General features: G+C 48.6%; 36 protein-coding genes and 1 non-coding gene across 37 annotated transcripts; 21 read left to right on the forward strand and 16 right to left on the reverse strand.

Moving 5' to 3' along the window:
- Nucleotides 1-1373: 1373 nt before the first annotated feature.
- DEU56DRAFT_979646 (uncharacterized protein) lies at nt 1374-2828 on the reverse strand (the record flags this gene model as incomplete). Its single annotated transcript, XM_041359754.1, has 10 exons — nt 1374-1436; nt 1499-1540; nt 1590-1779; nt 1836-1904; nt 1951-2016; nt 2082-2180; nt 2238-2321; nt 2377-2546; nt 2595-2632; nt 2690-2828. 10 exons carry the CDS (start codon nt 2826-2828, stop codon nt 1374-1376), a joined length of 960 nt encoding a protein of 319 aa, XP_041209919.1.
- Nucleotides 2829-6465: 3637 nt separating this feature from the next.
- On the forward strand, nt 6466-7519 carry DEU56DRAFT_794796 (uncharacterized protein). The gene is made up of 4 exons (XM_041352815.1): nt 6466-6625; nt 6693-7006; nt 7064-7093; nt 7149-7519. Exons 1-4 carry the CDS (start codon nt 6517-6519, stop codon nt 7170-7172), a joined length of 477 nt encoding a protein of 158 aa, XP_041209920.1. The 5' UTR covers nt 6466-6516; the 3' UTR covers nt 7173-7519.
- Nucleotides 7520-10189: 2670 nt separating this feature from the next.
- Nucleotides 10190-12486, forward strand: DEU56DRAFT_794802 (uncharacterized protein). Its single transcript, XM_041352816.1, has 7 exons — nt 10190-10388; nt 10523-10555; nt 10630-10705; nt 10765-10844; nt 10902-11135; nt 11186-11897; nt 11951-12486. The coding sequence occupies exons 1-7, from the start codon at nt 10353-10355 to the stop codon at nt 12298-12300; spliced, it is 1521 nt and encodes a 506-aa protein (XP_041209921.1). The 5' UTR covers nt 10190-10352; the 3' UTR covers nt 12301-12486.
- Nucleotides 12487-13188: 702 nt separating this feature from the next.
- DEU56DRAFT_734035 (laccase) lies at nt 13189-15405 on the forward strand (the record flags this gene model as incomplete). Its single annotated transcript, XM_041348365.1, has 13 exons — nt 13189-13316; nt 13368-13419; nt 13473-13541; nt 13592-13722; nt 13779-13807; nt 13859-13933; nt 13988-14015; nt 14066-14786; nt 14837-14857; nt 14910-15058; nt 15113-15136; nt 15188-15249; nt 15302-15405. The coding sequence occupies 13 exons, from the start codon at nt 13189-13191 to the stop codon at nt 15403-15405; spliced, it is 1593 nt and encodes a 530-aa protein (XP_041209922.1).
- A 3116-nt stretch (nt 15406-18521) lies between these two features.
- DEU56DRAFT_754804 (uncharacterized protein) lies at nt 18522-19447 on the forward strand (the record flags this gene model as incomplete). The annotated part of the gene is given in 6 exon segments (XM_041349853.1): nt 18522-18563; nt 18583-18639; nt 18710-18857; nt 18901-19021; nt 19120-19178; nt 19236-19447. 6 exon segments carry the CDS (start codon nt 18522-18524, stop codon nt 19445-19447), a joined length of 639 nt encoding a protein of 212 aa, XP_041209923.1.
- Nucleotides 19448-20019: 572 nt separating this feature from the next.
- Nucleotides 20020-23704, reverse strand: DEU56DRAFT_266045 (fungal-specific transcription factor domain-containing protein). Its single transcript, XM_041345365.1, has 15 exons — nt 23501-23704; nt 23382-23427; nt 23290-23320; nt 23203-23230; nt 22851-23148; nt 22788-22799; nt 22132-22731; nt 22071-22080; nt 21920-22011; nt 21758-21866; nt 21454-21705; nt 21192-21397; nt 21010-21141; nt 20111-20953; nt 20020-20055 (listed from the first exon to the last, which is right to left on the reverse strand). Exons 1-14 carry the CDS (start codon nt 23641-23643, stop codon nt 20180-20182), a joined length of 2733 nt encoding a protein of 910 aa, XP_041209924.1. The 5' UTR covers nt 23644-23704; the 3' UTR covers nt 20020-20055; nt 20111-20179.
- Nucleotides 23705-25389: 1685 nt separating this feature from the next.
- DEU56DRAFT_697695 (uncharacterized protein) lies at nt 25390-25809 on the forward strand (the record flags this gene model as incomplete). The annotated part of the gene is made up of 1 exon (XM_041347264.1): nt 25390-25809. A coding segment is annotated over one exon (420 nt), but the record flags the coding sequence as incomplete, so codon positions are not given.
- Nucleotides 25810-26630: 821 nt separating this feature from the next.
- Nucleotides 26631-27578, forward strand: DEU56DRAFT_870706 (glycolipid transfer protein domain-containing protein; the record flags this gene model as incomplete). The annotated part of the gene is made up of 7 exons (XM_041355650.1): nt 26631-26669; nt 26724-26808; nt 26870-26898; nt 26987-27105; nt 27164-27186; nt 27240-27352; nt 27411-27578. 7 exons carry the CDS (start codon nt 26631-26633, stop codon nt 27576-27578), a joined length of 576 nt encoding a protein of 191 aa, XP_041209926.1.
- A 1495-nt stretch (nt 27579-29073) lies between these two features.
- Nucleotides 29074-31711, forward strand: DEU56DRAFT_794861 (uncharacterized protein). The gene is made up of 8 exons (XM_041352817.1): nt 29074-29269; nt 29326-29370; nt 29419-29625; nt 29681-29953; nt 30005-30235; nt 30292-30651; nt 30733-31170; nt 31237-31711. Exons 1-8 carry the CDS (start codon nt 29238-29240, stop codon nt 31454-31456), a joined length of 1806 nt encoding a protein of 601 aa, XP_041209927.1. The 5' UTR covers nt 29074-29237; the 3' UTR covers nt 31457-31711.
- Nucleotides 31712-35914: 4203 nt separating this feature from the next.
- DEU56DRAFT_794922 (laccase) lies at nt 35915-38601 on the reverse strand. Its single transcript, XM_041352818.1, has 12 exons — nt 38385-38601; nt 38281-38332; nt 38161-38229; nt 37950-38110; nt 37824-37897; nt 37747-37774; nt 36968-37694; nt 36900-36920; nt 36703-36851; nt 36631-36654; nt 36517-36581; nt 35915-36463 (listed from the first exon to the last, which is right to left on the reverse strand). Exons 1-12 carry the CDS (start codon nt 38546-38548, stop codon nt 36348-36350), a joined length of 1650 nt encoding a protein of 549 aa, XP_041209928.1. The 5' UTR covers nt 38549-38601; the 3' UTR covers nt 35915-36347.
- A 1896-nt stretch (nt 38602-40497) lies between these two features.
- Nucleotides 40498-43192, reverse strand: DEU56DRAFT_266915 (laccase). Its single transcript, XM_041345368.1, has 13 exons — nt 42916-43192; nt 42811-42862; nt 42694-42762; nt 42512-42642; nt 42429-42457; nt 42302-42376; nt 42221-42248; nt 41432-42167; nt 41361-41381; nt 41160-41308; nt 41080-41103; nt 40967-41031; nt 40498-40917 (listed from the first exon to the last, which is right to left on the reverse strand). Exons 1-13 carry the CDS (start codon nt 43089-43091, stop codon nt 40844-40846), a joined length of 1629 nt encoding a protein of 542 aa, XP_041209929.1. The 5' UTR covers nt 43092-43192; the 3' UTR covers nt 40498-40843.
- Nucleotides 43193-45323: 2131 nt separating this feature from the next.
- Nucleotides 45324-46450, forward strand: DEU56DRAFT_794952 (uncharacterized protein). Its single transcript, XM_041352819.1, has 4 exons — nt 45324-45661; nt 45709-46021; nt 46141-46252; nt 46335-46450. Exons 2-4 carry the CDS (start codon nt 45735-45737, stop codon nt 46410-46412), a joined length of 477 nt encoding a protein of 158 aa, XP_041209930.1. The 5' UTR covers nt 45324-45661; nt 45709-45734; the 3' UTR covers nt 46413-46450.
- Nucleotides 46451-47434: 984 nt separating this feature from the next.
- Nucleotides 47435-49026, forward strand: DEU56DRAFT_267111 (UbiA prenyltransferase family). The gene is made up of 8 exons (XM_041345370.1): nt 47435-47651; nt 47709-47861; nt 47920-48037; nt 48086-48174; nt 48233-48329; nt 48383-48419; nt 48492-48734; nt 48791-49026. Exons 1-8 carry the CDS (start codon nt 47567-47569, stop codon nt 48869-48871), a joined length of 903 nt encoding a protein of 300 aa, XP_041209931.1. The 5' UTR covers nt 47435-47566; the 3' UTR covers nt 48872-49026.
- Nucleotides 49027-49035: 9 nt separating this feature from the next.
- DEU56DRAFT_266626 (uncharacterized protein) lies at nt 49036-53108 on the reverse strand. The gene is made up of 17 exons (XM_041345367.1): nt 52758-53108; nt 52672-52696; nt 52342-52581; nt 52030-52271; nt 51898-51970; nt 51818-51843; nt 51689-51767; nt 51578-51634; nt 51474-51522; nt 51359-51400; nt 51275-51310; nt 50825-51212; nt 50346-50671; nt 50056-50295; nt 49831-50001; nt 49601-49766; nt 49036-49540 (listed from the first exon to the last, which is right to left on the reverse strand). Exons 1-17 carry the CDS (start codon nt 52855-52857, stop codon nt 49182-49184), a joined length of 2619 nt encoding a protein of 872 aa, XP_041209932.1. The 5' UTR covers nt 52858-53108; the 3' UTR covers nt 49036-49181.
- Nucleotides 53109-55174: 2066 nt separating this feature from the next.
- On the forward strand, nt 55175-56718 carry DEU56DRAFT_754814 (uncharacterized protein; the record flags this gene model as incomplete). The annotated part of the gene is made up of 8 exons (XM_041349854.1): nt 55175-55287; nt 55526-55643; nt 55693-55792; nt 55836-55932; nt 55987-56023; nt 56089-56354; nt 56388-56411; nt 56610-56718. The coding sequence occupies 8 exons, from the start codon at nt 55175-55177 to the stop codon at nt 56716-56718; spliced, it is 864 nt and encodes a 287-aa protein (XP_041209933.1).
- Nucleotides 56719-59116: 2398 nt separating this feature from the next.
- Nucleotides 59117-60739, forward strand: DEU56DRAFT_754815 (squalene epoxidase-domain-containing protein; the record flags this gene model as incomplete). The annotated part of the gene is made up of 5 exons (XM_041349855.1): nt 59117-59848; nt 59903-60278; nt 60335-60425; nt 60483-60633; nt 60689-60739. 5 exons carry the CDS (start codon nt 59117-59119, stop codon nt 60737-60739), a joined length of 1401 nt encoding a protein of 466 aa, XP_041209934.1.
- Nucleotides 60740-62757: 2018 nt separating this feature from the next.
- Nucleotides 62758-63844, reverse strand: DEU56DRAFT_794989 (thioredoxin-like protein). The gene is made up of 6 exons (XM_041352820.1): nt 63788-63844; nt 63712-63732; nt 63555-63656; nt 63124-63502; nt 62943-63067; nt 62758-62890 (listed from the first exon to the last, which is right to left on the reverse strand). The coding sequence occupies exons 1-6, from the start codon at nt 63818-63820 to the stop codon at nt 62840-62842; spliced, it is 711 nt and encodes a 236-aa protein (XP_041209935.1). The 5' UTR covers nt 63821-63844; the 3' UTR covers nt 62758-62839.
- Nucleotides 63845-65638: 1794 nt separating this feature from the next.
- On the forward strand, nt 65639-66224 carry DEU56DRAFT_911186 (uncharacterized protein; the record flags this gene model as incomplete). Its single annotated transcript, XM_041357261.1, has 5 exons — nt 65639-65737; nt 65788-65851; nt 65900-65983; nt 66036-66094; nt 66144-66224. 5 exons carry the CDS (start codon nt 65639-65641, stop codon nt 66222-66224), a joined length of 387 nt encoding a protein of 128 aa, XP_041209936.1.
- Nucleotides 66225-70781: 4557 nt separating this feature from the next.
- Nucleotides 70782-72759, reverse strand: DEU56DRAFT_911188 (uncharacterized protein; the record flags this gene model as incomplete). The annotated part of the gene is made up of 5 exons (XM_041357262.1): nt 70782-71234; nt 71298-71501; nt 71555-71746; nt 71798-72031; nt 72085-72759. 5 exons carry the CDS (start codon nt 72757-72759, stop codon nt 70782-70784), a joined length of 1758 nt encoding a protein of 585 aa, XP_041209937.1.
- Nucleotides 72760-73234: 475 nt separating this feature from the next.
- DEU56DRAFT_794998 (cytidine deaminase) lies at nt 73235-74229 on the forward strand. The gene is made up of 5 exons (XM_041352821.1): nt 73235-73479; nt 73531-73638; nt 73701-73744; nt 73812-73852; nt 73902-74229. Exons 1-5 carry the CDS (start codon nt 73425-73427, stop codon nt 74092-74094), a joined length of 441 nt encoding a protein of 146 aa, XP_041209938.1. The 5' UTR covers nt 73235-73424; the 3' UTR covers nt 74095-74229.
- Nucleotides 74230-74295: 66 nt separating this feature from the next.
- Nucleotides 74296-79756, forward strand: DEU56DRAFT_267583 (uncharacterized protein). Its single transcript, XM_041345371.1, has 19 exons — nt 74296-74524; nt 74580-74714; nt 74787-74987; nt 75039-75726; nt 75777-76113; nt 76185-76428; nt 76485-76594; nt 76648-76838; nt 76890-76924; nt 76979-77029; nt 77087-77674; nt 77733-77831; nt 77885-78161; nt 78220-78290; nt 78345-78792; nt 78845-78936; nt 78987-79096; nt 79154-79453; nt 79508-79756. The coding sequence occupies exons 1-19, from the start codon at nt 74366-74368 to the stop codon at nt 79731-79733; spliced, it is 4362 nt and encodes a 1453-aa protein (XP_041209939.1). The 5' UTR covers nt 74296-74365; the 3' UTR covers nt 79734-79756.
- A 114-nt stretch (nt 79757-79870) lies between these two features.
- Nucleotides 79871-80822, reverse strand: DEU56DRAFT_972061 (RNA polymerase Rpb7). Its single transcript, XM_041359475.1, has 6 exons — nt 80787-80822; nt 80452-80721; nt 80351-80401; nt 80225-80290; nt 80106-80171; nt 79871-80053 (listed from the first exon to the last, which is right to left on the reverse strand). Exons 1-6 carry the CDS (start codon nt 80796-80798, stop codon nt 80006-80008), a joined length of 513 nt encoding a protein of 170 aa, XP_041209940.1. The 5' UTR covers nt 80799-80822; the 3' UTR covers nt 79871-80005.
- A 503-nt stretch (nt 80823-81325) lies between these two features.
- On the forward strand, nt 81326-83439 carry DEU56DRAFT_795017 (aryl-alcohol dehydrogenase). Its single transcript, XM_041352822.1, has 15 exons — nt 81326-81500; nt 81556-81615; nt 81676-81739; nt 81800-81836; nt 81891-81980; nt 82035-82136; nt 82187-82253; nt 82303-82340; nt 82398-82473; nt 82525-82539; nt 82597-82697; nt 82748-82842; nt 82896-82946; nt 83005-83135; nt 83187-83439. Exons 1-15 carry the CDS (start codon nt 81470-81472, stop codon nt 83270-83272), a joined length of 1044 nt encoding a protein of 347 aa, XP_041209941.1. The 5' UTR covers nt 81326-81469; the 3' UTR covers nt 83273-83439.
- Nucleotides 83440-83760: 321 nt separating this feature from the next.
- On the reverse strand, nt 83761-85436 carry DEU56DRAFT_267699 (uncharacterized protein). Its single transcript, XM_041345372.1, has 4 exons — nt 85264-85436; nt 85182-85210; nt 85097-85126; nt 83761-85021 (listed from the first exon to the last, which is right to left on the reverse strand). The coding sequence occupies exons 1-4, from the start codon at nt 85283-85285 to the stop codon at nt 83846-83848; spliced, it is 1257 nt and encodes a 418-aa protein (XP_041209942.1). The 5' UTR covers nt 85286-85436; the 3' UTR covers nt 83761-83845.
- A 2597-nt stretch (nt 85437-88033) lies between these two features.
- Nucleotides 88034-88164, reverse strand: DEU56DRAFT_t54. Its single transcript has one exon. It is a non-coding gene; the product is annotated as a tRNA-Ile (tRNA).
- Nucleotides 88165-88269: 105 nt separating this feature from the next.
- DEU56DRAFT_795032 (uncharacterized protein) lies at nt 88270-89438 on the forward strand (the record flags this gene model as incomplete). Its single annotated transcript, XM_041352823.1, has 2 exons — nt 88270-89089; nt 89144-89438. The coding sequence occupies exons 1-2, from the start codon at nt 88677-88679 to the stop codon at nt 89436-89438; spliced, it is 708 nt and encodes a 235-aa protein (XP_041209943.1). The 5' UTR covers nt 88270-88676.
- Nucleotides 89439-90014: 576 nt separating this feature from the next.
- DEU56DRAFT_267769 (uncharacterized protein) lies at nt 90015-90636 on the reverse strand. Its single transcript, XM_041345374.1, has one exon. It carries the CDS (start codon nt 90528-90530, stop codon nt 90102-90104), a length of 429 nt encoding a protein of 142 aa, XP_041209944.1. The 5' UTR covers nt 90531-90636; the 3' UTR covers nt 90015-90101.
- An 842-nt stretch (nt 90637-91478) lies between these two features.
- DEU56DRAFT_870718 (isoprenoid synthase domain-containing protein) lies at nt 91479-92614 on the forward strand (the record flags this gene model as incomplete). Its single annotated transcript, XM_041355651.1, has 3 exons — nt 91479-91873; nt 91935-92223; nt 92279-92614. The coding sequence occupies 3 exons, from the start codon at nt 91479-91481 to the stop codon at nt 92612-92614; spliced, it is 1020 nt and encodes a 339-aa protein (XP_041209945.1).
- Nucleotides 92615-93014: 400 nt separating this feature from the next.
- On the forward strand, nt 93015-96411 carry DEU56DRAFT_885062 (TPR-like protein; the record flags this gene model as incomplete). Its single annotated transcript, XM_041356174.1, has 2 exons — nt 93015-93190; nt 93246-96411. The coding sequence occupies exon 2, from the start codon at nt 93325-93327 to the stop codon at nt 96409-96411; it is 3087 nt and encodes a 1028-aa protein (XP_041209946.1). The 5' UTR covers nt 93015-93190; nt 93246-93324.
- A 590-nt stretch (nt 96412-97001) lies between these two features.
- On the reverse strand, nt 97002-97532 carry DEU56DRAFT_795071 (uncharacterized protein; the record flags this gene model as incomplete). Its single annotated transcript, XM_041352824.1, is given in 4 exon segments — nt 97002-97042; nt 97080-97247; nt 97267-97464; nt 97497-97532. Coding segments are annotated over 2 exon segments (234 nt in total), but the record flags the coding sequence as incomplete, so codon positions are not given.
- A 1043-nt stretch (nt 97533-98575) lies between these two features.
- DEU56DRAFT_855307 (uncharacterized protein) lies at nt 98576-99391 on the reverse strand. The gene is made up of 2 exons (XM_041355244.1): nt 98652-99391; nt 98576-98591 (listed from the first exon to the last, which is right to left on the reverse strand). Exon 1 carries the CDS (start codon nt 99109-99111, stop codon nt 98887-98889), a length of 225 nt encoding a protein of 74 aa, XP_041209948.1. The 5' UTR covers nt 99112-99391; the 3' UTR covers nt 98576-98591; nt 98652-98886.
- A 1188-nt stretch (nt 99392-100579) lies between these two features.
- On the forward strand, nt 100580-103899 carry DEU56DRAFT_885069 (TPR-like protein; the record flags this gene model as incomplete). Its single annotated transcript, XM_041356175.1, has 2 exons — nt 100580-100664; nt 100727-103899. Exon 2 carries the CDS (start codon nt 100816-100818, stop codon nt 103897-103899), a length of 3084 nt encoding a protein of 1027 aa, XP_041209949.1. The 5' UTR covers nt 100580-100664; nt 100727-100815.
- Nucleotides 103900-105867: 1968 nt separating this feature from the next.
- DEU56DRAFT_268028 (isoprenoid synthase domain-containing protein) lies at nt 105868-107184 on the forward strand. Its single transcript, XM_041345376.1, has 4 exons — nt 105868-106194; nt 106252-106540; nt 106596-106932; nt 106997-107184. The coding sequence occupies exons 1-3, from the start codon at nt 106130-106132 to the stop codon at nt 106845-106847; spliced, it is 606 nt and encodes a 201-aa protein (XP_041209950.1). The 5' UTR covers nt 105868-106129; the 3' UTR covers nt 106848-106932; nt 106997-107184.
- Nucleotides 107185-108592: 1408 nt separating this feature from the next.
- Nucleotides 108593-112295, forward strand: DEU56DRAFT_900535 (TPR-like protein; the record flags this gene model as incomplete). The annotated part of the gene is made up of 2 exons (XM_041356517.1): nt 108593-108662; nt 108723-112295. Exon 2 carries the CDS (start codon nt 108804-108806, stop codon nt 112293-112295), a length of 3492 nt encoding a protein of 1163 aa, XP_041209951.1. The 5' UTR covers nt 108593-108662; nt 108723-108803.
- Nucleotides 112296-112652: 357 nt separating this feature from the next.
- On the reverse strand, nt 112653-114099 carry DEU56DRAFT_911201 (uncharacterized protein; the record flags this gene model as incomplete). Its single annotated transcript, XM_041357263.1, has 9 exons — nt 112653-112705; nt 112756-112903; nt 112974-112983; nt 113051-113145; nt 113222-113327; nt 113374-113496; nt 113544-113826; nt 113880-113997; nt 114046-114099. The coding sequence occupies 9 exons, from the start codon at nt 114097-114099 to the stop codon at nt 112653-112655; spliced, it is 990 nt and encodes a 329-aa protein (XP_041209952.1).
- DEU56DRAFT_795136 (uncharacterized protein) lies at nt 113966-114445 on the reverse strand. Its single transcript, XM_041352825.1, has 2 exons — nt 114046-114445; nt 113966-113997 (listed from the first exon to the last, which is right to left on the reverse strand). Exon 1 carries the CDS (start codon nt 114323-114325, stop codon nt 114155-114157), a length of 171 nt encoding a protein of 56 aa, XP_041209953.1. The 5' UTR covers nt 114326-114445; the 3' UTR covers nt 113966-113997; nt 114046-114154.
- Nucleotides 114446-115016: 571 nt separating this feature from the next.
- On the reverse strand, nt 115017-116882 carry DEU56DRAFT_885077 (uncharacterized protein). Its single transcript, XM_041356176.1, has 3 exons — nt 116506-116882; nt 115647-116055; nt 115017-115597 (listed from the first exon to the last, which is right to left on the reverse strand). Exons 1-3 carry the CDS (start codon nt 116810-116812, stop codon nt 115096-115098), a joined length of 1218 nt encoding a protein of 405 aa, XP_041209954.1. The 5' UTR covers nt 116813-116882; the 3' UTR covers nt 115017-115095.
- Between the last annotated feature and the right edge of the window lie 860 nt (nt 116883-117742).

The following is a 117742-nucleotide window of genomic DNA, read 5'->3' on the forward strand; positions in this document are numbered from 1 at the left end:
TAATAATGTCGCGCAGTCGCGTATGGTCAGACATAATTGTCGCGCATGCCCCTATATAATTGTCGCGCAGTCGCGTATAGTCAGACATAATTGTCACGCCAGTCGCGTTATGGTCAGACATAATTGTCGCGCATGCCCCTATATAATTGTCGCGCAGTCGCGTATGGTCAGACATAATTGTCGCGCCATGGTCAGCATAATTGTCGCGCAGTCGCGTATAGTCAGGACATTAATTGTCGCGCATTGCCCCTATATAATTGTCGCGCAGTCGCGGTCATGGTCAGACATAATTGTCGCGCATGGTCAGCATAATTGTCGCGCAGTCGCGCATGGTCAGACATAATTGTCGCGCAGTCGCGCATGGTCAGACATAATTGTCGTGCATGCCCCCCTATAAAATTGTCGCGCAGTCGCGTAGTCGCGCAAGTTATGGGGGTATAACTGACCGGACCCTATGTTTAGGGTATTTGAGGCCTCTGAATCGATTGGGAATGGTCCCAGACCCTCCGGAGGTCGGCATTCATGTGATATGGGAGGTGGGCTCAAATATCAGTAATATGGACATATCTCCACAACCGAACCGCCGATTTTCTTAATTGTTGGCTCATATCCATCCCAGAAGTACCCTCCATGATATGTACCAGCCCACCAAAAGATATTTTTTTACAAGTTTGAAACCTATTTCTGTTTTGACCCTATAAATATATTTTAGATAGACTCACGTTTATTACCAGTTCACAACAAATTCTTTGGAACTCGATTGTAGTCTTGAGACTCTTCCTGTTCTCCCCATTGCAAACCGACCGTCCAAGTGGTCCTTGACGAGGACGCCGCCGTTACGTCCCTCGCTCGTGCAAATCGGTGTTGCTGCTGGGCATGATGATACAATGAAACAAAACGATGAGGATCAAGGATCGAGGATGGGCTTAGTGGTGGGTAGAATGAGTGGTAGGAGAAGACGGGGGTAGGGATATGTGGACCGTGGATGGAGTTCAGCCGAGAAGAGGAGAAGAGGTTCGGAGTTCGGGTGATGCTGCACGTGTATTTGGATCATGTTGTTGAGGGCTGTTCAGCACAATAGATGCTGGTACGATTAGACTAAGCGCTGAGACCAAAAGATGACCGAGTGAGATTAGCGGGAGAACTTCAGACACATCAGCGAAAGATTGCGCGCCAAGGTTATGCGAGACTCTGAGCGTCCGGTGATATTTGCTACTCCTGGACGGTACGACTCATTTAGCACACGAAGGTAAAATGTAAAATCGAGTTTATTTCTTAAGGTAAATACAAACCGGTGAAAACGATGCAAACAGAAAAAGCTGAATGATCATATGTGAGTATGATCGAGCTGGCCAAAAGGATGATTGAAAGTGTTATGGAAACACCAGGGACGGTTGTGAGAGCATGAGTCGGAATTCAGATGATACAATCTTGCCCTACACATCGTATAGTTCAAACGTCAGAATTCGCGATCACGATCAATACCAAGAGTACGCACTTCATCATCGACCTGCGTCGGCGGAGTGAGTATGACCGGAGACTGAGGTGGATCAAGTGAGCACTGGTGCGGACTCAGATCTTAACACCACTGGAGTATGTGGCGCAGGCGCAGGCATAGAGACAGCTTTAGTGATAGGTGGAGGTGCACTGAACGCAGTGAGTGCAGGCGCCGAATGGTCTTTGAGCTCAAGTTGTTCACCATCACCGATGACATCGGCAGACTTGAAATCACTTCTAATAGGGACGAAGCCAAATATGATATTTCGCACACATGGAGATCTAAACCATAGGAGCGGGGACAACCTGCCCGCTAAAGTCTTATGTGGCTCGCACACTCCGCCATCTCAAATTTTGCGAGGATTTGGCGGATGTGCATAATAAGGATTGCGAAAGTTACAAGACCCCTAGCAAGAATATGAATAAAGGAAGACATATGTCGATGACACATACAAAATCACCCAAGGAAAGACTTCTAGCGCAATATGTTGACAGGAATACATGAAAACACTCTGGATACTAGAACGACAGGAGGTGAGCACGTGAGCGGTGAGTACTATACTAGTAGTAGAAAATGTACCAACTTGGTATTCAGAATTCCATCGTAAGGTCCAGTTAGTGTCGTCCAAGAAGAGACTTTGAGCGCAATATGTTGATAGCAAGACGTGAAAACGCTCTGGGTACTAGGAAGGTAGGAGGTGAGCGGTGAGTACCATACTAGCAGTAAAAAATGTACTGACTTGCGCTTCAGCACTCCATCGAGAACTCCAGTTATAGCGTGAGTGGCAATGCCCATGATCCAGAAGAAAAATGTCAGAAACAAGCTACAGCGAGTTGGTCAGTGAGCTCGACTATCCATTTCACATGGGGTCTACTTACAAGAAGTTATTATTATCTGGAAGAGGAACAAAGAAAAATATGTGGCGAACAGAGAATACGATTGTACATGTTGAAGTGAACAATAGAAACCAGGTGTGGTCTCGTTCAGTTAGACTGAGGTAGTTGGAGTGGGCACTAAAATGCGACACGAGCCAGGCTAAGATTGTGAGCTACTGAAGGGGTCAATATTTGATCGTTGAAATACACCATGCACATACCTCGATGATGCTAAAGAAGAAAATCGACGAGAAAACAACTGAAATCCAAGGTGTCAGTTGAATAAAGCGCGGGTGTGCAGAGGACAGAGACTGACTAGTCTGTCCCCTTCGCATGCGGGTATCAAAATACTCTAGCCGTTCACAAAGACGGTGATATCTTGCTTTTTCACGCTTGATCTGGCCTCGGAGAACTTTATATCGCTGGAGGGAAGCTAAGGCATCCCGAAGTGGCATATGCTACAATGCCGCATGTGAGATATTAAACAAAACTGAGTGATTAATTGGCCTCAAGCACCGGTATACGTCGCATTGGCGGTGCGCCGGCTCAATGTAAGGGACTCGCGGAATTGGGGTTGCCCGATTGAGACTGCAGCCATTCCTGCACCTCATTGACTACTTTGATAACTTCTGCATTGGGTGTGTCTTCGCCTGAGACTAAAGACATACGCCGAAGGAGACTAGCATGACGATCGTTGATAGCATCTTGTTCGACATTGTTTCGTCTGGGTGGATTGTCGAGGTAGAGTCTCTTGACCCGATCTAATTGAAAAGGTTCGCGGCAGAGGGGACATGCCCATAGAGATAATGAGCGAATACAGCTGGAATTAAAGAGTTGCGTATGAGAGGAGAGATGTGATTGTTGGGCGCAAGCTGGCTGGGAGTAGGGACGCACTTGAGACAGAATATGTGACCACAGGCGATTGCATGTGGAGAATGAGCAATTTCTGAGGAAATAGAATCATAGGGATCAAGGCAGACGTCACAGCAACTCGCGAGATGGACAACAAGCATACGGCTCACAAGAAAACTGCACTGCTAATCACTAGCCTCCTTCCCACCACTGCTTCGAGTGTGTGGGACGTAGACTACTGTGAACCTTGAGGCGTTGAACGTTAAACGTTGAGCGCAACGTTGAGCCTCGAGTTGGCCTCGAGGCATGGACTTGGATCATGAACCAGTGCAAAGTTCAAACCCAGCACAACGTTCATGTCGTACTGATTTCTGTATCTGACCTCCATCATTTCTACAGAATTTATCTCCCGCCGAAGTTGAGATTTATTATAAATGTTTCTATTACTTTGTCTTTGCCGTACAGTCGTTTGCACTAGGACCACATCTCGTTCTTAGTGTTCGAACTGACATCTAGATCTCAACAATCAGTGATTTGTGGCACGGGAAACACTGGCACTCCCCAGTGATCACTAGTGAACCCCGGCATCGATCCCGAAACAAGCCCTTGAAGGTAGTATATGAATTGTCGAGAACGCGACAGGCCATCTGCGCAGCTGTGGCGACCATCAAATCGACTTCGTCATGGTGTTCTCGGAGCAGCTTGTTCAGCATGATCTACAACTACGCAGCAGATAAATCCACAAGGAAACGAATGTCCATCGTAACGCAGGCTATACAAGATGTAATGACCAAGTACACGACCGACCATCATTCTATACCACAAGTACCTCTAGTCCCATCAAGGGCTATTCAGGTTTTACACCCACCGCCCAGCCCTCGCCCTTCCATCAATAATGCCTGAGCAGCCTTCCTCGTATTCGCTTCCAGGCCCTCGACCTGCAACTTCATGTTGGGAATCTTTTCCCGTGCTGCCAGGAGCTCACCATTGAGCCGATCGACTTCAATCTCTAACACAGTCCTTTACACTTGGCATATCATAGAACGAGCGCGGGCCTTGGAATGGACACCTTATGCCCAAACGATCTTGGAACTATCCGCCCTCCCATGGTTTCCCTTGTATTCTTCCAGTCCACCTAACAAATTTCGACTTCACCGTACATCCATCAAATGAAATCCTCCACTTGCTTTGGCTAGCTCCCCACCTCACGTCGTTTAAGATCTACTCGGAAATCGAAGACGTCACACAGGAGCCATTCACGCACTCGAGCCCTCAAAGCTTCGACACTCGCGCGCAGGCTATAGTATTTTCATAGGGCTCACATCATACCGCCACTCCCTTACCTGTTCCATGCACTCACTTCCTAGTTTATGCGCGCTTGAAGTTCTACAGCTTTATCAGTCTTGTTGACATCGTTGGTTGATTGTTGGTCTCAAAATATACTGTATCCCAAACATTCAAAAATTTGATAATGGGACACAAAACCTCACCCTACTACACTCACGCCAGAGCGAACGTAAAACCGGCTGAAGCACTTGCAGGTTCGCACCATAGAAGCCTGGGTGCAGGCAGCAGTATTGCGTCTATCTTTTTCCGATGGTCCATTTCCATCCTGGTTGATTTGCATCTACTCGCATTGGCTGACTGCAATCCGCTGCAACTGGGGTTTCAGATCGTTTCGACCTGGATGATGAGAAGACACGAGTCATTGCTCCCGATCAACGCCCAACCTGACAGGCCTGGCCACGTGTCACTTGTTCCTCGAGTACACGCGCACAGAGGCGACACACACGCTCAACCAGATCATCCCCTTCTTCATCGCGTTCCCACCAACCTCTCATTCGCACAATACCAATGCATGGACCGCAAGACAGGTTCACCCTCCCTGTGGAGATAGAGGGGGAACCCTTCTTCCGCACTGAAACTAAATGGTAGGCTTGCGCTGATGAGGGCTTGGTGGACAGAGGGAGGAGATGTCCGGTTGAGGGTTAATCGTGGTAGCAAATACCATCGGAGCTGCGCGAAGGGCAATGGCGTTGTGGTAGGTGTGCTAGAATTTTGAGGACGAACCAATAAAAGCGAGTTTGATTAGTATTTAACTTGAGGAAGATCATCGAGCAGACAAACACAACACCACGCGATGTTCGTCCTTGTGTTGTGTAAAAAGTTGGTCTCCACCAGGTAAACGGGATATGCCTTGCGATATGCCCAAGTTCGAGCTTTGCTTGAACTTGAATAACTGGGTGAGCACGTGTACATGCGTCAGAATCGTCAGTTTTCTGATATTCTCCTTCAAGCAAAACGGAGCTTATGGTGAAGTATTGTGGACGTCTGACTCGTGGAGACGACTGGACCAGACTGGTTGCTCCAACAAGGTGTTTATTTTGATTGTGAGCCCCGCTCGATCGATGTATTCCAGGACGCAGACAGGTGTTGCGGCTACGCGCGGTTGCGTCGAGCGAAGATCCTCATGAGGAGGAACTTTCGGTGTAGTGCATATTGCCTTTGTCGTGAGCGATTCTTACGAGGGCTTGAAGCGTGCCGCCGGAGGGAAATACATCACGTTAAACGAGCAGCTGAACAAGGATGGCCTGACTCGCTAGGTTTCTCGTTTCTTGAATTTCGTACCACGCACGTGCATGTCGCAGTGGAGGCAGCTGATGGTTGTCAAAAGTGTCTCGTCGTAACGAACTGTATGTCGTCGAACTCATTGTACTTACTATTTGTCGCATTAATCACGAGGCATGCGGATCTGATTCCTCTGGTCCTCCGTTTGTGCACTGAAGTGTACTGGCGCTGTCTTTGCTTGGCCAACCGCGGTCCGTGGTCTCATGATTGGAACTAAACAAGACAGTGTAGATGTCTCCCTGCATGCTGGACTGCGCACAGTATAGCCTTCGATATGTGTTTCGGGTGGAAAGGGGGATCGCCTTGATCCTCCTGCTGCCATCACCACGGAAGAAGCAGAAAGATTCAGTTATATGGTCTTCTGGAACCACAACTTTGAGCCATGAGCTTGATGGCAGGAGCCCGTCGAACCAATTCTCCACCGTCATCCGAGGCTCTCAAAGCCCATAGAATCACCCCTTTCCGTCAACCTCAGTGGTGCACAGAATTTTTGACCAAATATTTATTGCGGGTCTTCATTTCCAGTAGTTCCTGCAAATCTCCTTTTCTGGCTTACTCGGGTGGCGTCATTAAACCTGGACCACCAAATGACGTAATTACACCTCGGACGGTGGCCAAAGGTTGAAACTGCGCAGTCTGAAACCGCTCTGTATCTTCACCACCATGAATCCAACCCAAATAGCTGTTCTTCTCTGCTTATCATCTTCTGCCTATGCGCAGAACTATTATCCGTACAACAACTGGGGTGGCCGTATCGCCGGAATTGTGATCGGTGAGCTATTCTCGACCACTCTCACTAGGAGCATTATCTGAATGTTAAGAATTATTCTAATCTGTAGGCAGCTTGATTGCGCTATTCTTCCTCACATTATGCTGTATATCTTTGCGTCGACGACGTTCGTCACGGATGATCGTCACTCAGCCGAATGTACCTGGGTTGAATACTCAACCAAGTCAGCCTTATTCTCTTCCGTTATGGCAAGGGTCGCAGATGTATGCACCTCCACCTGGACCTCCGCCTGGTCACCCATCCCATATTGCGACCTCGAACCCATATGAATATAATGCGTATCCTGGATCACAATCCGCTCCCCCTCCGTATATGAAAGAAGGAGAAGGCGTCAGCAAGCCGCAGGGAACTAATTACTCCTCGGTGAGTAGTGGAACAATTTAACGTGACACTACTTCATGTTCATTTCCCTACCCATAGCCTCCAGGTCCCCCGCCGGCTGCACATACGGTGAGCCATTAATTGTAAAGGGAAAATGCTATATGCTGATCATGTTTCCGACCAGCGAGAGAACAATCATTTTGTATGAGGTTTCAGGAACGGATCTCGAATTGCGGAATGGTTCCGCGGCATCTATTCTTGCTCTGCTCCAGACATCATGATCACCCTACTAATAATGGTATACTGTTCCAACCCTCATGTCTTCTGTGTATAATACAGACAGAGCTATTTGCTTATCCCAACTCAATCACATCTTTTAGTATACACGTTCGGTCTTTTGTTGGCACAGACGTTCACACACATTTATCCCACCTACTGAGTCCGCACGAGCTTCGCGGATGCCAGTGTGTAAAATACCACCCGGCGGTCATCGATCGGCCATCTTCCAGTAATTAACCTCTTCCTGACAAACACATGGCTTCTCATTGAACGAGACTAAACCATGCCTTCAGTGCCAAGGCGTCAGCTCCCATTCCCCTGGGTTTTTCCTTGAAACACCAATGAATGCAGGCAGAACAACACTAATTATCGGTGGCCGCGAGTCCCCCGCACTAACGAGGCACGTGAATGGAAGCAGCCAAACTCTTCTCATGCGGCCTTCTATCGGCCAATGAATCTCGTTTGAGTCAAGTGTCATGATGCAACCCAGGAACCGCTTCATTCTCAAACTCTATTCCGTCAAGCTTTCGAAGGCATCGTCTATGCGTGTAACCTGTGCGAACTACGAGGTTTCATTCTGCCGACAGAAGAAGCGTACATTGAGGCTAGACAAGACAATAGATCGCAAGGACGTGCCCCCATCGTGGACTGATTTTCCACGTCTCGCTTCGCGGGAACGGGCCGGTGATGTGGTGGTAGCCCTTTGCCAAGGTATCCCTCCATGGTCGAGGTGTCTGGAACATGGTCGGTCGATAAATGGTTCCCAATTTTCCAATCCCGATAGTATCAATCAGAACGTTCCCGTGGGCTTGATCGTGGCGTTTGCACCTTGGCGTGGCGTCCGTCATGGGGCACCTGAAATGTCGAGATAGGAGGGACTTTGCGACATGGTGATTGATCGGCCAGACATCGCTTTTGATCGTCGAGTTCCTAGTGGTCCATATGACAAGAGAAGATATCTCATGCGTCAAGGGGATGGTGGAGTCAGGAGCTTCGAGCACACGTTTAAGGATCTCCGCCCGCCCAAGGATGATCCCTCCGAGTAGGCAATCGCCGAAGGTGATGTCGTGAAACATTATGCGTACCATGTGACCAGATCGTATCGGTTGGATAGCCTTGATTTGAAGAGTGGATAGAAAACCAACATATACCGGGAATCCAGAGGTTCGTCACGGCACGCCATCCGGAGAGAGATATGACAGAAGACAGCACGACAAAAGACAGTACGACAAGAGGCAGGAAGCCTCAAGGAAGACAGGAAATCACCGGGATATCTCCGTGGCAAAAGATAAGAGGATTACGTTCACTGCCGTTCGTATGACGGGCAGGCGCCTGCACGGAGTTCCGAGGGGGTAAGAGCTTATGATTTCGTGTGTGAGAGCGAACGGGACGAGTCAGTAGCATGAGACACATGTTCAGTAAGAGATCGCGGAAACGCCATCGATACAGAGGATGTCGAAGAAAGGAAATTGGAAGGTATCATTAGGGTTGTGGAGTGGGTAAGCAACGAACTTTGTCACCTATGATTGACCCCATGGCATGCCGCCGGGAAGTCGGAACGAAGACGGAGTAAATGAGCGAAGCCGCTGAGGATTGGGCAAGCTGCTGAATAATTCATGTCGGACATAGGAAATAGTGATTTGCACAGGTGGGCATGCGTGACGTTCTGTACTCGGTTTGCGATAACAGACTGTCGCAATTTGACAGCGCTTTTGAAGGGTTATCCAGTGTATGCCTTAATCAAAGTATTGCTCGCTGAGTTATCTTCGAAGGGAGACAAAAATAATTTTCGCTAACCGGGGAGAATCATTAGGTACTCTGTACTTGAGGAATAGAGTGATCGAGGACATGTTAATCCTGAAATATCTGAGCGGGGGGGGACAGAAACGACAGTTTCGTCGATACGGTGCTTTTCGAGGATTTGGGTGAGAGTGAAATAGCCATATTAGAACATACGGTGGCAATTGGAATCAGAAGGGCTATAGATGAAGCTGCGGACGGCGAGAAGGAGGCTCACGGGAAGACCGGGAATGATGGAGACGTGAGGCAGACAAACAAGCGCATAGGTATGTCGTGGAAGTAAATTGAGCGGCGGCCTGGTTAGGGATTGCGTGATTGTCACACACAGTAATATGGGGCATGGAACGCACGTCTGGACGCCGGTTGAACGCGCCAGGGTTTTACAGTAGGGTAAGTTCGCTGCTGTTGGAGTGTTGGTGTTATGGACGAGCTTCAGAGGGGATAATTAATGGACAGAAATACGCACATGAATATGAATGTTCCAAAATAACAAGCTAGCTTGTTATTTTGGGCCATGTCATAATTTTGGGTTGTTCAGCGATCGTTTTGCGGTTAGTGACGTCGCTTCGCAGCGTAGCACTCAAACTCGATCAGGGACTTTCGGTATGAATGCCGGCCGAGTTGTTATCAGACGTACCGTCACGTACATTATTTTTTTTTTGCCTGGACAAGTGAAGCGAACACCTTGCGGACACCCTTGTATCCGTCACAAGGCACGATAAGGGGTGTGAATATAATATTCGCGGTCGGGTGCAGACCCTACTACGCGGACATGAACAGATATCATCCGAGGGACCATCTGAATAAAATATTCGCTGGGTTGAATCAAGGTTAGACTGCGGAGATGCGGGGGAGATGCGGGAGGGCGAGCTAGTGTGAGAATAAGGATGAAGTAACTTGCGTATGATGGATGATGATACATAGGAAAGCTACCATTGGATGAATCAATGCTGGCATAAGCTGGCAACTGACAAGTCATGGACATTTCAACAAAAGACGTTTAACCTAATTTAGTAGCTCCAGTGAATCTAGCTTGATCTTTTCATGAACTTTACTTCCTAATTTAGTCATAATGATAGAATCCGGTGAGATCCGGAACAGTGGCTTTAATCCCGGAGAATGATCTGTGAATCTGATGAGCGCCGTTTGCAGTTGCTTGGGTTTCGGCACCCGTTCGCGGAATTACTTGCCGCCAGTGAAAGATCCAAACTTCAAAGACAAGGCTCCCATCCTCTCGCCCACTGCCATCTCTCTTCTCTACCCCCATCATCTCTCCCTTCATCCTCTCTTCATCCCTCAAGACAGAAAAATGGGAAGGAGAAAAATTGAGATTCAACCGATCACAGTAAGTTTCATTTTTCTTAGGTACTGTCTTGCTGCTATTCTCGGTCGCGGTTGTGCCAGCGCGCCTTACTCCAATTTTACTTGACCTCCTCTTGATCCATCATTAACGTCCCTCTCTGTAATTCTTAAACATAGCACGAGCGTAATCGTTCAGTAACTTTTTTAAAGGTAAGCCTTTGGCTATTTTTGCCATTAATAGCTTGGCAGCTGATAACTTATAATTATCCTCACCTCCTTTACAGCGTAAGAATGGTCTCTTCAAAAAGGCCTATGAGCTCGGCGTGCTCTGCTCTGTCGATGTTGCCGTCGTTATCTTTGGCGAGTTCTTTTTCTTCTCTCATATCCCTGCCCTTGTTAACATAAAGACTTATCATCAGAGGAACGCGCGGGTCATCACTTGAAACTCTATCAATACTGTTCTGGCGACATCCATGAAATCATTCAGCGCCACGTTCGTGTAAGTAGTTTCTTGCATTTTACTCCCTGTTCTTCGCCAACTTTTTTTTCTGTACAGTACGACGGAGAAAAGGACACCCGAACTCCCCACGATTTCGCGAACAATGCCAATGCCAAACTTAATCACGACGCCGATGTTGACGATGACGAGGGCGACGACGACGATGACCCTGATTCAGTTCCCACACGTGGAAACAAGAGGCGCCACGAGCCAAAGTTAAAGGCGGAATATGGCAACAACGCGAAACTTCTGATCCCTTCTTCAGGAGGTGATATGGGTCTCAACGTCGATGTGAGATAATCTATCATCTGTCATCTTCGCCTACGCTCACCCTGAAACAGATGGCTGATTATCACCGTCCTATGACCATCCCTCCCCCTCCTATGCCACTTCACCACTCTTCACAGCTTCCATCAGCTGGTGGAGGATCTGCACTTCCCATTTCCACAGAACGCCATTCGTCTTCCGGTCGGTTACTCCCTCCAAACGGTCAAATTGGATCTCAAAAGAAGCCCCGTTTAGCGCCCAGCGGTCATGGAGGCAACGGCTCTAAGCTTTCGGGGGACGAGTCGTCCATGTATAATGGTTATCTCCCCTCACCGACATCGGCTCATTCTACTGCATATCGATCGAACGGTCCATCGTCCCACCAACTTCCGTATAACGGATATATGGGAGGAGTGTCAAACAGTCCTCCACAGTCCTTCCTACCATCGACTTTTGACTTCCCGTCCTCGTCGTCCCGAGGCTCTAATTTACCGCGTAATAATGGTTACAGCCAACGGTCATCATATTCTCAACCTCAAGACCCCCAATTACAGGGAATGTATCACCAGTTGATGCGGCAGAACCACCCGCATGGTCAACACTCCCATTCCAGCGGTTTGCATTCCCAGCAGTCTCCAGACTCTTTGTTATCCACATTTCTTGATAATGATGAGCATCGGCAGCCGCCAAGTACGGGCCCACAATACGCCCCGCTTGATTGGCCCTCCCATGGACCGTCACAGCCGCCGCTGCCACCCCCCTCGCAACCTTCACAGCAAGAATCAGGTATGAATCTCGTTGCTTGTTTGGTTATAATATTCTCAGACTGTGGCTATTAGGACCTCCTGGAGATCCTAGTTGGCTTGATTTCCTGTCGCAGAACGCATCTCAATCAGGCGCGCAACAGCTCCATATGACACTGCCCCCCGCTAATGGGCGAGATGGACTCTCATGGGAACGAGATCGTGATGGGGAGCATTACTCCGCCGAACGCGGTGGAGACCTTCATCCGGATAAGCCGTCCAATGGAGGAACTCTGATGTCGCCGCGTTCATCACGCAAACGGCCGCGTGCTGATTCTAGTGCTGCGGATGAGAAACGCTCATCACCGAGCGCGCGAGCTGTTTCAGGTCAGGATAAGATGCATGACCCTGGGAGCAGCAGTGGAATAGACAAGCAAGACAAGTGACCGTGTTATGAATGAATTCTCGAACAGTATAGTTTCTGTATGCCTTATGATTATCTTGGACTCTTTGATTATCTTGCAGAGCAATGTTAATGGTACTACCTTGATGACGTATATGGGCTTGTCTGGACATGCCGGGATTAATGCCACCTTGTTATCGATTTATTCCCACGCATGCCGGTTCGTGGCGGGCTTGCTATTGTATGGTGACTTATATAGTAAGCCTTTTGGGACTAGAATGATAACCTTTGGTACGATTTCAACATCATCTCACTCAGTTGACTGTCCTAGAAGTGGGATGACAACAACTTCTTGCGTGGACGGACGACAGAGCCATCATTCCGACTGGACCCTGATGTCGTCTGCATCGTTCCACTTGACGAACGTGGAAAATCCCTGGAAAATCGTAGCCACCAAATCGAGTTGGTGGACGATGGGGTTCACGGCGAGATGACCGTAGTGCTACGTAATAGGATGCCATTATTGCCATTTGGTCAGTGGATTTTGGGACCCGATCATTTCATTTCTCCATCGAACTCGGCCCCTTGCTCGGGCAGGTCTGGTTGTCAGCAGCCTTTGCTTTCGGGATAGATCATTGGCCTGGTCTTTCATGTTGGACCGCCATCAGTCGACTCAGGTGCAATGAATCTCTCTCTCCGCAACTTGGTAGTATTGCCATGGGTGCCAGTCTGGAGAACGTTGGACCTAGGCCCTTCGTGATTGAACACGCCACCTTCTTCTAGCTGAGTAACTGCGTTCGTCATCGCAACTTCGCCGCGACATGTTTATCCAGGTAATGAATCGGAAAATACGTAAGAGAAGGATGATAAAACAATTTTGTCAACGTAGTGGCAAAAGAGCCTAGGACTGACTCTCAGCATTGTTCGTATGATGGCGAATTTCCGCTTTCCATTTACATGGCCTTGGTGTCTAGCGGCCTTGGTGTCCTCTTGTGCGGCACTCAATGCTGAGTTAGTCATCACAAATGCCCAGATCGCCCCGGACGGGTTTTTGATGGAGTACGTGATCGTGATTGACGCGCGATTTGTTGAACTCACAAAAATTTTCAGTGCGATCGTGGTCAATGGTCAAACCCCCGGACCAGTCCTCCTTGCACAAAAGGTAGCGGTCTGTTTCATGTTGCTGTCCCTACCAGGAGGATTTACTTCATCAAGGGCGAACGCTTTCAAGTGAACGTCACGGATAAGTTGGAGGATGAGTCGATGAACAAGAGCACGAGCATGGTTTGTATCTTCTTTTCTTTCTTTCTGGGACTGCGCTCACTTAGCTCCAGCACTGGCATGGGATCAATCAGTATGGCTCCGCCGAAATGGATGGAGCAGCCATGGTGTCACAGTGTCCAATCGCGTCTGGGCATTCTTTCATGTACGACTTCACCCCGGTAAACCAGAGCGGGTCGTTTTGGTAAAAGAAACTCGTTGTGCCTTGCAAACATTTCCATTTGTTGACTGGTGTATCAGGTATCATTCACATTTCCAGCTTCAGTACTGTAAGTAATTTCATTTTTCACTGGAGTGAATAAACCTCACCGTTGATGCAGGCGAAGGTTTGAGAGGAGCCTTGGTCATTTATGACCCAGAAGATCCCTACCTCCCTATGTATGATGTTGACAACGGTCAGTCTCAGCCTTGACTACGTGTGTAGTTTGAACGTGCTAACGACAATACAGAATCGACCATCATTTCTCTCGTAGATTGGTAGGATGATCAGCTCTTTTACTGCTTTAACTGAACCCATCTGGCCAAAGGTACCACGAGAACGCCTACGATATCGCCTCTGGCACTAACCCCGCTTCGACTCTCATTAATGGTGTAGGCCGTTATGAAGATGGACCACCAGTACCCCTTTCTGTCCTGAACGTCACGGCGGGTAAACGCTACCGCATTCGGTTGATGAATATGGCATGCAGACCAAACTACTTGTTCACGATTGACAACCACGTTTTTACAGTCATTGAGGCGGACAGTGAATACACGACGCCTTTAATAGTCGACTCGATCCAAATTTTCTGCGGGCAACGGTACTCTTTTATCCTGGATGCAAATCAGCCGGTCGACAACTACTGGATTCATGCGTTGCCCAATTATGATACAACTTTTGCAGGAGGTCAAAACTCTGCGATACTTAGATATGAAGGAGCTCCCGACCTGGATCCTGAGTTCAGAAACTGGACTTCAATCGACCCTTTGGTGGAAGAGAACTTGCATCCACTGATCGACCCCGCAGCCCCTGGTGCCCCGGAGTCTGGTGGCGCAGACGTGTCGCTAAATCTAGTCAGCGTATGGGATGATAACCTGAGATTCCTCATCAATGGCTACAGTTATACCTCACCGTCCACTCCAATCTTGTTGCAAATTTTAAACGGAAGTTTGGACGCATCCGAGTTGCAACCTAATGGGTCTGTTTACACCTTACCTGCCAACAAAACGATCGAGCTGTCTATACCCGGCGGACAACCTGAGGGACCTGTAAGCAATGTTACACTTCATCACCTTACGTTCCTCATGTGTCATTCCAGCATCCTTTCCACTTGCACGGAGTAGGTATCATTTGTTATATCTGGTTCTCTCCCCAGTTCATATTTCACACAGCACACGTTCTCTGTCGTAAGAAGTGCTGGAAGTGACGTCTACAATTACGCCAATCCTGTCCGTCGGGATACGACGAGCAATGGTGGATCCGGCGACAATGTGACCATCCGCTTTAGAACCGATAATCCAGGGCCATGGTTTTTTCACTGGTACGATCAAGATACCGTTGTTGTGCCTTGCTAATTCAAATGACGCTCCTCCAGCCACATTGACTTCCACATGGAAGAGTAGGTGTTGTCTCATCACATCAGGTAACCTAATTGATTCAACTTCTTTAGGGGTATGGCTGTGGTCTTCGCAGAGGACACCAATGGTACTGCATCAGCCCTGAACGTAACAAGTGAGGCTCATAACTGTTATCTGATATCCTGACCTAATGTCTGCGTATCTAGGTACATGGAAGCAGTTATGTTCGAGTTACGACGCCTTGTCACCGACAGAACGAATCGTGGACCAGCATCGTCGACGTCATTTGAAGCATCAGATCGGTCATTGATTTTCTTTGCAGCCCAGCTGCCTTATTAGAATTACGGCGATGTGAATTAGTTTATCCTTTATAATTTGTGGCACCCACAGCACTTCAAATTTGATAACGTCCCTGCAGAGCAGTATGTCCGACAGTCCGAGGACATTGGCTGCTGATATGCTTCGTTGCTACCTGGTAGCCAAACTCTCCCAGCTATCGGTTGGGTGTTGGTGGCCTCTTTCTAGGCCCTGCATGGTAAGGAACGAGTTGTCTTCCTTCTATGAAGGCCTGGCTAGGAGACCAGCATGATCAGGCGCTGCTTGTAACTACTAACAAATTTGACGATCAAGCTGTACCGTACCACGACGCAGCATTTATCATCCACCGAAGACTGGATGACTTGGGCTTCGAGTACTTCTACGTATCGAGTCGACTGCGCTCAAGGTCGGTACGCTCATATTTCGCGAAGTATGATCTGATCGTCTGTCAGGGTTGCGCTTCGATACACGTTCCGGGTCCTTACTCTGCCATAGTTGCATGATTCAGCATGCCTCTTGGCAAACCTGGCGGTTCATCAGATCACTGGATTCAGCTGGTCGCCTTGCCACAAGCGCACTCATATTTTTCCTGTACGCACCTTCATGCTGTGGGTTGCTGTGGCCTGGGGTTGCTGAACATCGCTCGGTCAGTCTCTACGTGCTCACAGCACGCTAGTGATGTAAACTCAGTGTCGTTCTCGTCGGACGGAACTCGCGTCGTCACTGGTTCTTTGGATACCACTGTTCGGCTGTGGGATGCAGCAACGGGGCAGCCAGTCGGTGAGCCCTAGCGGCCGCGTTTTTTTCGCCATGTCTGCGTCTCGTTGTGTTTCTACCCCGAATTCTTTTGCCCAGGGGAAACTGAGAATCGAACGGCGTAACGAACTCATCCGGGTGATCCAGTTACCCCCTTCATGCCCACCTATGGGCATATGACAATGTCGGCAAGTCTTTGTCTGACAGTCTTTTAGCTTGATCAAATTCATCAATTGAGTGGTTCGCCTCCTTCACAAATCATCTCTGTAACATTATACGGCGGGGTTACGATGTCTTCCTTGAACCCTACCGGGCACTGGCAGGAAGCGAACACCTCTGCATGATGCACGTAGAATGCTACCAAAAGGGATACGCTGCGCTTCTCGTCGTCTTCCTTTCAGTTTGAGCGCTGGGCTATGTTCTAGCACAATTCATACGCCTTCTGGTACGCCTTTAGAGTTACGCTAATGCTATTGGCCTATTTCCTGACCTTGCCGTTGGTGGCATTTGTCTCATGGGTTCATCGAGTCGTCGGTTTTTGCTGCTTTCTCGCCTTGTAATACTGAGGGCATTGCAGGGCATTTCGTGTTGGTGGTACTTTCCCTAGGCCCGATATCATCATACGGTCAGATGATACCTGTACTTTCCTATGCAAATTCCCAGACTCCCAGTGAACTTATGTTTTCAGAGTGACGATAATATTCACGACCAATGTCACGAACTAATTTGATGGTGACACGATGGTCCTCCGTGTCAAAGCCCAACGCGTATAGATGCTGAAACGTCAGGTTCAAATCTTGTGATAGAATGCTACTGGACAGAGCAGAGGAGTCTACCGCTGGTTTTAAGACCCAGTCTAGTTCGCGGTGCTCGGTACTCACTATGGGTAAACTAAGACTGCCACGTCTTCTGTAGATACGACGACTGTTCCGCTGGAAGCATATGGATTTAAGTCCAGGTTCAGTGAAGGGAACATCTCACGTGTATGCATCCCAACTAATTAACACAGTTTAAAAGTCAATCAAGCTTCAAAGGAAACACTCGCCAGCAGCCTGCTATTGATCGCGGGCATTTACAAGGTTTGAGAAGGATTTGTAGTGTGAACTTTGGGCAGTATTAGCAGTAAATGACCTTGTTGCGTGGCAGAGCGGATACAGAGCCAGTAGGTCCCAGATCTCAAGCCGTTACCGCCCAGTAATAATTGTACGACGATGTAGTTCATGAAACTGGTCCCATTTCCTAGAATGACGTCTGCACCATTTCCCTGAGACTGACGAGACAAAGGAGAATATTGCAAGTCAGCCTCGTTCGGAGCGGCCAAGCTAAGATGGCCGTGGTGTGTGTGCCCTGTACAGTCGTTAACTTGGCGAGCTGATTTGTCTCAACAGTATGATGAGAAGTACGACCGCGGAGCGTTGATCCGCTCGCGAGATATCGATGCATTCCCCATCATCTACAGTCACCGATAGAAGTGAGTTCGTACTCCATGTACAGTTTAACGCGATATTGCATGTGCGGCTGTATGTTGATGACGATGCAAGGCAAATCCAGTTCTCCTTATGATGAGCATTATAGGGGCCACATTTCTCTAAAGCGAGCTAATTCAATAACTGAGAAAGAACAAGAACTGTCGGCTTTGCTTTGCAATTCCGAGTCTATTTTGTTTGGCTCACCGGCCGTAGTCATCGTCAATATTGTACGAGAAACAGTATAGATCGTTGGGGTAATAGATGGCGAGTCGCTCCTATATGTCGGTGTTTACGGCGTTGGTACAGGTGTTCCACCGGCAGGATCAAGCTTCTTTAATACCAGCCAGTTTCCCAATAGCGAATACAGAGTACCACGAACTAGACCGGGTCTTAAAACCAGCAGTAGAATCCTCTGTCCGATAGCATTCCATAACAAGATTTGAATCTGACGTTTCAGCATCTATGCGCAGGGATTTGACACGGAGAATCTAGGGATCAACCTTCTTTAACACTAGCAGATTGTGAAGAAACATGAATGTTTCACCTTCAGCAAGGGGTGGATGGTATCGTCGCGGACTTGGGGCTTGATGATTTCCCGTTTCAAGTCAGACACAGCATATTTGAGATTGAAAGGCGAGACAAACAAAACTCTGGCAACACGTTGACTCACCTGTTAGTGTACCGAGTAAACAGCTCCGCAAGAGCCTCTTCATCCGTAGCAGCTTTTGCAGACCTCACAGACCATGAGAGATATACACTTCCAAGTCCTTGACGCACGTCTCGATATTCGGGCGCTTCAAAAACCTTTACTCCGACCCAGCAAAACAAACCGCACCAATTGCGCGTACACGTACGCCGTGGAGGCCCACATACAGCGCTTAATATGTGCAAGGGTGGGTGTTCAATGCTGACTCTCACTTGTCCGGTATGTTAACCGGTATCAGAATGAGCGATTGCTGGAGGAGATAAGATCTTTCGAGATCACGTCGCCTGTGTTGCATGTCAGTGATGCCGATAGATCACTTGGTGGATATCTAGAGGATATTGACGAAGAATAAGTCGCTAATTTAGGTTGGAGCTGCGAAGAGAGACATGCTTGGCTACGCAGCTAATATCATGACCCCAGTTCCCACTGTGACATCATTCCAGCGCCCAAAATCAAGCTCTGCAGGGGGTGATTCGAACGTGACCGTGCCAAAAAAAGCTCAAGGTCACAGTGGTACATAGCACGCGTAAATTGGGAGTGAGAGACCATGTAATAGTTAAGAAATCGGCTTATGGATTCACAAGCGATTCGGAAGGATTGAAGTTTAACAAGCGTGGCTGGCTCCAATGGCCTTCAGGCTATGTGTGGTATAATGCTACGCAAACCGTTAACGTTTCGTAAGAGAGATCGGGACATACATAGCTGAAGCAAGTGGATGAAAGATTGTAATTCGATATATGGCGATCTCAACATTCGTAATGTGGGCCCCCCATAGTACTGTGAAGGTGGATGATAGTTGCGAGATTAATGCAACAGTGCAACATATCTACCGTTGTAAGTTCCCGGAGTACTCGGGAGCTGTATTGATGATGGATGAGAGACTCATCGTAGATTTAGATATGATCAATGTGCATCAAAGGCCCAAAGGGTTCGCGCGGCGCGCGCGGTCGAGTGATCGTGATCGTCGGAGCGCTCCGAGTCCAAGAGCGAATGAATCCCCGCGATCACTGCCACGAGTCATGACGGAAACTTCGAAAGCTAGTCTCCAGTCTTTGTCTGTCCTCGTGTTGGGGGTAACCAAAACGAATACCGAGGACACGTAGAAACCGAGGTGAGGACAAGACAAAGAACCTTCAACCTGGGTTGTGCTCATAGATGATAGCACATAGCAACCAACAAATACAACTACGCCCATCGATATGCAACGGCACATTCCGGTCAATCATAGTAGTAGGTGATTTTCATCGTGATGGCCCTGGCCGGGGCGAGATGGGGGGCGAAAAGGAACGTTTAACCGAATTCCGGGAGAGTGGCCTTGCAAAATGCAAAAGGCACAAGACGGTCAAGACCACGCGTGTTGTTATGTTATATATTAGTACTGCTACCGTGGTGCCTCCATCACAAACTCTGTATATAATTTCATGCGCCCTGGCAGCAATGGTACATGTCAGCTGCATGCATGCACTTCGAATTCGAACAAGCAGGGCTGCAAAAACGTGAAATATCATCATGATGGTGGATACACGATGCCATCAACAAGGCACCAAAAAATGAGGTGTATGTATACATGAAAAGTATATCAGGGAACTACTGCTATATACCGATGAACTAAGCTATGTATATGTTGAATATCGATGCCTTTCTGTATGGATATAAGATTGTTAAAAAAACATCCGCAGTTGCATTAGCAGCGCCTCTGAGATCGTCTCGTCTAGAAATCAAGATGGTAAGAAGTGACGGTTATAGAATAAACAAGAAAAAATCACTACAAAAGGCTTTATGTATAACAACATAGGAATAGAAAAACGAAAAACGAAAGTCATCCGCGCTTCGTTTCACTGCGTTCTGTACCCAACACCATCGAAATAACCAGAATCCCGCATAAAGGACGTCCACCGCTCATCAAGTCTTGAATCTTGTGATACCAGGCCGAGTCCAGCGAGCTCCGAAGGTATCGGCCGAGATTGTTGACCATGGTATGGGGCCGTAGAAGGCGAGTTGTACTGGAAAGCGTGCGACTGGGGGTGAGGAGCTGCAAGCGGAGGCTGACCATATTGCTGAGAGGTTTCACTCGGTGGGTTCCAGTGATAGGTAGATGAACCTGCAACAGGCGTGGAGGCATGGTGCGCAGGGTGCGCATGTGGTGCAGCTGAATGAGATACATGATGCTGGGGAGCATATGCATAATCAGAACTCTGGGGCTGTCGCCATAGCTGGGTCGGAACGCTAGTGCTTGCACTAGGTGTACCGGAATTGTCCGAATGATGCATATCATAACGACTACCACGGTTCGAAGCCGAATGAACCCAGTCAGCCGTAGGCTCCGGGTGATATAATTGCGCGGTTTGTTGCTCGGTGGAACCTGCTACTAGATATGTGTTGCTATTAGAAGAAGACGACGCAGATGCAGATGCCTCCGGATAGTCTACAGGCAGTCCTGAAGCTCGCTTCGTTGAAACGAATCTAGTTCTTCCAGCAAAGATTTCGAGTTCATCGTCGTCTTGCTCCACTTTTACGCTCCATTGCTGCCCAAGCTGTTGTGATGGCCGTTCGTTCAGAGCAGCAGCAAGGGCTGCGTGGGCCTTTTCGCTCAGTTTCGTAAGGATTGGCTGCGGTATGGTCTCCATCACATAGTGTACGAAGCGTGATAACAACGAACACTGACCAGAGCTTGAGCAGCACGTCTGCTATGTGCAGCTGCTTTTGAGAAAAGACGGCAGGCGTCATCCAGTTCCTTCATAGCATTAGACGCCAGTGGAGATTGTGGACCTCGGGTGACAATTGTCCCAAAGACGATCTATCTGGCTATCAGCTGTAATCTTCGTCGAGACCAAACAAAATGCTTACAGCAGCAGAAAATGCGAAAGTCCATACAGTCCAAAAGCGAGAACATAGACTAGGATATTCCTGAAACGCTTGCTGGATGGTTCTCAGTATCGTCTGAGACGCCCGGTAAGCAGCCAGGAATGATGGTGCATAAGCACTCTTTAACGGATTCACAGAGTTCTCGATGATAGCCTGCGCAAAGAAACTGCGGTGAATGTAAAGTAGTACTGGGAAACAGATTAGCCACGATGGCCAGCCAGGGTACGAAAGCGGGTTTGCTTACGGGTTTCCCGAGAGTGAGACATCAAAAGACGGCCCATTGACTCCGAATGGCTCAATGGTTCCTCAGTAATTGGAGGTGGCGAGGTACCGGACGCCGAAGAGGCAATTAGAGCGGCAGGATCAGGGATCGGAAACTCGCGAACTTTGCGATCGATTTCCATGATAACCGCATAACTCGGCGCTTCAGCCGTCAATGTGCGCGTAGCAACTTCAGCGACACACTCAGCCGCATACTTGATACCCCATAACGCAACTGCACCAAAAGATCTAGTTGGTAAAGACAAACGATCAACTTGCAGACTCACATTCTGCGTGATGGTCAGAATCTCCATCGTTTCCGGCCGAAGCTGCCTCAGGGAAACGGCAGTCCACGTAAGGCAAGGAGAAACTCGGCGGGCGTCCGGTGTTTAAGCTCTACATCAGAAATGTCAATGAAACCATCATATGGAAGAGAAGAGTGCACTTACATTCCATGCATCAGCAACAAAGAGATCCCAAAAGAGAATGCGCCGCCTTTGTACGACTTTGGCAGGAAGACCCCACTTTGCACTATCCCGATCTACAGCGCGGAAGCCGAGTGAGATTAAACGGTTCCTTGACAGACATGGACAAACATACGAAGACCAATCTAGACGACCTTTGATCAGGAGAGAAATACATGAATGGAAAGATTACGCACAGTTTGGGAAAGATGCGCGGCCAGGATAAGCAATGACCATGTCGTCTCCATGCTGGTCTCTTTGGCGGCGAGTTCATTGCCGCTCATAGCGTTGTAGATACTCAACAAATGAAGTGCCTGAATAGTAATCAAGGAGGGCTTTTCCAAGACTGGCTGCAAACAGATGGCAGCACGGGCAAGTTGATGGTAGTGCTCAGCCTCCGGGTTGGACGCTTCCTGTGCAAGATCCACGAGAGCTCCGACAGCAAAAACAAGCAAAAGAAGACCAAGATCGTGAGCTCCTTTGGGTTCTTCCGGCGGGGTCGCAGCGTTATTTGAGTAATATATCGGAAGTAACTCATCCATAACTTGTTCTTGAGACACGCTGCGGAACAGCCAGGCAGCTTGCTCGAGATAAGTCTGAGCGAGGTATTTGGCCCGATCCCAAGATGGCAGATGGCTTTCTATCAGCTCTTGAACAGCTGCTACTGGGCCCATAGGGGTGAAAGGGAAGGCCTGCGAAAACATCCGAAATTCTTGTGGCAACCCGGGGCTCATTGAATCCCTTCCAGAATCAGGACTAGAGGCATCCGTATACTCATTTTGTGCGATTTTATCCGACTAATGAAAAAAAAAAGTTTGCGTAAGCTCGGCTACACCAAAAGCAAAATGCGCACCATCAATAAACACTGTGAAACGGAATGAATACATGTCTTTCACCAAGTAAGAAGGATACTGACCTCAGATCCGCCTGTGGGGCCGAAAAAGCGCGATATGCCGTGATCAGTGATGGAAAGTGTTCCAAATGCATCTAGAATCTCTGGAGGATTCGACGGTCCCGCAGCGTTATCTCCAGGCTGAGCAATGGAGTTATATTCATCCTTTTGATCCGCGCCACGAAGGTCGTCGCGAAGGAGGGGGTGGGGTTCTGTTGAATGCTGTGACTGGAGGAGTCCAAGCGCGTCTTCTAATTGCCGAATACGACCACTCATATTGGCTATTTGGCGGTGAAGATGCTCCGTTGCCGCCAGAACAAAGCTTTGTGAAAAGAATTAAGACAATGACAGCTAGCGGGGGTTTGGTAGCGCATACCGAGTTCCCTGACCAGTAGCCAAGCTGCCTGTGAACGAGACAAGCACATGGTTAGCAAGAATAGACGTGAGATAGAAAAGCGCTTACCATTGGGACATAAAGCAGCACAACCTCGTCTCTAAATAGGATGGAATGCTGTTAAGTTTCAACGTTGACGGCAAGTGGCGTGGCGCACTCGCCTGACACGACTGGCATGGAATCTGCTTGTCACACTTTATCTTGAGCCTACAGACACACACACGCTTCATGTCAGAATTGACCGAAAGAAACTTCCATAAGAGTTGTGCGAAGGTCGCACCTCCTACACTCGGCGCAAGAGATCTGCCCATTATTCCTTTTCTGCTCGATCTCGCGCGCGTGGCCACCGTCGAAACGGAAGTCTTCTCCCTCCCTGCGACTGGACTTGCGCTTTAACTTGCCTTTCGTTGTGTCCGGCGGCATGTGGATAAAGCTGGGAGAAAAGTGAAACTGGTTTCGCGGAATCAAATGTATTTTCTGGGTGGGATGGGAACTTTGAGACAAATACTTTACTATTAGTCAGGAGCTATGCCGTGATCAAGTTTGGTGAGAAAGCAATCATTTTGGCTGTGCCGTTGGCAGTTGCCAACCCACTGAAAAACAGTAATTCCAGGATAACAAAAGTCTTTATCATCACTGACGGTGACTTGACCACCTAGACCTCAATCCCAACGACGAACATCCATCAGTTCCACAATGATCCTTATCTGAAACGATCCCCAGCTCAACCGTCTCCTGCTTTCACAGTCAGCGGCTCACATGCATAAGAGTATTGCCTTCCTGTCCCTGGCTGGGCGCAGGAACTTTTACCGGGGATCTGGGCATCCATTTCTGCTGTTCCTACGAGCGTCAGTTATTTCTATTACACTACGTACATTGGCGTCCAGTACGTGTAAGTGGCGACTCTTGGCTCCAGGGTATCCCTCCTCAAATGGTTACTCTCCAGACTCAGACAGCTTCAAACCCTCGGGATCATGTGTTGATGGTTGTAACAGCTATACTTGTATTATGCCGGCTCCCGACTGAATACTTCGTAACACGTCCGTTCCCGACGGCCATGCTCTTTGAATTGAATTTTTTCCTGCACCCTGTGATGACGTTCGCACTGTATACAAACCATATGGTACCACTTACCACACTTGCTGTGGGAAGGACAGATTGAAAATGATTCTTGACAATGTCACGACTGGTCATGACCGCTTAGTTAAACATTTCATCCATACTGAAGTAACAAAGTGCTCGTACTGACGACTTGAGCTTAGGCAACTTACTCCTCGATCGCTCATTTTCTGATGGTCCTACATTTTATATCCAACGCCGCGTGAATTCTTCGGTAGAAGCCTATGATAGCCCACCACCCACCAGAAAAAGATCCGAATACTGTAGCCACAGCTTTCATAGAGTGGAGTTTTTGACGTCATAAGAACACAGGCTCTCCGGCCCATCATCAGTCTGCCGAATGAACCACGACCCAGGCCACGCATTCTAGACAACACACCGGGAAATTTCGGTAATTTCCTGTCAACGTGAAGAACGAAAAAAAAAAAAAAAGAAAGAAAGACCCCAGTTACGTACAGAATGGAACTAAGAACACAGGGGACGCAATCGCAGCGCAGTCTCGTTTATTGTGGCGGCTGTGTTGATGGAGAAGTTTCCAGACATACATATGGCGAAATTGAAGAGCGCCCTCGTAGCGAGCAGAGTGGATATCCATGGCCTATCTTGACTTCTGTGCTGATATGTTTTTCTGGAACGATCATTTCAGACAAGGTTTACTCTCACAACGAGAAGATTTTGTAGAGATGTACCCTGCAGCTCGGAAAACCTTGGAGTGCATCAACATCTAGAAGAGTGACAAGAGCCTTAGAGAGCACATTAGCCTGCTGGGAATGAATTTCATCAGAGTGATTTGCCCGCCTTGGAATACCACGTGTATTCGAGAACCGGTGGTTTGGTGGGTGAAGGGTGAACAACGCAACTCCGAGGCAGGCGTATACATCGGGTCACTGCGCCAACGTCTGAAAGGGTATTGTTTCCGAGTACAAAAAAAAATGCAAAAATCAAGAAACGAGTCCCTCAGCCGCCGTGCACTAGACAGACATGGTCCGCGCCGCCACTCAGCCAGCCACCAAAACCCAAACGGCTGCGAACCACACCTACACGCAAAAGTGCGGGAGGTGTCCAGCGGTTATTGAGTATGGCGCTCACGCCGATTGGCCCACGGTCAACCGTCTTGTCAATGAGCACTGGGCCACCTGTCCATCCCGGCTCAACTTTCATGGGCTTGCACCATCCCATCCTCCTTCTGAAACCCATGACACACGAAACGCACCGAGTCCTCCACATGACTCTACCGAGAACATGGGTGTCACTGACGGCTGTCACATCGTGGGCTGTAGCAAGCAAAGAAGAAACGAGGGCCAGCGGAAACAAGAGCTCGAGGACGACGGGTACACCTACAATGTACGACCCATATCCGTGAGGTGTCGCGGGTGCAAAAAGGATATCAGCCTCGACAAGCGCTCGAGGTACTATCCCGGATTATGGACAAAGCACAGAAACAAATGTCCAGGTATCCAAAAAATAGAGGCGAGTTAATTTTCTCCTAATAAAACGAGTAACCAACTAACTCAATTGTTTTTAAAACAGAAAGTTAAACTCGCCAGAAGTGGAGGTTTTTGTCGGTCGAATCGAGAACGGCGCCCGACAGGCACTAGCTCGTTTGAGATAGATGATCCCCGAGCTGACGGCATTTCGCGAGCGGCGAACTTTGTTGAGTACAAGGTCTCGGGACAAATGGAACTGTTGGACAGGGAAGATTTGAAAGTGGGAGATCGGGATCATATTCCTTTCAGCAGTAAGTCGGTCCTGAATGGGAGCAAGCGCTGTTGTTCACCACCAGCTCTAGCATTGAACATGAAGTTCTATAACGACCGGTGGAAAAGGGGAGAAGGGACATGGGCGTACCGGTACACCACTACGAAGGAAATCATGGAGAAGATGTTGGGCGACGTTGGATCCTAATTACAGTGAGTGAGCATTAATGGCCACAATTTTGAGCATACCGTACTTATCAACCAGTGTACTTACTGGTACCGAACGTCCGCATGCCATGCCGCCTCAATGTCAATAGGTCCCTTTGTTAACTTGCGTCCTGGAAACCGACATCATGAAGCTCCCAAACATATGGTCCCACAAATACGTGGCTTTCGTTTTAAAGACATGGTGTTTTGCGCAATTGCAGGATAAGATTACTAGACACGTGGAAAAATAATATTTACATATACTTACACGTTGACCTTTGCCAAATTTCATTATGCTGTAAACACGCGGTGCCTCGAGGCTTCATTGCACAAGTATTCGGCACTAAACCCCCCAGGTAACGTAGAACCTTCTCCTTAACCAGCAACATGTCCGAGTCTTCTCGACCATACTTTGAGACCGTCAAAGTATCATTATCACTCACCTTACCGCATTTCGTAGCACTGACACTCGCATACTAGTCATTTGCAGACGTTCCCATCACCCTTAATGGTGTGGAAACCTCGGTCTTTCTCGAAGCCTCTGAAGGGCTCGTTCAATTGTTCGGTACGATATTATAAATTACGTTCGGAAATCAGTTTTCCCTTCAAATGCGCTGTCGCTCTAGATTTGCTTGGCTCAGGTGTATTCGGCTTTGTTCAGAGTGATATAAAGGGGAATATAGGGGAAAGTCTTCTTTTCTGTTCTATTCAGCCCTATACCAACCCTCATTATTTTTCTATAGGGTGTACGGGCTCGATACCAGGCGGATTCTTCGAGTTGCTCCACCCTTGAGAATCTCGTCAGAAGCGAAATATCATTACAGGACCGACATGGGACCGGCTGTTTGATACGCCTGACCCGGTATGTTCGACCCTTTAATATCAAGGGTATCACTAATCAGTACCGTCACTTTCTCTAGTGGTCTGACATTCCTATGTAGAGGTCATTCTATCGCCGTTTGTATAGTCAAAGAAGGCTACTAACGGAGGAATTAGCTCTTCAGCACATGCAGAATGAGCCTTCGATAGAGCTCCACGTGTGCTTCAAGCGTTCATACGACGAAGTGTTGAAACACCATCATACGTTTTTCGTACGGTCTCTTGCCGCCGTACGTCACTGCCTGCTTCCCTGTGCATGTGGCTCATGATGGTTTTGGGCACTTTCAGGTTGCTGTTCGGGCTGCGCCGTATCGCCGTGACTTCTATACTCGTATATCGCAAGGTGCGCCCACGGAAAAATTAGACGCGGAGCTAGCAAAATGGCTGTCCGGACTTGATGTAATTGTGAAGCGCCTCAAGGGGTTCATCGAGGTAGAAGGATATGGAAGGATATGATGAGATGGTAATTCCTTGGAGAATCTTCATTGATATCGAAGAATAACCTTGCCACTTTAGCGCTGGGAGCTTAGCTCCAAGTTTGATAATTAAGAAGGACAGGACGCCGCCGGGTCAGATGAGGCCCCCTATAAGTACCTAACAGAGAATCTAAGCGCCTTGTTGGGGTGTAGTCTCTCGAAGTGTATTTGTTACTTAATCGAATGAAGAGTCCGCGGAAACGAAGTTGTCCTCGATACGCTCCCCGTTCTCGACTGTCACTGATGCCGATATTGACGAACTGTATACAAGGTTTCAGTACCAGTTATCATATCTTTTATGGAATGATCCATTGAAGGTTCAGGGGGTCATTGGGAAGACCAGGGAAGACCACACAAGTAATGTCACCGTCCATGTTGGAACAGGGGCGGCTAGAATATCTTGTGCCCAAAATATAGCACACAAGCGCCAACAAGACCCTAAAGGGGGAGTCTTCGTGCCTCAATCAAGCACGGTATCGTGATCGACACCTAGTTGGCCAGATTGTACGTACAAGTGGATAATCAAAAAAGGAAAGAGGTCGTTTCGGAAATCAACCGACGGCAACTTTGTGTTGTGCTGTATTTGAGATCTGCGGGGAAGTGGTCGTGGGTTGGAAGGCAGGTTTGCAAAGAATAACAAGCCAACCCTCTCGGTAATTGGTTCAGGAGGCCGAAAAAACTTACCATATGGATACATGTGTTGAGCGGCGATAGATGTGAATACTACGTGGCGGTTGGGTTCCGAACACGCAGTTATACCTGAACATATAAGATTTCTTCACACGGGAAACTGGAAAAACAAACATTTGAATAGACGATGTCCACATGGGTTCGGTGGATTTCCCAAACTGAGCAAGGTTCAACAATGCCGCAGTTGCCGTACATGCCGCCGGATGCGATGAGATTGGAGATCGCCGAGTAAACCAAAGAGACAACGCAATGACCAAGGTACGAAATAATGCTATGATGGATGAATGTGGGACAAGCTTGTTGTACAGGTGAGAAAAGGTGGTGATAATGAGGAATGCACACGGGGGCGAGGCCTGGGGACTGAGCCGAGCAAACAGAGAAATTCCGTCTTAGGCCCGAAGCGGTGAGGCCGGTGAGGGTGAGTGCTGCGAAGTGATACGTACATGTAAATGGAAGATACCGTCTTAGTCATTTGTCTAGCCTAGTTAAAGCAAGCGACATAGATTGCAATGCAGCGACATGACCGAGAGAATCGCATCGATGATGTCGATGCCAATGGTAACAAACCTCTCCCCGAATATAATATCTAAAACATATATCATTTATATATTTATATATACATATACATATACATATACCATGTTATATGTCATAATAAGTTTGACACCGAGTCGGAGAGGAAGCAGAATCAGCTGTTCGTCGAGGTTAATTTACTCAGGTACAAATCCTTTTTCGATGTTTTTCGCCGGCCGTGGGAAATGAAATGTTGTTATGTTTCTGGAAGTGCCGGATCTGTGACATATATTTTCTCTGCTAGTTTCTGTAAATACGTTTTGGCACCCGAACAGCAGCTTACACATATTAACCCTTCCCGACCCTCCCCCAACATCATACCTAATTCTCTCCCAACTCTTGTCTCCTCTTATTCTAATCGTCCACCTATTGCTTAATGGCAGAGGATATGGACCTGGACGACCATAAGTATTTCTCCATCTTCCCAGCCCCCATTTATTTCACCGCTAATTCATGTACATCAGGTCAGACGCCTCTCCTCCTCGAGAGATACTTCATCCATCTCCTCCGTACGATTTTATTCCATCCTCAGATCACTTTCACCAATTATTCCACAGAAATTCCCGAAAGCGGAAAACCCCTCCAGAACGGGGGGATTCAGCCGACGCTGAGGGCGAGAGTGTTGACGACTCAGTCGCCGTTCCCAAAGGCGAATATGAAACTGGTCGTGTCATGTGTGAAGTCTGCGGTGAGGGTGTTTCGTTTCGTGACGAAGCAACCGGCGGATTTACCCTGAAACACTGGGATGCCCATCGCCAACAATGGTATTGATTTTACCTTGATCAATATTGGTTTCAATTCTCTGATGTCCCCTGCCAGTGCCAACACTACTCAGGCCGTCCCCGAGCCTGTCATATATACTCCGGAGAGTACGGCCGAGGCTCTTGCCAACCCACCCGCTAAACGGCGGCGTGCCAAGCGTACTGAAGAGGAACGCATCGACTACCTCAGGGCGGATCCTTACGTTGCACAGTTTGAGGCATATCGTGTATTATGTGCATCGTGTGACAAGTGGATCCGGCTCCGTCCTAATTCCACGTATTGCTCCATCCCTTGGGATGCTCACCGCAAGAGTTGCTTGTCAAAAAAGATGTGAGCAGATCCGTACCCTCTCTTATCCTTTCCATACTCATGTACCCCCAGTAACAACAAGAATGGGTGTGCCCTCGAAGAGAGAAATTCATTGCTCTCTAAAGATCCAGACGTTCGCAAGTTTGATGCCGAGCGGGTCTTGTGCAACACTTGCGACCGTTGGATCCAAGTCAGCCCTGAAAACCACATGCAGGCGGTTCAAAAGTGGCTACAACATAGGTCGTCCTGTCAAAAGGGCGCAGCACACTCTTCCGGTTCTCAAGCGGAAGCGTCTTCATCTCAGTGAGCCATTCGATCTGATGCTTATTTCATTTTCTCATTCCTATATTTTTCACCAGGCCGCCAAAATCTAGCCCAGCGGCTCGAGAAGGTCAACCTGACCCTGGACATGCGTCTTCAATTTCAAGACGTCCTTCCGACTCTCCAGTACATGGAAAAACCCCAGTCCCGTCGGCAATACCTGGCTCACCGTCTCCATCCTTCAAGGATTTGACACCCACCAATTTTCCAGCTCACGAGTCTCGCCGACGAAACGCCGAACAACGAGCGGCAACTCTGAAGGCTGACCCCTTGGTTGAAGAGGTTGAGCCGAACAGAGTCTTCTGTTCTCTTTGCAAGAAATGGGTACAGCTTCGACAAGACAGTTCTTACTGCGCGTATCCATGGATACAGCATCGGGGGAAGTGTCTAGCCCGACAGTGAGTATTTCCACCATCCTCACCATGTCTGCTTTCTCGCGCGTCCCACACATTATTCACTAACACCACCGGCTTCTTTAGTCAGAGGCGAGCTCAGAAAGCCGCAGAAGTTGCAGAGCTGAGAGCAAAAGGCGGCACATCCCATCCAGACGACGGAAGCTTGTCAGACGAGGATATGTCCGCCGAAGACGAACTAGAGTCAGAGGAACCTTATGATGTCCAAGTGCAGGATCTACCCACGGATGATAAGCGCAAAGCTAGGATTTCTGATTTCCGGTCTCTTCATACTGCGAAGAAACAACGTTTAGACAATGGAAGCGGCCGCACTGGCTCCGCTTGGGCTGTCCCTGATCATACCTCCACTGGCAAGAGATCGTTGCAAAGTGTCCGCTCTATCCGCCCAAAGGGAAGGCCTGATAGCGACCTTCATGCGCTAGTGACGGAAGCCTCCGGGTCGACGAGCCGCCTGAACCGCCGTCTTGTGCTTGGTTTGGCTGACTTAAACAACGTTCCTGGCAGGTACGTCTCTCGCACTAGCCTGACTTGGTTATTTCCAAATGATGATACTGATGAGCCTGCTGTCAGGATGGATTTCATTTTTTCATCAATCGCATACCTATTTATGACCACTTATGACAGCACGGATGATATGACCATATCTTCCTTGTTGACCTACTTAAACTCTGCTATACCTGCCGACAAACACGAGGACTTTGACACAGCCGAAGTCGTCAAAGCTGCGGCCGCCTTGCAGGACCGTGGTGACATCATTTTTGAAGGCGACATGTTACGCCTTCCGGACTAACGGGTGATTCCGGACGCTGTTATTTCCGATTTTTGTGCATATATGTATACCTATTTTCCGATTTCCACAACTTCTTGGACTTGCACTCACTGTTATCTATTGCTAGTTCTGCATGCATGACCTCCCGCTCCATACTGATTTTTTGTTCACCTCCACCGACGACAATTGCATCGAACGTGTATCTCACTTTATACCACCGACGTTTTGTATCATGGCTGATTTTCTTGAATGCAACGTGTTGTATGCATCACTGCATGCGTTATGGTACATCGGACGGCAGAGTCCAGCGCAAGAATTGCTATGACACGCGCGAAGGAGTCGCGAACAATCTCGCGCCTCTCCACGACTTTGAAACTGAGCAAGGGAAGTACTACTGGTACACAATAACAATGCTGATACAATCAGCGTCCACTGGATCACCGCAGACAAGTCCGACCATAAACAGAAGCCGTGTAGTCCATTCATGCTGACTACCGGATTTGTCGCTTGTTCGGCTTCTTCTTGGACGGGCCTGAGGCCTGACACTGACTCGAGGTGAGATGACAGGCGATGAGAAAAACCACCAACCTTGTCCGTGGTCTTCTCCATTTCCGGGTGTTTTGAATTTTTCTATCGCGGTCAGGGTTGTTGTTGAGGACCGGTACGGCACGGCTGAAGTACTTACCGGTCGCCTAGTCGGTCTCGGCTCTTCATCATCAAGAGAGATCGTCCGTTTCACGTGGCGCGTTGCAAGGTCCTTCTCGTCTTCAAATTCTTCGACATCGGAATCCCCGTTCGCTAACGTTCCGAGTGGAGCACGGTCGGCATGCCGAGGTTCTTTGACTACTGCATGGTTCGGTGCCTCATGCACACCTGCGGAAATATTTTAGCTAAGTCTAATTTTCCAAGCATGGCAAAGCACCGGAATTATGTTGATTCCCGAGTCCGGATGGGGGCTCGTTCCAGAAAGTTTCATCTTGCTTATCGTCCCTTGAGCTTCCGACTTGTGGCTGCGAAACATTAAGGTCAGCTGCACATTGTTTATCAAGGGCGTGTTCCTTACAACTTCCCTAATGCGACGGGCTAGACTGGCTTCTAATTGCACGATACGAGCTTCATGTTGCTTGATGAGGTTGTCTCTCTGAAACCATAGGGGATCAGTGACAAATTGGAAGAAGCGAAGACGAACCCTTCGGATATCATTGTTCTTCTCCACTAACTCGCGTTCAAAGACTTCTCTGGCTTTTTGGGCAAGGCTCTGGACCAGCGTCCATTCGTTGTCATTCTAAAGCGAACGAAGTGAACAATTATCGAACAATTTCACCCGTCTTACCAAGTCATTCTGTTCATGGCGGACGGTTATATTCGTCGCTCTTTGGAGAAGTTGCGTTTCGGATTGTTCAAGGTCGCGAATGCGCGTTTTCAGAACAAGGAGCTCTTGTTCGTGCTGATCAGAAGGGGTTTCGGCAATAGCCAGGCGCTGGGTCAATTCGGATATGACTTGTTGCTTCTCAACCAGCTCGCCGCGTTGAGAGTCTGTTTTAGAGTTTAGCTCTTGGATTCGTCGCCCGCCATCGCGAGCGCGTTGTTCTGCAATCTGCTCCGTGGCTCGTTGAATGCCTTGCTGTCGGGAAAGGTCTATCTGACAGTCTAACAATTCCTTCCGAAGGCTGACAGCCAAGTCCCGTTCCGCGGATAAGGCGACGTTGGCTTCATCAAGTCTACGCTGTAATGAGCGTTCGCGCTCCTCCACAACACTGGCGCGGTTGTTGGATTCTGCCAGGGTTTCGTTCAGAGCCTACGTCACGCAATGAATGCACTGGCGGACATGACATCGGAGCACACCTACCAAGATTGTGTTATTCACGGATTGCAGACGATCCTGTAGACAGGTGAGCTCAGCGCAAGGCGAAGAAAGCGTATAATTACATGAGCTTCGCCGACGCTTTCCTTGGTGAGCCTGAGAGTAACGGACTGGTCGTCGAAACGTTCCTGAAGAACCTGGGCCAGGGTAAGCACGAAAGACCGGATTACGCTAAACTGACCTTCAGCGACGTTCGCGTTTCTGCGAATCTAATTGTAATGGTCAAAATTTCGTCGTGAGAAGAGTGCTTGAACTACCTTTCGCGGTAGCTCTCCTCTTCTCGCTTCGCATCTGCCAGTTGTGCGTACGCAGTTTTGAGTTTATCGAGGAGTGTGTCGCGCTCCGACACGAGTCTTGCACTCTGTGCTGATAACTCCCTTTCTAGGTTCCGGATGTCTGCCAGCCCCGCTTCAGCAATTTGGAGCCGCTCCCTGGTGGATTCGCCTTCGGAGGTGAGGCGCGCATTCTGCTGAACCAAAGTTTTCTCAAGATCGTTTGAGACTTCCAAACGTGATTCAAAGTCATGCGATCTGTTGTGAGCATGGACCAACTCCGCCTCGGCCTTCTGCAACCTGTGTCAAGACTTAGTAGGCGCTATCAGTAAAGTTTGGCAAGGCTCACCTCCCCTCTAGGTCCTTCATGTGTTGTTCCTGAAACGTTACAGTGTTCTGCAGGATCCGGGTTTGCGTTTTACGATCATTCATAGCTTCTTCAAACTCGGAAATTCTAAGAATGCGGTGTTACCAGCAGATGAATTGCCAAAAACGCAAAAAGCATACTCCTGTCTCATAGACTCCATCTCTTGCCGCATGTCATGTACCATCGCCTCGCGTTCTTGCAAGCTATCGCACATAGAGTTAGGTAAAACATAATGTGACGATTAGATGCGTTCATTACCGTGACTGGCTGTGAGCTAGCCGATCCTCCGCTTGTGCAAATTTGCTGAGGACATCAATTGTTTCATGCTTCTGGAGCTTCAGGTACTCAGCCATTTCTGTAACACGCTCGGCTAGATGGCCATGAGAATCGATATTCATCAAGATGACAATAACCAAACTTACAGGTTCGCTCAAGACCTGACGTTGTCGAGGCAATCAACTTTCTGTCGTTCCCAAAATGTTCCTCCAGTTCCGTGACGCGCGTCCGGGCATCTATAAGCTCCGAACCCATATTTTGCAGTTTTTCGCGCAGAAGATCGGCCACCTGTTGAGCTACATACATAATGTGCCGTGCTGTTTTCCCACAAGAAGAGATGACTCACTCCGAGTAAGCTCAGTCTGTAGCTCGTTTACAATTGTCCTTGTCTCGTTAACATTAGACAAATGCCCAGTATCGTCAAGAAATACTTCAATTGTTCGAAGTTACAACAGCAAAATGATAGTTCAGAGAATGGACTGACCTTGGAGGCCGGTACGAGCGGCGTCCCGAAGCTCCTCGAGGCTTTCCATGGTTTTTCGGGCATCGTCCACCAAGGTAGATGACGCTTGAAACTGAATTCGTAGCGCCTCATAAGAATCTCTGAGTTCGATGCAACTGAACATGGAATGAGCGAATGGGAAACGGATACACGAGATATTTAGAAACCTCCCGTTAGCCTTGTCGATTGCTTCCTTGGTTGTCAATTTAAGTTGAGCAATTCGTCGGGATAGTTCTGAGTTCTGATGAGAGGCGTCCGAGGCCTGACGAGACAACTCCGTGTTCTGTTGCGAGAGATCGGCGATGAGTATGGTCTTAATACTAAGCTGGGATTCTAGTTCGGCGTTTTGCTCCCGCTGTAGAGGTGTTGATGGACGTTTTACCAAAGAAAACTGAGGTGAGTCGGCTTACCAATTTCGCTAGTTCAGCCTTCGCCTGACGACGATTGCTAGCCATCTTTGTGATGATGAGGTCTTCTTCGGTCATCTCACTGTCAAGGACACCTAAACTTGATCGGGAACCAATCTCTTCTGTGGTTGCCTTTAATGGGGAATGTCGATAATCTGCAGGAAACTGTTGAGAAAGTTGCTGCCCGAGCATCGTAAACTTCTTGTCTTCATCGATATCTAGGAAAATGGCATCAAACAACAACATATCAGGCGCATATAATCACCACCGTGGTCCTCTTTATTCATCTCCACGTTGGGGCGCTACAAAAACATAGTTTTCAGAACCAACCTGAGAATATATGTGACATACCCTTGTTGAAAATCCACTATTTGTGCCATAAAAGGAAGAGGAGTGCTGGATACTTGGGCTGTGCGACTCCGGGCGGGAGGTTGTCGTGCTGAACTTGAAACTGGGCAAATGGAAGTTAGAGTCAGCCACATTCCTGGATGCTGCATTCTTTGCAAGATTGGAGCTCTGTATGGGTGCAAATGGTCGCTGCGAGCCGTTGCTAAACGCTGAGACTCCCGATTGCTTTTCAGTGTATCCAGGTTGTGGAGTCATGTACAGAGGCTTTTGACTATTAATGTAGTCGGGTTGATTATTGCGCGGTTTGGAGAACGGCGTCATTCTGTGTCCTTGATGAGGTTCCATCGATGGTACAGGGTGAGATGTGGTGGTTCCTTGTCAAGCGAGGATCAATGTCGAGTCTCGACGCGTTTTATTAAGTCACATGACGTACGTGATTAAAATAAACCTGCTTCTTCACCGCCAACTACAACTCGACAAGCTTGAGACGAGTCACGAGCAACAGGAAGTCTTTCGCGATAAATCGCTATTACGGCTCGAGGGTATGCCTGGGCGCTTATGTGCATCAAGGGTCGAACGTTAAACGTTATGGAAGCATCATTCGGGTCCGCAATCACAGTCTCTGGCAAGACATGAAAAAGGTGTGGAAGGATACTTAGCCCAGACTCCAGAGCAGCAGCGATGAAATCATTTATCCAGGCACATTATCACGCCTTTTCTCTCCAGCATCGCTGCACCTCTGAACCAGACGCCATATGGCTGCCTCTACGGAAATCGCAAACTTCGAGTGACATTAGGATTGGTATATAAAATGTAGTGATTGTTCTCAGCAATATGCACACACCCTTTCCCGCCCTGCTGGCTAAATAATACCTTTTAATAATTGGGAAGAAGCAGAGTCGTTATGTTAGCTGCTTGTTCATACGAGTCAACCGCCCCCAATTGTGACGGTGTCAATGCATCGTATATAGGGCAAAGGTTTGCCCAGGAGGCTGGAAAAGAATCGTGATGAGCTGAGGACGAACAAATCACACGGATCGCTTACTTGATACTCCCTTCATGTGCTGCCGGGTTTCAGAGGGACTCTCAGCCATGACGATTGCGAAGCCACTAAAGTAGTTAGTCTCGTAGATACCCAGTTCGGCTCCAAATGACTCACGCATCGAGGTGCCAGTCGATGTGACTGTCAGAGGATGAGAAAACAGTATAAAAGATATGTTGGGTTGCTTACCAGTGCAAGAACCAAGGTCCGGAGTTGTCCGTAACCCAACGTATGACCATTTGTTGACCTTGCGCACCGCTAGAGACAACGTCCCTGCGCACAGGATTTAGATAGTTGAAGGTACCGGTGCCACCTGATTGTACGACATCAAAGGCGTGCTGAATGTCTGTCAGTGTGCTTCAGCGCCAAAAAGACTGAATACAAACACCGTGCAAGTGGATTGGGTGCTAAACTCAATCAGCCACCGTGTAATCACGGAAAGGATATTACTTACGGGTGCGCCATAGCCGTTAGTAACCATGGTCAATTCCACGACTTTATTAGCCTCCAGCACGATAACACCTCCACTAGGCATCAAATCCGTCGCATCTTGCGCACCACTAAGGATTTGCAGGAGTACAGGCACGGTGGGAGGCTTGTAGTTGACACCGTTAATATAGAACAGTCCACCAGTGTTGTTGACCACCAAATTCAGGTTGATGTCCGCCATGCCATACTCAGGAATCCCCGGTGCACCAGGATTGATGAGGGGATGAAGGTTGGTCTCGAGCATCGGCATGGTGCTATTCGTGTGGATCGTGGCCGGATCTGCAGCTGGTGCGCCTTTGTATCGCAGGATGGCGGAGTTGAGGCCGCCGATAAAAGTGGAGTTGACAGTACTGGGCAGCGCGCGTATCCAATAGTTGTTCACTGGCTTATTAGCTGTAAGGACGACAGAATACCGTTGTCCGGGAAAGATCTGGAGTGAGTCGACTAAGAGTGGTTCGGTAAGCAGGCCATCTGCTTCAATGACAGTGAGGTTGTGTCCGTCGATAGTAAAATTGAACGAGGGGTCGCAGGACATTCCAATGAGTCGCAGTCTGTATCGTTTTCCATACTCGACGTTGACAACGGCAAGTTCAGACCTTGGCCCACCGGTATATCTACCAAGGCCATTAATCAACGTTGAATTTGCGCTGACGCCAATCATGTGACGGAGAACCGGGGCCATGATATGATACCTGTGGAAAAGGATGACGAGGATGCAACTAGAAGTTGATTTTGAGATTTTACCAATCGGCAATAGTAATAACTGTGGTCTCTGGCAACGATTTGAGTTAATTATCATCACTATATCTTCATGCGCTCACCGTCATCAACATCATACAAATAAGACAGGGGGTCATGTGGATCGTAAATGACTAAAGGGCCGCGGAGGCCATCACTGGATATCAGAGTCTCAGAAACATCTCGCCAAGGAGTTCAAATCGACAAACCATTGCTGCGTGGAGTAATGGCTATGGTACCAGTAAGTGCCAGCCTGATTCGGAACATCGAAGGAATGAAGAAAAGAGCCATTTTGTGCGATGGGGCACTGCGTGACGAATGAAACACCATCTGCATGGTTGGTCCCGTTCTGGAAGAGCCCATGCCAATGCTGTAATGACGTTGAAATACAGAAAATTACAGGTAGATTGCACCACTCACAACACTGGTACTTTTATACATAGAGCTATCGTCCAGCTTGTTCACCACATTTATAGCGAAGTGGTCTCCCTGTACGCGAACGGTGAGAAACATGTGGAGGATGTAAGTAGAGACTGGTACCTTGTTGGCTTGGATCAGAGGACCAGGAAATGTTCCTCCGGCGAGTGTTGTCCTGTGAATCATAAGATTGTTGATGAACATAAACAAATCTAGAGCACACTTACGAGCGTGAAAAACCATCTGGCGCAATAACTTTATTGGAGATAGTTAGATTAGTAGTAGGTTTCAGCGATCGAGAAGTGAGGGGATATGATCGTGATTGGGAGACGATGGACGCAGCATGCGTCGCTGAAAGTAATGTAAATGCAATCAATATCGAAAAATACATACTACAACATAAAACAGGGCTCGCAACAAAGCAGAACGATAGATATGGAAAGGAGGCCAAGCACAAGGTACCTAGCCATCGGCTTTATAGCACCTGAAGCTAAGTTGCGACACTGGGCTTCACATGCCAAGTCAGCATCAGAGGTCATCACTTCTCCATGTCGCTAATTCCTCAGGAACAGGAGGGAACAGGCCGCCCTCGCATATGGCTGTACTATCCCCTACGGTCTAATCATTATATCGGACCGCCATTTCATGAGTGACACTTTTCGCGGGGATTTTTGTGACATGTTGCCGTGTCGGTTTATCACGAAATATAGACCGCCACTAGGGGGAAGTAGTTGATCATTAACATGACAATAATGCACTAAGCCGCATTTGAGATACGAAGCGACGGGGGGACCCCGGTAGAGTGAAGCCACCCTGCCACAACGTTCATCCGTAGGACCGTACTATATGCAGTGCGTGCGGCTATAGTATGGCCATGCTTTTGACGACGGACATGACAGAGCCAGTGGCAGTAGAGCCTCGGTAGAGGAGCCGTATCCAGAAAACAGATCGGCTGCCTCCAAAGCCAGAAGTCACCAAAAGAAGGAAATTGTTGATTCAAGGATACTCAGCTCTGAGCGCGTCTGCGTACTTGTTGAACGACGAACGTTGAGCAAGAGGACTCTGCAGTGATCGGGAAGAGTTCGAACTTCAACCAAATATGGCGAGGTCATAACATGGCACAACAAGACAACACTTAGCTTAATCCATCAATTCCGTTTCTTCGACGACCACTTGGCAGTTGCACTAGTATAGTGCTGTACTGCAGTGTACTGCTCAGTGCTTAGTGCTCTCACTTGTCCTGTACTGATGTGTTCTGTTTATGAGTATATTCATGGACACCCAGGTCATATCACCTTGCTTGCCAAATATTATCCCGGGTCAACCCTCCCCTGATTACATCCAAATATTCGATCAGGCTTCGGGTTGCCGGTACCAGGTATATGCTTCTTGATAATAACCCATTCCCACTCATATCCATTCATGCGACGGCCCGACGGGGGGTGACAGGCCACAGCCTCTACGGAGCTCCACGGTCAATCAACCGACAAAGTCACAAATGGCCAAAAGGAGACCAACTGTATTGCCGCCTAGTCACGGTGACTGGTACTTGTGTTTTCATAGTGACGAGCGTTCCTCCTCGCACGTTGAGATATACACCAGTGACTGAATACGTTGCATTCACAGTTGTAGCGCGGTGATCGCTCTTCTGGCAGCCTTTTACATAGTTCATGTCTGAACTCCAGCAGGCCTTTACTTATCTCTACCTGCCCCCGTTCAATGCCGATCTCGGAGTTTGGAGTACGATGTACGAGCCTGGGCCTTCCCACAAGGCACTGATCCAATATTAATGGCATCATTGATAGATGACTACTAGCGAAAGTTGGTTGAGTAGGTCCTAGTAGGTCCCGGATTGCTGATTTCGAGCGCTTTGTCCACCTGACAGTGCGATTCTCAATGGTGCATACACATTGCGCTAACACAGGCTAACACTGGTAGCGCCAATCAATCAAAGATGCTTTACGCGAACGGATGGGATTTTCGCCAACTATGTAGTCAACGCTGATGAGACTGATCTGATCTACTGTCCTGCCAGATCGCCAAGTAATAATAGACTAGTTTACTAGCTTGCCTTCTTCATTTGAGTTCCAATAAACCGCATATATACCTGTCAAAACCATGCTGGGCCAGCGACTAGCGACTAGTGAGCTCTAGTGAGTCATTGGGTAGCGCGGTTGTCTGACAGCCGTTGTCAGCTTGCCAACACAGCAGCTTCCCGTAGCGACCATAGATTTATTGCAGTTCATTGGTCGTATAGTAGTACTATTGCCAGTATCCCTTCGCTTATCGTTCGAACAGCAAATAAACTGTTGTTGAATAAGGTTTATGTTTATGCTGGTAGCCTCTCATGAACGCACTGCCTTGGGCACAAGTCTGAATGTTCAGTCCAACAATGAGAAGAAACAACAACGATAGGTTAATGCATATGCATCACCCCTCGAGACAACACAATTACTCTACAGCCACATTACACGCCCCCTCTCCCGTGGTCTCCAAAGATAAGTTATTAAGCAGAGAAATAAATAAAAAATGCAAGTTAAATGTTCGACAACAGCAAATCATCATGATGTGAAGAGATGCGTAGATGCAACGATAGTTTTATAAATAAAAGAGGGGTATAACCGGGTATAAGTAGTGTGCATTAGAAATCGGAACTGAAGAATTGAATGTTCGATGACAGCGTAAATCATGTGTGTCTGGTCGTGTTGATGGAAACCAGGCGTGATTGCTCGTTTGAAGGACACAGCGAGGCCCAAGATTCTAGGAAGTTCGATTAGCTTGCTTGGGATAACTAGCACGGAACTCATACCTGGAATAGTCGCGTTGACATCGGCAAGTTGATCCCGAGCTTCAGCCATGACCACTGCAAAGCCACTACAGAGGAGTCAGTTCGTGGCTCAAACATTACCTGTGCATACGTACTGGTTCAAATGGAAGTCGATGTGGCTGGCAAACACACCATGAGAGGCGTATCATGGAATGTGACGAGGATACTCGCTCACCAATGGATAAACCATGGTCCAGAATTGTCCGTGACGAAACGTATTGTGACGTTATCCCCTGTCGATCCCATACTTACCGTGTCTCTCCAGACCGGGTTGACGAAGTTCGTTGTGTTGCTGCCCGCGTTTCTAACAACGGCAAAATTGTGCTATCAGGTGCATTAGAACGGGGAATTGCACAGAAACGAAAGAACGACGTACTCCGTGAAGGTGGATAGGATGCTAGAATGATGCTGAGTCACAGGAGGGGAGAAACACTAGGACGCACTCACTGGACCTCCGAAAGCTAAACCTGTGTTGGGAAAGGTGATCTCCACTACCTTATTCGAGGGAAGCTCGTATACGCTTCCGCTCGGCAGCAAATCTGAGGGATGCCGCGCCCCACTGAGCATTTGCAACAGAACCGGCGTCGGAGGGTTGTGGTACTGAACATCGTTAACCCTGAAGAGGTTATTAATGGTGACGGCAAGCAAGTTGATGTGGACGTCTGCTTTTCCGATCTCAGGGAAACCAGGAACCGGAACGCTGATCAGAGGCGCAAGATTCGCTTCGTTGAATGGCAAGATATAGGGTCCAGGAGAGCTCGTAGGATCTGCATCGGGCGCACCGTTGTACCTAAGGATGGCTTGATTCAAGCCACCTACAAACGTTTGGTTTGCAAAGTTGGATGGTGCGCGAACCCAGTAATTATCCACAGGCTTGTTCGCGTGGACGACGATAGAGTAGCGTTGGCCAGCGAGCACTGGAAGTGAATCCACAGTCACAGGGACAGTTTCGATGCCGTCAGCTTCGATGATCGTCATGACATGGCCATCGATAGTGAAGTTATATGATGGGTCACAAGAAAGACCGATGATACGGAACCGGTAACGATTGCCCTGCTCGACATTGATGACAGAAAGAGGCGATTTGGGTCCACCGCGGTAGCGCCCCAGACCATTGATGAGGGTGGAGTTGTAGGTGACGGGGCCAAGGATTTTGTTCAGCTTAGTCGTAGGATCGTGGTACCTGAAATAACTTGTAAGATTTAGAATGCAAGAGGCTGACAAGGCAACTCATACCAGTCGGAAAGCGTGATTATTGTGCTCTCTGTGCCAATGCTGGTCAATGATCAGTCTAAACATGAAAGGAAAGATACGAACCATCATCTATGTCATACAATTCTTGATGTGGATCGTCAGGGTCATATATGACAAGTGGTCCTCTAAGACCGTCGCCTGGAAGCAAAGCTGTATAGCAAAGATCGCATAGACAATTACGGATACTCACAATACTGGGTGGAAAAATGCGAGTGATACCTATCGTACGACATGCTTTAGCCTTGCTCCTCCACATAAAATAGGAGCACGAACCAAAAAGTTCCAGTCTGGTTGGGTGCGGTAAATTGGTGGAGGAAGGAGCGATTTTGAGGGATCGGACACTGAGTGATGAACGAGGCACCATCTGCCCAGTTCGTCTTCTTTTGTTGGATGCCATGCCAGTGCTTTGAAGGTTGTCAGAGACGATGCGGTGACAGAAAGGGTATAGCACGTACTACGCTCGTCGACAAAGCCATGTTTTTGTCCTGTAATCTGTTCACGACATTGATGCTAAAGTTGTCATTCTTCGAAGAAAATCAGCGTCAGACCGTGGACAAAACGCTCGCGCGAACCTTCTGCGCTTTGATGAGAGGGCCAGGAAACATCCCTCCTGCGAGTGTTGCCCTGTGCAGTATAACGATGAAGATGCACAGAGGAACATGTAAGCATTAACTCACGACCGTGCAAAGCCGTCAGGCGCAATTACTTTATTAGCAATAATGAGTTCAGTGACAGGCTGGATGGTGGACGGGAGCGCGCTAGACGGCGAGGGATCAGAGTCGGATCTTGAAGTTACCGACCCTGCGTGTGACGAGGCAAGAAGACAGCCGGCGAGGACGATACGGAGAAACATTATGAGCAGGATGAGATAAAATATGATACTAAACCCTGGAAACAGACGCGGAGATCAACCCGGAGGTAACAGAATAGACAAATCATAAACAGACTTGTGATATCTGCCGCGATTGGATCTAGCGACAAGAGTGTGATGGCGGCGTTCTAAGTCGACGGACGGACGGAGCCTTCGGGTCGTTAGAGCCACAGACTACTCTGGAAATGATGCGCAAGAAGACAAGCAGTGTACATTGTGAAATTGGGCATGTCCTGGCTTTTGTACAGGTCAGTAGAGGTCAGTTGGTCTGGATCGAAACGGAACAGGTCGAAAAGATGACGACAGGTGACGCACTACGGGATAGTAGTTGCAGTATGAAGCTATTCCATAAGACAGCATAATACCAATGGAATAAACATTGTGAAACTAAACTGCACGATGTGAAACCTTAGCAGCTTGTGCGCCGCTCTTCCGGCGGGCTGATACATCATATATGATATACCGCATATCAAATGAAGTGGACATGATTGTGTGATTAAAAAGTATCCAAGGGGTGATATGTAGCTTGAAGCAGGCACCGTTAGCTTGATGTGGCAGTAGTTGAGCAAGACTCACTACTACTAGCGAACAATGGCATGAAACGGTCACGGAGGAAGAGGACCAGTATGGTCAGGTGACACGATGCTGCCAGTTTGTATGATAATGATGTCGATCTGGGACAGTCTGGGACTCCATCGAAGGTCATCACACAGTCAGTCATGTTCGCGACAACTCACCATTCTTGCTATGATGTCAAAGATCTTGATCAATAACCAATTCACTGATATTAAGCAAGGGACATACCTTCGTACCGCTACACCGGCGTAGCCGACGCTCTGTAGCAGAGGACGCCCGATACGATAACCCTTGCGCTGCTGTCCTCCAAGCCAACACGGCGCACTAAATTCGATTCAGCTGTATGACGTAGTAGTACTGCCACGATGCAGGTTCCTGTCGGTTCCAGTATCAGCTACTGAAAGTTACGGTTCGGGGGTTGTAGGGGACTGTGCGTTATATATCTTCTCTCGAACTCTAACATGTCCTGAACAGTCTTGAAGCATTATGTAGAAGCCGGATCCTCCTTGCATCCCGACAACCGTTACAATCCCAACGTACGTCATGGGGGAAGCAATTGTACGATCAAGTACAGTCACTATGAAACCGGCTTCAAGGGGGCCACCTACACGGATGAATTGTCTAAGTCACCTGCAAAATTGGTGGTGGCACGCTGACGGGTGCCTGCCAGTGACTTCAAGCGGTGAAGGTGATTCGTCGGGTTTCGCCGTTTCGGTTGAGCACTAACAGTGGGTGGCTGTGCTTCTTTTTGCTTGCTCACTGTTACTGGCGTGTTACCCTCGCTCCAGGTCGCAGTCATGCTCAACATACAGAATCATTCAGATTTTCTGTGTGCGTCGTTTCCAGCGGTTTTCATCGTTTGAAACATTACCTTACGAAATACGCTCGATTCTACATTTTGCCTTGGTGTGCTAAATGAGCAGTACGGGGAACAACCATCACAGGACGCTCCGAGTCTCGCTTGACCTTGGCGTGCCACTTTCGCTGATCAGTGACTGACCTTGACATTGCCCACTTCTTTAGCACAGGTTCTTCCACTGACCCTAGTCGGTCATCTTTTGGTCTCAGCGCTTAGTGTAATCATGCCACTGACCTCGTGCAGGACAAGCCCGCCGTCTTCTCTTACCACTCGATCAGATCCTCATTGTTTTGCTTAATCGTACCACCCTGCGTAGAATGCCAATCTGTCAGGTTTGAAGGTAGGCCACTCCGTATCACCTTCGTATCTGTTTTGTGATCCTCACACTCTATCTATGGTCATCAGCGCAAAAAACTTCCAAGTCCCTTCCAAGCGCATACTACCGCAAGAATCTACGTGTCTATCACTGTCAACTGGAGACACTGGAAGTCAGCCATCCGAGTCCCATTATCCGATGGATCTGTAGCATGGGGCGATACCATGACCCTGTAAAATCCATGGAAACTTTTGAACGTAATTTGAGTACTTGATCCTCGATTTACGTATCATCACATGCAGTATCAGTGGAGATCAGGGCGTCCTATGAGGTCGATTGAATGCTGGGAAATGGTAAAATGATTGGAAAACTTCAAAGTCAGGATGAGGCTATAAGCTGCTCAATCATGGAGATGAGCCATTCAATGAGTAACTACTACTCATTCCGCACATCTACTCACATCCCATAGAACTGTCCTTTGTACCCGTTCGTGGTGTCCACCCTTCCCTCACGTTGAAGACTGCTGCTGTGCATGGTTGCGACGATCAGGACGGCGCACTGTTTGATGTGAGTGATACTGGCCTCTGCTGTCAGCTTTGCTGACGGAACACTAACTCAAGTCCCACCTGAACAATGCTGTGCAGCATTTTCAGTTGGTTCTTGACCAGTGTCCCATTGACCATCCTGGCTACACAGCGGCACTCACCTACCTCGTGTACGCCCGCCTTGAAGACAATATTCGAAAGGATCTTCAAGATATTGATAATACTACCTCCCTCTTCCGCACAGGGAACTGCATGACTTATTGTCGGTCAGCTCGTGGTTTCTACCATAATTCAGAGCATTACCTGCCATTGTTGTGTAACAAAGTTTCATGTGGCGGCCGTGTATCCTTGTCATCTATATTGAGCACACTTGTACTCAGACAGTGGAAGCTTCAGCGTTCACAAACAGACAACCTTCATACACCAACCGTCCCAGGACGGCCGTTCTGAGCATTGATTATGGCCCCAGCAAAAATGACGTCAGCAAAGTGTGGCTCTGGCTGATCGCCCACTTGGAAGGCACGAACGCCTATCACGCATTGTGTTCTTTGTTGATGAGCCTTGTTAATAGCGAATGGCCACGGCAAACGATCCATTGTCGCCAGCTTGTGCCATTCTGATCATATCGATGATATAAAACCGACGAAGATTAAAATCGCAGGCGAGAAAATATGGGCATTCAGTCGCATATCCCCCTAGCCATACTGAGGCCGCATGTTGGTGTAAGCTGCCTACCTACTTGGGGATAGGTCATCAAGGTTCACTGGGCAGGCCCATCCTGCATGCGGAACTGCAGCGCACAGAGGTATACAGTCGCCTCCGATCCGGCGGTCAGTGGGCTATTCGCCTGTGATGAATTGCCAATGCAAGCCATTAAGATCCTTGAGCTTGAAATGTTAGCTGCATGGTGCGGTGAGAGTTTAACTTACCCTGTTTTGGAAATTTGCAATCAAGGCAACGAAGGCGCTGAGGCTGCTTTAAGGGCAGCGCTCACCAGTCGCAGCTAGCCTCATAGCCTCATATGTGTTGGTATCACAGTGATGAGGGCGTTGAACGTTGCAACGGTGAGCGCCAGCCATCTAGCCGGGCCCTCAAGCATTCCAGAACGTTCTTGTGTATTACAGGGGATTTAGAGAATGGATGGGTTGTGCCACTTGACGAAAGCCATCTCTTCGACTGAGTGGAAGTAGTTCCTCCCTTCAGGTCGATTCTATGTAGCCGTGGTCCCTGTCCATTCCCACCTAATATTAGTGAAATTGGCCTATCATTGATCAAGATCAGCGAAAAGAACGGAAATTGTGAAATTGGTTACATGTAGCGCCCATCAACGCCACAAGATGCATAAATGGAGCAGACGGAGTCACTGCAGCTATGAGGTCCAGGCTTGTGAGAAAGGCCCTGAAGAGGGCGCAGGTGTTGGTGAACGTAGAGTGCCAAAAAAGGCAGTTGAACTTCCCTGTCGGGGATCAACTTGAATTTCAGCTTGAAGAATCCGCTTCACATGACCCAACATGAGCCTCCCCAGGCATCCCCAATGATTGAATATTGCCCATGCATAGTAAGTGCTTATACGATGCGCGTGATACGGTGGCCAAGTACTTTCAACCAACCCATGCCAATCGGGCCGACATTAATTATCGGACCAGACTTTCAAGTTCTCTAGATCTGTTCCATCACCGGTCTGGTACCGCCGTGATCAAGCATCCGAGTCCATATGGCCTTCTACGCCCCAGCTTATAATTATGTACGTGTCAGACGTATGCACCGGCAGTTGAACGGTCTCACCAACGGCCGGGAATTTAGTATGGCTAAATCCCCTTGCATATCTGTTCTCCTTGTATCTAGCACACGGACGCCCTTCGGTAGGTTTCGAAGGTAGCAAACTAAACTTTCCAGCTCACAGGTTCCAAGATCATGGTACGGAATCGGACCCACGAACGTGTTAGGACCAAAGTTTAAATAGTACTACTACTAGTAAGTTAGTCTATTGCCAGTGCCTACCAATTGATCCACTGACCCTCATCGACAGGCACGGAACGTCAGGCAACCAACTCATCAAGGCTATGTATTGGGATCGTTACGGGAAGCGCTTGCCCATAGGTATAAAACATGAGCATCACTAATAGTTCGGATCCTACTTCTGCCTCGCAAACTTGTCACCATGCCATCCAAGGCCCGAGCATTGTTCGAGCTCACCAGGCTTCACTGGTTCCCTGTTGGGTGCGACTTCATGTTCTGGCCCTTCGGTAAGTTAGACAATGAGATGACTTACTTGTTCATTCTAATGCACATGTGATGCCTAGCTTGGGGTTCCCTGTCGGCGTCCTATCGTGTGGCATTGCCTATGAGCGACGTCGTGAAAAATACCTTGTTCTATGCATTGATAGGCATACTAGTACACAGCGCAGGTTGTGTGATAAATGACATACTCGACCGGGACTTTGACCGCAAAGTTGGTACGTCCCAGTTTTTTCCTGACCGTCAACGGTCTCTTGATGCTGTTTTATGGAACAGAACGTTCGAAGGGCCGACCAATCGCCTCGGGAGCCGTTACCAGGACTGAGGCTTCAATTCTTCTTGCGGTTCTTGTTACCGCCATCTTTTACATGTTTTCAACTGCTGGTTCAACAGCGTGAGTAACGCATCTACAAAATCTCAACATCTCTCTGACTGTTTTTAGCTTCACACTCGGTGTTGTCGGGCTCCCAACTTGTGGTGGGGCGTATCCGCTGATGAAGCGCTGGATGTACTGGCCTTCTCTGTTCCTAGGTATGGCCTATGTTTTTTTATTTAAAACTTTAAAGTATATCGATTTATTTTGTTTAAGGTTTTGCTGCTAGCTGGGCCGTCCCATTCACTTGGGTCGCAACGACGGGTCAGTTCAATTGGGGCATGATCCTGAATGTGGCGATTGCATCCTGCTGGTAAGTGCGGATAACGGCGGATGAGTTCAGAGTTGTTGACAAGGCCCTCATAGCTGGACATGTCTTTACGACACCATTTACGCTTGTCAGGTGACTCAACTGAAGGTTTTTGTGAAGACATCTCGTGCTGATCATATTATTATTATTATTATAATATTTTAGGACAAGAAGGACGACGAGAAAGCCGGAGTCAAGTCCATGGCGGTTCGTCTGGGCGACGGCATTCGTCCTGTACTGAGTTTATTTGACGTAACCTTCCTCGTGTGCATGATGTATGCGGGGTACTTGAACGACCAGCGTCTTCCGTTCTACGTGATCAGTGTCATCGCGCCGTTCCTGCTCTGTCTCTGGCACATATGGTCATTTGACCATAATGATCCCAAAGATAGCTGGAAGAAATTCACGGTATGGACAATTGACATATCAACATGCTCTAATGTTGATATTGTATTGTATTCCAGGCAGGCCGTCACGGTGCGGCGATGGTTTGCGTTGGATTGGTCGTGGACCACTACTTTAAACTCGCATCGCTCACCGCTTAAGCATACACCTCTGATCTAGTTTCACATTTCACTAGATGATATGTTTCGAGTTCTCTGAATAGACGGCCAACACCAATACCAGCCTAATGTCTTCCTGTGCACCAGGAATCATCATATGAATGTTACTTACCGTGTGATATGTACTGTTCTGTTTCAAAGAGGATATTCATCAATCTTGAGATTATGAATGAACGCAAATGCATCCAAAAGACAAGAAAGGAGTAACCGATGAGTTTTATGTAACGGCGGTTATAACGATGATGATGATCTATGTTAACTCATCGTCCCGCATTTCCCAACCCAACCCAATCTATACGACCGCCTGCCCGCTCACGCACCCCATCATCAGCGCATCGACACTACCGCCCGTCTTCTCATCCAGCCACGCGTCAAACTCCTTGAAGAGCTTCATTGCCTGACTTCCATCCGCCTCAGCCTTTTTCGCAGGCCACATGCGCTTCTCCTGTATCCCGATGAAGTTCACCTTCATCCCGTTCGCATCAGAAGATCTGGGATGTGCGTTCGGGGGTGGCGGCCATTTGATCGTCATGTCCACCGTCCACACGTCAGTTCCGTAGAACGACGCTTCTTTGATGTGGTGGCGCGCATACTCCTCAGGTGGGCTGTTATCTAGCGTCCATTCTAGGACATGCGCATCGAATGCAATCACTGTAACAAGAGTTCAGTATATGCGATACCAAGGTAACGAGCTTAAGTAGGGAGACTCACCAGTCCACATTATTCCTGGGTGATCAATCTTCAACGTCAGACTCCTCGTTCCCTTACTCTCGTCAAGGGTATCATTAGCAGCTGAAACCGTGAACTGCTCTGCTGGCGGCCAAGGCGCGTCATACGCCGGGTCTAGTGGGAGGTCAATCTTGTATGGGGAGAGGAACTATATATAAACCATACGTCAGCACTGGCCATTACATATAAGTAGACGGATATTAAAGCCTCACCGCTGAGAACGGATACAACGTATCCCAATCACCATTCCAGTCGTCCATGACAACAGCCTTGGGGGGCACCCCATCAGCGCCAAAGCGTGCCGTGATGTCATGCACAAGGTCATCAAAGCCGGGCGCGCCATCCGCAGCTGCAAGATGGAGGTGTTGCTCGCGTGTGTTCAACTAGACCATACGCGCTCAGTTTCCTATACAATACGGACGGGAACTGGCACTTACGTCCTCCTTGTGAAGCACAAATAGCCTCTTTTGATGATATTTATCAAATACCTCCTTTCTGGCAAACACTGCCATCATTACGCCCACTCCAAGGAGCAGAATTATGACTGCTTTACGCAGAGCAGGCAGACCAAATCGATGAACGAATGGTGTAGTGAGGTTAAGCGTGTAGGAGCCCAGGACCGCTACAATGGAAGCAATGATATATTCTGCCGGAGCCTCAGAGCCAATACGGCCAGTCTGTGAGGGCGATGTGAGGAGGGAGGTACAAGGAAAGATAAATCACTCGCCAGCGGTACGAACACAACCAAAGTCGCAGACGTCAGTTGAGTCCCCGTCAACAGCGGGATGGTCTGGCCTAGAGCATATGTCCATAGGCTCACCGAGCCGTCATTGCCCTCCGTCTTGTCATTTTTGACGGAGGCACTCAAATAGCCAGTCACACGGTCAACAAGTAAGGCCACAAATGTCGAGAGTGCACTAAGGAAGAACACCACACTGGATCCAATACCAGCAAGCTGGCCCGCCGCACCCAAGAACGCATATGCAAGGAGCTGTGCGTGCAGGAGGGCTTTTTCAGGGACCGGGGCAAAAGGCAATTGACTTAAGAGGGCTCCTGTGGGGAAACGTTAGTGTGAGTCACGATGACAGGAAAGCATTGAAAGAAAATAGACAGATTCCAAGCACAAAATAACAAGTGACACCAGAGTCGATTCAAGGATGGGGAGTTGCAGAAAATCATGGTACGTGCTCAAATAAAAACACGCACCACACATAGCCGCGGGGCCATATAATATCAACGGCTCAAATTCGCCCTTGAACCAACTCATTCCCCGGCCCAACACCTGCTGCATCACGAATGCAACGGCATTCGCCCCAATAATAGCTCCCAGCCCTCCAGCGGTTACAGAAAGCAATGCCCTCGCCATCGTTGCACCTCTTGTACTTGACCCGCTAGCGCTTCTGACAAGCACACAACTGGCAATGAAAAGCAGCGAGTACATCACTTCGGCTGTGCGGAACGAATATACCAAGAATACCCCCAGGTACGCAAAGAAGACGGTACTAGGGCGCCCGTATCCTGATGCGAGCCCTGGCAGCGGTGAGGCAGATGAGGTAAGGTGCTCAATCAATGCGAGTGTATTTTCGGCCATGTGCTGGAATGAGAATCCACTTCAGGATCAGTAGGAGTGAATTCTGAGAGGTCCGCAGAACAGACCTGTGCAACGCCTGCCTCGATGTTTTCCACCAGATCCTGTAACACATTAGTATATCCCGTTAATTAGGTAGTAAAGCTGCATACCCCGCGCATGTGGTACATATAGCTGTTACCCACAACTGCCATCTACACAATGCAGTTAGCATTGGAAGCTTCACGGACGAAAAAGAATAGTAGGCAGAAGAGAGAACGGACGTACGTCAAGCCCGGTGACGTTCAAGTAGTACTCAAACTGCCGGAAATCAGTGCTTATACCGGCATGCATATTAGTGCAACAAAATAAAGAGAGGACGAGAGACATACTCAGAGAGTAGCACGCCTGAGCTGAAGATCTCATTTGCAAAGATTGTTCCGTATGGCCTTTGTGCATTTGCATTAGCACAAGTTCGAAAGAAAATTAGCAAGAAAACTGACCGAGGCACATGTGAATACGCCTGAATCATCTCGTGAGAAGTCGCCTGGAACAGAAGTTCAGGGCCTGTGGTGCCAGCAGCTACAGACCCGTGTCAGCTCCATCATATGCCGTATATGTGAACAGCTGACCTTCCAAATTGACGACAGCACGGACGCTGGAAGAATGGTGTGAGGTTGTGCATAATATGAGTTATAACGGTGAGACGCACGTAGACGCAGTGGGGTGCTGCGTCGAGTAAAGGTGCGACCCGTCCTGGAGAGACTCTTCGGCATTGTTGAATACTACGGCTGCATTAGCACAGATTCTACCGACATAGTATCGTAAATGGACAAAAACTCACAAAATATAACTGCATGCTTTGGCTCCCACCCAGGGGTATTTACCAACACCCGCACACACTCAATCATAACACCTACTGCAAGCGCGTCATCTGCAGCGCCTGGACTGGGAAGAGTACTATCAAGATGTGAGTTTATAAGCACGGCATCAACTTTTCCCTCGTCCGTGCCATCGCTCAGGCGGATGATGATATTGCTCAGGTTGACATAACGTTTGTATAACCGCGCGGCCATCATATCAAAGCTGTTGGGCAGACCCAGGAAGCAATATAAGACACGAAAGGGTATTAAAAGTGATGAAGCAGGCGACGCACCGATGACTCCCATTGCCCTCTTGCCTCCATACCTCACATTCGAGTTTACGGTCGGGATGAGCGGCTACGACACGGTCACACTCCTCTTTGAGCTGGAAAGCTTTCTCTGTCATCCAAAGATCCGCGAGGGCGTGTTCGCGGGTGCCAGGTGTGCGGTATCCGATATCCTCTGACAGGTACTTGGCATATTGGAGGATTGTTGCTTCAGAGAGCTGAGGCAAGGAGGTCACGGGGTCATATCTGGTGGTTGAAATTCAAGTTAGGTCCAACGGACAGACAAAAAGTCGTCAGTTAGCATTGACTCGTGTCGGGACCCAAATAATAACGCACTGGTCTACGATGGGCGTAGGTAACGCTGTCGGGATGAAAATAAGTTGACTAGGTTCAATTGTTGGATTGATGACGAGAATACATACAATACTGGTGCTTCAATGCAAGCCATGGTAATCCAATGAGCAGTGGTGCTAGTGCGAGCAGAGACTGCACTGGCCCCCATCGTCGCGTCCTATTAACCATGGTATCGGGGCCAAGTCAAGGTTGACCTAGTACTGTTTAGACGGTGACCTGAGACTGTAAGCAAAGCAAAAGTGCTGCGGCTGAACAAACAGAAAGTAATATGGTAGAATGAGTATCACAGTAGTAACATGCGTCGTGACTGAAACGTTTCAACTTGAAGCAAATAGAGAAAGTACTAGCGTAAAAGCTCTAAGTAGCAAGTTGAATACGTACAGCCTCTGCAGGTGGGAATCAATAAAGGAAATCAATTTTCAACCAAAATTTATGTAAATGGAGTAAGTGCGTTTCATGATATCTGCATCCACTGGCACATGCCAGCAGTACAAGTGGGCTCGACGTGGCAAGTGACTCGCAAGCTTTACACCAGGCCACGTCGTACCTGCGCTGTCGACAACGGGGGGAACGTGTTACAATCCGATAATTTTGCGGTGGTGCATGGGTGTACAGTACACAAAGAGGCCTGTCACTTGCACTTGACAGTCGGTCGGACTCGGTTGACAGTCGTGAGTTAGAACAGCTCTTGCTACTGTACTCACAGCAGATCTCACACTCACAAAATTCCCGGTGGACGCAAGCCGACCGTCGTTGCTTTACGCGCAGCAAGAAGTCTGTTTAACGTCAGCTGAACAACGAGTATGTTCACGGGCAGCGGGCTACCACATGGAACCGAGTGTACTCTGCCCGTGTTATATTGTTGAAGGCTTACGATCCGGAGTTCTTGACTGCGACAGTGACTTACTGCTTCAATCCTATTTCGCTGCTTCAGTATTCCTAAAAGATTTTGTTCTGCTGTCTAGGCCACACATTGCTAGTACTGGTTGCAACTCGGTAGTGCATACTCAGTACTCAGTCACTGGCATTTCCATCATTATGTCTTCTACTTGACTCAGACTCGTTTGCTGATGTATCATGGTTTCTGCAGTGTATAGTAAGTGCTATAAAGGATACCGTCGTGCTGGACCAGATGGAGTTGGTTTGAGTGGGAATAAACCCAATGATGAGATTGACAATCAGAAGACCCAGAGAACAAGGTCGGCGCACCGTCAGCACACAAACGTCCATCGATAGAGGTACCCGTTCCTTCCTTCCTAGAGCCTAGTTAGTAGGCTGATACCATAATTATGGTATACAGGCGTCTTTGACCATTCGTGATCTTCATTCAACTACGAAAGGACGCTCTCAAGGTAGACGATATTTCACGAGATGTCGTCGCGCCTTGGAGTGAGGTATCGGAAGCTCATCGAGAAGATTACTGACAACAAGACGTTGGTCAAATTCCTCAAATATCAATTAGAGGATAATAGATTGACCGTCATCCAGGAACTCCCTGGAGTGGAGGCAGCACAACAATCTCTGGGTGGATGCTATCTGCCGCGCGAATATTTTTTGGAACGTCCTATTTATAATGCAGGTAATACGCATTCGAACTGGCAGGCACCAAAGGTATTGTGCCCAGAACACTCTATAAGCGTTTCCCACACCCACCGTGGGGTCCGTTTGCAGAGAAATCTTCATTTGCTTGGCAGAGAACCCTCTTCCACTAAAGTGGAGTCGGGGACCACTAATTGCCTGTCCAAACAGAGGTTAGGTTATGCTTCCCGTGCATGCCGCTTCACACTCAACGACAAACGCTAGATTCCATTTCACCGTTCTTCTCGACTCAAACCTTGATATCTGATCCCTCACTGGCAGGTTCCCAAATTAAACACAATCGGAACAATCTATCTACTGCTTAGCGTCAATCTCTATCCTTTGCGAACTCTTCTATGATGCGATATGCCTTATCCAATGTTACCTGCTATTGTCATGTAACAAAGTTTTATGTGGCAGCCGTGTATCCGCACCACATACTCATAGTATGATGATACTTATGATACGTGATATGGTGAATACTTCTAAATACCTCATACCCAATCCGATATTAATTATCAGACCAGACTTCTTTAGACCTGCTCCATCATGTCTGGTACCGAGACAATGTCCCCAGCCCAAGCATTATGTATGTGTCGTACGTATCTTGCATATGTGTTTTCCTTATGTTTAGTGCGCGGATGCCCTTCGGTAGGTTTGACAGGCAATAAACTAATTTTTTTCGGTTCACAGGTTCCAAGATCATGGCATGGAATCGGACCCACAAACGTGTTCGGGCCAAAGCTTGAATAGTGGTAATTGATCTACTGACCCCCATCGGCAGCCACGGAACCGACTCACCAAGGCTATGTATTTGGGATCGTTCCAGGAAGTGCCCAAATATAAAAATGAGCATCACTGACAGTTCAGATCCTATTGCTTTCTTCCGCCTTGCAGACTTATCGCCATGCCCTCTAAGGCAAGATCATTGTTCGAGCTCACCAGGCTTCACTTGTTCCCAGTAGGGTGCGACTCCACGTTTTGGCCCTTCGGTAAGATAGACGATGAGCTGGCGTACTTGTTCGTTCATTCTAACTCACATTTGATCCCTAGCTTGGGGCTCCCTGTCGGCGGCCTATCATGTGGCATTGCCTATGAGCGACGTCGTGAAAAATACCTTGTTCTATGCGTTGTTGGGCATACTAATACACTGCGCTGGCTGTGTCATAAATGACATACTCGACCGCGACTTTGACCGCAAAGTCCCAGTTTTGTCCCGACTGTCGCCACTCTCTTGATGCTGTTCTATCTGAAACAGAACGTACGAAGGGCTGACCAATCGCATCGGGAGCTGTCACCAGGACCGAGGGTTCAGTTCTTCTGGTGGTTCTCCTTGCCACCGTCTTTTATATGTTTTCGCTTACTGGTTCAAGAGCGTGAGTAATTTATGTCTAACAATCTCAAAATCTCTCTGAATGTTTTTAGCTGCACAATCGGTGTTGTTTCACTCCCAGCTTGTGGCGGGGCGTATCCGTTAATGAAGCGCTGGATGCACTGACCTTCTCTGTTCCTCGATATGGCCAAAGTTTATTAATATTAAAGATCATGTAAACTTATTTGGTTCCAAGGTTTTGGTGCTAGCTGGGCCGTCCCAATCGCTTGGGTCGCGACGACGGGTCAGTTCAATTGGGGCATGATCCTGAACTTCTCAATCGCATCCTGCTGGTAAGTGCGGATGACGGCGGATGGGTTCAGAGTTGTCGACCAACGCCCCCGTAGCTGGGCATGTCTTTACGACACCATTTACGCGTGTCAGGTGACTCAACCCGAAGGTTTTGCGGAATTCATCTTGTGCTGATCATATTATTCTTATTATTTCAGGACAAGAAGGACGACGAGAAAGCCGGAGTCAAATCCATGGCGGTCCGTCTGGGCAACGGCATTCGTCCTGTACTGAGTTTATTTGATTTAACCTTCTTCGTATCCCTTTTGTGTGCCGGGTACTTGAACGGCCAGGGTCTCCTGTACTACGTGATCAGTGTCATCGCGCCGTTCCTGCTCTGTCTCTGGCACATATGGTCATTTGACCATAATGATCCCAAGGATTGCTGGGAGAAATTCACGATACGGATAACTGACATATCCACGTGCGCTCATGTTAATGTTGTGTTGTATTCCAGGCAAGCCGTTATGGCGCGACTATGGTCTGTATTGGATTGGTCGTGGACCACTACTTCAAACTTGCATCGTTGACCGCTTAAGCATACACCTCTGATCTAGTTTCGTATTTCATTAGATAGTATATTTCGAGTTCTCTGACTTGATACCCACCTGCGCACCAGAAATCGTCATAATCCGTACTGTTCTGTTTCAAAGATGATGGCCATGAGTCATAAAATCAGGAATGAACGCAAATGCATTGTGTTAAGTTGGGCGTTGTCGTCCAAAGACAAGAAACAAGTAACCGATGAGTTTTATGTAACGACGATCTCTCAGTTAGATGATCGGTGACCTCTGACTCATCGTCCCATATTCCGCAACCCAACCTGCACTACCGCCTGCCCGCTCACGCACCCCATCATCAGTACCGCCCGTCTTAAGTAGTTGAACACGTTCAGCCTCTGGTGGCAGAATCAATAAAGGAAATCAAATTTCAATCGAAATTTATGTAAATGGAGTGCGTTTCACGATATCTGCACATGCCAGAAATACCGCGGCCACTGGTGGGATCGACGCGGCAAGTGACTGGCAAGCTTTACACGAGGCCATGTCGTACGTGCGCCGTCGACAACAGATTTTGTGGTGGTGCATGAGTGTACAGCACACTCGGCCGGACTCGGTTGACAGTCGTGAGTTAGGAACAGCTCTTGAAGTCGATGAGGACGAGTCTGAAATGGCCGGTCTGGGTGCAAGTCTGCGGAAAGTCTAGGTCTGGGACTGTGTCAAAGTCTGGGTGAACACTCGGCACGGTTTGCGGAGTTTACATAAAGTCGCCAGGGGCTGAATAGCGTCGTATGATGTATCACTGCCAACCACCTGCTGCCCGCCCCTGCCGGCACGCTGAGCACGGTCCATGAATGTCGGGTCCATCTTTGCAGCAACGATGTGGTGGTGGGGGAGTGATGAGCCTATAGCTAGGAGCTTCATAATAACTCCGCTTCAATTTGGGGAGGGCACCAAGACTTACCGAGCGTGTACCCAGACTTTAAATGTCGCAGTCGCAGACCTGCACCCAGTCCAGCCGTAAAACTTGTACATTCACAAGTCGATACTGTACTCACAGTAGATCTCACGCTCGCAAAATTCCCGGTGGACTTAAGCCGACCGTTGTCGACGATTCAATTAGCTCGTCGTTGCTTTGCAAAATTTACGCCCAGCAAGAGGTTTGTTTAACGTCAGCTGAGCAACGAGTATGTTCACGGACAGCGGGCCACCACATGGAACCGAGTGTACTTTGCCCGTGTTATATTGTGGAAGGCTTACGACCCGGAGTTCTTGACTGCGACGGTACTGGCCCACTCCTATCATCGCTGTTTCAGTATTGTTAAAAGATTTTGTTCTTCCGTCTAGGCCACACATTGCTACTAGTAGTACTGGTTGCAACGTCGGTACTCAGTCACTAGTATTCCCATCATTATGTCTGATCAGTCTACTTGACTCAGACTCATTTGCTGACTCTACCTTGTGTATCATGGTTTTTGCAGTTCATAGTAAGTGCTATAAAGGATACCGTCGTGATGGACCAAATGGAGTTGGTTTGAGTGGGAATAAACCCAATGATGAGATTGACAATTAGATCTGAAGACTCAGAGAACGAGGTCGGCGCACCATCAGCACACAAACGCCCATCGATAAAGATGCTTCAAGGTACCCGTTCCTTCCTTCCTAGAGCCTAGCTAGTAGGCTGATACCATCATGATAGTTATGGTATACAGGCGTCTTTGACCATTCGTAATCTTCATTCAACTACGAGAGGACGCTCTCGTCGCATCATGGCCGGTCTCGAGGTAGACGATATTACACGAGATGTCGTCACGCCCTGGAGTGAGGTATCGGAAGCTCATCAAGACGATTACCGTTAGCCAAATTCCTCAGATATCGATTAGAAGATGATAGATTGACCGTCATTCAGGAACTCCCTGGAGCGGAGGCGGCTTATCCAGCCTCCTGCCAACGTTCTTCTAGCGCTAGTCCCGATCCAAACCGCAGATCATCCAGTTGAGTTATACCGCGCTGTCCCGTCGATTTCGCAGGTGTTAAGCCGAGGAGTGATATGCCTATTGGGCCGAGAGTGAATATTCGGGTATACTGTTCAAACAACAATCTCCGGGTAGACGCCATCTGCCGCACGAATATTTTTTGGAACGTCCCATTTATGATGCAGGTAATACGTATTCGAACTGGCAGGCACCGAAGGTATTGCACCCAGAATGAATATTTGACACAGGGGGGAAACTGACATTTTACCACCTTTTGTCGTCAGTGGAATTACATTCGAAAGGTAATCTAGAGTGCTCTGGAACACTCTAGGCTAGGTCTGGAATGCTCTAGCCAGGTCTCAATCTGCTTTTTGATTGAAAACTTGCAAGAGGCAAAATGTTGAAAACCCCAAAGTGTGAGCAGCTGCTACAGACTCAAAATAATGTTACTCAGGCAAGCCATCTACTGCATATTTGTGAAACGTTCCACTCATATAGCAGGTATTAGGCCGAAGAGAGAACATACGTTTGGACCGAGAGTGAATACTAGGGTAGCAGACTGTCCAACAATCTTCAGCTTGGGTTATCTGACGTGCGATTATTTTTAAACGCGCCATTCATGGTGCTGGTTGACCCGAAGAAAGACCATCTACGCAGGACTGTCTCCTAATAAATACCAGGTGAGCGTCACCTATCATATCCATCTCGCCATGATCTCCCCTTCTTACGACGTACTTATTGTGGGTGCCGGTGTAGCAGGCCCTGCCCTTGCCTATGCCCTTGCCACAAAGACCTGCAACAAGCGTCATGCTCCTCTGCGCATAGCTCTACTTGAGCGTTCCTTGTCAAAGCCAGACCGTATCGTCGCCGAATTGCTCCAGCCTGGCGGCGTTGCCTCGCTCCAGAAGCTTGGTCTCGAGGCATGCCTCGCAGACCTTGGTTCTGTTTCTTTGTTAGGGTATCATGTTCTGCGAGAAAAGCAGGGCATCTGCGCCCCCTTTCCTGAAGGCAATGACGCACGAGCCTTTGACCACGGAGGATTTATTATGGCCTTGCGCGAGCACGCACGGCGGGCGCCCAACGTCGACGTGATCGAGACCACAGTAACAAGTCTCATCGAGGATGAGAGTACACATCGCGTAATAGGTGTTCATGCCTCCCAAGCGGGTGGTCGGCCAGAGTCACACTTTGCTGACCTCGTTATTCTCGCGGACGGCTCACTATCCAAGTTCAGAACCGCCGTCCTCGGCCACATGCCGTATGAGCCTTCACACAAGGGGTACTTGGCAGGTCTGATTGTGAAAGACCTGACGCTGCCAGTGCCCAAGTATGCCACCATGGCCATCCTGAAAGCCGCTGGACCGGTCATCCTGTTCGAGCTCCCCAACAACGAGTATCGAATGCTGGTCGAATTGAAACATCCGCCGCCAGTGGACCTCAGGGTTTGTAGTTCTGCCTCGTCGAGTCATCGCCCCCACTTACTATCAAAATTGCAGGAGCATATAACGCGCAACATTGTTCCTCAACTTCCATCGTCGGTACGCGTACCCATTCTTAATGCTCTAGAAACGTCGCGTGTACGCCGAGTCCCCCATTATTATCTTCCGCCCACAAAACAAGGAGAATATAGCAAAGCGGGCGCGTTTCTTTTGGGAGATTCATTGAATATGCGCCACCCGCTAACTGCGGGTGGAATGACGGTTGCTCTAAATGACGTAGTCATTCTCTCTGATCTTCTGGCCAACATCGAGAGCTTTGGCAACTGGAATGAAATCTCAGCCGTCCTCCGAAAGTGGCACCACATGAGAAAACCGCTCGCATCCACTATCAATGTTATGAGCATGAGTTGGGCTGGTATATTCGCAGCCGAGGGTACGTCCGATATTAGCTGTTGAATTCTGAATGCTCATGACCCTCTTTGTACGTAGGCGAGGCGTTTGACATTATGCAAGAAGGGGCATTCAAGTTCTTCGGGAAAGGTGCCGAATATTCCAAGGAACCCATGTCACTAGCAGCCGGGTCAGTAGTAGGATATTGATCATCATCCATCACGATTGTGCTGAACTTGTTCCCCAGGATCACTCATTCTCCATTACTTCTGGCTCGCAGTTCTCTTGCTATAGCATTTTACTCCATTTGGGTGATGTTCACCCATCTCAGACCCGGAAAGAAATCTACTCCGCAATTTTACGAGTACCCGTTGCTTTTGGTTAAGGCACTGAACGTCGTGAGGACATTCGATTCCCATTTTGGAGAATATCAGCTGATTTTTTTTGGTGTAGGTGTGGACTATAGGCATCGTGATGGGGCCGGTGATTTGGGCGGAAATGTGATCCCCTTGCGACCTAACATAGATGTATGAAATGTAAGATAGTAATGCATAACTTCTTGGATTGGCGGCTTAGACAACGCAGATGGTAGAGTTCAGCTAAGACTCGAGAGACTCTTATGTTTGCGACGCCCGTATTAAAGGCTTCCAACACTGCTCCAAGAGGCTCCAAGTCTAGCAAAGACTTCGCCACTCAGAAATCAGCTATCGATACCCCATAGCTTGACACTAACAAGTCACGCCGTGGTCACGTCGTCATTACAGTCGATGTGAAGTGACGTCGACTTCAAGCTAACTTCGCGGAAAACATGGTGCACCGGTTGACTTTTGCTGTATCGGATTCGGTCGACTCAGAAGCGACACATCGCTCACTTTGAGAGGTGATTCGAAGCTATCAAATGGATTACTTATTACATGCCTGACTACAGTTGCAAGTCCATAGCCCTTCATAATCGCACATTTCGCCTCCGAGTCTGTCATATGTCAAGAAGATATGCAATGTGGACGACAATCTGAATTGCTTCGTACCGCCTGGACTTGATGTCATGCCATGCCAATATACCCCTGCACAATACATTGAGACCACGAACACTGCTGGCTTAATATATCACAAACTGAAGAAAGTGAAAATGACCCAGTAACGGTCCACAGATCTCCGAGGGTAACACTTTGGAGCGGAATAGGGGTGCTTAAAGACTTAAATGGCGATTACAAGGGGTGGATTCGATCAAGAAAATACAGTCCAAAGGCTAGAGATGGTCCATGGCCTAGAGAAGTTCCTCCACGATACGACGGCTTAAGAACACCAAGGATTTGGGCCGAAGACCAAGGCGTCAGTGATGGCAGAGATCGATTAAGAAATCCTGTGATTCTCGTTCGTATTCACGAGGGATCAGCTTCCTCTTGTACTTTGTAAACGCCCTTCTTCCGTGGCCAGTGATCATGTTGTTGAGTGATCTCGAAGTGTGATCTCCGTCGCATCATATATCGATCAACGACGAAGAACCAGTGAGTGTAATTAAGAGATGAGCCAAAACCTGCTTCCGCACCATATGACCAACAAACATTTTTATCGGATCCTACAATCCACGCGGGAGTCATCTTCTCAGGAGTCATTAGTCTCCCCTAGCCAGACCGTTCGAAGGAAGATAATGTTTCTTCGTATATGGTCTTCACATAGAACTACATTCAGTCCCCGGCTTCCGCGTAGGAAAATGAGTCATCGATACAGACTCGATGTACACCAAGATGCTAGTGTGTTGGGAAAGCACCCAACCGTGTGGGGACGCCGTTTACGATGACCATCTACCGTGCACAAAGCACATGTATAGCAGCTTCCCCTAGGAGTTGATACGCTAGGACACTGGACACTATCAATGCGGACCATCAGCAAACTAGTTTACCGTTTCGGCAACAGACTCTTAGATGATCAGCCGGCCACTACAACTGAATATGAGCTGCGATTGTAATTGGACGACAGTACATACAGTTATTGATATCCCCTAACGCAAAACTTGGCACTGTTTCGATATTCTTGGGGTGTTGGGTCGGAAGTGCAATAATGACTATGGATTTGAAGCAATAATCATGGACGTACATGCGACGCCTACCACGCATCACCAACGTGTATAGTCTCCGCAGTCTTCCCAAGTTGGCACTGAAGCTCACGAGGACAGCATATGACAAAACCAAAGCTACGGATATACTGCTGCGGCAATCAATATGAAGAGCGCCGTGTCTGGAAGAAGCTGGGCTTACCGGAGCTGCTTGGTGGTAGTCGCATATGCCTGATCAGAACTTCGAGGCAGTACGGAATGTTGCTGTGGTTTGAATTGCGCAAGGTTTACGGCTAGCCCAATGTGTTCAGGGGCAGACTGTTAAAGAACCCATTGATGTTCCTGAGCGCGAGGACAGTGACAGCGATGACGATAGCGGAGATGAGATGGGGGAGTAGTTGCTCAGTATCTCTACAGTCATTGTCGTACAGCTTTTCTTACAGATTATTAATTGTATGATTCATCCATTACTCGCTTGGATATACTGCAAATTCTGACAGCTAGGAAGTTTTGTCATGCAAAACTGGTATCTGTCATCATGTATATGTTCACTGTGCGCGCGCAGGGAAAAACGCCTTGAATAATGTGATAACAAACTCCTAAACACAACGTAGAGTAAGTCATTAGTCGTTCGCATAGAGGTATGCACACCTCATCATAGGTTTGCTTCAAGCTCGGACGCTCCAGTGTTCGCTGAATATATTTCATGAATTTGGCGAACTTGGGCGCCTTTAACTCCTCGCCTAGCTTATACCCCATCCCGACAGGGAAATTCCCTATTTCCATCAATCAGGCTTGACTTCTCGGGTAAAGGCATGAGTGGGCGCCATACCTATGTCATGTTCGGTGATGGTCTTGAGCCTTGCGAGGTGTGGAGTGATGCACGCATCTGCAATGGTGTAATGATCTCCAACTGTGAAATCACTACCCTCCTCGAGAAGGCCTTGTATAAATTCAATCCCCTTCAAGACATTCTCATATGGCTCGTTTTTTCTGATGAAGGCGTACAGCGGATCCTCGATGTGCTTAGCATTCGCATTGATGAAGAAACGGACTTTGGCACGCAAAACAGGATCCTTTGGCAAGAGGCCAGAGTCTGGATAGAGGTCCGCCAAGAACTCGAGTATAACATCGGATTCTGCGATTTTAGCGGACAGGGGCGAAGGATCATCGGGTTCGACACTGGGTCCCCCGTATGCCACAGCCGGCACCTATGTGATATTACATTCACCTGCAATAGACACAGGCCATCGTTACACATACCTGGCCAACGGGATTCACTTTGAGGAACCACTCTGGTAAGTTGAAGAAATCGACTTGGTGGGCCTTGTAGGGTGCATTGGCTTCGATAAGAGCCAGCTCGACCTGTCAATTTGCATCAGAGACTCGTGAATGGGTGTGACATCAACAGTAATTTCACCTTGTGGCTATAGTGCGAGAACTGCGGGAGGAGTTACAGGTTTAGACAAGTATTCACTCTCCATCGTTCAACTCACCTTGTTAAAGTAAAAAGTCAGCTGTTCAGACATGATGGTTTAATAGTAGGTTAGGTGACTTGGACAGAATTAAGCTCTCATATTTATGTGCGTGACAAGCAGAGCTTTGTGAGATCAGTTGCTATCGCATCGTTTCCTGGTACTAGAGTTGTTGGTAATCAGGAAGGGAGAAATCTGAGCATGCTGCTTGCGGGAACGGGTCTTACTGCTCGGATCTTCAGAATTCTTGTTAATCAGTAATATGCCGGTGGCATGGTGAATGAGTCAGTCGCTAACTGAAATCTAGCGCCTGCTGGTTCCTGGTAGTTCGCATCAAGTTGCCGACTGAGATATGTACGAACCTAAAAAGCCAACACGTGAATAAGTACTTGAGTTGCGGAGGCACCTAGGAGAAGGCAGTGAGAGAACACACGTTCGGCATCTGCCGACCTTTGCCTTGATGCTGACAGAGCTCCTGCTCATCGTTGGCAGCACCGTGCTCGATCGAGGAAGCCACCAATATGAAATCCGTCTCACCGACTTCTCGTGATTGTCTCGTGACAGTGACAGCGATGATGATAGTGGGATGAGATGGAGGAGTTGCTATGCACTTGTAAGATTTCGATGTATCTCTACGGTCATTGTCGTACAGCTTTTCTTGCAGATTGTTAATTGTGTGGTTTATCTATTATCCGGCTGGATATTCTGACAGCTAGAAAGCTTTGTCGTACAAAACTAGCATCTGTCATCAGGTACATGTTCGTTGTATACGCTCGGCGAAAATCGTCTTGAATAATGTGATCACTGATCACAAATCCCTATACACAGAGTAAGTTATCAGTCGTTCGCAACTTCGCATAGAGGTATACATACCTCATCATAGGTTTGCTTCAAGCTCGGACGCTCCAGCGTTCGGTGAACATATTTCATGAATTTGGCGAACTTGGGCGCCTTCAACTCCGAGTCCTCGCCTAGTTTATACCCCATCCCGACAGGGAATTTCCCTGTTCCCATAGGCTTGACTTCTCGGGAACAGGCATGGGTGGGTGTTATACCTATGTCACGTTCGGTGACGGTCTCGAGCCTTACGAGGTGCGGAGTGATGCATGCTCAAGACATTCTCACATGGCTCGCTCCCTTTGATGAAGGCATACTACGGATCCTCGAAGTATTTAGCGGCTTCGATAAGAGCCAGGACCTGTCAATTTGTGTGAGAGATTCGTGTAAGGGTGAGCATCAGCAGTATTTCTACCTTGTGGCTAAAGGGCAGGGCCCTGTCTCATAACCCGGCAGAGCTCCTCGTTGGCAGAAGGCAGAAGTCTTGGGGTCGGACAGTCGGACTTATTCACTCATTACTATCGTGCTTCTCTACTTACCTTGCAGCGCAGTGATGCATATCCGAGGCCGGTAAGAAAGCGACTTGTTAATTGGCTGTCTGCATGTTATCTAATCGTGGTTGAAATATTGTTCAAGGAAGATAATTCGAAGAAGGAGTCGACAGTCACTGGGGAAACGACAAACTGCCCAGACTCTATCTGGATGTGGATGAGTCGTGTATCCAGACACAAACTGCGCCTTATAATGTATCTGTACACAAACCAGACTTGAGTAATTTGGAGGCCGTAGCTGTTTGACTTTGTAGAAAAACAGACCCGTGGTTAGAAACGACACGGTGTAAACAGACCCAAACTAGACCGCAGACACACGTTCTCACCACCAAACCATACATGTCCGGGCAGCGTTCTAAACCAGACACTAACCATGGTACAGGCATTCTCGAAAGATGTATCCCGACGTCGAGATAGCCCAAAGGGTCAAATCACCACAAAAATCGTTAAGTCTTTTATTTACTACCTACTTCGCATCTGAATCATGCTCATGTTCGAAGACAACACCATACGCCTCGAAATACCTCTCAAGTACCCAGAAACGATACGGGTCACATTTATTCCAGACGTACCTGGCCCCCTTGTATGTTTTTTTTTACTTACCATCGAAAAATTAGCGTCTCATCTTGCTAGACAATTGAACTCATACCATCCACTTGCACAAGCACGAAATCTCCTGAGACACCCAAGGAAAAAGGTATATGCACATATTTTCAGTGTCAGATGTTGCTGATATGTTTTCTAGCGCTTCCCCAACACCCGCGAACATTCATTGGTCCGGGAATTGACCACTCTCCTGTGAAACCACCTGTCGCCGCAAAACCCATCGGTAACATTGTTTTCCATCCTCCGAAATCACATCGCTGACCTTCCTGCCCCAGATGATAGCGTGACGGAGCCGGAGTCCGAAGTAGAGCAAGGAGATGCTGCGGCAGACCAGGTTTGTTGCTATACAAATATTACTACGTTCTGGCTGATCGTTTTTTCAGACTGTTGTAAATACGAGCGTTGGCGTCAAACGCCCTGGCAGTCCCCTTGTGTCGCACAAATCCCGTATCACTAAATACTAAATGTTCTATATGTATGCGAATCAAATGCGAATGAGACGAAAAATGAAAAAAAGACCACGTGATTTTCGACGCGTCGAAACGTCGCAGCGCATCACCAGCCTGAGCTTGCCTTAGCTTTATCCCATCATCTGTAAGCCCCTTTGCCCTCAACACAGCTCATCGGAATTCTCCCATCAAATGCGACAGAAGAGATGTCACTGCCAGGCTTTCAGGTGCAAAGGAGCCCTCATAGAAGAGCACACTGCGCGTGCTCATGCACGGCGTGATCTGCGAGAACAAACTGTTGCATCGCAGGCCCAATTCAAGCGGGTCGGAGAACGGTTTGTGCCAAGTGCTGCACTGGACACTGGGCCAGTTCTTCGTGGATATTCGGTCCCTTTGCACGAGCCGCAGGCTCTGTTGTCTCCCGATGCTCAATTTCAGGACCCACGTCGTATTTCAGAATCCCCTGTCGAACAGGAAATGCTAGACTACGGTTTTTTGACTGGAGAAGACGTGGACCTCATGACTCACGGAACCGCTCTGCCCAATCTCGGACCGAATTTCCATAGCCCTGAAGCCTTGCTCGATGCTGTTGAACATTTCAGCGCATATAACGCAGCTACCAGTTCAGGCGCACGTCCCCTCACCTCACACGAAGCGCATCACATCCTACCTCACCCAGAACAGCATGAATTAAACCGGCAGATCGAAAATGCTTTTGAAGCGATCCGAAATGAAGATGACGGTCAAGTTCTAGAGCATGAGCATGGTTTCGATGACCTAGACATCGACGTTGATGGAACGTTTGATGATCAAAACGAGGACGACGACAATCTCGTAATAGCTCCCATGGATCCAGACGAGGATGACCCCGATCCATTCATGCCGGAGGACGGTTTCAACTCAGCACACGACAGGGACCTTACAGATGTTGCCCCTCATCTGATCACGATATATGCGCTGGTCTCATGGTTACACCTACAGTTCCATCTTCCACGAGCAGCGTGCAACACTTTACTGGCTATTTTCGGATGTATCCTCGTGGCCCTATCTCCAGCAATTGACACTCCTTTCATCACACTGCAATCAAGCCATCGTGTTCTGGGGGTCGAAAAGAGCATTTTTGTCCTTCCGGTATGTCCTACATGTCGCGATGTCTTCCCCCCTGCTGGATCCACGAAATCACACGACATTTGCACGCTTTGTGGAGTGGATCTATTCCTTCCAGATGCAACGAAGCGCGGAAACCAGCGTGCTACGAAAACACCGATCGTAAAGTACCCATATCTTCCTATTTCTGATCAGATCAAGTCGCTACTAAGGATCCCGGGCCTTGAAGCATTGCTAGATGGCTGGCGCTTGAAATCTCGCACACCAGGCGAGTATATAGACATCTTTGATGGGGATATGTGTCAGACCCAGCTCAAAGACCCCGACGGAGCACCTTTCTTTTCGAACCTTGCGCACGAGAAGCACGGTACACACGGTGAACTTCGTATAGGTGTTAACCTAGGCGTTGACTGGTAAGTCACTGGCACGTAACTGTGAACTATAAATCACTATTAATACATATCTAGGTTTTCATACATCCGGAGCAATATCGCACCATCGCATTCGTCATGCCCTACCTCATTTTCCATATGCAACCTACCGCCAGAATATCGGTGAGTGTTATCTATTTTCATTGAATATACTAGTACTTAATTGTAGTCCTAGCTACCGAACATCAAACCTAATGTGCACGAGCATCCTACCAGGCCCGAAGGAACAGAACCCGGATCAAATTCAGCGCTACCTTCGACCAATCGTGTCCGATCTGCTACGCCTTTGGAAGTTTGGTGTTAAGGTTCCAACAGAATCTTGCCCTGAAGGTGATTTCATCTTTTGTCATCAAACTATATAATGCTGATGTGGTATATATGACTCTTCAGGTCGTGTTGTACGTGTTATTCTGGTGGCGGTTGTTTGCGATAAGCCCGCAGCGCACAAAATAGGGGGTTTCGCATCCCATTCACATACGTGTTATTGCACAGCTTGCTGGATAACATCCGCTCACAAAGCTAAACCTCAGGCGTTTGAGCAGGACGGTGAGTCCAAGACTTAGAGAATATTGTATGGTAGTACTAGTCTGATCATGCCTTGAACAACAGCATTTCGACCACGAACTAATCAAGAACAGCGTGAACTAGGCGAACGCTATCGAAAGCTAGATAATCCAGCTGCACGCAAGAATTTCGTAAAGGAGTTCGCCACACGATACACGCAACTTGCTCGACTTCCTTATTTTGACCTTGTCAAGCAGATTGTGATAGATCCGATGCATAACCTCTTTCTCGGTATGTCTTGCTACAGTTTCAGTTATTTGCGTGATCTTAATCGTACTCAGGGCTCGTCAAAACACATTTTTATAATATCTGGGTGCAAACCAAGATACTACGCGCCAATCACGAGCTACAAATATTCCACGAAATGCTCGCTGATGTACTCTAGGTGTCTACCTCATACTATTACAATAGCTCACCTCTTTTCTCAGTTCATAGTTCCGGGGTCGTGCGGCAAGCTTCCAACCGACATAGGGATGCCGTCCGGTGGTTCTCTCACCGCCGACCAGTGGCTACTCTTGGCTACCGTCTATGGACCGATAGTTGTAAGTGGACTTTATGTTTCAACATACATATAAACTTACAGTTCGCCTGCAGATCCCCCAGCTCTGGAGTACATGTCTTCCCTCGGATGCTGACGACGAAGTCCTTCAACAGCGTGTTGCACTAATCAAGAGAATCGAAGCCGATAAGGATGTACAGGCGAACCGTAAGGCTGACGACAAGAAGGCTTTAGCTGAGGCCAAGAAGCAAGGCAAGGACGCACTAGAAGCTGCCAAATCAAAGATAGCGCAAGAGAAGCTAGCTGCCGCCGAAGCGAAGAAACAAGCAAAGTTACAAGCGGCACTCACCAAACAGGCGGAAAAAGAGAGGCTGGCCAAGGAAAAGAGCGCTAGAAAGGTAATTATATATTTGAACTTATTCTTGCTTACTGATTATTCCTCTAGGGATCTAAAAAGCGCAAGGCTATATCACAGATCGTTGATGATCTGTGTGAAGGCAGTGCACGACCTCCTCCTCCTCCCCCTCCGCAATCTGCAGGACCTACTCAGGCAGACGAAGCCGATGATCTAGAAGACGCAAAATTTTCACTTCATCCTGATGATCCGGCGAATTTTCTGAAGCTGTCTGCAGCACTCCGTATCTTGATTCAACGAAAGTTATCGGATGACGATATTGATCGTGCAGATGCTTTGATACGAGAGTACAACGTGGAGCTCATACACGTAAGTCGCTGAGTGTTCATTAAACCCTGTTGCTCATAAGGTTGTATATAGCTTTACGGCTCTGGTGTTATCAAACCTAACCATCATTTCGCTACCCACATCAGCGCCTGTTGTCGCAATTTTGGCCCCCTGCACGACTTTTGGACATTCTTATTTGAGCGTCTCAATAAGGTGTTGAAATCATTCAAGACAAACAATCACGCGAATGGTGAGCTCGAAACGACATTTTTCCGTGAATTCCAAAGGACATGTGAGATCGGGAGACTGGTAAGTAAGATCGCAAATGAATTGATATTATTATACTTTGATCTGTTATCTAGACGTACACTTTACAAACCTATCCTGAAGATTCACTTCCTCGTCAAGCCGCTACGCACATGCTCAAGGCCACCAATGAAGAACGAGGTACCGTCGCAGGGCTCACAGCCTTAACTCGGGATCTTGACGATACGAGCGCTGATGGTGAGTTTTTTTTATTGTCATCACTGTTTAAACAGCTTCTAATTTACGTTACCATTAGCTAGTCAGATGTATACTTTAAGCCCTCGTCACCAGACAAAGCAAATGTCGTCAGACACATATCGACTACTGGCCCGCACTATTTGCATTCGGTTTCCTCTTACACCTGTTCACTGCCGCTATGATGCTCCTATTGTCCCTCACAGCATTCCCTTAGATCACATGGCCGTCTTCTTTGACTATGTTGTCATTCGTGGCAAGCGCTACAATGCGTCTCGTACCACCGGCTCAAATAACTCTTCATTTGTGCATGTTCTCATCCCTCAGACTGACGCCGCTCCAATACATGCATACGGTGAGGTCCTAGAAATTTTTCAGTACACGCAGAACTTCCGTGGTGTTGGCAGTCCAATGTGGTTTGTCCGCATGCGTTGGTTTGTCCCTTGGACAGGAGAATGCGAAGATATTTGGAGAACCTTGTGAGCGCATTCAAACTCTACGAGGATGTTATTGATGATTTCTATGTAGCGCATCTGTCAATGTCCGGCTGTGGAGACTCGGAGAGTATCGCAACAACGATACACAACTCCCACACCTCATTGACCCTGACTGGATTATCAGTCAGCTGGGAATGACAGTTGTTTCAATTGGTCACGAGAGAACGAAAGCTTGGGCAACTATTGATCTCGCTAAGGTAAATTTTTATTGTTGAACTCATGGGACGTTGACGAGAGTTAATATTAATCTAGTGATCGTTATGCTAACAGCGCGTTACACCCGCATCCTCCTTAGTTTTCGTCGCCCCTGCTTTCATCTCCCCTGCTCTCGTCTCCCCCGCTTTCGTCTCCCCCATTGTCCTGTCTCAGGTGCCACTCCTCAAGCTCTTGCAAATATGTATAGTCCTCCTTAATCACGTCGTCGTCTTGGAGGGCAGTCCAGAATCCCTCTAACCATGGAACTCCGTCAAGCGTCTTCATCTCTGGATGATTTTTCCTCCAGTGCTTCGCAACCATATTCTTGAATGGCAGGTTATTTTTTGCAGACAGTGGTGCGTCCTCATCCATCTGGCTGGGGCTGATATCAAAGGTCTTCTTCACATAGACTTTTGTCCTGGTACTCCCTTCCGTGGTTTTGCGGCGCTTCGTTGGACGCGAGGTACTGGCATTGACAGCTGGTTCATGCTCGTCAGCGTCATACTTCTTCATATGTCGGAGGGTGAGGAATCGCAAAAATGCGACGTACTGCCAGTGATTAATATCAAGTGAGTACAATTATGTTCGCAGTTCCGACAATATGATGCTTACGTCTGGAGAACGCCATTGCAATCCAACGGCCATTTTCGCAGCATTCCCTGCTCCCGACATCGTCCTCCTAACCTTACTATCCTCACTCAGGTCTCTGGTGGTCAAGATATCTGACGCGTAATCAGTGTCGATCATTGCGACCGCACCCAAGTTTCCTGTCTCTTTCTCAAAGGCCACTGCAGCTTCGCGACGGTTCCTGGTCACCTGTTTTATATGGTGGGTCAACTGATTATAGCATTAGAATGCACAATACTTACTGTGACACGCCGTCCCCTCTGACGCCCGCTAGTCTTCTTGTGATTAGCCTTTTCAATCTTTGACGGATCAGTACGAGTCACGGCCTGTTTGTGTACGTTGCGGAAGTAGTCTTTGGTGCATAGCGTGATGGTTTCCTTATCGAAGTCGTCGTCAGGAATGTCATTCTTTAACGCAGGATTTTCACGGCGGATCTACAAAATATGATTATGTGAGTACTACCAACTCTGAGGACTTTCTCTTACCCTCTCATTGTCATAGACCCGCTCTATGACTTCCTTTATGAACTTAGCGTTTACTTCATCGTCAACGTGGCCAATCCAGTTTGGGTGCCAAGTCTTCGCTTCATCATCTTCCCCGGTCTTGTAAGCTTCACCGCTCTCTAATGGCTTTACACGTGTTAACGCATCTGCTCGTTTATTCCTCCCCAAGGACGACTCAATGCCACAAAGGTCGGCAAACATCGGCTGTATCAAACGCTTCACAACGACTAGTAAGTTTCTTTTACATGTGGTTGTCTCTGAATGCTTACTTTTAATGCAGGATGTTCATTCGAAACATGCTTACTGGCCGCCTTCTTTTGTGCCGGCTTCTCAGCCAAGCTCTTGAGAGCATCATCATGTTCGTCAACACGCGAGGTGAGAGCTTCATGTGTACCGGTCAGCTTCTCGTGGGCAACTGACATCTGTGCATTATCGAGGCAGATTTGTTGACTTATGTTCAATAAGTGTTCATTCGACTCTGTCAGTCTGGCGACTTCAGAGACGAGGCGTGCAACGGTCGCATTGAGATCCCGAACTTGATCTTCAAGTGTATTTGGAACGTGCTGGTAAGGATCCATTCGCAATGGTGCTCCTTGTTGAGGCTGACGGAATGAGTAGATTTGCTGGTAGCCCCCCTCACGAGAACCACTAGGAGCCTGTGATTGTGACCGCGACGATGGCTCGCTGCCTGTGAATGGGGTGTGTGAGTTATGGCCATGGTACGGTGTTTCGTGTTGAGGGCCCCTCATCAGCGGCACTGGTGTTTGTTGGCCTAAATCCTGTTGTAAACCGCCCGAAAAAAACTCGTCAACCTGCGGCAGCATGTGGTTACCAGGGAATAGCGGCGATGGACGAGGTGCTGGTCTGCGGTAAGCTTCTGTGATTTGCTGTTGACCGCTATCCTGATCATAGCCCCCAGTACTAGTGTTTTCACCTGGAATCATGACTGCACCACTAGGGCGACGCTGAGAGCTAGTATGTTGATTATTAGCAAACATTGGGCGCTAGAAGGGGGGGAAGGAGGGAAGGGATTCATTACCTGGGGTGGCCCGCGATGGGGAGCGCAGATCCCTAGGAAGTATCATAGAAGACGCGACTGTAACCCTACATTAATCAGACTTCTTTTTATCTATCATTCAGAAGCAAACCAGCCTCGCTTGCCCTAATAACCAGATGCAAAGCAGACAGCAGACCTAACATTTCAGATGTGATTTAATGTCGGGTTAGATGTGGGGGCAGCTATCCAATACAAGCCCACATTGCCTAACCCCCCTCGGGATTTGCTCTCAAACGGTCACCATTCTCCACTTTAACCGGAGGGGATTCACACATTTGCCATTCTCTGGTTATAGTCTATTTATTGTCACTAATTCTACGTCAACCCTATCGGGTTATTTTGTCGTTTCCCCAGTGAGTGAAGGAAAGGTCACGCGTGGGAGTACATGCTTTCCAAAGCTTAGTCAGCCACGGCCTGCGAGGCTCCAGTAATTACGCCAATATCGAGTTTCCGAACTGGCAGGATCATCTTGATCTCGATATTTTGACCACGCCGCGATATAGCTATCGGATCACACATCTGGTTTGAATTATCCCAACCAACAAATTGTCCATGGCAAACATCGTAGCTGCAAACCGCGATCGCCTCCTCCAAGCTGCAGTTGAAGGTACGAGTCTATCGCCCTGAAAGTGGAACATGAACGAGCATAGTTTATCAGCAAAGACGTTTGCATACGCTCCTTACTCTAAATTCCGTGTGGGAGCTGCTCTTCTCACTGAGGACGGCGAAATCATCAAAGGTGCCAATATCGAGAATGCCTCGTATGGTGCGCGTCTTTCAAGATTTCATTAGACTCTTCCTGCTCATCGACCTTGCTGCCATACACAGGTGGTACGATCTGTGCAGAGCGCACTGCGTTCGTAAAGGCAGTAGTGCGTCCACCTTATCTGATGATAGCGCTCGTGCGACTTGATCTGCAACTAAATATCTCGATATCAGAGCGAAGGCAAGCGTAAGTTCGCGGCGCTCGCTGTCACGACGTATGTCATTATTATCCTTGCGCGAGTTTTTGTACCAATTATCTCCTAGCGACGTCGCATCGCCAATTGCGCCTTGTGGGATCTGTCGCCAAGTAATTCGCGAATTCTGTTCCCTCGACATGCCCATCCTACTGGCTGCATCTTCCTACAAGGAGAACGAAGATGGGGTACGAGAATCTACTCTTGGGGAATTACTTCCATATAGTTTCGGACCTGAAGACTTGGAAAGAGACCGAGGTTAAGCTTCCCTTTGATACCTGCTTGAACTCATCTGGGTCGTGTACAATACCATGTGCTATAGGAATGTTAATGAATGATTGTATAGTCTTATGAGAGGGAACGACTGAGAACTTCTTCAGAGTCTAGGCTCTCGCCCGAAATGGTAGTAGAGCTGGCTGTGTGGCTGTGAAACGCAGTCGTCACTTTGGCGCGGGCTGCGGGAGCAAGGGTCTAGCAGCGTGCAACAGCACTGCACACAACATATAACGTGCACCACACACTTCTTCTTCCACAATGTCCTGCATGGCTCCCTGGCACAGGACAGCCGCTTTTATATGGTCAACTCTCGCTTTTCTTCTTTACTTTGGTTACACGTTTGCAGCTGACCCAGAATATGCCATAAACTACTTCAACAACGGACCTGCTCGGTTATTCTTTTTCAACGATGCGACTGTGAGGCATTCATATCTACCTCAGGGTTCACTTTATAGTTCATTTTCTATTCTAGAATGTGATATACCATGATGCCATCTACGGGGAGATATATGTTTCTCAGGACGAAGGCAAGAGCTGGAACCTCGCAGATGACATACCAGCTGGCGACGCTGCAATGTTCATTGAGCACCCATTCGACAACCGCGTGGTGCGCTACTGTTCATACCCCTCTTCCCAGTCTATTTCATCTGCTGACGTGGCTTTCGATCTTTCTCTCTAGGCATTCGTATTAACCAACTCCTTCACTCATTACCGCACAGATGACCGCGGAAAGACGTGGCGCACGTTCGACGTCCCTGAGGTGGTAGCCTACGTCCCAAAACCACTCTCCTTTCACTCAGATCCCAAAAAGTGGGAGTATACCCTCTTCCAGGCTACTAAATGTGACAAAAGTCCATGGGGAGATCGGTGTCGAGACGTCGTGCGCACTCATCTTTTTATTCATATTGATCCCATTCAAATTTCTATGTAGACGTACTACACCACAGATGGATTCGGCACATCACCACAACAGCTCCTAGATGACGTCTCCCGTTGCCAATTCGCTCACAGCAGCAAAGACTTTAAGCACGACGCCCACGAAGACCTCATTTACTGCGTCGCCTATGACTCTTCTGCTATGACTGGTTCGCACAACATCGCAAGCAGTCGTCTCTACTCCAGCACAGACTACTTTGCCACCAAGCAGACTGAAGACCTTGGTATCGGCAAGAATGCCAAAGGTGTCGTGGCATTTGCGATCGTGTCCAAGTTCGCCGTGGTCGCGCTCAAGGACTTGACGCCTGGCAGCGAGGGCGACATGCTCTTATATGTTACTGTGAATACCAAGGAGTGGGCCAAGGCACAGTTCCCGCATGCTTCCCAGGCACGCTTGCGGGAGAATGCATACACCATCGTCGAGTCCACAGTCCACTCCCTAGCAGTAGATGTCGTCTTGCACGATGTAACCAACATCGGTACCTTATTCGTCAGCAACTCCAACGGTACCTACTTTGTGGAGAGCTTGAAGGACACGAACAGAAACATGGCGGGGTATGTTGACTACGAGAACATTTATGGCGTTGAGGGTGTCGGTATCGCCAACGTCATTGCAAATGCTCAAGACGTCGAGAGGCAGATGGCAGCTAAGCAATTACGGTCGGTCATCACATTCAATGATGGTGAGGAACGATTTGTGTTTTTCCTGTGGACCAACCTCACATCTTCGCAGGCAGCTCGTGGGATCCTCTTCTCGCTCCTAGCGGTTCCTGCTCCTCCGATACATGCTCGCTGCACCTGCACTCAGTGACAGACATGCACAACTATGGTCCCATATTCTCGTCCCCCGCCCCTGGCTTCGTCATGGGCGTAGGTTCCGTCGGAAAGGCGCTCGCGCCATATGAGGAGGGCAACACCTACTTGAGCACCGACGCTGGCCTGACATGGACCATGGCCCACGAAGGCGCATATCAATATGAATTCGGTGATTCCGGAAGCGTCATCGTCATCGTCGACGACGAGCAACCTACCGACTCCATTATGTACTCCACGGACATGGGTCAGAACTGGTACGTCTTCGCGCCCCGCCACTGTCTGCGTGTGCATATATGCGATCTTACTGAAATGCCCCGCCCTATAGGAACACGTTCAATGTTGGCATCCAATTTCGTGCCAAGGGCCTGACGACGGTATCAGATTCGACGTCTCAGAAGTTCCTCATTCTCGGCCAGGTGATGCGGCAGTCCCAACAACCCAATCAGGGCCGCAACGCTGCCATCTACCTCGACTTCACCGGCCTCGGGCGCCGGCAGTGTGGTCCTGACGACAAGGAGTCATGGTATGCAAGAGCTAAATCCAACTCCGAGTGCATCATGGGTGCCAAGGTTAGCTGCTAATGCAAACCTTGCCATGATAATGGTCTTGCTAATATCCTTCGAAGCAATGGTACACCAGGCGCAAGGCTAATGCAGATTGTTACATGGGCGAGGAATTCCACGATCCAGAAGTTCATGATGATAAGTGTTCATGCGAGGACCACGATTATGAATGGTACGTCATTTCTCGTCTTTCCAGTCATCATTCCCGCTTACGGATTCTTTTAGCGACTACAACTACGTACGGAGTAGTGGTATATGTGTACCTTCGGGTCCAGAGCGCATACCCAGCACCCAGTGCACCCTCGGGACGGCCGACGAGACGTACATGGGTTCATCGGGATATCGCAAGATCCCTGGGAACAAGTGCGAGGGCGGTATTCGCAAGGACGAGCCCAAGTCCAAACCATGTTCTGGAGGTGAGTGCTTCAGAAGCGGTGAAGGGTTTTTATCTCATGCATCATTTGCAGCTGAACCGGTTGAAGGAGAGATCGTTCAACAGATTGTGCGTTTCTGTCCTCACTTCGTTCCCAGAGTGTGATAACTTACGATATTGCAGCATCCATTTACCAGTGATATTGTGCAGAGCGAGTTTTTCAAGGACTCGAAGGTGAGCTTCATGTATATCATACCATGTCAGGACTTCAGCTCACGTCTGCCTCCATAGACCGTCATTGTCCGTCTTGCCGATCTCTCAATATGGCAATCCAGCAACGAAGGCTACACATGGGAGCAAAAGTACCCAGAGGAGCGTTTCCTAGCGTTCTACATGCACTCACACTCCAATGAGCGCGCATACCTCATCACCGACACTAACAAGTTCTACTACACAACAGACACAGGCCGCTTCTGGCATATCAACGAAACACCTTCGCTTCCCAACACCTTCGGGGCCGCAGTGCTCCGCTTCCAGACCAGGTCCGACTATCTTATCTGGATCGGTAATGTGGATTGCCAGGTGGGATACGAAAATTGTCGTGCACAGGCACAGTACACATCGGACAATGGACGGAGTTGGCGGTTCGTGGAGGACTATGTCGTCAACTGTGACTGGGCGCGCGACGAGGAGCTGCGCATTGATGCATCTCAGATCCTATGCGAGTCGTATGCGAACAAACAGGGCTCGCAGGTGTTTTTCGGGAAAGACAATGCGCTGCAGCTCGTGTCTGGGACGGACTATTATACAAAGAAGACGAAGCTGTTTGACCATGTCGTTGGGTTTACCAAGTTTTCAGAGTTTTTGATCGTGGCGGAGGTGTGTTTTGGTGGTCGTTTTGTGCGTGCTGCATAATTGATTGGTTTTGCGTTTGTAGTACCTCCCGATGAGGGGCACGCTTAACCTCCAGGTTTCACTTGATGGACGGACATTTGCATCTGGGAGCTTCCCTCCTGGCATGCATCCTGACTCTCACGTAAGTAGAATTGCCCTACCTGTAAAATTGGTGTTGCTCATTATGTTTTCTAGGCATACACCGTCCTGGAATCAACCACCAAAGCCATCTTCCTGCACATGACTATGAACGAATGGCCCACGCCATGGGGTAATATCCTCAAATCCAACTCCAACGGAACTTACTTTGGATTGTCCATCGATAACGTGAACAGGAACAGTGCTGGCTTCGTCGACTTTGAGAAATTCGTGGGGTTGGATGGTATTGCGATGGTCAACGTGGTGGCCAATCCTGCGGAGGCCGCACTCACGGGGCGTAAAGCTCTGCAGACGAGGATTACGCATAATGATGGTATGCTTTGTTTACTGAGTATCTTCTGCCGTTCGTTGACGGTTGCTTGTTGCGTCAGGTGGCACTTGGAAGCCGCTTCTACCCCCCTCAGTGGATTCGTTGGGTCTGAAGTACCCTTGTACATCAGTGGTATACTGTGTTTTCCGTGCATCGCTGTCAGTTGACTGATTTTGTCGCGTTTAGGGCTGTGCGCTTCATGTTCACGGGTATACAGAACGCTTCGACGCCCGGGCGACATACAGCAGCCCATCTGTCGTTGGCGTTGTAATGGCAGTCGGCAACGTGGGTGAATCACTCGCCACCTACACTGAGAGTGATACCTTCCTATCCCGGGATGGCGGTTTCACATGGGAAGAAGTACACAAGGACGCGCATCTGTGGGAGTTTGGCGACTCAGGGTCTGTCATCGTGATCGTGAACGACGAGGAGCCGACGGACCACGTCTTGTTTACCACAGACGAAGGACTCAGTTGGCGAGAATTCAAGTTCACGACTGATAAGATCAGAGTGAGGGATATCATGACGGTGCCAGAGGATACGAGCCGGAAGTTCATGCTCCTGGGCCAGTATCCCGGGACGACTGGCTCAGTGATCGTGCATTTGGACTTTTCGTCTCTCACGCACAAAAAATGTGAGTAGGGTGCTCTTGTGCTCGATAATTGACATTGAACCCTTTCTTCTAGGCTCCGTGGATGTGGAAAATCCTGGACACGATGACTTTGAGCTGTGGAGCCCAAGCGAGGAAAGAGACTCTCTTTGCTTGTTCGGACGACAGGTGAGCCGCTTGTACTCGAGGTTTGCCTTCGTCGCTCATATTATGTACAGACGCTCTACCATCGCCGCAAACGAAACGTGAACTGTGTTGTCGGAGACATGCCCAAGGCACTGAATACTATCAACCACAACTGCACGTGTACGCGGGAGGACTTTGAGTGGTGAGTCATAGGTGTGATGATAACCACTCAGCTAATTTATCTTTGGGCACGAAATAGCGAATTCAACTATGTCCGCAACAGTGATGACGAATGCGTTCTTGTATCGGGGACGAGTCCATTAGCCCCCGACGATTCATGTCGCAATGGAGATGACTATTGGTATGAGGGTACAGCTTACCGCAAGGTCGCCTACTCTACTTGTGAGGGTGGTGACCGCATAGACCGAGGCACGGCACACCTGTGCCCTGGCATCAAAGGCCACAGCGCGTTTTTCTGGATGATGGTGATTATATTCCCCTTTGCGATCACAGCGCTTGTCGCATGGTGGTGGTACAGCAAGAGCGGAATGGCGAGAGGGTGGGTGACGTTCACTGTATGTGTGCGCGTTGTATGCTTATCGTTGATGTACAGGACGATTCGTTTACCTGGAGGCGACTATTCGCGTGGGTCAGGGTCTGGTGCGCTTGACACGCTGGCATCTGTGCCGTGGTTCTTGCTTGGGCTTGCGGGCATCGCGTTCGAATATATTGCGTCGAGCCTGGAATCTGTATCGATGAGCTACCGCGCGAGGCGTGGATATAGGGATGTGCCTGTAGACGAGGATGCGCAGGTCCTGCATTTTGAGGATGAGGAGTGAGCGTGGCAGAGATTGTAATTAGACTGGAGCTTCGACTATATATTATTAGCTCATACTTGGCATACTGTCCCTGTAGGTAGTCGTAGTCAATTGCTTTCCAATGTATGCTGTTTTTTTATTCTTCCATGTTGTGGGATGGCTTCGTCTAATGTTATGTAATTTAGCGCATAAATTGGACACTGAGGATGACATTAGTACTTTGCAGTAAATAACACAGCGAATACAGTGATAGCAGGTATACATAGGGTGATCGTCCAAATTCGATCTTTTGACTAGTCTATAACACCGAGATGATCTTCCTTGATCGTTCCGATAGCAAACTGGCCTTGTGTTTAGCAGCTATAGCAGTGATACCAAAAATAAAAGGCTTACGATTTCGGTAGCGTCAACGCGGGTTCCGACGATTTTTAGTCGTACACGAGTGTTTTTTTCGATGATCTGTTCGAGACAAGGTAGGGACATTAGGGGGACAACACATGGATGGACGATACCTGGTCTTCTGATGCAAAAGATGGTGGATTCGAGGTCGGATCGAATTTCATGTCTGGATGTATCAACTAGGAAATGGTAGGGGGTATGAGATGGTGAGCGAGGCAGAAGCAGGATTCAAAACTCACCTGGTGTGACACGAAAACTGTCAACGGCCCGACGTCAGCAAAGAAGCCCATCTACGTGGTGTTTAGTATGCAAGGTGGGGACGTAACATGGCATGGAGCACCTTGTTGACGTTATTGACGACCCCATCGACTACTTCTCCCTTGAATGGCTTGAAGACTATTGCGCGATAGCGGGTGATGAATTCGGCTTGGCCGCTTCCACTCAGTACCATGCCTTTCCCAATATCGAGGATGGAGACGACTGCAATGATGTATCCGAATGCGCCTGAGCACGTTCCTTCTACGTCTGAGTAGAGTTTTGACTCCAGGAACTGGAGCATCCGAGGACCAAAGTATGAGGGATGGAGAAGGATTGTGTGGGTCAATTCTTTCTGAGAGTGGAATTTTGGTTATGTCGGAATGAAGGATACTGGAGCTGTTTGAGAGAGGTACTCACGATGAAGAACATGGTGGCTCGAAATATGAGCGATCGTGTTGATGGGTCAATAGATTCTGACCGAGCGTACTATGTTTGTTCCTATCCAGATGCGGTAGATGACATAATACAGCCGCTATCTCCGTAAGACTTGTTCGGAAAGTGCCGGGAAGTGAGGCTCAACTTTGAGGTTCGTCTGTCATTTCTTTACTATCATGCCGCCCACTGTCAGCGTCATCGGGCTCTCCAGTGACCAGTCATCTATTTGCTGCAGCCTATGTACGCAGATCAGATGGAAGGAACATTATTTTTCCTTCTTTATCATGCACGGGACATCTGCCGCATCACCACTGACCCTGAGTCACAGCGACTTCGGACTCGGACTCAGCAGAACTCAATGTGCAAATTCTCGGAGGCCTTTCGGATACGATCATCTGACGAACTGTGCATTTTATTTTCTCCCGACTGTGACTACGATCATGATGTAGACAGCAGCCGGGCCGACGGGAATAACTTGAAGCTAGATAACAAATAAAAATACGAATGATCACTCTCTTTTCTTGCTATTGTCTGCAAACTGGGATATTCACCATGATCCCGTGAGCAACTTGCCGCCGATAACGTTAACGTTACTATGTTATAAAGCGTCAGTTCTCAGCTCTTGGAATAATTTCATCACCCCAACCCAGCCAGACGTAGCGACCATGTCGACCACGCAGAAGAGAATGCCTTATGGTATGCTCTTAATCTTTCATTTATCGAGGCTGCTAATAGACTGGCTACCATGAAGTCCGCCTGGGCAACTCTGGGCTCAAAGTTTCCAAAATCATTCTGGGAACAATGCAGTACGGTGTGTAGCGCGTTTCCTCGCGCGTCGAATAACTGAAGTTTGCCTGATTCTTCAACATAGGTACCAGCGAGTGGCAAGATTGGGTTCTTGGAGAGGAAGAAGCTGTTGTCCACATAAAGGCTGCGTGAGTGCTTTTGTCGCGTAACTCCAATGCCAAAGCGTGTCTTTACCATCGATATTGAAGTTATGACGCGGGCATCAATACCTTTGACACGGCAGACGTGAGATGGAACACCTATTCACCTTGGACATTAATTTCTGATCTATACAATTAGATGTACTCCAATGGACTTTCTGAAGTCGTACTTGGAAACGCGCTCAAAAAGCTCAGCTTACCTCGGGATGAGATTGTAGTCATGACAAAGGTCAGACCCTGCGATGTATTGGCTATTTACATATCCTGACAAATGAATTTTTAGGTCTATAATGTTGTTGGCCGCACCCCGAGCGAAAAGGTCTTCAAGTCAGCTGCACATCCTGATCAACTAGGCTACGTCAATCAAAGGGGTCTGAGTCGCAAGGTATGTTGGCTCCTGTGGATTTGGTGCACTATCTGATCTTACACAAACAGCACATTTTTGCATCCATCAAGAAGAGCCTAGAGCGTTTGCAACTCGATTATGTTGATGTCCTACAGTGTTTGTCTCCATCCGGCGTGCTACAGACTCAAGATTGATTAATTTCCAGGCCATCGATTTGACACAGAGACGCCGATTGAGGAGACGGTATGTCAGCATCATGCTTCAGCTTTGGTGTCTTCAACTGACCTGCGTCATACTTAGATGCAAGCTCTGCATGACGTTGTCCAGGCTGGCTATGTCCGGTACATTGGCATGTCTTCATGCTGGGCCTACCAATGTACGTTTGACATCTATTTTGTGCATGTTTCTAATTTAAACGCGCCTTCAGTCCAGGCAATGCAAAGTGAGATCATAACTTTGGCGTGAGGAAGTTGAAAATTAACTGCATGAATCTGTTTAGACTACGCGATCACAAACCACCTCACCCCTTTCATTTCTATGCAGAATCACCACAGTTTGATCTATCGCGAAGAAGAACGAGAAATGTTCCCTACACTCAAGGTTTGATTTATTCGTCTTCGTCTCTTTATTTCTCTTGATCATCATAGTAGATGTTCGGCGTTGGATGCATCCCCTGGTCACCGCTTGCCCGAGGACTGCTCACCCGCCCTCTTGGCGAGCAAACAATTCGTGGAAAGACCGACTTGTCAGTTGTCACCGTCTATTTACGCGGAAACATTCATAAAAATAATGTTATAGGTCCATTAACTTATACGTCCAGCATGAGTCTGACAAAGACATTATGAGCCGGTGAGAAACGCCACTCCTCACTCCTCCATCTAGCAGAATTCTGAAAAGACATGCATAGCCTCGAGGAAGTTGCGAAGAAGAGAGGCGCAAGTATGGCGCAAATAGCCCTTGCTTGGTCGATGGCACAAGATATTGTAACGGCGCCAATCGTTGGGACCACGTCTCTGAAGAACCTGCAGGATCTGCTCGGTATGTGTGTTCCAATCAAAGAGCAGATGTCCAGATCTGATTCTTCTTTAGGAGCCATTGATATCACTCTGACCGCAGAAGAGCTTAAGTACTTGGAGGAGCCTTATCAGCCAAAGTCTGTCGTTGGTCACAGATGAAATCCTTCCGGTGGTTGAACCAATGAAACCGCGACTGGTTCGCAATGAACATTCTGGGTTGTAAGAGTAGGTCGCGTTTCTAACCAGAGCTGTATACAATGTACATAGTAAGCGCCGTTGACGTAACGTTAACGCATTCAACAATGCTGTCTTTTCTTCTCTCCCCACATCGAACCAATCTGCTGACTGCTGATATGGCCGGTGAAGACAGCAGACGGGTTGTACATTTCTGGCATCGGTAATGTTGAACTTACTGCCTTGAAAAGAGTCCCGCCGTTAATCCAACACCATGAGCGGTTATCAAACAATCCTCCCTGATATCATCAGCAGCGCCAATTCTGCGGAGCTACAAGGTGATGCGCGGTATCATAAGCGGTCGAGCGAACACCAAGGCCTGCGTGAATAACGATTGAAAATATGGTACTATATATGATATTCCATCATATCACACAGTGAGCCTTTCAGACTCCATTTGCATCCCGATGTTCTTGGGCCACACCAAAATCGTTGTTATTAGCAATTTCAAATGACAGTTACTGAACAGGCTCTAAGTGCAAAGTATCAGGACAATTACTAGCTCGGTTCTCGCACTACATACTTAAGGGACGGAACAAGAGTAACATATTCCAGTCGCTGCTCATCTGTTTCTGCCAACTGGTCCTTTAGCGACTTCCTTCCCCTAAAACGTTCGGAGACAATCAGGCTCTCTAGTGGACACATTGATCGTGCCAGGAATGCCTTGAACTCCTCATGCGGCCACTGTGGTACTCTGCGAACATTAAGGGTGCGTAAATTGGGGAGCGAGAGAGCATAGAGCAGGCTGGATCCTTGCGAGTGTGTCAAACCAATAGTGAAATGTAAGAATTGAAGTTTAATGTGCGTGCATGGCTCCAACGCCTGAAAGGTGTCGAAGTGCGCGCAAGTTGTTAACGAGGAGAGATTGGGAGCGATCTGGAGCAAGTGGAGAACATCGGCCGGGTAACGCATAGTATCGATCGCGACATTCGTTAGGTGGGCCCATATGAGATTGAAGGAGGCGAAATGCGAATGCCTGAACGTCATCCCTATTAAACTGAGACTGTGCAGCGTGCAAGGGAGTTGTGAGATAGAGCGTGCGATGGCTGGTATAGGATCCTCACGCGCATGATGCACAGAAAGGGACAGTTCCTCGAGTGTCAGGAAGTCTGTGAACATGAGTGTAGGTGTGTTGGGGCCGAATGAAACATTGACAGAGAGAGATGAGACATGATTGAAGTAAGGCTGAAGAAGGTTCCGTAACTTAGCCCAGTCAATTGCGAAGTTGGGCCACTGGAATGTCAACGAGAGCGGACGTCCTCGGGAACACTTGAGCCATGAGTCATAGCAAAGAGCTCGCTCCCAGCTTCCCCAACCGACTTCCACAAACAGCCTGCACCATAAATCGGGCATGTCCATGGCAACCTCTCTCCACCGTCGGCATATTTTGGTCAACAGCAGGGGAGCTTCTAGATTTGATGGGCGCAATGAATCATAAAATGGGCCGTCTCGATGAGTCGTAATCAGAATATTCGACCGGGAAGGCAGTAACTCCTCCTTGACAAATGGCGGTAGACAGTAGCGAAAAATATGGGATAGGACTTCAGTTGGCAAGTCTAAGTGCCAGAGAGCCGGCCTCAGTTCTTTGTGCAAATTAACGGACTGGATCGTTTTGCCCTTCTGTGCGACGGCTGTTTGCAAGCCTGAGGTATCGTGCAAAACTGGGTCCATGTGCTGTTGGAGTTAGGTGATGATTGCGCCGATAAGGCTCTGATCTTTGATCTCGATGGCGGAAGAGTTGGTACTGACCTGTGAGGTTCCAAGATCTGTCATCGACATCTGCAAATCGTCAATATCGAATCGGGTACCTCCATGTGATAACTAGTGGACATACAATATTTGCCACTTGTGAACGTAGCTGAACTTCTAGGAAGTGAATGGTTAGAATTGGTGAGAAATATTATGATGTTCCTCACCCACGGTCTGACCCACGGTCATCCCACTGACCTGTTGGAAGGAACATCAATGTACTGCAAAAACGGCGTTGAACTGAGGCTTTGGAGTAGCAGGCAACTATGGAAGGTCGCAGATGCCGGGCACTTGACCGAGTGTCGGTTTTATTTCTCCCCAGCCAGTGTCACTATGTTAGTGTTGATGGTTGATACTTGAACATGGATGAATGTAGCCGGTAGGACAGCATTGTCAAGCTCCGTATTGAACCTCTGTTCATCAATCTCTGTTAGTATGGCGCTGGATCTGTTCAACTATTCTTACACACAATATGCACACATACACAAAGGATTTACATAACACAGAGTCGCGTACTGTTGCCGAGATGTATCAGGATGCTTTGGGATTAGCGTGACTTCCCGTTTTGGTAACACCGCACGACTGACAAAATGCTCGAGCTCGCTGTCCTCAACAGCGAGCTCAAATAGTTGCCTAATCCTTACCCTTTTCACTAGTTCTTTTGAGGGAAAAAAATCAACTGTAGCTAGTTAATTGTGCTATTTTGACCATAAATCTTCCATACTTACAATATTCACCCATTTCTGTCATGTATTTATGCTGGGCGCTCTGAGGGGCTTATTATGGGCTCAATTAATGATGTATTTATTATATAAATATATTAGGACTTCTACAAAGCCAGAAGTATTCAATTAGAGTCCAGAAAATACCAGAAAAGCGGTCAGGGTGGGGGGAGGAGGAGAAGGTGGGGAAGGAGGGTTGTGTTGTCCAAAAGTAAGCATAGTTAAGCTACAGGTGATTTTTTCCCTCAAAAGAACTAGTGAAAGGGGTGAAGGATTAGGCAACTATTTGAGCTCGCTGTTGAGGACAGCGAGCTCGAGCATTTTGTCGTCGTGCGGTGTTACCAAAACGGGAAGTCACGCTAATCCTAAAGCATCCTGATACATCTCGGCAACAGTACGCGACTCTGTGTTATGTAAATCCTTTGTGTATGTGTGTATATTGTGTGTAAGAATAGTTGAACAGATCCAGCGCCATATGTTAGTGTTAGTAAGTTACACGGAGATGGAAAGTTTACATCTTGAATTTTTCGTGCACGTGCGCCGTGCGGTGCCACATTTCTATCCTTGTTCTATCCTGTTTTTTTCTGCCAAACTGCCTCCTTCCCTACTGACGTACCGGACAAAATAAACAGACTCGCCCTCCCAGCCTTCCTTGCATGCGCTTTGCGTCTCAATACACGCCGCTCCAATTTCTCCGTGAGTGCAGGCACGCATACACCCGATATCTCAGCCGCACTTAGAGAAGCCTTTTGCACGTCAGGATAGTTCGTATAGCTGTGCGATATCCTCAACCTAGTTCGCGATTTGCTGGCGCCGAGAACTGAACTCCAGCCAGTGGCAGCGACCAAATGTTGACATTCTCAGTGCCTATACTTTGAGACATAGGAAAGTCAAAAATTTCTTTAGGCGGCGGGTCAGGTTTTCGAGTGTCACTTTTTTCGGTGCGAGGCGCTTGTCCATGTCTTACCAAGACGCGTATTACAGAGTTCACGAGGCATCAATTCAGACCAGATGTGGTTATTGGCTTGCAGGTATCACTTCACATCCTAAAGTTCCTACTTGTGCTCGATTATTCACCATGCTCCGCACCACCAACTAGGTTGGTAGCTTATGGTCCCATCTTGACGTTGCAATGTGGCTTGCCTTGTTACTTGTATAGTTTCTTTCCTAGATCTAATATGAACTTCTATGTTTGCAGACGGCCGGACGGCATGTGTTGACCAGGACATAAGCTGCAGAACAATCAGCAACTCGAATATATGACAACGCACACCTATTTCCCTCGACTGCCAAAGCCGATATCATATATTCTCCCAAGGCTCGCGACACTCGCGGGAGGTGTACAGGACCGAAATGGTCGTTGAGGGTCAAGTTGTGCTGACGTGCTGCATCGTCTTTATGGGGAGCGATGACATGCGAGTACGAGAATTGCGCACAGTCATCATCGTCACGTTCCACTCCGAATGCTGTTGTTATATATGATCGCTAAATTCTAACAGCATGTGCACCCACCCCTTTGCGCCACAGATTTACAGCCAGAAAGAGCCAAGGCTTCATCCGCAGTCCATTTTACTTTCGTCCCAATTCATTGATAGACATATATATCGCCATCCGTTTCAGCAGGAGGGTCTTAGAGCACAGCAAGACAAGACTGCACCGGTCATACGTGAGACATTTATCCGGATGCAGGGCCAAATTTTAATTTGAATGGGTCTCCTCATCTGGGTTGAGATATGGCACATGTCTGGATCAGTCAAAGGCACCGAAAACGTTGAATCATTTCAAAACTATGTCGGAGCTCCGTGCACCCGCGCAGGGGCATGATTCATCATTTGGCGTTGCGGTTGAGCGGCTGTCCGAGACCGCCACCGTCGAGGAAGCAGCGGAAGCGTCGCTGCTTGTGTGAAGTCCAACTACTAGATAGATGATCGCCAGTGGACCCGGGGGACAAGATGTTGTTCAAGTTCGTTGCTTGGATATCTATGGTCGCCGAGGCCCGATTGTGAAGAATTAACTAGTTACGGCAGCAACTTGAAGGAGAGATATATTACGAGTTGATAGCGGCATTGGTATGTGATGAGTCTGATGACCAAATCGTAAAGAAATCAGGACGATTGCGATCCGCTACTACTTTGAGGGAAGGAATGAGGTCAAGGTATTCCGGTGTGCCCACAATTATAAAGTCATTAGAGCAACAAAAATTAATAAAAAAAATTGGCCAACGTGGGGATCGAACCCAAGACCTTCGCGTATCAAATCCGTCGATAAACAAGTGAGTAATAGTGAACACGCATTTATCAACGAATCGTATTAGCACGACGCTCTAACCAGCTGAGCTAGTCGGCCTTGTTTGATGATCTTGCACAGCAAATGTTTGCGTGGCGAATGCCGCTGATGCTCAATATTATTATTATCCCAGATTTTTTTTTACCGATTTGCTGTGGTTGCAAGGTTACAGCAGCGCCCTTTGACGGACAACAGGGCTGCTGTAATAAGTTTGAGAACAAAGAAGTGTCCAGACTCCACGCTGCCATGATAAGTTTCATGCGATCTTGTCACACTGGATTACTCACTTTGTCGAGTGCATATCTATTCGCTCAGGTTAGCTGCAAATGCAAGCTTGGGGGATACTTGCAAGGTTCTGCCGACGTCGCGAATATTGATGCATTGCAGATCTCCGACACTTGAATCGACGGAGATCACATGAGTGACATGGTGACAAAGTGGCAATGGAAATGAAAACCGGCGTCCCTGTGTCCTTATCGAGAAGTTCAAATTTGGTTGGTTCAACTTGTTCTTTGTCCAACATCTTATTGCAAGGTTTAAGCAGCTTCTGAAAACCCTCCTCAATCTCAACGATGGTCACCTACTCTGCCTTCTTTTCTTCTGGCCTTCTCGCCCCTTACCATCCCAGAGCAACAACCCCTGCACCACTCTCCTCCCCAATGCCGTCCAGTCCTATGCAGCCTGTAGATCGCGATCTGAGCGTGACACCCACACCCACTGGCAACTCAAATAGCGTTGCTGCAGTACCCACTGCGAATGCTGAACGTCCTCGCATGCGCAGGCGTCGCAGTAGCATGAACATTGCTGCGAGCCCGATGGCTCTTATCAAGTCCCCGACGCGAAATGCCGGCAGCGCGCTTCAGCGCACCGGCGCCATGTCTCCCACTCGTAGTCGTGCAGGTAGCATCGCCGAGAACGCTTCAGAAAGTAACAGTCTTTTTGGAAGATTGAGAAGTGGCAGTCTGAATGCAGGCGCTCCACTACGGTGAGTGGTTCCAATGCATATACTTGAATGACTTCTGAAACATATGCGGTGCAGCCTGCGTCGTGCAGTCAAGCGAACTATCCCGCTCGCTCCACCCCCCACTGCCCCCCTCCCTGCACTCCCACCGCCATCTCCATCTGCAAAATACACGCGTACTCTCGCACCTCCTGCGCTCATCATACCTGTTCCTCGTCAACCCCTTATGAATTATTTCGTGTCCACCCCTGGGCTACTCAGTCCTGATTCTGTGATGCAATTCACATCCAATATGTCGCCTGGTATCTCCTCTAGCCCTGCTCATACGTGTTATTTTGGAAGCACTATCGATGAAGAGATGAAAGAAAACTGAACGCGCTGCAATGAGCGCCGCTTGTTTGGACTTTGCTGCGCCTGGTCGCGCGCTTGATAAATATCTCCATTACCTATTATTTACTGTTCCAGATTAATTCCCTGCTGCATTTGTTACCAACATCCCACTCATAACCATCCAATTTTGCAACGTATCTCTATGTCCGTGTGTCTCTACATCTCTCAGGCTTTCTCCGTTACTCCTCTTGCTCTTTAAAAATGACTATGCTCGATCTCAGCATTCAGTCCATGCTTTGTATGTTGCCTTTGTATTTATTTTCTGGGCATTTTGACGTGAATGCATTTTGGTCATATGCCAACCTGGGCTACTTCCGCCACAGTGGCCATACACGCCAATACACGACGCGTCGTTGTCACGTGGTTAAAATAACCTTGGTAGAATATGCGACCCCCACGGTGTGCACCTCTTTCTGGGAAGTCGACCCGTGGGTAAGCTCTGCCGGGCCTGCGGCTCGGCGTGAGTCGTGAACCCCCATGACCCATTTTCCCGACGGCGAGCATGCACGTCAGCAGTGCACGTCGACGTACGAGAGCGTCAATATGGGCATCGGACAAGGGTGTATACGTTCCCTGACGGCCTTACCATCAATAGTCATCCACGACGTCAATCAGAAACCTGCTAACCTTAGACTTTCTAGTCATCTCAATGGCGCACCCACAATGACATAGCAAGTACGACACTCACTAAAATTCGGAAATTATGCCGATATATCCTGCTTCCAGAATGCTTTGTTCTTGCCATTTTGCCTGACCTTGCGACTAAACAGGTCTGACAAGGGATGTTTCTGATGAGTAATCTGATTCTTACCACGTATTTGAACATTGATGCGACCACGACGCATTCTGCAGTTGAGAGACATGCAAGACTCATGAAGGGTGCATCATATACCTGCTGAGCATAACCTGGACTATTCGAGCAGAACATCAATGGCGACATATGACACATCCCAAAACTGATATCGATGCTATCGCGCAAGATATGAAGTAGATCCCACGCTGAACAGTTTAGGACGAGGATGCACGAGACAGATTCGTCCAGCAGCCACTGATCAGATTCGTGTTCCGCGGTCATTTTCTTTTGATATGGCACTGTCGCTCAGCTAAGGCTGATGTGTATCAGTGAGTGTTTGACTGAGCAGCAGTCTCCGAACTGTGTAAACGAGCGCTAAATGTACTCTTTCTTAACCGATCTACCCACAAACCTGTATTCGGCACTGAAACCTGCTGATATGTGTTCAGTTTTGTCATCCTTACACCTCGGCTTATCCAGCGGATCCGCTATAGATGTTCTGGTACTCTACCTATGGTATCATGAATCATGGCGCCCACACAAGTCAACGAACAGATCTTAGATCTTTAGAAGGGTCTGTCAATCCTGATTTACATACAGGTCAATCGCCGTCAAAGAACACATCTACTAAGTTCACTATCCTCAAGTTCAAACATTCCATCATCTCTGCCCTGACCCATCTTTACTACTTACCGCACGACTAACTTCCAGAAAGGGAATACAGAAGGAAAAACTTGAGGTGAGCGGTCTGTTTTATTCAGAGAAGAGGTCTACTAATAAAAACAATTATACAATGACATGTTACGTAGTGGGGCTTTGTCGTTTGTACATCCTGTCTATGGAATAGCGCGTTGAATTCGAGTCTCACATCTTTGTTAATGATCAAGCCACAGGAATGTTGGGGACTCTATTGCCTAGCGCAGCAATGTTTCACCCTGCCTATGGAAGCGCAATTCAGATCTTGCTATTATTTTAGTAGGTGATACATTGGGACAGGTGAGTCTACACCCCGATTTCTCTCGACTTGTCCGGTAGACCCTCCCTTTCAAAAGCACACGATGGTCCGAGCGAACACGACACACCCACTTTCAAGACTGACATAACTATAAAGACCAACATATCTCAGAGCGACTTGTCTCATAACTCAGATATCTTGTTTCTCTGTTCGCTCACCTCGACATCCACGATATGAGTCTGACAACCTCCGTAGATCCTGCCGCAACCTGCACCATGACTTCTTCAGACTCTGAGCCCACAGAATTCATGATACCTGACTTTTTTAGCGATTGCCGCTACCCCCTGCGACTAAACCCTAACTACTATCCAGTCTCTCTTGCTTCTGCGCAATGGCTTGTTGACGAAGCACATCTAGTAGAGCCCGAGATTACCAAATATACGAGCTTGCGCGCAGGTTGGTTCGCTTCAGCTTGCTACCCTGACACGGATGCTTTCCATCTCCAAGTCTGTGCGGACTTTTTGAACTGGTCGTTCAGATTAGACGACTGGCTCGAGATCGATAGGTCCGATGTTAATGATGCGTGGGGAGTACGTGATTGTTGTATGGCTGCGTTCCGCGATCCCATCAACTTCCAAACGGAAAGATACAGTGCAATGATGTGCAAAGCGTGCGTCTGTTTTTTTTCCCCATCACACAAACACGCATTCTGAGCGTTTTATGGTCTTCAGATTCTTCGGTCGCTTTAGGGAGACAGGCGGCCCTGGCTGCACCGAGCGCTTTATCCATACAATGGACTTGTGGTTCATCTCTGCAGCTAAGGAGGTGGACAATCGCGCCAAGGGACATGTCCACGACGTTGAATCTTACATCGAATTGAGGCGCGACTTGAGCGGCTGCAAGGCTTGCTTTGCCCTCATCGAATTCGTAAGTGGGATTGATCTCCCCGACGAAGTAGTCTCGGATCCGGTTATCATGGCCCTGGAGGAGGCTACCAATGATTTTGTTTCTTGGTCCAATGTAATGCCCTATTCTGTCGTCGACGCGGGGACAATACTGACGTCGTTGCTGATAGGACATTTTCTCCTATAACCAGGAGCAATCTCACCGTAGCACGCATAATTTAGTTGCTGTGCTCATGGTCGACCAAGGTCTAGACCTGCAAGGTGCTGTGGACTACTGCGGCCGGCTTTGTAACATTTCCCTTCAGCGCTTTGAAGAAAACCTCGCTATGCTCCCCTCGTGGGGGGAAGAGGTTGACAAGCAGGTGGCTATTTACATTCGAGGACTGCAGAGCTGGATTACCGGTTCACTGCACTGGACCTTTGAGTCTGCCCGTTATTTCGGGAAGGATGCGCATATTGTCAAGCGGGAGAGAATTGTGAAGCTACTTCCCAAGCGGCCTTTGTAAAGCCTCTGTTCTATGTGAGTTTTTTTCCACTTCCTGCGTTGCATGATTCTGATTGCGACGACTGGCATCATAGAAGGCTACGTTATTATATATGTCTCACCATGAAGCTAAATATCGATTACATGAAACGTCTCATCTTCACTCTTCGTTTGCCATATTTTTGCGACTATGCACCATTTTGTACAAGTTAGAAACCATATATCATGTTCATTCGATGTATGTTCATTAATTTTGGGTGAAGTGAGTTTGCATGCATGACATTGCATGTCAGTGGGCGGGCAGGTGTCAAAAGCACGACTGAAAAATGTTTTAGGCTGCACAACGTATATTTACATTGTAAGATAATTACATAAGCACGCACAAACATCTGTCCAGCACAGCTTGAAGCAGTGATCATTGAAAATGCTCGATCCTGCCAGCTGTGGAATCTAGTCAGCATGATATGAATGAGCCTCGAACGCTGAATAAAGGATAGTTTTACCTCGAGTGCCAGACTCTTGGGCACTGCACTTCAGCGCTCACCGTATCATTCTCTCTCCAAGTTTCTACCATTTCAGTGGTCAGATTTCTATGTGTGTGCGTATTGGATTGAAACATATCTACCTGGATTTTGCACTCATGAAAGACACAGTGTCGTCTTCGCCCAATTGTCACCGTCGGCTTCATCCTATCTGTTGTTGACAATCGTTGTATAACTTGACCACGATAACATGGCGGACAAGGTGGAAAAGTGTCGAGCGGCCTTGCAGAGGTGTCCCCCCGGTCATTCTAATCGAACAAAATCTCTCAACGATCTTGCCAACAGCCTTGCTGACCGATTCCAGCAGCGGGGCGTCCCGTCTGACCTTGACGAGGCTATCGAGCTCTTTCGGGCTGCAGTACTCCTTTGTCCCCCCAGTCATTCTGATCGATCATCGGCTCTCAACAATCTTGCCAGTAGCCTTGCTGACAGATTCCAGGAGCAGGGTGTCCCGTCTGACCTTGACGAAGCCATCGAGCTCCATCGGGCTGCACTTTTCATTTGTCCCCCCGGTCATTCATCTCGATCACACACTCTCAACAATCTCGGTACCAGCCTTTGTGACAGATTCAAGCAGCGGGGAGTCGCGTCTGACCTTGATGAGGCTATCGAGCTCTATCGGGCCGCACTACTCCTTCGTCCCCTCGGTCATTCACTTCGATCACACACTCTCAACAATCTCGGTACCAGCCTTTGTGACAGATTCGAGCAGCGGGGCGTCTCGTCTGACCTTGATGAAGCCATCGAGCTCCATCGGGCTGCACTTTTCATTTGTCCCCCCGGTCATTCACTTCGATCAAACTCTCTCGACAGTCTTGCCAGCAGTCTTTCTGACAGATTCCAACAGCGGGGCGTCCCGTCTGACCTTGACGAGGCCATTGAGCTCCATCGGGCTGCACTACTCCTTCGTCCCCCCGGTCATTTTCGTCGACCAACCTCTCTCAACAATCTTGCCGTTGGCCTTTATGACAGATTCCAGCAGCGGGGCGTCCCGTCTGACCTTGATGAGGCCATTGAGCTCCATCGGGCTGCACTACTCCTTCGTCCCCCCGGTCATTCTGATCGAGCAATGTCTCTCAACAATATTGGCATCAGCCTTTATGACAGATTCAAGCAGTGGGGCGTCCCGTCTGACCTTGACGAGGCCATTGAGCTCCATCGGGCTGCACTACTCCTTCGTCCCCCCGGTCATTCTGATCGAGCGATGTCTCTCAACAACATTGGCATCAGCCTTTATGACAGATTCCAGCAGCAGGGCTTCCCGTCTGACCTTGATGAGGCCATTGAGCTCCATCGGGCTGCACTACTCCTTCGTCCCCCTGGTCATTCACTTCGATCAGCGTCTCTCAAAAATCTTGGCAACAGCCTTTTTGTCAAATTCGAGCAGCGTGGCGTTCCGTCTGACCTTGACGAGGCCATTGAGCTCCATCGGGCTGCCCTACTCCTTCGTCCCCCCGGTCATTTTAATCGATCATCGTCCCTCATCCATCTTGCCACCTGCCTTGCTGACAGATTCCAGCAGTGGGGCGTCCCGTCTGACCTTGACGAGGCCATCGAGCTTCAACGTGCTGCACTACTTATCTGTCCCCCCGGTCATTTCCTTCGATCAACGTCTCTCGACGATCTTGCCATCAGCCTTCGATGCAGATTTAAGCAGCGGGGCATCCAGGCTGACCTTAATGAAGCATTTGGGTTGTATGTTCAACTCTCCTACCTATCTCATGCAATCTCTCGTAGGGATCTTACTGCTGCCAAGTCATGGGCCACTTCTGCCGAGGAGACGAACCATCCCTCTGCATTGCTTGCCTATCAAACTGCATTGAAATTTCTAGATCAGCATGTTACTCTATTGTCGTCTTCTCCACGCCATTTTGATGTTGTCAAGATGGCCACAGCTTCTCTTGCCATGGACGCTTTCTCGTGCAGTGTTCGTCATGGTGCGCTCACAACTGCTGTTGAAATGGTGGAGCAAGGCCGTGCAGTATTCTGGACCCAGTTGGCACGCTTGCGCTCACCGCTCGATGAACTTTCCCTGTCCGGTGACACCGGCGCAGCCTTGGAGAAAGAGTTCAGACAGCTGAGCTTTGGCCTTCGTAGCGCGTTCGATCAGTCTAATAACGAGCAGCCCCCACGAATCCGACAACTGACCATGCAATGGAATGATGTTGTCTCCCGCATCCGCATGCAGCCTGACTTTTCTCGGTTTCTCCTGCCGCCACTGTTTTCTGACCTCCGGAAAGCCGCTGAAGAAGGTCCGGTCATCATTGTCAATGCTAGTCGGCACGGCTGTGATGCCTTAATTGTCTTAAGCAGCCACGATCCTGTCCACGTTCCACTTGATGTCACAAGGACCGAAGTCTCCGAGTTGTCCTCCGAGTTTCAGTCTGTCGCGGAGCAATTCGGTTGTTCTGATCATCAACTCAAGCTCGTGGGCATCCTCCGCAAGCTTTGGCATCACGTCGTTGACCCCGTGGTCCAAGCCCTTAGGGTGTCAAATGTTCGCCCTGGCTCGCGTATCTGGTGGTGTCCCACAGCTGAATTCACTTTGCTTCCTCTACATGCAGCAGGACCCTACGAGAGGGAGAGAAACAACTTGTCTCAGATTTACATCTCCTCTTACACCCCCACTTTGGCTACACTAGTTCGTGCGAGAGAGCGCGTTTCTCGAAACTCGTCAACACAACATTTTGTTGCAATTGGTCAAGCGAATCCGGACAGAGGGAAGGAACTCAGATGTGTCGCTCCTGAATTAGCCGCCATATCTCAATGTCTCGTACCCATCGTGTCATCATTCAGATCACTCCGAGACAGCCACGCAACAGTGCAGGATGCACTCGATGCTCTAAATCATAACCAGTGGCTCCATCTCGCCTGCCATGGAATGCCGAATCGGACGCACCCGTTCGACTCTTCCTTCGCAATGCGCGACGGGCCGTTGATGATCAAGGACATCATCCGGTCCAACTGGCAGAATCCAGAATTTGCATTCTTATCGGCCTGCCACACTACCGTAGGCGACGAGAAGAGTCCCGACGAGTTAATCCATCTCGCTGCGGCAATGCAATTCTCCGGATTTCGCAGTGTCATAGGTTCTATGTGGTCTGTCGACGATGATGTTGCACGGCAGGTTGTGTCTCTTTTTTACCGCAACCTGGTTGATGGCTCAGGGAGATTGGACTGCACACGCGCTGCGGTAGCGTTGCACAAGGCTGTGAAATCGTTGCGCAAGAAAATCCCACTAGAACAGCAGATTGTATTTGTTCACATAGGTGTCTAGTTTGGTTGTCTCGTCATATTATTGCATTTTCTGTTATCCTGATTGCTTTCATTCCCCCGTTGTCCCACCTGGATCTCAGTTACTCACATCATGTCTGCACGATATTTTTGTTTTTGCATTGTGTACACCGTTCCATTGAATAAATATATATTGCTTGGTCGAACATACAGTCTCATAAGCTGGCTGTTTACAGCGAACTTAGTGGGATGGGCTGGTGCGTAACTCTTCTTCGATAAGATCTCTCTCCGTGGTTACTAAGACTTTGCGTGATACGGGATGCAGGGAGATCATGCTTCATCCTACAACCTACATATTATCCTTCATACATAGAAGGGGGCGAGCCACGACCTCGCAGTCCACTAACAGGGTCAAAATTCCAACAAAGACGTTGCATTAAGTTATCGATAGTGAACAAATATCAAGAGGATGCTTACAATTACGACAGAATAATCTCGAAAGGATCCGATCCACCCGCTTCCAAGCCAGCTATCGTCGCCTGGCACACCGCATTAAAGCATTCCCCAAGCTTCCGGCCATTAATATGTAAGAAATAATCATACAGCCTGTACCTCGAACCCGCAACAATGTTGGCAGGCTCCAATCCGCGGTTCAGATTCCTGTCTAAGATGTGTTAGACCTGCAGGTACTGCATACGAAGTTATACTTACCTCTCAAGATGAGTAGAGCATGATATGCAGCCGCAGTATAAGCCCGGGGATGTATATCTGCCGAATGCGAGTTAGCTCGCGGGAACGACGGTCTCCCGTCTCATCCGGCATCCTCCCATCCGAAGTAAGTACTTTTACGACTGCATCATAAGTAAGCCTAGTCGATAAGTCCCTTGTAGTCACTTAATCAAGCAACCCTGGTTTCCCGGTTCATTATCGACACCTCTAGACTCTGGCACTCCACGACACGGCCAACACTGTCCCAGATCGTGAAGAACTGCATGTGGTGAAGGTATTCTATGGCTCGTTCCTCAGGCTGGTTGATGGAGGCGAGTTCACGAGGAAGCATATCAAAAGGTTCTTTGCCAGGAAACCCTCCCCGCGCCTGAAGCCATGCATTAAGCCATGATAGTACACCTCGACAATAAACTCGCCTGGGAAGTATCGCAAAACGTCTGTTCCAGCGCAGTACCATGCATTCCATCCTCGAACGCTGTCTACTCTATGAAATGAAACAGCAGGAGCTCGATATCTGAGGGAGTGGATTGCAACGCAATGACGGAAGGGAGTGATCCCTTCATTTGGGGTAGAAGCTGGAAGTAGTCAGTGTTCAGCACCCGAGCTTCGTGAGATGCACATCCCACCAACCTCGAACTTGTGAACGTCTAATGTGTGCGATGAGTTCGAGAGAAGTCAAGAACATCACATATCGCTTGACTGTGTTGTCTCCTGGTGCGCCAGCATACGTGGTAATTAACTATCGCTGGCCCGCAGCCTGACAAGGAAATGAGTGCAGAACAAACCGACTAAGGACAAACTCTCACTTATTACACTTTGAAGTAAGGCTCAAGAATGACTTGAGTGGCGAGCGGTGACACTGGAATGTAGATGGGCCGCATCTGCAAATGGAGGGCCTCTATCTGTTCCACTGTATCAGCGCAGTTCAGGGTCTGCGCCAATGAACCTGAGGTTCATCTGCTCGGTTACTGCCGGGGCCTTAGGAAATTGCCGCATCTGTGCCGCACCCTGCTGCACCCTACTCAATAATGTCTTATATGCCTCTACAATACGTCTAAGTCGTACGCAACTGTCTGAAATATGATTTAAGAATAAGTAATACTATATTCCAGGTGTTTGTGTAAGGCTAACAGTGGTACTACAGTGATATATGTACTTGATGGGTGCGGCAGTGATGCGGTAGTGATGCGGCACGGTGCGGCAATTCTGTTGTTGGGTGCGGCAGTGGCTGTGCACTACCGCACCACTGCACCGACACCAAACCACCCTTCTTATCAAGTCCACTTGCAGCACCGTTATGAGCAGCTGCGCGAAACTTGGTGAGAAGACTCAACGACCCCTCACATAGGCTCGCGCCTGTCAGGTTTGGCGCCTCGATGCCTCCGCCTATCATTCAACACCTGTCTTTGCTGGTTGCATGCCTTGCCTGACTTCACTGTCACACATCTCCTCGACCACGTTCTGCAGCAACCTGCGCAAACGGATACCGGGGCTTTAAGGTATGTATGTCATATCTGTGTGGCCTTTTGTCCTTGCAAACTGAGTCTCGTTCATTTCAGAGTACAAACTACTACTACGAGGCCCCAGCCTATGAAGCCTTGTGTATCTTCCTTGGTCGTGGCCGCGGTTTGGTTTTTTTGGTGTGTTTCTCTTTCTTAACTATGTCAAGCTCACTTCCCTCGCTGAAGTTCGGTCCACACTATTAGTCAAACCATGTCAGACTGATCTGTGATGAAAAGCGATGATGACGCACGTCTACTTCTCCTTCAAATTCTGGTGCGTATGAATCTCAGTCGCCATGATTCCAGTGCTCAGGGAATCCCTCATAGGGATTCCATCGGTCTTGGTGTGCACCAGCATCTTTTCCCCATTGTTCATTTCCTGCAGCTCCTGCAGCCAACGAGAGCTCGAACATCTGCTGTTCCAGTACGCCAAGACACTCCAAGTCGACGTCTATATCCATCGAGGTCAGATCATATCTGAGTTGGAGGTCAAGCCAGGCAGCCTGGAGCATCGTGTTTTCTTGCTCTTCGGGAGTAGGAACTGAGTTCACGTCAGGTCCTGACGAGCGACGTTCAATGAGGATATTTTGGGCTGGCTCCTGGAGTAAGTTTTTCTTGCGCTTCGAAACTACGACAGTGCAAGCATGTGCATATGTAGCACAGTTCAGCCAATTGATAATTCATTTAGCTGCACCAGGGACATGTCTGCCGCACCCAGTGCCGCATCCGTGCCGCAACATGCTCAAAATTGTTCTCTGAATTCAGACTCTCAAATGCATTAGTGTGAAGTGGATAATTAAGGAGTCAGACGAGAAACACTCCTAGTTCATTTATTTGGTGCACGAGAACAGTGCAGGCTGAAAATAAGTGTAGTACTTATGATTTGGTATGGGTGCGACAGTGGTGCGGTAGGGTGCGGCAAGTTGCGGCAGTGATGCGGCAATTTACCTGAGCCCTTACTGCCGGACAACTCGACATTAGCGCTTCGTCCTTAATTAAACCGTTAGATCCCACTCCAACTCAATCTCTGTCTTCATTCAAAAACAGTACAAATAACCTATGTGGACTCCGACTTCGACCTGTGCGGCGCGAGCGTGCATGTCAGCAGTGCACCTCGTCTTATGAGAGTGTCAATATGGGTATCGTGCGAGGGATGTATACGCTCCCTGACGTTTGCCATCAAGAACCATCGACAACGTCACTCAGAAACCTGCTAACCTTAGACTTTCTATTCCTCTCAATTGGTTCACCCAAGATGAGTTAGCAAGTACCACGTAGTACGGTACGTTACCCTCACCAAGATTTACTAAAACTTGGAAATTACACTAATGCATCCTGCTGCCAGGATGCTTTGTTCTTGGTATTTTTCCAGTTGTCCTTACGCCACGGCTTATCTAGCGGATCCGCTATAGATTTTCTGGTACCCTACTTATGGTATCATGAATGATGGCGCCTACACAAATCAACGAACAGATCTTAGATCACTAGAAGGGTACGTCAATCGCCGTCGGTGAACAGATCCGCTAAGGTCATGGTTTGCAGAACTAGATTGCCGGTTCACTGCACTGGACCTTTGAGTCCGCCCGCTATTTTGGGAAGGATGCGCATATTGTCACACGGGAGAGAATTGTGAAGGTACGGCCTTTGTAAAGCCTCTGTTCTATGTGAGTTTTTTTCCACTTCTTTCCTGTGTTGCATGATTCTGATTGCGACGACTGGCAATATAGAAGGAATTTTGTACAAGTTGAAACAATGTATCGTGCTCCTTCGGTGTACACCATTCCCTTTGGGTGAAACGAGATGTCAGTGGGCGTGCAGGCGCCAACTGTCAAAGCAGAATCAAAAAAACATTTCAAGGTTGTAGCCGGATTCCCATTGACGAGTCGCTAGCGATGTGGTTGTCAAGGTAGCACCAAGGATCATTACATAAGCACGCACATGAACACCTGTGATATGAACGATTTTATAACATCGAGGATAGTTTCACATCAAGTACCAGACTCCCCTTGGGTACTGCACTGCGTGCTCACCCATTTTATGTCCAGGTTTCTACCATAATTTCTATGTGCGCGTGCATTGCAATTCAAATATCTGTTAACCTGGATGTTGTACTCATGAAAGGCACAGTGACTCGGACGTCTTCGCCCAATTGCCGCCCTGTCGGCTTCACCCTCTCTGTGTTCTTGGCAATCATAGTGTAACTTGATTACCGTAGCATGGCGATCTGGGTGCAAAAGTGCCTAGCGGTCTTGCAGAGGTGTCTCCCCGGTCATTCTAATCGATCAACAACTCTCCACAATCTTGCTGTCAGCTTTCATGTCAAATTTGACCAGCATGGCACCCTGGCTGACCTTGATGAGGCCATTGAGCTCTATCGGACTGTACTACTCCTTCGTCCCCCTGGTCATTCTGTTCGATCAGTGTCTCTCAACAATCTTGGCCTCTGCCTTCATGAAAGATTCAAGCAGCGGGGCGTCCCGTCTGACCTTGACGAGGCCATCGAGCTCTACCGGGCTGCACTACTCCTTCGTTCCCCCGGTCATTCATTTCGATCATCGTCTCTGAACAATCTTGCAAACAGCCTTCATGACAGATTCGAGCAGCGGGGCGTCCCGTCTGACCTTGACGAGGCCATCGAGCTCTATCGGGCTGCGCTACTCCTTCGTCCCCCCGGTCATTCACTTCGATCATCGTCTCTCAACAATCTTGCCATCAGCCTTAAAGACAGATTCAAGCAGCGGGGCGTCCCGTCTGACCTTGACGAGGCCATCGAGCTCCATCATGCTGCACTGCTCCTTTGTCCCCCTGGTCATTCTGATCGATCGTTGTCTCTCAACAATCTTGCCATCAGCCTCAAAGACAGATTCGAGCAGCGGGGCGTCCCGTCTGACCTTGACGAGGCCATCGAGCTCCATCGGGCTGCACTACTCCTTCGTCCCCCCGGTCATTCACTTCGATCAACGTCTCTCAACAATCTTGCAAACAGCCTTCAAAACAGATTCGAGCAGGGGGGCGTCCCGTCTGACCTTGACGAGGCGATCGAGCTCCATCGGGCTGCACTACTCCTTTGTCCCCCCGGTCATTCTGATCGATCATCATCTCTCAACAATCTTGCCATCAGCCTTCATGACAGATTCGAGCAGCGGGGCGTCCCGTCTGACCTTGACGAGGCCATCGAGCTCCATCATGCTGCATTACTCCTTTGTCCCCCCGGTCATTCTGATCGATCATTGTCTCTCAACAATCTTGCAAACAGCCTTCAAAACAGATTCGAGCAGCGGGGCGTCCCGTCTGACCTTGACGAGGCCATCGAGCTCCATCGGGCTGCACTACTCCTTCGTCCCCCCGGTCATTCTGATCGATCATCGTCTCTCAACAATCTTGCAAACAGCCTTCATGACAGATTCAAGCAGCGGGGCGTCCCATCTGACCTTGACGAGGCCATCGAGCTCCATTATGCTGCACTACTCCTTCGTTCCCCCGGTCATTCACTTCGATCATCGTCCCTCAACAATCTTGCCATCAGCCTTCACGACAGATTCGAGCAGGGGGGCGTCCCGTCTGACCTTGACGAGGCCATCGAGCTCCATCGGGCTGCACTACTCCTTCGTCCCCCCGGTCATTCTGATCGATCAATGTCTCTCAACCATCTTGCCCTCGCCTTTCGAGACAGATTCAAGCAGCGGGGCATCCCGGCTGACCTTAATGAGGCATTTGGACTGTATGCGCAAGTCTCTCATATATCTCATGCAGTCTCTCATATGGATCTTACTGCTGCCAAGTCATGGGCCACCTCTGCCGAGGAGATGAACCACGACTCTGCATTGCTTGCCTATCAAACTGCATTGAAATTCCTAGATCAGCGTGTTACTATATTGTCGACTTCTCCACGCCATTTTGATGTCGTCAGGATGGCCACCGCTTCACTTTCCATGGACGCTTTCTCGTGCGGTGTTCGTCATGGCAAGCTGGCGACTGCTGTAGAACTGGTAGAGCAAGGCCGTGCAGTATTCTGGACCCAGTTGGCACGCTTAAGCTCACAAATCGATGAACTGTCCCAGTCCGGTGACACTGGCGCGGCCTTGGAGGGAGAGTTCAAGCAGCTGAGCTTTCGCCTTCGTAGCGCGTTTGATCGGTCTACTGAAGATCAGTCCCCGGAAATCCGACAACTGACCATGCAATGGGATGATGTCGTCTCCCGCATCCGCATGCTGCCTGACTTTTCTCGTTTTCTCCTGCCTCCCCTTTTCTCCGACTTACAAAAGGCGGCTGAAGAAGGTCCTGTCATTATCGTCAATGCAAGCCGGTATGGCTGTGACGCCTTGATTATCTTCAGCGCACAAGATCCTGTCCACGTTCCGCTTGATATCGCGCGGAGCGAAGTCTCCGAATTGTCTTCTGAGTTTCAGTCCCTCGCAGAGGAATTTGGTGCTATTGATTGTCAAAACAAGCTTGCCAGTATCCTCCGCGAGCTTTGGAGACGTGTTGTTGATCCAGTGGTCCGAGCGCTTGAGGTGTCTGGAGTTCACCGTCACTCGCGTATCTGGTGGTGTCCCACTGCTGAGTTCACGCTTCTTCCTCTACATGCAGCAGGACCGTACGAGAAGAAAAAAGACAATTTTTCTCAGATTTACATCTCCTCTTACACCCCCACTTTGACGACACTCATTAGGGCGAGACAGCGGGTTTCTCGAGAGACATCCGCACAGAATTTTGTTGCCATCGGTCAAGCGAATCCGGACAGAGGGAAGGAACTTCGTCATGTCGCTCCTGAGTTAGCCATCGTCGCTCAACGTCTCAAGCCCGTAGTCTCTTTCACATCGCTCGAGGATAGCGAAGCAACAGTCCAAGGTGCACTTAATGCACTAAACCATAATCAGTGGCTCCATCTAGCCTGCCATGGAATGCCGCATCACACACAACCGTTCGACTCTTCCTTCGCAATGCGCGATGGGCCGTTGATGATCAAGGACATCATCCGATCCAACTGGCAGAACCCGGAGTTTGCATTCTTATCGGCTTGCCACACTACCGTAGGCCACGAAAAGAGTCACGACGAGTTGATCCATCTAGCTGCAGCAATGCAATTCTCCGGATTTCGCAGTGTCATAGGTTCCATGTGGTCTGTCGACGACGAGGTTGCACGGCAGGTTGTAACTGGTTTTTATAGCAACCTGGTCGATGGATCAGGGAGATTGGACTGCACACGCGCTGCGGTAGCTTTGCACAAGGCTATGAAATCGTTACGCAAGAAGATTCCACTAGAACAGCAGATCGTCTTTATTCACATAGGGGTCTAGTTTGAGGCTCGGATTTGCTGTATGATTATATTTTCATGTTCTGTGGTCCTGATTGCTTTCATTCCTACGCTGTCTCACCTAGATCTCGGTTATTCAGATCATGTCTGCACTATAATTCAATTTTTGAACTAAATGATGCTGCATGCACTGTTACATTGAATGGGATTCACTCTTTCGCAGGTACTTCCCAAAAGAAATCGTCATACAGACACATACGTTCCCCATGGTAATATATCCAGATAGGGAAGGGAATGTGAATGCGAGGAGTGAGCAGAAGGTCTGATGTGTTCAGTGAACGTCAGGGAGAATTGAGAGTGCACGTCGACAAAATTAAGATTAAGATTACGATTGAGGGAAGGGAGAACTCACAAAAGCAGCTGCGGTTATGCTCGCAGCATAAGTAAACGTGTCTACGAGGTACAGTTGGAGGCTTCACATTTTCAAGAGGTTAGCCGTCAACGTTATGGTGCTATGTTACTGATATGGACACACCCACAAAGTTGTCAATAATCCGAATCCAAGGATAGCGGTGCCGATGATGGGCATCATGAAGTGGATTTTGGCTTGGGCAGACCAGCCGTACCAACTGCATCATGTAGATCAGATCAGATCAAGAACAACATATAAGATAAAAGCGATGATCTCACATTAATTCCACTGGGACAAATGACGAGCCGAATCGAATGTAAGAGCGGGCACGCGCATGTCTGGCTTACCCTTTCCTCCGTTTTTTGCAACAAGCTTTAAAAGAGATGCGATTCAGCTAGGGCTGCCGAAGTAGGAGGCAATCTTGACGTACGTGTATGTACTCCCCGCGAAACCAGCTTTGGAGAGGGTAAGGGAACTTGTGGCAGCGGGGGTGCTGTGACGTACCTAGAAACTGAAAGACGATGAAAGATGTAGTGTTGGGTGAGAAAGCACAACCGAGATTAGACGCGAGGAAGGAGAGGTTCGCTCCGTGGAGAATCTCGAACTGATTCAAGGGGACGATTCCACTGATGTGAAGGAAGAGGATGGACTCACAAACGACCATCAACGTTTTGATAAAAACCAGACGCAGGGTAATCTACGAGGTCTCCAAGTTCCAGAACCTCAATTTAACACGTCTTATTTTCCATTTCATATTGAAGAACGAAAGGATTTTGCCTTCGGTTGATCCGCCTAGCGTTGCATGCCCCTGCATGAATAGTGTCTGCATCTTCGAGATGTACACAATAATCCCGCAGGAGCACAATCTGCTAGGGGCAATGCGGCCGTCGCAATGCCCTGGTCATGGCTACATCTCCGAGCCTTTAGCAGAATAGTTGTTCAGTACGCTTCATTAGAGCAGGCGAATGTATCATGTTCATTCGGTGTATGTCATTCCCTGTGGGTGAAACGAGTTGTCAGCTGTGGGCGTGCAGGTGCAAATTGTCAAAAGTAGAATCAAAAACGTTTCAAGGTTGTAGACAGATTTCCATTGCAAATGACTCACTAGCACTGTATAAATTTTAAAACGATAAATGATTTTTATGGTAGCACCAAGTATCATTACATAAGCAGGCACATGAACAGGGTCATTTGTTCTAAAGTTTAAACACCCCATCATCTCGACTTTGACCCGTGGGGGACTGTATTGCCTAGCGCAGTAATGTTTCAACTTGCATATGGAAGCACAATTCAGATTATTGGAGTAGGTGAGTCTACGCCCAGGTTTCGAACTTGACCGGTGGATTTTCCCTTTCAGAAGCACACGATGGTCTGAGCGAGCACGACACACCCACTTTCAAGACTGGCATGGCTATAAAAACTCTTTCAGAGCGACTTGTCTCATAACCCGGATCTCTTATTTTTCCGTTCGGTCATCTCGACATTCACGACACGAGTCCGACAACCTCCATAGCTCCTACCGCAACCTGCACCACGACTTCTTCAGACTCGGAGCCCGCAGAATTCATTATACCCGACTTCTTCAGCGATTGCTGCTACCCCATTCGACTAAATCCTCACCGTGATTCGGTCTCTCTTGCTTCTGCACAATGGCTTTGTGACGAAGCACATCGAGTAGAGTTCGATATTACTAAATATACCAGCGTGCGGGCAGGTGGATTCGCTTCAGCTTGCCACCCTGATGCAGATGCTTTCCATCTTAAAGTCTGCTCGGACTTCCTGAACTGGTCGTTCAAATTAGACCTGGCTCGAGATCAATAGGTTCGATGTTAATGATGCGTGGGGAGTACGCGATTGTTGTATGGCTGTGTTCTGCGATCCCATCAACTTCCAAACGGAAAGATACAGTGCAAGGATGTGCAAAGCGTGCGTCTGTTTTTTCCATCACACACACACGCATTCTGAGCATCTTAAGGTCTTCAGATTCTTCGGTCGTTTTAGGGAGACGGGTGGCCCTGGCTGCACCGAGCGCTTTATCCACACAATGGACTTGTGGTTCATCTCTGCGGCTGAGGAGGTGGACAACCGTGCCAAGGGACATGTCAACGATGTCGAATCTTACATTGAATTGAGGCGCGACTTGAGCGGCTGCATGGCCTACTTTGCCCTCGTTGAATTCGTAAGTGGGATTGATCTCCCTGACGAAGTAGTCTCGGATCCGGTTATCATGGCACTGGAAGAGGCTACCAATGATTTTGTTTCTTGGTCCAATGTAATACCATATTCTGTCGTTGACGCCTGGACAATATTGACTTCGTTGCTGACAGGACATTTTCTCCTATACCATGGAGCAATCTCATCGTAGCACGCATAATTTGGTTGCTGTGCTCGTGGCTGACCAAGGTTTAGACCTGCAAGGTGCTGTGCACTACTGCGGCCAGCTTTGTAACATTTCCTCTAGCGCTTTGCAGAAAACCTCGCTATGCTCCCCTCATGGGGAGAAGAGGTTGACAAGCAGGTGGCTATCACATTCCAGGGCTGCGGAGCTGGATTACCGGTTCACTGTACTGGGCCTTTGAGTCTGCCCGCTATTGCGGGAAGGATGCGTATATTGTCACACGGGAGAGAATTGTGAAGCTACGGACTTTGTAAAGCCTCTGTTCTGTGAGTTTTTTCCCACTTCTTTCCTGCGTTGCATGCATTCTGATTTCGGCGACTGGTATTATAGAAGGCTACCATTGTTATCTATGTCTTACCATGAAGCTAAATATTGATTTCCTCTCCGTTTGCCATCTTCTTGCGACTGTGTACCATTTTGTACAAGTTGAAAACAATTTATCGTGTTCATTTGGTTCCCTTTGGGCGAAACAAGATGTCAGTGGGCGTGCAGGTGCCAACTGTCAAAAGCAGAAATTCTGCAAAACCAAAAACGTTTCAAGGTTGTAGACGGATTTTCATTCCCAGTGAACATCGGACATTGCCAGGGCGTGTCAGGGCGTGCGAGAGTACAACGCAAAGTGCCGTGTCATGCCGTGTCATGTAGATAGAGTTGATAGAAAAATGACGTGCATTTTTATGCGAGCGCAGCGCATGCAAATGCACACACTTTGCGTGAATTGCATACGATCACTCGATACACTTGCAAGCATTTGTATCTGCCGCTCAGCGTACCAGCCAAGCACGAGCAATACTTTTAAAGTCTAAAGTCCGACTTCACCATCTTCGCGTCTCTTGTTCCCTTACAACCATGTTCATTTCCTACCATCATGCCTACCAATACAATCCAGTAGCAATGTGGCCCACTCGATGTCCCTGATCTCAAACATTCGGATACATTCCCAATGTAAGTTTATTTGATGTCAGTGGTATGCAACTCATGTATTTGTATGGTATAGGGCGCATATATGCACAATTCCCCGTCACTTGTAGTCTTATGAGTCAGAGGCAACAAAAGTAGCATTTTTTTACTACATCTGTACCATCCACTACTGATCCGAAAATTCACAGGGACCACATCATTCCAAACAGGTCAAAAAATACAGGACTACATCAGAGTTCCGCGTCTACTGGGACGCGCTCGACACGCGAAACGCAAGGTATGTCATCGCTTTTTTTCTCACTCTACAGTACTGCACTCACCTTTCTGTTAGGCTTACAAGTCGGACGCTGCGCAATTGGTGAGTGTTTCGCATGTTTACAGTGGCGCTACTGATCCAAACATCTGCTCAGGTATCTCGAACATTTGGGTCAAGAACACTGTCCAGGCCGTCGTCGATGGCACATTGTATTGAGCGTATACGTCGCTCCCGAGTCCCGTTTCACACTATTGATTCGTATTGCAGCCAGGACGGCTTTCCTGCTATCATTCAACCGTTTTTGCACTGTTATTCAACTGTTTTTTGCTGCTATTCAACCGCTTTCACGCTATTGTTCATACAGGAGGGAATGTATTGTATTCTGTGGTAGCTACAAACAATACCATATGTACTGTTCTCGCATGATATCAACCGCTCGCAGCAAATGCAACAAAGTGCCATATCGTGTCAATACAACTTAAACTAACCTCGCACGACGACACACGATGCTGACTCCTTTTGCATCGTGTATTCGTCCAGATTTCTTGTCCAGATCATGCGAGAGCGGTTTTTTTGGCTGGGCACGATGTGGCACTCTCCGAACGTCTCTCGCAATGTCCGATTCTCACTGGGTTTCATTGATGAGTCGCTAGCGCTGTAGTTGCCAGGATAGCACCAATTACCTAAGCACGCACAAACACCTGTGATGAGAAACATCGAGGATACTTAGTTTCTCATCAAGTACCAGACTCCTTTTGGGTACTGCACTGCAGCACTCACCCATTTTATGTCCAGGTTGCTACCATAATTTCGATTTGCGTGCGCATTGCAATTCAAACTTATCTGGTTACCTGGATTTTGTACTCATGAAAGGCACAGTGACGTCTTCGCCCAATTGCGCCCGTCGGCTTCATCCTCTCTGTGTGCTTGACAACCATAGTGTAACTTGATTAACATAGCATGGCGGACTGGGTGGAAAAGTGTCGAGCGGCCTTGCAGAGATGTCCCCCCGGTCATTCTGATCGATCAACAACTCTCAACGATCTTGCCAACAGCCTTGCTGACCGATTCGAGCAGCGGGGCTTCCCGTCTGACCTTGACGAGGCCATCGAGCTCTTTCGGGCTGCACTACACCTTCGTCCCCCCGGTCATTCTGATCGATCATTGTCTCTCAACAATCTTGCCCTCAGTCTGCAAGACAGATTCCAGCAGCGGGACGTCCCGTCTGACCTTGACGAGGCCATCGAGCTCCATCGGGCTGCACTACTCCTTCGTCCCCCCGGTCATCCACTTCGATCATCGTCTCTCAACAATCTTGCAAACAGCCTTCATGGCAGATTCGAGCGGCGGGGCGTCCCGTCTGACCTTGACGAGGCCATCGAGCTCTATCGGGCTGCACTACTCCTTTGTCCCCCCGGTCATTCACTTCGATCATCGTCTCTCAACAATCTTTCCATCAGCCTTCAAGACAGATTCGAGCAGCGGGGTGTCCCGTCTGACCTTGACGAGGCCATCGAGCTCCATCGGGCTGCACTACTCCTTTGTCCCCCCGGTCATTCACTTCGATCATTGTTTCTCAACAATCTTGCCATCAGCCTTCAAGACAGATTCGAGCAGCGGGGTGTCCTGTCTGACCTTGACGAGGCCATCGAGCTCCATCGGGCTGCACTACTCCTTCGTCCCCCTGGTCATTCTGATCGATCATTTTCTCTCAACAATCTTGCAAACAGCCTTCATGACAGATTCAAGCAGCGGGGCGTTCCGTCTGACCTTGACGAGGCCATCGAGCTCCATCGGGCTGCATTACTCCTTTGGCCCCCTGGTCATTCACTTCGATCGTCGTCTCTCGACAATCTTGCAAACAGCCTTGCTGACAGATTCCAGCAGCGGGGCGTCCCGTCTGACCTTGACGAGTCCATCGAGCTCCATCGGGCTGCACTACTCCTTCGTCCCCCTGGTCATTCTGATCGATCATTGTCTCTCAACAATCTTGCAAACAGCCTTCATGACAGATTCGAGCAGCGGGGCGTCCCGTCTGACCTTGACGAGTCCATCGAGCTCCATCGGGCTGCACTACTCCTTCGTCCCCCCGGTCATTCTGATCGATCATCGTCTCTCGACAGTCTTGCCCTCAGTCTGCAAGACAGATTCAAGCAGCGGGGTGTCCCGTCTGACCTTGACGAGGCCATCGAGCTCCATCGGGCTGCATTACTCCTTTGTCCCCCTGGTCATTCACTTCGATCGTCGTCTCTCGACAATCTTGCAAACAGCCTTGCTGACAGATTCCAGCAGCGGGGCGTCCCGTCTGACCTTGACGAGGCCATCGAGCTCCATCGGGCTGCACTACTCCTTCGTCCCCCCGGTCATTCACTTCGATCATCGTCTCTCAACAATCTTTCCATCAGCCTTGTTGAGAGATTCGAGCAGCGGGGCGTCCCGTCTGACCTTGACGAGGCCATCGAGCTCCATCGGGCTGCATTACTCCTTCGTCCCCCCGGTCATTCTGATCGACCGACGTCTCTCAACAATCTTGCCATCAGCCTTCAAGACAGATTCGAGCAGCGGGGCGTCCCGTCTGACCTTGACGAGGCCATCGAGCTCCATCGGGCTGCACTACTCCTTTGTCCCCCCAGTCATTCACTTCGATCATTATCTCTCAACAATCTTGCCATCAGCCTTAAAGACAGATTCGAGCAGCGGGGTGTCCCGTCTGACCTTGACGAGGCCATCGAGCTCTATCGCGCTGCACTACTCCTTCGTCCCCCCGGTCATTCTGATCGATCATCATCTCTCTACAATCTTGCCATCGGTCTTCAAGACAGATTCAAGCAGTGGGGCACCCAGTTCGATTTAGATGAAGCATTTAGACTGTATGTGCAACTTTCCTACCTATCTCATGCAGTCTCGCGTACGGATCTTACTGCTGCCAAGTCATGGGCCACCTCTGCCGACGAGATGAACCATGACTCTGCATTGCTTGCCTATCAAACTGCATTGAAATTCCTAGATCATCATGCTACTATATTGTCGACTTCTCCACGCCATTTTGATGTCGTCAAGATGGCCACAGCTTCGCTCGCCATGGACGCTTTCTCGTGCAGTGTTCGTCTTGGTGCGCTCACAACTGCTGTTGAAATGGTGGAGCAAGGCCGTGCAGTATTCTGGACCCAGTTGGCACGCTTACGCCCACCGCTCGATGAACTTTCCCTGTCCGGTGACACCGGCGCAGCCTTGGAGAAAGAGTTCAAACAGCTGAGCTTTGGCCTTCGCAGCGCATTCGATCAGTCTAATAAAGATCAGTCCCCACAAATTCGACAACTGACCATGCAATGGAATGATGTTGTCTCCCGCATCCGCATGCAGCCTGACTTTTCTCGGTTTCTCCTGCCCCCACTGTTTTCTGACCTCCGGAAAGCCGCTGAAGAGGGTCCGGTCATCATTGTCAATGCTAGTCGGTACGGCTGTGACGCCCTAATCGTCTCAAGCAGCCACGATCCTGTCCACGTTCCACTTGATATCATGCAGAACAAAGTCTCCGAGCTGTCCTCCGAGTTTCAGTCTGTCGCAGAGCAATTCGGTTGTTCCAATAATCAACTCCAGCTCGTGGGCATCCTACGCAAGCTCTGGCATCATGTCGTCGACCCCGTGGTCCAAGCCCTTAGGGTGTCAAATGTTCACCCTGGCTCGCGTATCTGGTGGTGTCCCACGGCTGAATTCACTCTGCTTCCTCTACATGCAGCAGGACCCTACGAGAGGGGGAGAGATAACCTGTCTCAGATTTACATCTCCTCTTATACCCCCACTTTGGCAACACTAGTTCGTGCGAGAAAGCGCGTTTCTCGATATGCGTCAACACAACATTTTGTTGCAATTGGTCAAGCGAATCCGGACAGAGGGAAGGAACTCAGACATGTCGCTCCTGAGTTAGACGCCATATCTCAGTGTCTTCTACCCATCGTGTCATCCTTCACACCACTCCGAGACGGCGACGCAACAGTGCAGGGTGCACTCGATGCTCTAAACCAAAACCAGTGGCTCCATCTCGCCTGCCATGGAATGCCGGATCGGACACAACCGTTCGACTCTTCCTTCGCGATGCGCGATGGACCGTTGATGATCAAGGACATCATCCGATCCAACTGGCAGAATCCGGAATTTGCATTCTTATCGGCCTGCCACACTACCGTGGGCGATGAGAAGAGTCCCGACGAGTTGATGCATCTCGCTGCGGCAATGCAATTCTCCGGATTTCGCAGTGTCATAGGTTCCATGTGGTCTGTTGACGACGAGGTTGCACTGCAGGTTGTGTCTCTTTTTTACCGCAAGATGGTTGATGACTCAGGGAGATTGGACTGCACACGGGCTGCGGTAGCGTTGCACAAGGCTGTGAAATCGTTGCGCAAGAAGATTCCACTAGAGCAGCAGATTGTATTTGTTCACATAGGTGTCTAGTTTGGTTGATTCGTCATATGAATTGCATTTTCTGTTATCTTGATTGCTTTCATTCCCCTATTGTCCCACCTGGATCTCAGTTACTCGCATCATGTCTTCACGATACTTTTGTTTTTGCATTGTGTACACCGTTCCATTGAATAAAATATATATTGCTTTGTCCAACATATAAATAAGCTAGCTGTTTACACCGAACTTTGTGCGCAATTTTTCTTTGATAAGATCTCTCTCTGCAATTACGCGGAGTTATACTTACTCTGGGATATGCTCTTGAGATGCGTATCCCAGATCGTGAAGAACTTGCATGTGGTGAAGATATTCTGTCGCTCATTCCTCAGGCTGGTCGATGAAGGCGAATTAACGCGGAAGCATCTCCACAATGTCCTTTACAAGCAAAACCCTCCCCGCACCTGAAGCCATACATTAAGCCATGGTAGTAGAACTTTGCGAACAAGCTTACCTGGGAAGTATCGCAAAATGGCAGTCGCCTGTTCCGGCGCAGTGCCATGCGTTCCGTCCTCGAACGTCATCCACTCTATGGAACGAAACAGCAGGAGCTCGATATATGAGGGAGTGGCCTGCAGCGCAATGACAGAAAGGATCGGTCCCTTCATTAGAGGTAGAAGTTGACAAGTAGTGTTCAGCACATGATTTTCGTGAGATACACGTAACACCAACCTCGAACGCTCTATCAATTGTTCGCTCTGCAGTGACGATCGCCACTTTGTGAACGTCTAGACCATGCTCTCGCGCACGAGTCAATGTCCGTGGTAATTTCGGGCGAAGTCAAGAACATCGCATATCGCGCGACTCCGATGTCTCCTGGTGCGCCGGCATACATGGTAATCAACTATCGTTGGCCCGCAGCCTGACAAGGAAATTAGTGCAGAACATAACGACTAAGGACAAACTCTCACTTCCTACACTTGTAGGTAAGGCTCAAGAATGACTTGAGTCGCGAGTGGCGACACCAGAATGTCGAACGTCTGCAAATAAAGACAGGTGGGCGAAAAACGCGTCATTATGGGATACCTGCTGCTTTGTTAGAGAATGTCAAGCGCACGTTATTTCGACTTACTCTGATGAATCCGGATCAAAGTTTCCATCCCCGAGTCCAGTTGCGAAGGTTTCGAGCAAGGAATTTGTCTGATCAAGGATGATCACCGGCTGAGAGACGTGGAATGCGTGATCTGCGGTGAGACTGACTAACGGTCAGCACAAGGAAATAGACGCGTATGTACACTGTACCTGTCCTCCACGTGGACGCTACCTGGTTCTAATGCAGATGTTGCTTCCCACTCTTCTTCCTCAGCTGCACCTTCCTCTTTAGACGGTGGCGAAGGCATATTTTCTAATATTGCCAGGCCTCCATCCCAGAACCCACCATCTAGTTTCATCATGTCTGCGGTCTGTTTCTCCTCGCATAGGATACTGATCTGCGCCCATAGGTGGTCTTCGCATGTCCGACATGCAGACTTCAGGACACTGAATGTTTGCGGGCAGGGCGCAAGAGCTGCACAGAGAATGCTCTCTGGATCGGGGAGGTGGGGCTTGAAGGACACGTTGACAAAATGGCACACATACGGTTGAATGGCGCACATTCAGGGCTGCTCTTGCGCATGTTGATTTCGACATGGGTTCCCTTGCCATCCTTCGGCATCTTCAGCGTCATCGATGCCGTCGTCATCTCGTTGCGCGTTTGCTGTTGGAGGATGAGAGATGTACAGATGATACGTAGAGCTTGACTTACCAATAACTCTCGCCCTGAAACCGGATACTCGCAGACTGATGTGCTTTTCTGCATAATTCGACTGCCTCATCCAATCTACCGGCACGAACAAATGAATAGAGCGCTTGTGCTAGGCTTTTCTCAAAAAGATCGCGTTTCTGTTAGTGCTTCGACAGGCTATTATTTGGCTCAAGCCGTCATCAGCTGTTAATGATCGACCATCACCTTTGTTCATGGCATCAGAATCTAGCTCTTTCACCAGACCGTCTCTGATTCCTGAGCCTGTGCGTAGAGCCTGCATAACATTATGTTTCGTAAACCTCCAGTATCCTGTGGTGACTCCTGGATGTTGCAGTTATGGGGCGGTTTCATGAAGCCATTCTCGAACTACCACGAGTCCTGTGAGGAGCATGGATGAATGTATCATTGTGTATGAATCATTGGTTGTGCTAATGTTGGTGTGAGTGTGTAAGAATCTTTTGCGAGCAATGTGCGTGTGGTTCTGGTTCGGTTTTGCGTGCACTGCAGTTGCCTTGAGAACCTGCAGCAAGACCGTATTAGCCTTCCTCTCGTATTAGCCTCCAAATCCGTAAAACGTCGAGTTCCTCTCCTTGGAGACGCATTCGAAGACACGCTATTCTCTGCCTCTGTTAGTATCCCGAAGAATATGTAATAAGGCGCTGATTGCCAGCTAACTTAGGTGCCGCCCGGCCAGTGAGGATGTCGAAAATGTGGCACGTGTTCTGAATCGGTCTTAGACTAAGTAGACGGCACAAACTCGTGAAGAAACTTTGTGTTGTATGTTGTAGCGAGACAGATAGGCCATGCATGACTGGTGGATCTTGGCCTTTGGAGGTGGGGTGGGTGAAGGAGGCGTTGGGACATCGACACGCTCCAGGTCCTTCTCTTCCTGTACAACGTGTTGAGTCTTGGAGGCTACAAGCACAATTCATTCTTCTATTTCGTCTGGTTCTGGGACTTGAGAGTTTTCTTTCCTGATATACAATTTTTGCGTACTATGATACTGCCTGTAATCCTGAGTATGATTACAAAAGTATGAAAGTAAGCAAACTACAAGTGCGGCACAACACTAATCCACGACACCGTCGTGTATGCGTCAACAGGAAGATGGCGTAATGTCGTGAACATAAGTACCAAGAGCATGCCACGAGATACAATGTACAACAGGACAAATATGTACATAACAACAACAGTCATCATACCACCTATGAAATTCGTTATAACATCCATGCTAATTGCAACATATATTAGAATTTCAATCCAGGGTGTGCAAGTTATAGCGACGGCACTGACGCGCCACAGGACCTGCTCCCGATATGTAGGAAAGGCAAAAAACCAAGCCGTACAATGGATGCCGCCAAAGATCGTCGCAATCAGAACTCCGGCAAATACAAGAATATCCGTGTCCGATTCTTCTAGTTTGATGCTGCCATCAAATGTAGGAACTCGGAGCTGACGCGTGGGAACGTTTAAGCTCATCAGTTCCATAAATGGAGCGAAGGTTGCCTTATAGATCGTGATAAGCACATGGTCTTCATTATCATCAGAGACACTGAGGTAGATAGTAAATAACGGAATAATCAATCTAGACGCAGACATACACATCAATGTGGTCCTCTGGCTTTGACACTGTCGACATCCAGTACAACCGATATGGACACTGAACATTGAGAGGCTTATTCCACCATAGCGCATAGGTCAGGAAATTCAGAACCGCAAAAGCGAGCGTCCCTGTTTCCAGCTGGGTCGTTTCGAGGCGATAAATCGCGCGAGAGAGGAGCTGCAGAATGAACCAGGCCACCTGAAGTATGATCAATCCTTTCGATATCACATTGCCTTTGCTCCGGTCGTTGATCTCCTTTGCCGTTAGGGTAGGGGCATCAATACACCCTTTACGTATCAGCCCGAGAACCTTGTTAGGCAGTAGTGTATGGTGGGGTTTCCCGTCCTTATAAAGCATGAACCCGCCCATCAGCACAAAGAAGCTGTGCGTCTGAGTCCACGCGTAATCTAAGGATACACATCAGTCAAACATTTGGGAGAGCAAAAATAAGGCGTGCCTTCGGATTGATCTGAGATGTAAGCCTCAATCAACTTTTTGAATGGTTTCGCAAGAGCATGAGTTCCCCCGTATCTTGAAGTGGACACTGGAGTACTATGAACTGCCGAAGAAACACCAGTACAGATGGTTCACCTTCACCAGGCGCAACGAGAAGCCGGGCTCTATCATGATCTTCAGAAGCAAGTGAATCACGACATATTCAGAATGTAAGATAAAATGTCGAGCTCACGTTGAAGTTGCTCTGCAGGCACTTCAGCCAACTCATAATCTAAGGACGGGCGTGGTGAGTTGTCCGAGGAACATATCCAATTTCAGAAAGCACAACTCACTTTCAGACTGCTCCTGCGGCCGAGGAACATTGAAATACCCTGACTCCTTGAACTGTTTCGTAACATGACGAGCGCCCATCCACTGGCGCATAGCCCATACGACGATCAGTTCAGGAGCGATTAGTGCCATAATCATGGTCCCGAGTCGCCGCCATAGGATACGAAATAGGCTGTCCTTGGGACTCGGAATATTAGGATGGATGGCACTGTATATACATGCGAAGAGAGTGAGAACGGAGCTCGAGATGATGTTCCACAGGGTTCGATTCGTGAATGACGGTGCTTCAAAATCCTCGCTGATAGTAGTTGCATTGGTAGTAGGTGCGGCTTGGATTACTCCAGCGAGGTAGAGGATCATGAATAGAAGTAAGCGCATTATTGGATGTCACGTTGGGGTGGAGATATTGCGGTTTGTATATCCTGCTCACTATGGGTATTTGACCTGCTGGCGAGCGTCTTCTCAAGGCAGTACAATGAAACCCTGACAGCAAGCTTACCTGGTGTTTGCATCATGGCAAGCGCAAGGATGTATCGTGCCACATTAGTAGCATTGTAATTTGAGGTATGAATGAACGCCACATATCAGTCAGATCAACACGTCAAAGATCGACTCTCCGGCTGTGACACAGCATGCAGTCTCTACACGTTCCCGACCCATCTTGGAGTGGCACGGTTGTAGTGGAGCATCAAGAATCATCTGTTGCGGATCTTCTGATGTACCACAGGCGCCGACGAGGACCTCGCAGCTCGTAAGAAGCTGTAGACATTATATGACTCGTACGAGGGCAGGCAGCATGTTGCCCGATCGTCAAGGAGGAGAAGCAGTACTATATACTAGTGATTGACACACGATCAGAGAGTAGTAGGAATGTAAACCCACATTGGGCGCCGCACTGTTCGTGAGGTATCTTTCTCATCAGCGTTTGCGTTGTGCCTAGAGCTTGATCCCAGCTTGGGTCACAGTGAATCTGAAGGTCATTTCATTCCCGTCGACAGGCAAAAGGTGTCTGGAATGATCTTGTCGTACCATGACACAAGACACCTCATGTAGATAGCCAAGCGCCAAAATATCTCCGTGCTACGCCAGGGTTCAGTTCTTGTTCATAAATGGATCAAGAACATGCTTGAGCTGACCGCCGCAACACATACCTGTGATGGAAGCAGAAGACACGTGTAATGAAGCGCCCTGAATCGTCCTGCGATAGGCGAAGCATGTTCTCCTTGTTGCTGGCGAGAAGGTTCTTGATCTTGCCTGACTAAATGGTCTAACGCCTTCGTAATACCCAGTGTCCTGCATCAGCTACGA

Source organism: Suillus clintonianus, assembly GCF_016758775.1.
Source record: "Suillus clintonianus strain FC179 chromosome Unknown DEU56scaffold_24, whole genome shotgun sequence".
Classification (NCBI taxonomy): Eukaryota; Fungi; Basidiomycota; class Agaricomycetes; order Boletales; family Suillaceae; genus Suillus; species Suillus clintonianus.

Excerpts from the sequence above, each read along its gene's own strand:
- DEU56DRAFT_794802 (XM_041352816.1), top strand. The coding sequence starts at position 10,353 with ATGGGAAGGAGAAAAATTGAGATTCAACCGATCACA. Across the intron at positions 10,706-10,764 it reads TGTTGCCGTCGTTATCTTTG|AGGAACGCGCGGGTCATCAC; the intron begins GCGAGTTCTTTT and ends ACTTATCATCAG. Across the intron at positions 11,898-11,950 it reads ACCTTCACAGCAAGAATCAG|GACCTCCTGGAGATCCTAGT; the intron begins GTATGAATCTCG and ends TGTGGCTATTAG.
- DEU56DRAFT_795017 (XM_041352822.1), top strand. The coding sequence starts at position 81,470 with ATGTCGACCACGCAGAAGAGAATGCCTTATG. Across the intron at positions 81,837-81,890 it reads ATACCTTTGACACGGCAGAC|ATGTACTCCAATGGACTTTC; the intron begins GTGAGATGGAAC and ends CTATACAATTAG. Across the intron at positions 82,947-83,004 it reads GACAAAGACATTATGAGCCG|CCTCGAGGAAGTTGCGAAGA; the intron begins GTGAGAAACGCC and ends AGACATGCATAG.
- DEU56DRAFT_794796 (XM_041352815.1), top strand. The coding sequence starts at position 6,517 with ATGAATCCAACCCAAATAGCTGTTCTTCTCTGCTTATCATCTTCTGCC. Across the intron at positions 6,626-6,692 it reads TATCGCCGGAATTGTGATCG|GCAGCTTGATTGCGCTATTC; the intron begins GTGAGCTATTCT and ends TCTAATCTGTAG. Across the intron at positions 7,007-7,063 it reads AGGGAACTAATTACTCCTCG|CCTCCAGGTCCCCCGCCGGC; the intron begins GTGAGTAGTGGA and ends CCCTACCCATAG.
- DEU56DRAFT_268028 (XM_041345376.1), top strand. The coding sequence starts at position 106,130 with ATGGCTGTGTTCTGCGATCCCATCAACTTCCAAACGGAAAGATACAGT. Across the intron at positions 106,195-106,251 it reads AGTGCAAGGATGTGCAAAGC|ATTCTTCGGTCGTTTTAGGG; the intron begins GTGCGTCTGTTT and ends TAAGGTCTTCAG. Across the intron at positions 106,541-106,595 it reads ATTTTGTTTCTTGGTCCAAT|GACATTTTCTCCTATACCAT; the intron begins GTAATACCATAT and ends CGTTGCTGACAG.
- DEU56DRAFT_885077 (XM_041356176.1), bottom strand. The coding sequence starts at position 116,812 with ATGCGCTTACTTCTATTCATGATCCTCTACCTCGCTGGAGTAATCCAA. Across the intron at positions 116,056-116,505 it reads GCGCCAGTGGATGGGCGCTC|ATTACGCGTGGACTCAGACG; the intron begins GTCATGTTACGA and ends GTGTATCCTTAG. Across the intron at positions 115,598-115,646 it reads CCAGAGGACCACATTGATGT|TGTCTCTGATGATAATGAAG; the intron begins GTATGTCTGCGT and ends TATCTACCTCAG.
- DEU56DRAFT_267111 (XM_041345370.1), top strand. The coding sequence starts at position 47,567 with ATGCCATCCAAGGCCCGAGCATTGTTCGAGCTCACCAGGCTTCACTGG. Across the intron at positions 48,038-48,085 it reads TCAACTGCTGGTTCAACAGC|CTTCACACTCGGTGTTGTCG; the intron begins GTGAGTAACGCA and ends GACTGTTTTTAG. Across the intron at positions 48,420-48,491 it reads ACACCATTTACGCTTGTCAG|GACAAGAAGGACGACGAGAA; the intron begins GTGACTCAACTG and ends ATAATATTTTAG.
- DEU56DRAFT_266915 (XM_041345368.1), bottom strand. The coding sequence starts at position 43,091 with ATGTTTCTCCGTATCGTCCTCGCCGGCTGTCTTCTTGCCTCGTCACAC. Across the intron at positions 42,863-42,915 it reads CCTGACGGCTTTGCACGGTC|GGCAACACTCGCAGGAGGGA; the intron begins GTGAGTTAATGC and ends TATACTGCACAG. Across the intron at positions 41,382-41,431 it reads GTTTAGCTTTCGGAGGTCCA|CATCCTATCCACCTTCACGG; the intron begins GTGAGTGCGTCC and ends GCATCATTCTAG.
- DEU56DRAFT_266626 (XM_041345367.1), bottom strand. The coding sequence starts at position 52,857 with ATGGTTAATAGGACGCGACGATGGGGGCCAGTGCAGTCTCTGCTCGCA. Across the intron at positions 51,768-51,817 it reads TGCTGTCGTCAATTTGGAAG|CTGCTGGCACCACAGGCCCT; the intron begins GTCAGCTGTTCA and ends ACGGGTCTGTAG. Across the intron at positions 51,311-51,358 it reads ATATGTACCACATGCGCGGG|GATCTGGTGGAAAACATCGA; the intron begins GTATGCAGCTTT and ends AATGTGTTACAG.
- DEU56DRAFT_794922 (XM_041352818.1), bottom strand. The coding sequence starts at position 38,548 with ATGTATTTTTCGATATTGATTGCATTTACATTACTTTCAGCGACGCAT. Across the intron at positions 37,775-37,823 it reads TTTGTATGATGTTGATGACG|AGACCACAGTTATTACTATT; the intron begins GTGAGCGCATGA and ends AATCGTTGCCAG. Across the intron at positions 36,464-36,516 it reads GCACATGAAGGGAGTATCAA|CCTCCTGGGCAAACCTTTGC; the intron begins GTAAGCGATCCG and ends ATTCTTTTCCAG.
- DEU56DRAFT_794989 (XM_041352820.1), bottom strand. The coding sequence starts at position 63,820 with ATGTCTGAACAGCTGACTTTTTACTTTAACAAG. Across the intron at positions 63,733-63,787 it reads TGACTTTTTACTTTAACAAG|TTCTCGCACTATAGCCACAA; the intron begins GTGAGTTGAACG and ends CTCCTCCCGCAG. Across the intron at positions 63,068-63,123 it reads CATCACCGAACATGACATAG|GGAATTTCCCTGTCGGGATG; the intron begins GTATGGCGCCCA and ends TGATGGAAATAG.
- DEU56DRAFT_266045 (XM_041345365.1), bottom strand. The coding sequence starts at position 23,643 with ATGCCGCCGGACACAACGAAAGGCAAGTTAAAGCGCAAGTCCAGTCGC. Across the intron at positions 21,142-21,191 it reads CTTTCGCATTTTCTGCTGCT|ATCGTCTTTGGGACAATTGT; the intron begins GTAAGCATTTTG and ends ATAGCCAGATAG. Across the intron at positions 20,954-21,009 it reads GACGTGCTGCTCAAGCTCTG|CCAATCCTTACGAAACTGAG; the intron begins GTCAGTGTTCGT and ends ACCATACCGCAG.
- DEU56DRAFT_267583 (XM_041345371.1), top strand. The coding sequence starts at position 74,366 with ATGTCCTGCATGGCTCCCTGGCACAGGACAGCCGCTTTTATATGGTCA. Across the intron at positions 74,525-74,579 it reads TCTTTTTCAACGATGCGACT|AATGTGATATACCATGATGC; the intron begins GTGAGGCATTCA and ends TTTCTATTCTAG. Across the intron at positions 78,937-78,986 it reads TTTGCTTGTTCGGACGACAG|ACGCTCTACCATCGCCGCAA; the intron begins GTGAGCCGCTTG and ends TATTATGTACAG.
- DEU56DRAFT_855307 (XM_041355244.1), bottom strand. The coding sequence starts at position 99,111 with ATGCTCCAGGCTGCCTGGCTTGACCTCCAACTCAGATATGATCTGACC.
- DEU56DRAFT_267769 (XM_041345374.1), bottom strand. The coding sequence starts at position 90,530 with ATGACCGCGGAACACGAATCTGATCAGTGGCTGCTGGACGAATCTGTC.
- DEU56DRAFT_794998 (XM_041352821.1), top strand. The coding sequence starts at position 73,425 with ATGGCAAACATCGTAGCTGCAAACCGCGATCGCCTCCTCCAAGCTGCA. Across the intron at positions 73,480-73,530 it reads CCTCCAAGCTGCAGTTGAAG|CAAAGACGTTTGCATACGCT; the intron begins GTACGAGTCTAT and ends ATAGTTTATCAG. Across the intron at positions 73,853-73,901 it reads GCGGCGCTCGCTGTCACGAC|CGACGTCGCATCGCCAATTG; the intron begins GTATGTCATTAT and ends ATTATCTCCTAG.
- DEU56DRAFT_795136 (XM_041352825.1), bottom strand. The coding sequence starts at position 114,325 with ATGCAGGCTCTACGCACAGGCTCAGGAATCAGAGACGGTCTGGTGAAA.
- DEU56DRAFT_972061 (XM_041359475.1), bottom strand. Across the intron at positions 80,291-80,350 it reads CAGTTTTCGTGTCACACCAG|TTGATACATCCAGACATGAA; the intron begins GTGAGTTTTGAA and ends ACCATTTCCTAG. Across the intron at positions 80,172-80,224 it reads CTTTTGCATCAGAAGACCAG|ATCATCGAAAAAAACACTCG; the intron begins GTATCGTCCATC and ends TGTCTCGAACAG.
- DEU56DRAFT_267699 (XM_041345372.1), bottom strand. The coding sequence starts at position 85,285 with ATGACCGTGGGTCAGACCGTGG. Across the intron at positions 85,211-85,263 it reads GACCGTGGGTCAGACCGTGG|TTCAGCTACGTTCACAAGTG; the intron begins GTGAGGAACATC and ends ACTTCCTAGAAG. Across the intron at positions 85,022-85,096 it reads CAGATCTTGGAACCTCACAG|CACATGGACCCAGTTTTGCA; the intron begins GTCAGTACCAAC and ends TAACTCCAACAG.
- DEU56DRAFT_794952 (XM_041352819.1), top strand. The coding sequence starts at position 45,735 with ATGTGGCGGCCGTGTATCCTTGTCATCTATATTGAGCACACTTGTACT. Across the intron at positions 46,022-46,140 it reads TGTCGCCAGCTTGTGCCATT|CTACTTGGGGATAGGTCATC; the intron begins CTGATCATATCG and ends TAAGCTGCCTAC. Across the intron at positions 46,253-46,334 it reads GCGGTCAGTGGGCTATTCGC|CCTGTTTTGGAAATTTGCAA; the intron begins CTGTGATGAATT and ends AGTTTAACTTAC.
- DEU56DRAFT_794861 (XM_041352817.1), top strand. The coding sequence starts at position 29,238 with ATGGCAGAGGATATGGACCTGGACGACCATAA. Across the intron at positions 30,236-30,291 it reads GCGGAAGCGTCTTCATCTCA|GCCGCCAAAATCTAGCCCAG; the intron begins GTGAGCCATTCG and ends ATTTTTCACCAG. Across the intron at positions 31,171-31,236 it reads TTAAACAACGTTCCTGGCAG|GATGGATTTCATTTTTTCAT; the intron begins GTACGTCTCTCG and ends GCCTGCTGTCAG.